Source organism: Ranitomeya imitator, chromosome 3 (genome assembly GCF_032444005.1).
Source record: "Ranitomeya imitator isolate aRanImi1 chromosome 3, aRanImi1.pri, whole genome shotgun sequence".
NCBI lineage: Eukaryota > Metazoa > Chordata > Amphibia > Anura > Dendrobatidae > Ranitomeya > Ranitomeya imitator.
Genome location: NC_091284.1, coordinates 356,668,383 through 356,812,561, shown reverse-complemented (window position 1 = coordinate 356,812,561; position 144,179 = coordinate 356,668,383). Strand labels below are relative to the sequence as shown.

The 144,179-nt window shown below is 45.2% G+C and overlaps 1 protein-coding gene across 1 annotated transcript; it reads left to right on the top strand.

Moving 5' to 3' along the window:
- The first annotated feature begins 57,118 nt into the window (after positions 1–57,118).
- On the top strand, positions 57,119–138,797 carry TRAPPC3 (trafficking protein particle complex subunit 3). Its single transcript, XM_069756858.1, has 5 exons — positions 57,119–57,285; positions 66,834–66,931; positions 120,339–120,438; positions 132,972–133,154; positions 137,790–138,797. The coding sequence occupies exons 1-5, from the start codon at positions 57,244–57,246 to the stop codon at positions 137,907–137,909; spliced, it is 543 nt and encodes a 180-aa protein (XP_069612959.1). The 5' UTR covers positions 57,119–57,243; the 3' UTR covers positions 137,910–138,797.
- Positions 138,798–144,179: the final 5,382 nt, after the last annotated feature.

Here is a 144,179-nt window from a genome sequence, read left to right as displayed (position 1 = left end):
GTCGAAGTGGTGGTCTGCTGTGCCCATTACTGATCCAGCCACAGTCCCATCCAACTGCTCAGTCAAGAGTTATTCAGATCTCCATCAATTCATAAAACCTTAAGAAATCTGTTATCAGATATTTCTAGACCCAGTCTTGATGTTTCAACTTAAATGTCTTGCTCAGCAGTGGTTGGATCTCAGCCTTACTTACCTTGGTCGTGTGTCTGAGCACTGAACTCCTTGTACTTCTGGGCCTCCCAGTGAGGCTGTAGCTATGTAGCTATACAATATGACAGCACTAGAGGATAATGGGTTCCTGGTCGCTTCACGTTTGGTTCTTCTCAAATCTTTAGCAGTTAATGCGTGTTTTTTTTACTTCAACAAGTTTTTTACCACCCTATTGGCTGTTTGCAACAAAACGTTAGATGAACATCTTAGCAATTTCAAGAGTGCTGCATCAATCTGTAAGACTTGTAACAATTTTTGACTTTTCGGTTAGTTAAATCTTTTTTTGCCCCATATTGTCTGCAGAAAACAACCTAACAATTCTGCACACCTTGATAAAACGTGTTGACATCCTTAAGCCGCACCCTCGCTCATTACACAAATACACATCACTAGTGATGAGCGAATATACTCGTTGCTCGGGTTTTTCCGAGCACGCTCGGGTGATCTCCGAGTATTTGTTAGTGTTTGGAGATTTAGTTTTTGTTGATTCAGCTGCTTGATTTACATCTGTTAGCCAGCCTAGGTACATATGGGGGTTGCCTGGTTGCTATGGAATCCCCACATGTAATCAAGCTGTCTAGTAGCCGTAAATCATCTAGCTGCGGCAAGGAAAACAAAATTCTCCAAACACTAACAAATACTCGGAGATAAGCCGAGCGTGCTCGGGAAAACCCGAGCAACGAGTACACTCGCTCATCACTACACATCACCTGATCTGCTTCATCCAATAAGCATTCAAGTGTTGACAGCTTGGAGTTGGAAAATCTGCATAAAAATGATGATATGGTCAAAATACTCACTTGCCTAATAATTGTGCATGCAGTCTACATAGGTCCCAGTAGAAAATGATTTAGAAGCCATGCGCTAAACCCTCCATAACCTTTTATTCAGATTGTTATGGAAGAAAACCAGCAGTTGCAGGTGCTGCCGAGTATCTCCTTTCGTTATAACAGACAGCAGGCTCTTTGCCTGAATCTTTCAAAATATTTTAGAGTGTCTTATTATTCCAGCAGTGTTGACACATCTAAGCTTTGTTATGTCTATCAGATTTAAAATAAACTGACCTGACTTTAAACTGAAACACTTAAGCTGTACAATGATTTGTAACGATTTTATGGGGCATTAGTTAAACATTTAGCCAAAGCATTGCCAGAAGATATACAATACTTATGCAAAATGATTGAGCAATGGCTAATATAAAGTAATCCATAGCTGTTCTAAAGAAATGAAAGCAATTCATATATCACCCACTCCTGGTTTTGGCTTGCAAATACTGACGTAAAATACTGACCAAATACTGAATGTGTGAACGTGGCCTTTGAGGTATGCTGGGCCTGACTGCACAAAGGAACTCTGCTTTTGCACTTACGTTTTTTCTTCTTTCCAGGGACATTTTTTATTTTTCAGCTGTTTTAGCTGTATGATTGCTTGTTTTTTTTGTGGAACGAGCTGTAGTTTTGTATTACAAAATTCATTTATTTTTTACCATATAATGTACTAAAAATGGGAAAATATCCAATAGCTGTCCAAAGAACAGTTTCACATTTGGCTCAGCCCATTTTAAATGATTTTTGGCCCAGAGAAGATGGCAGCATTTCTGAATTGTGTTGATAAATGGCTTCTTCTTTACATAGTACGGCTTTCTCTTATATTTGTGGAGTTCAGACAAAGGCCTTGTTTTACACAAAGTGGTAATATATTTCATCATCAAACAGGAACATTTAGGTTTAATTTACACAAGCCGATTTCAGAACGTGAAACGAGCGCGAACGACTGTATCGACGTTTTTGGCGCTTGTTGATCAGCCTTTTTACACAGGCTGACAAAGAAAGATGTGGAGAGAACAATCTCTAATAGATCGTTCTGTCCCCATAAATAACAAGTTCAGCAGTATAAAGCGAGTGAAATAAGTATTGAACATGTCACCAATTTTCTAAATTAATATATTCCTAAAGGTGCTATCGACATGAAATGCTCACCTATATGTTGGTAACAACCAATCCAATCCACATAGGCAAAGAAATCAAACCATAGATGTCCATAAATGAAGGTATGTGTAATAACAAGAAATGACCCAGGGAACAAGTATTGAACAAGCTTATTGAAATGTAATTAATACTTCGTACAATAGAATTTGTTGGTGATGACAGCTTCAAGACGCGTTCTGTATGAAGAAATTAGTCACATGTATAGCTTTGGTGTGATTTTAGCCCATTCTTCCACACTAACACCCTTCAAATCCTGGAGGTTCCTTGGGCTCCTTCTATGAATTCTGAGCTTTAGTTCCTGACATAAATTTTCTATTAGTTAGGACTGCTCTATATGGGTATACCTTGACGATTGGTGGAGCAGCTTACTAAACATTTTTTTTGCAAAAAAACGTATCAACTAAATACCCTGTTTTTTCCATCTTTTGACTAGCACTTGCTTATTACTGTGATTTTTTTTACAACAGAGTATTTTTGACCTCACTGTGCTCTTTTGTGTCTTCAAGTTTCTTGGTGGTGTGTGAACAGGTTCCTACAAACTTGTTCAATGTGCAAGTAGCCCATGTGTTTCTGGTTCTATAATTGTTCTCTTGTTTCTAGAAGACTAGGGAGTCCATCACTCCTTATGGGTCATTCGCATCAAAGCTGCTCCATCCAGCATGTCAACATTCCCTCTCTGAACCCTGCTTATACAGGTACTATACAGATGATCAGGTTTTTAAATACATCAGATAGGGATTATATACATTAGTTAGGACTGCTCTATATGGGTATACCTTGACGATTGGTGGAGCAGCTTAGTATACATTTTTTTTGCAAAAAACGTATCAACTAAATACCCTGTTTTTTCCATCTTTTGACTAGCACTTACTTATTACTGTGATTTTTTTTTACAACAGAGTATTTTTTACCTCACTTTGCTCTTTTGTGTCTTCAAGTTTTTTGGTGGTGTGTGAACAGGTTCCTACAGACTTGTTCAATGTGCAAGTAGCCCATGTGTTTCTGGTTCTATAATTGTTCTCTTGTTTCTACAAGACTAGGGAGTCCATCACTCCTTATGGGTCATTTGCATCAAAGCTGTTCCATCCAGCATGTCCACATTCCCTCTCTGAACCCTGCTTATACAGGTACCATACAGATGATCAGGTTTTTAAATACATCAGATAGGGATTATATACATTAGTTAGGACTGCTCTATATGGGTATACCTTGACGATTGGTGGAGCAGCTTACTAAACATTTTTTTTGCAAAAAAACGTATCAACTAAATACCCTGTTTTTTCCATCTTTTGACTAGCACTTGCTTATTACTGTGATTTTTTTTACAACAGAGTATTTTTGACCTCACTGTGCTCTTTTGTGTCTTCAAGTTTCTTGGTGGTGTGTGAACAGGTTCCTACAAACTTGTTCAATGTGCAAGTAGCCCATGTGTTTCTGGTTCTATAATTGTTCTCTTGTTTCTAGAAGACTAGGGAGTCCATCACTCCTTATGGGTCATTCGCATCAAAGCTGCTCCATCCAGCATGTCAACATTCCCTCTCTGAACCCTGCTTATACAGGTACTATACAGATGATCAGGTTTTTAAATACATCAGATAGGGATTATATACATTAGTTAGGACTGCTCTATATGGATATACCTTGACGATTGGTGGAGCAGCTTAGTACACATTTTTTTGCAAAAAACGTATCAACTAAATACCCTGTTTTTTCCATCTTTTGACTAGCACTTGCTTATTACTGTGATTTTTTTACAAGAGAGTATTTTTGACCTCACTGTGCTCTCTTGTGTCTTCAATTCTCTTGCTGAAATATACACCCTCATTTCATCTTTATCATCTTTGTAGATGACAGCAGATTTCTTTTTAACCCCTTCACCCCAGAGCTTTTTTCGTTTTTGTTTTTCGCTTCCTTTATTTCCAGAGGCATAACTTTTTTATTTTTGCATCAATATGGCCATTTGAGGCCTTATTTTTTGTGGGATGAGTTGTACCTTTCAACGATACCATTGGTTTTACCATGTCATGTAACAGAAAACGGGAAAAAAAAAATTCCAAATGCGATGAAATTGCAAAAAAAAGTGCAATCTCACACTTGTTTTTTGTTTGGCTTTTTTGCTAGGTTCACTAAATGCTAAAACTATCCTGTCGTTATGATTCTCCAGGTCATTACAAGTTCATGGACACCAAACATGTCTAGGTTCTCTTTTATCTAAGTGGTGAAAACAAATTCGAAAGTTTGCTAAAAAAGAAAAAAAAAATGCGCAATTTTCCGATAACGGTATTGTCTTCATTTTTTGTGATCTGGGGTCGGGTGAGGCTTATTTTTTGCGTGCCGAGCTGACGTTTTTAATGATACCATTTTGGTGCAGATACATTCTTTTGATCAAACAAGAAGATAAGTAGAAATGGATGGCACTAGAGCGACATAATGTAATCAGGACTTAAAGCGGATTCCCAAGTTGCCAGGTGTCACGCATGCTGGGGGTAGTGGTGCTCTGCACGATAATGAAGCATGAAGAGTTCATATGAGCAGTAGAAAAGAAATCTGCGGCACTCACCCAAATGTAGCAGCGAAGACGTGAAACTTTAATGGAGAAAATACATCAATATTACATCCATCTGGACATAAGGTAAGCAGGAGGGTGCGGTAATGGAGCTTGGACGACGGCCGTTTCGCACGTGATGTGCTTCGACGGGTCCAGGTGATCGCCCGTTATTGCATTTTAATGCAATTTTGCGGTGACCAAAAAAACTTAATTTTGGCGTTTTGATTTTTTTTCTCGCTACTCCATTTAGCGATCAGGTTAATCCTTTGTTTTTTATTGATAGATCGGGCGATTCTGAATGCGGCGATACCAAATATGTGTAGGTTTGATTTTTTTTTTATTGTTTTATTTTGATTGGGGCGAAAGGGTGGTGATTTGAACTTTTATATATTTTTTAATTTTTTTTATACCTTTTTTTTTTTTTAATTTTGGCATGCTTTAATAGCCTCCATAGGAAACTAGAGGCATGCACAACTCGATTGCCTCTGCTACATAGAGGTGATGCACAGATCACCTCTATGTAGCAGAAATGCAGGGTTGCTTTGAACGCCGACCACAGGGTGGTGCTCAAAGCAATCGGCCATCAACAACCATAGAGGTCTCAAGGAGACCTCTGGTTGTTATGTCAATGCACCGATGACCCCCGATCATGTGACGGTGGTCAGTGGAGCGAGAAGCTCCGGCCGCGCGGCCGGGAGCGCTAGTTAAATGCCGCTGTCAGCATTTGACAGCGGCATTTAACTAGTTAATGGATGCTGGCGGACCGCAATTCCGCTCACGCTCTTTGCGCGCACATGTCAGCTGTACAAAACAGCTGACATGTCGTGGCTTTGAGGTGGGCTCACCACCGGAGCCAACCTCAAAGCGGGGGTTCTGCCAGCTGACGTACTATTCCATCAGCTGGCAGAAAGGGGTTAAAGAATGTCTCAGTACATTTGTCCATTCATCATTCCATCAATTATATGAAGTTTGCCAGCAGAAAACCAGCTTCACACCATGATGTCTCCACCTCCAAACTTCACTGTTGGTATATTCTTTTTGGGTAATATGCAGTGCGTTTTGACCTCAAACATTTTGTGTATTATGGAAAAGAGTTAAATTTTGGTCTCATCTGACCATTCTATATTATTCCACTATTTCACATGGTTGTCTAAATGTTGTTGAACAAACTTTAAATGCGTTTGAACATCCTTTTAGTTCAATGGAGGCTTACATGGAAGCATACATACAGGCCATTGAGGTTGAGTGCATTTCTAATTGTTATCTTTGAAACAATTGTACCTGCTGATTCCAGGTCTTTCTGTAGCTTTCCACAAGTGGTAATTGGCTCTTGAACAACTCTTCTGCTAATTATTTTCACTCCTCTGTCTGAAATCTTGCGGGGACTATGGCTCCAACAGTGGTCACTGGCGACTTCAGTAGTTTAGCAATTCTTCTGTACCCAATTCCATCAGTATGTTTTGCAACAATAAGGTTGTGAAGATCTTGAGACAGCTCATTGGTTTTTCCCACCATGAAATGTCTCTTGTGTAGCACTTTGGTAATAAGACACCATTTTATAGGCCATCAGTTGAAACAGCTGATATTATTTTTCACTAAGTGACAGGATTGCTTGTTAATTACTGATAGACTTCAGCTGGTGTCATGACTTTCCATGTCTTTTTGCATTTCTCTTTCTTCATTTGTTCAATTCAATTACTATACATAACTTAATTTAAGGACATCTATGGTTTGCTTTCCTTGCCTGTGTGCATTGCATTGGTTGCACCTTTAGAAATATATTTGCTTAGAAAATTGGTGACATTTTCAATACTTATTTCACCCACTGTATATCCGTTCTACAATGGGCAATGAGCATAATTTTTCTAGCTCATTGGATGATTTCTGACACGTTTATAACGCTGAATTCTCATCTGCCGGTATTTATAAATGTGGATACTACAGAAACACACACACTATATGTGACACATAAACTGTATGTTAGATACACATATGTACAGTGCCTTTTGAAAGTATTCGGCCCCCTGGAACTTTTCAACCTTTTCCCACATATCATGCTTCAAACATAAAGATACCAAATGTACATTTTTGGTGAAGAATCAACAACAAGTGGAACACAATTGTGAAGTTAAATTAAATTTATTGGTTATTTTGCATTTTTGTGCAAATTAAAAAACTGAAAAGTGTGGTGTGCAACATTATTCATTCTCTGAGCTGAAATATCCTGCATGTCTATTGCTCCAGTCCCTGACAGCAAGCAGCCTGAATGGTATCTGAGTCATTCTATTTTCGGCATTGAATCCTGCATATATCTATATATGTTAGTCATCCTATTATGCATTTGTTTGTGTTTATAGATATTTAATCTGACTTTTGCATGTCCTTACTCAGAGAGATCATATAACTGTTTCAAAGCGGTTTATGATCCATGTAGACCTGGACATTTGTTTATCTGATCACTACATTTATTGTGCCCTGTTGTCTCAACTGAGTTAGATTGATTGCTAACGAGCTTTAACACAAAAAAAAAAAAAGAAAGGGAGATCTAAGGGCTAGCCTTCTATAAATGTAGACTTAGCTTGGGGATGCATTCATGCAGGGGTGCATTCGTGCACTATTATTCGTGTATTTTTATTCAAAGTACTTTTTTTCTAAGTACTCGGCAGTTATAACATGGCAGTTATAACATGGCAGTTATAACATGGCAGTTATAACATGGCAGTTATAACATGGCAGTTATAACATGGCAGTTATAACATGGCAGTTATAACATGGCAGTTAGACAGGGCAGGAGACAGGTAAGACAATCTAAACCTAATCCATATTCACTTGAAACAGCACAAATACTCACCATATTTATTTGTATAATCTATATCCTGGCTGCTGCATTCACTCACATTCACCGCCCTTGCATTAACTCTCTATATTCCATCCATATCGGCCCCTCTGTCCTTGCCTCTCCTATGTATAGCACTCATGCTCTGTTCACATTGCTTAGCAGCGCAGATCCATTCAGTCCCACCATCCAACACAAGAGACACTCTCACAAATCACTTAACCATCTGCTCACTCTTTCGATCCTCCTTCTCCTAGTCGCTGGAGACATCTCTCCAAACCCCGGCCCCCCATGTTATAGCCAGTCAAACCTCCCAATTGCTACACCCAGAAACCCCTCTAACCTTATTAATATTCCATGCATGCCTTCTGTCTCTTTGAATTGTGCCCTGTGGAATTCTCGCTCTGTGTGTAATAAACTCTCCTTCATTCATGACTTCTTCCTTTCTAATTCTCTTAATCTCCTGGCTCTTACTGAAACCTGGATCCAGCAGTCAGACACCACCGCTGCTGCTGCTGCTCTCTCATATGGTGGACTACATTTTTCTCATACCCCAAGATCGGACAACAGAGCAGGTGGAGGCGTTGGTCTGCTCCTTTCACCCAAATGTACTTTCCAAGTTATCCCCCAAGTACCCTCACTTGTCTTCCCTTCCTTTGAAGTCCATGTGGTCAGACTCTACGTCCCCTTCTCCATGCAAGTGGCGGTGGTGTATCGTCCTCCCGGCCCCTCTCATCAGTTCCTGGATCACTTTGCCACCTGGCTTCCACACTTTCTCTCCTGTGACACCCCCACCCTTATCATGGGTGATTTCAACATCCCCATTGCCTCTCCCCTCTCCCCATCTGCTTCTCACCTTTTATCTCTATCCTCCTCTTTCGGCCTCTCGCAGCATACTAACTCTCCAACACATGAAGATAGAAACTCCCTTGTCTTGGTCTTCTCCCGGCTTTGCTCAGTGGATGATTTCACAAACTCCCCTCTCCCACTCTCTGACCACAACCTTCTTTCATTCTCTATCAAGAACTGCCATCCCGCTCAGGTCACCCCCACTTTCCACACTTATAGAAACATACAGGCCATTAACACCCAGAAACTTATGAAGAACTTGCAGTCCTCATTGGCCCCAATCTTCTCCATCTCATGTCCTGATTCTGCTCTGAATCATTACAATGAAACCCTGCAAAGTGCTCTGGATGAAGCTGCTCCTCCTATACATAAAACAACTCGGCACAGACGGCAACAACCGTGGCACACGCTGCAAACACGTTTCCTGCAGCGGTGCTCCAGGTGCGCAGAACGTCTGTGGAGAAAATCTAATCTACCCGAAGATTTCATCCATTATAAGTTCATGCTAAAGACATACAATTCTGCCCTTCACCTCTCCAAACAAACCTACTTCAACACCCTCATCACCTCCCTGTCCAATAACCCTAAACGTCTCTTTGACACGTTCCAGTCCCTACTCAACCCAAGAGAGCAGGCCCCAACCACGGATCTCCGTGCTGACGATCTGGCCAATTACTTCAAAGAAAAAATTGACCACATTCGACAGGAAATCATCTCCCAATCTCTTCATACCATGCACTGTCCTCCCTCCCCCACTGCATCTAGTTCACTCTCTGACTTTGAAGCAGTTACAGAAGAAGAAGTAAGCAGGCTCCTTGCATCTTCTCGCCCGACCACTTGCACCAGTGACCCCATTCCGTCACATCTCCTCCAGTCCCTTTCCCCGGCTGTCACCTCTCACCTAACAAAAATATTCAATCTTTCCCTCACTTCCGGTATTTTTCCCTCCTCATTTAAGCATGCCATCATACATCCATTATTTAAAAAAACATCCCTCGACCAAAACTGTGCCGCTAATTATAGACCTGTCTCTAATCTTCCCTTCATCTCTAAACTCCTCGAACGCCTGGTCCACTCCCGTCTTACCCGCTATCTCTCAGATAACACTCTTCTCGACCCTCTTCAATCTGGCTTCCGCTCTTTACACTCTACTGAAACTGCCCTCACTAAAGTCTCTAATGACCTACTAACAGCTAAATCTAATGGTCACTACTCCATGCTAATTCTCTTGGATCTCTCTGCAGCATTCGATACTGTGGATCATCAGCTCCTCCTCACTATGCTCTGCTCCATCGGCCTCAAGGACACCGTTCTCTCCTGGTTCTCCTCCTATCTCTCTGACCGATCCTTCACTGTATGTTTTGCTGGTTCCTCCTCCTCTCACCTTCCCCTTACTGTTGGGGTTCCTCAAGGATCAGTCCTAGGCCCCCTCCTCTTCTCGTTGTATACTGCCCCTATTGGACAAACAATCAGTAGATTTGGTTTCCAGTACCATCTCTATGCTGACGACACCCAATTATACACTTCTTCTCCTGACATCTCGCCTGCCTTATTAGAAAACACCAGTGGTTGTCTTACCGCTGTCTCTAACATCATGTCCTCCCTCTATCTGAAACTAAACCTGTCAAAAACTAAACTCCTCGTGTTCTCTCCCTCTACTAACCTACCTTTGCCTGACATTGCCATCTCCGTGTGCGGTTCCACCATTACTCCAAAGCAACATGCCCGCTGCCTTGGGGTCATCCTTGATTCTGATCTTTCATTCACCCCCCACATCCGATCACTGGCTCGCTCTTCTTACCTGCATCTCAAAAACATTTCTAGAATTCGCCCTTTTCTTACTTTCGACTCTGCAAAAACTCTTACTGTTTCACTCATTTATTCTCGTCTGGACTATTGTAACTCTCTACTAATCGGCCTCCCTCTTACCAAACTTTCCCCGCTCCAATCTGTCCTGAATGCTGCTGCCAGGATCATATGCCTCACCAACCGTTACACCGATGCCTCTACCTTGTGCCAGTCATTACACTGGCTACCCATCCACTCCAGAATCCAGTACAAAACTACTACCCTCATCCACAAAGCACTCCATGGCTCAGCACCACCCTACATATCCTCTCTGGTCTCAGTCTACCACCCTACCCGTGCCCTCCGCTCCGCTATTGAACTCAGGTTAGCATCCTCAATAATCAGAACCTCCCACTCCCGTCTCCAAGACTTTACACGTGCTGCGCCGATTCTTTGGAATGCACTACCTAGGTTTATACGATTAATCCCCATTCCCCACAGTTTTAAGCGTACCCTAAAAACTCATTTGTTCAGACTGGCCTACCGCCTCAATGCATTAACTTAACGATCCCTGTGTGGCCTATTTAAAAAAAATAAAAAATCAGGTTCCTCGCAGCTTTACATGCAGCTTTACATGAACACCCGAGCCTTACACTATGGCTGGTACGAATAACTAAAGCAATTGTTACCATCCACCTCTCGTGTCTCCCCTTTTCCTCATAGTTTGTAAGCTTGCGAGCAGGGTCCTCATTCCTCCTGGTATCTGTTTTGAACTGTATTTCTGTTATGCTGTAATGTCTATTGTCTGTACAAGTCCCCTCTATAATTTGTAAAGTGCTGCGGAATATGTTGGCGCTATATAAATAAAAATTATTATTATATATTATTATTATTCGGCCCCTTTACTTTCAGTGCAGCAAGCTCACTCCAGAAGTTCATTAAGGATCTCTGAATGATCCAATGTTGTCCTAAATGCCTAATGGTGATATATATAATCCACCTGTGTGTAATCAAGCCTCCGTATAAACGCACCTGCTCTGTGATAGTCTCAGGGTTCTGTTTGAAGCACAGAGAGCATTATGAAGACCAAGAAACACACCAGGCAGGTCCGGGATACTGTTGTGGAGAAGTTTCAAGTCAGATTTGGATACAAAATGATTTCCAAAGCTTTAAACATCCCAAGGAGCACTGTGCAAGCGATCATATTGAAATGGAAGGAGTATCATACCACTATAAATCTACCAAGACCCAGCCGTCCCTCTAAACTTTCATCTCAAACAAGGAGAAAACTGATCAGAGATGCAGCCAAGAGGCCCATGATCACTGGATGAACTGCAGAGATCTACAGCTGAGGTGGGACAGTCTGTCCATAGGACAACAATCAGTCGTACACTGCACAAATTTGGCCTTTATGGAAGAGTGGCAAGAAGAAAGCCATTTCTCAAAGATATCCATAAAAAGTGTTGTTTAAAGTTTGCAACAAGACACCTGGGAGACACACCAAACAAGTGGAAGAAGGTGCTCTGGTCAGATGAAACCAAAATCGATCTTTTTGGCAACAATGCCAAACGATATGTTTGGCGTAAAGGCAGCACAGCTCATCATCCTGAACACACCATCTCCACTGTCAAACATGGTGGTGGCAGCATCATGGTTTGGGTCTGCTTTTCTTCAGCAGGGACAGGGAAGATGGTTAAACTTGATGGGAAATGGATGGAGCCAAATACAGGACCATTCTTGAAGAAAACCTGTTGGAGTCTGCAAAAGACCTGAGACTGGGACGGAGATTTGTCTTCCAAGACGACAATGATCCCAAACATAAAGCAAAATCTACAATGGAATGGTTCACAAATAAACGTATCCAGGTGTTAGAATGGCCAAGTCAAAGTCCAGACCTCAATCCAATCAAAAATCTGTGGAAAAAGCTGAAAAGTGCTGTTCACAAACGATCTCCATCAAAACCTCACTGAGCTCGAGCTGTTTGCCAAGGAAGAATGGGCAAAGAATTTCAGTCTCTTGATGTACAAAACTGATCGAGACATACCCCAAGCGACTTGCAGCTGTAATCGCAGCAAAAGGTGGCGCAACAAAGTATTAAGTTAAAGGGGCCGAATAATATTGCACGCCCCAGTTTTCAGTTTTTGAATTTCCACAAAAATTTGAAACAACCAATAAATTTTGTTCAACTTCACAATTGTGTTCTACTTGTTGTTTGTTCTTCACCAAAAATTTACATTTGATATCTTTATGTTTGAAGCATGATATGTGGGAAAAAGTTGAAAAGTTCCAGGGGGCCGAATACTTTCGCAAGGCACTGTATATACACATATGCATACATATACACACATAGCACATACAGGCCTGTATATACAAAGAGCACATACATGAGCACACACATATGTATACACAGAGCACATGCACACATATGTATAAACAGAGCACATGTATATGCATATAAAGGGCAAACACACATGCAAATTTACAAAGCACATAAATGTATATACACAGAACACATATACACATACTGTATATATACCACAGAGCACATAGTACCATGCACAAAGCGCATATATGTATACAAAGAGCACATACTTACACACATGTATACACAGAGAGCACACACATACGTAAACACAAAGCACATACACACATATTGATACACTAAGAGCACGTGTATACAAACATACACAGAGCATACACATATGCACATCATATACACACATACATATATATATACACATGCATACACTTAGCACATATACGTATACACAGAACACATACACACATACTGTATGTATACACAGAACAACTAACCACACATGTTTGCACAGAGCACACACATGTATGTATGCACAGAGCGCATACACACGTACATATAAACAGAGCACACATGCACATGTATATACAGAGCACACACATAAATATACTCAGAGGACACACACATACGTATATACAAAGCACATGACCGCATATAGCCCATTTGGGATTTTTTTCTCCCCAACATCACCCCCCAAACTAGCCACTTGTAGCCAAACAAAATTCCGCCACCCCCCACTTAACGCTAATTATGCAATAAAGACATAACACATTAAATTATTTGGATAATTTTGGCCACAGCGACTAGTGTATTAACAAACAACAATTAATTATTATAATTATAACAAAAATATCTGAAAACTTGAGGGGGAGGGTTCTTGGAGTTAACCCCTTCATGACCCAGCCTATTTTGACCTTAAAGACCTTGCCGTTTTTTGCAATTCTGACCAGTGTCCCTTTATGAGGTAATAACTCAGGAACGCTTCAACGGATCCTAGCGGTTCTGAGAATGTTTTTTCGTGACATATTGGGCTTCATGTTAGTGGTAAATTTAGGTCAATAAATTCTGCGTTTATTTGTGATAAAAACGGAAATTTGGCGAAAATTTTGAAAATTTCGCAATTTTCACATTTTGAATTTTTATTCTGTTAAACCAGAGAGTTATGTGACACAAAATAGTTAATAAATAACATTTCCCACATGTCTACTTTACATCAGCACAATTTTGGAAACAACATTTTTTTTGCTAGGAAGTTATAAGGGTTAAAATTTGACCAGCAATTTGTCATTTTTACAACGAAATTTACAAAACCATTTTTTTTAGGGACCACCTCACATTTGAAGTCAGTTTGAGGGGTCTATATGGCTGAAAATACCCAAAAGTGACACCATTCTAAAAAATGCACCCCTCAAGGTACTCAAAACCACATTCAAGAAGTTTATTAACCCTTCAGGTACTTCACAGCAGCAGAAGCAACATGGAAGGAAAAAATGAACATTTAACTTTTTAGTCACAAAAATTATCTTTTAGCAACAATATTTTTATTTTCCCAATGGTAAAAGGAGAAACTGAACCACGAAAGTTGTTGTCCAATTTGTCCTGAGTACACTGATACCTCATATGTGGGGGTAAACCACTGTTTGGGCGCACGGCAGGGCTTGGAAGGGAAGGAGCGCCATTTGACTTTTTGAATGAAAAATTGGCTCCAATCTTTAGCGGACACCATGTCACGTTTGGAGAGCCCCCGTGTGCCTAAAAACTGGAGCTCCCCCACAAGTGACCCCATTTTGGAAACTAGACCCCCCTAGGAACTTATCTAGATGCATAGTGAGCACTTTGAACCCCCAGGTGCTTCACAAATTGATCCATAAAAATGAAAAAGTACTTTTTTTTCACAAAAAAATTCTTTTAGCCTCAATTTTTTCATTTTCACATGGGCAACAGGATAAAATGGATCCTAAAATTTGTTGGGCAATTTCTCCTGAGTACACCGATACCTCACATGTGGGGGTAAACCACTGTTTGGGCACATGGTAAGGTTCGGAAGGGAAGGAGCGCCATTTGACTTTTTGAATGAAAAATTATCTCCATCGTTAGCGGACACCATGTCGCGTTTGGAGAGCCCCTGTGTTAGGACTGGCGGAACGCACCAAGACAGATGGTATAGATGCATTCGCAGTCCGGGGTCCACCGTGCAGGTGAAAACCTGCTGCTAGCAATTAGCAGACTATATGGCGGTACACTAGAGTATACACGCGTGGGTTAACCTCACCCAGCATGAAAGAAGCAATCCTGTTAAGGCACAGGACCGCGGTACCGCACCTAAAGCGCGAGCAAGTAGTCAGCGAACTCAACCCCAACTGGGATTGAAGTCCGATTAGACCCTTGCTGGCGCAACACCGCAACTGGGTGTGAAATGAAACAGAAAAGCATGCAGTGCCGCACTGACGAACGCCACTAACCACCCAGGCTTGGGTAAGAAAGCACAGAGGAAGTGCACGGCGCCGTACTGGCGGTCACAGCAACTGGACGCTATAATGTGTGACTAGTGCTGTAGGATGAGTCGGGCGCTAGGTAGCAGCCATACACCTTCCGCGAACAGTCATACTATAGGGTAGGGGTATCCAAGGACGACTTGCACTCACAACATACACACATTAGCAATTGTTTGACAATACTAGCGCATGGCCGTGCGGTCATGCACAGTTTATATAGCAGCAGCACAGGAAGTGGCCACAGCACTTTTGCCCTTCTAGGACCTGCCAAGAGGACCAATGGAATGTGCTGCAGAGCCTGAGCACATGACCCTCGATCTCCAACGGGAGACCTTACGCTGGGCATGCTCAGTACGTGCAGACAAGGACTTAGTCCCAGAGAAGTCCGCTCGCTGCTGACCAGCACAGACTTTAATAGCAGAGACTGGAGAAGCAGCAGTAACTCTCAGAACAGAGTGAGAATGAGCAAGATGCTGGGACCGACGTCCTTGCTGAGCAGACTCCACTGCGGCTGGACAAGAATGGGAGACCGCAGCGGAGGTGGCTCGAGATTCCCCCTGTGCAGAAGCGGGAACTCGACCCCTAACACCCTGTGTGCCTAAACAGTGGAGCTCCCCCACAAGTGACCCCATTTTGGAAACTAGACCCCCCAAGGAACTTATCTAGATTCCTAATGAGCACTTTAAACCCTCAGGTGCTTCACAAATTGATCTGTAAAAATTAAAAAGTACTTTTTTTTCACAAAAAAATTCTTTTTGCCTCAATTTTTATATTTTCACATGGGCAATAGGATAAAATGGATCCTAAAATGTATTGGGCAATTTCTCCCGAGTACGCCGATACCTCATATGTGGGGGTAAACCACTGTTTGGGCACACGGCAGGGCTCGGAAGGGAAGGTGCGCCATTTGACTTTTTCAATGGAAAATTAGCTCCAATTGTTAGCGGACACCATGTCGCGTTTGGAGAGCCCCTGTGTGCCTAAACATTGGAGCTCCCCCACAAGTGACCCCATTGTTGTAAATTCTGTGGCAGAGCTCCCTCCTGTGGTCACAAGTGGTACTTCGGCTGATTCTCTCTGTGAGCTTCCGTTGGTGGAGGAGAGTGGTACTGCGGCTTCTGAGTTTCCTTCCTCAGGTGATATGGTGAAGTCGTTAGGTGCTGCTCTATTTAACTCCACCTAGTGCTTTGATCCTGGCCTCCAGTCAATGTTCTAGTATTGGACCTGTTTCTTCCTGGATCGTTCCTGTGGCCTGCTGCTCTGCATAGCTAAGTTCCGCTTTTGCTATTTTGTTTGCTGTTTTTTTCTGTCCAGCTTGCTTATTTGTTTTTTCTGGCTTGCTGGAAGCTCTAGGACGCAGAGGGTGTACCTTCGTGCCGTTAGTTCGGTACGGAGGGCCTTTTTGCCCCCTTTGCGTGGTTTTTTGTAGGGTTTTGTGTTGACCGCAAAGTTACCTTTTCTATCCTCGCTCTGTTCAGAAAGTCGGGCCTCACTTTGCTAAATCTATTTCATCTCTACGTTTGTCTTTTCATCTTAACTCACAGTCATTATGTGTGGGGGCTGCCTTTTCCTTTGGGGTATTTCTCTGAGGCAAGGTAGGCTTATTTTCTATCTTCAGGCTAGCTAGTTTCTCAGGCTGTGCCGAGTTGCATAGGGAGCGTTAGGCGCAATCCACGGCTGCCTCTAGTGTGGTTGGAGAGGATTAGGGATTGCGGTCAGCAGAGTTCCCACGTCTCAGAGCTCGTTCTATGTTTTTGGGTTATTGTCAGGTCACTGTATGTGCTCTGACCTCTATGTCCATTGTGGTACTGAATTACCTTATCATAACACCCCATTATTGAAACTAGACCCCCCAAGGAACTTATCTAGATGCATATTGAGCACTTTAAACCCCCAGGTGCTTCACAGAAGTTTATAACGCAGAGCCATGAAAATAAAAAATAATTTTTCTTTCCTCAAAAAATATTTTTTAGCCTGGAATTTCCTATTTTGCCAAGGGTAATAGGAGAAATTGGACCCCAAATGTTGTTGTCCAGTTTGTCCTGAGTACGCTGATACCCCATATGTGGGGGTAAACCACTGTTTGGGCGCACGGCAGGGCTCGGAAGGGAAGGCACGCCATTTGGCTTTTTAAATGGAAAATTAGCTCCAATCATTAGCGGACACCATGTCACGTTTGGAGAGCCCCTGTGTGCCTAAACATTGGAGGTCCCCCACAAATGACCCCATTTTGGAAACTAGACCCCCAAATGAACTAATCTAGATGTGTGTTGAGGACTTTGAACCCCCAAGTGCTTCACAGAAGTTTATAACGCAGAGCCATGAAAAAAAAAAAATTATTTTCTCAAAAATGATCTTTTAGCCTGCAATTTTTTATTTTCCCAAAGGTAACAGGAGAAATTTGACCCCAAAAGTTGTTGTCCAGTTTCTCCTGAGTACGCGGATACCCCATATGTGGGGGTAAACCACTGTTTGGGCACATGCCGGGGCTCGGAAGTGAAGTAGTGATGTTTTGAAATGCAGACTTTGATGGAATGCTCTGCGGGCGTCACGTTGCGTTTGCAGAGCCCCTGATGTGGCTTAACAGTAGAAACCCCCCACAAGTGACCGTATTTTGGAAACTAGACCCCTAAAGGAACTTATCTAGATGTGTGGTGAGCACTTTGAACCTCCAAGTGCTTCACAGAAGTTTATAATGCAGAGCCGTGAAAATAATAAATACGTTTTCTTTCCTCAAAAATAATAATTTAGCCCAGAATTTTTTATTTTCCCAAGGGTTATAGGAGAAATTGGACACCAAAAGTTGTTGTCCAGTTTCTCCTGAGTACGCTGATACTCCATGTGTGGGGGTAAACTACTGTTTGGGCACACGTCGGGGCTCAGAAGGGAAGTAGTGACTTTTGAAATGCAGACTTTGATGGAATGGTCTGCGGGCATCACGTTGCGTTTGCAGAGCCCCTGGTGTGCCTCAACAGTAGAAACCCCCCACAAGTGACCCCATTTTAGAAACTAGACCCCCCAAGGAACTTATCTAGATATGTGGTGAGCACTTTGAACCCCCAAGTGCTTCACAGACGTTTACAACGCAGAGACGTGAAAATAAAAAATCATTTTTCTTTCCTCAAAAATTATGTTTTAGCAAGCAATTTTTTATTTTCACAAGGGTAACAGGAGAAATTGGACCCCAGTAATTGTTGCGCAGTTTGTCCTGAGTACACTGATACCCCATATGTGGGGGTAAACCACTGTTTGGGCGCACGTCGGGGCTCGGAAGTGAGGGAGCACCATTTGACTTTTTAAATACAAGATTGGCTGGAATCAATGGTGGCGCCATGTTGCGTTTGGAGACCCCTGATGTGCCTAAACAGTGGAAACCCCTCAATTCTACCTCCAACACTAACCCCAACACTAACCCCCCCACACCCCTAACCCTAATCCCAACTGTAGCCATAACCCTAACCACAACCCTAACCACAACCCTAATTCCAACCCTACCCTAAGGCTATGTGCCCACGTTGCGGATTCTTGTGAGATTTTTCAGCATCATTTTTGAAAAATCCGCGGGTACAAGGCACTGCGTTTTACCTGCGGATTTACCGCGGATTTTCAGCGTTTTTTGTGCAGATTTCACCTGTGGATTCCTATTGAGGAACAGGTGTAAAACGCTGCGGAATCCGCACAAAGAATTGACATGCTGCGGAAAATACAACACAGCGTTTCCGCGCGGTATTTTGGGCACAGCGGATTTGGTTTTCCATAGGTTTACATGGTACTGTAAACCTGATGGAACACTGCTGCGAATCCGCAGCGGCCAATCTGCTGCGGATCCGCAGCCAAATCCGCACCGTGTGCACATAGCCTAATTCTAAAGGTATGTGCACACACTGCGGAAAACGCTGCGGATCCGCAGCAGTTTCCCATGAGTTTACAGTTCAATGTAAACCTATGGGAAACAAAAATCGCTGTACACATGCTGCAGAAAAACTGCACGGAAACGCAGCGGTTTACATTCTGCAGCATGTCACTTGTTTCTGCGGATTCCGCAGCGGTTTTACAACTGCTCCAATAGAAAATCACAGTTGTAAAAGCGCAGTGAAATGCGCAGAAAAACCGCGGTAAATCCGCGATAAATCTGCAGCGGTTTAGCACTGTGGATTTATCAAATCCGCAGCGGAAAAATCCGCAGAGGAACAGAATACGTGTGCACATACCGAAACCCTAACCCTACCCCTAACCCTACCCTAACCCTAGCCCTAAAGGTACCTTCACACATAACGATATTGTTAACGATATCGTTGCTTTTTGTGACGTAGCAACGATATCGTTAAGGAAATCGTTATGTGTTACAGCGACCAACGATCAGGCCCCTGCTGGGAGATCGTTGGTCGCTGAGGAAAGTCCAGAACTTTATTTCGTCGCTGGACTCCCTGCAGACATCGCTGAATCGGCGTGTGTGACACCGATCCAGCGATGTCTTCACTGGTAACCAGGGTAAACATCGGGTTACTAAGCGCAGGGCCGCGCTTAGTAACCCGATGTTTACCCTGGTTACCAGCGTAAAAGTAAAAAAAAAAAAACACTACATACTTACCTACCGCTGTCTGTCCCCGGCGCTCTGCTTCTCTGCACTCCTCTGTTATGATTAGGTAATTCAGAACCACAATGGACCTTGAAGTTCAGAGCACACAAAGTGACCTGACAATAACCAAAAGACATAGGACGAGCTCTGAGACATGGGAACTCTGCTGACCGCAATCCCTAATCCTATCCAACCACACTAGAGGCAGCCGTGGATTGCACCTAACGCTCCCTATGCAACTCGGCACAGCCTGAGAAACTAGCTAGGCCTAAGATAGAAAAATAAGCCTACCTTGCCTCAGAGAAATACCCCAAAGGAAAAGGCAGCCCCCCACATATAATGACTGTGAGTAGAGATGAAAATACAAACGCAGAGATGAAATAGATTTAGCAAAGTGAGGCCCAACTTACTGAACAGACCGAAGATAGGAAAGATAAGTTTGCGGTCAACACAAAACCCTAAACAACCACGCAGAGGGGCAAAAAGACCCTCCGCACCGACTAACGGTACGGAGGTGCTCCCTCTGCGTCCCAGAGCTTCCAGCAAGCCAGAAAAACCAATTAAGCAAGCTGGACAGAAAAAATAGCAAACAAAAATAACACACGCAAAACTTAGCTTATGCAGAGCAGACAGGCCACAGGAACGATCCAGGAGGAAGCAAGACCAATACTAGAACATTGACTGGAGGCCAGGAGCAAAGCACTAGCTGGAGTTAAATAGAGCAGCACCTAACGACTTCACCACATCACCTGAGGAAGGAAACTCAGAAGCCGCTTTTTTTTACTTTTACGCTGGTAACCAGGGTAAACATCGGGTTACTAAGCGCGGCCCTGTGCTTAGTAACCCGATGTTTACCCTGGTTACCCGGGGACTTCGGGATCGTTGATCGCTGGAGAGCTGTCTGTGTGACAGCTCTCCAGCAACCACACAACGATGCTGCAGCGATCGACATCGTTGTCGGTATCGCTGCAGCGTCGCTGAGTGTGAAGGTACCTTAACCCTAGCCCTAACCCTATTCTAACCTTAGTGGAAAAAAAAAAATTCTTTATTTTTTTATTGTCCCGACCTATGGGGGTAACAAAGGGGGGGGGGGTCATTTATTATTTTTTTATTTTGATCACTGTGATGGATGATATCTCAGTGATCAAAATGCACTTTGGAACGAATCTGCCGGTCGGCAGATTCGGCGGGCGCACTGCGCATGCGCCCGCCATTTTGGAAGATGGCGGCGCCCAGGGAGAAGACGGACGGACCCCGGCAGGATCAGTAAGTATGATGGGGTAGGAGGGGAGCACGGTGGGGGGGGGATCGGAGCATGGGGGGTGGATCGGAGCGCGGGGGGTGGAACGGAGCACAGGGGGGTGGAACGGAGCACGGGGGTGGTGGATCGGAGCACGGGGGTTGGATGATGCACGGGGGGGGTGGATCGGAGTGCAGGGGGGTTGGATCGGAGCACGGGGGGGTGATTGGAGCACGGGGGGAGCGGACAAGAGCACAGGGGGAGCAGAGCACAGGACGGAGCGGTGCATAGCACCGTTCGGAGGACTGGGGGTCGATCGGTGGGGTGGGGTGGGGGCACATTAGTGTTTCCAGCCATGGCCGATGATATTGCAGCATCGGCTATAGCTGGATTGTAATATTTCACCAGTTATAATTGGTGAAATATTACAAATCGCTGATTGGCAGTTTCACTTTCAACAGCCAATCAGAGCGATCGTAGCCACGGGGGGGTGAAGCCACCCCCCCTGGGCTAAACTACCACTCCCCCTGTCCCTGCAGATCGGGTGAAATGGGAGTTAACCCTTTCACCGGATCTGCAGGGACGCAATCTTTCCATGACGCCACATAGGCGTCACAGGTTGGATTGGCACCGACTTTCATGACGCCTACGTGGCGTCAAAGGTCGGGAAGGGGTTAAAAGATCTGGCATCATATATATAGGCAAAAAATGCCCCCAAACTTTTTTAACCAACACTTTTTTACCCTCAGCCGTGACCACCAGCTCGAGGGCACCATGTAACCCTTTTCAGGGCAGACCAAAAAAACCCCAAAGCTCCCAAGGACAATCCCCGTAACCACAAGCCAGATCCACCCCCATTCAATTGACCTTCCTCCAATAAAATATCACCAACTCCAAGAACCCCGCCCCCCGCCAACCACGAACAGCCCTGACCACCTCAGGCTTGTGAGTGCCCCACCACCGCCAACACCCTTTTGACTCCCTCCTGAAGGGTGAGCGCCCACAAATCAATACCGATATCATTCAAGTGCGCACCATCTTCTCTCCAGAAATTACCGACCCCAGCCTCCAACTCAAAATGCCTCACTGCAATTCCCCCATTCCTGGATACAAACTTCGCCACTGCCCTATTAAGTTTTATCCTGGCCCTATTAATGCCTTTCAAGGATCGAGCCAACCTCCATTGCTTCCTAGGCACGATGTCAGACCACACCATCAGAGCTCCCGGATAAGAGACCCACAATCTCAACAAATCAAAACGGATGTCCCTGATCAACTCCCTAACCGGTTTTGTACCCAAGTCATTCCCCCCCCACGTGCACTCGTAAAATATCCGGAGCTCTATCCAAATGTACGGCCCGGGAAAATTCGGCCAACACCCTGTTCCATAGCATACCCCAGAACCCCAACCATCGAATCACTACCTTATCGCGATGAAAACCTAACTGCCTGCCGTCCGGCCTGGCATCGGACCGCGCCGCCCCCAATACACGAACGATTGTCTGAAAATTCAGGTCAATAACAGGGGCCGACCTAAAAAATAGAACAAGAATTATATAACAACAAACTCAATACACCCCTAAACGCCTAATAACGTACGTAAGTCAAATAATGATTAGAATTCCATCGCCCAATCCGTTTAATCACTTCGGCTCCTAAACCCAAACCGTCTGCCTCCGTAGCGACCCCAATTCTAAAAGAGTGAGACCCGTAGGACCCAGAATCAAATCCCAATTCAACCAAAACCTTTTTCAAAACCGCCAAAAATTGAAAACGGGACAAAAAGGTCCCGTCTTGGTGACAAAGCAGAGGGCCCGATCTACCAGACCACAGACTCCAGTACTCCTCCAAACAGCGCTGAGGCCCCATCAAACCTCCATCGACCCCCCCTAAGACCACCCGCTTACCCTTTCCATACCTGTCAGTTTTCGACCGCCGAATCGAAAAAGAAATACCTCCTGCCCAGAAATCAACGTCCTCTGCCAACAAACCTCTTGCCCTAAGTTTGCTAGGGGACACCAGCTCCCCCAATTTCAAAGCCCCAAAGAACGCCCAAGAATAAGCCAACTTAAACAGGAAAGCTTCGAAATGAGAACAACAAATTCTCCCAACAACCTCTCCCAACCGAGTTAACAAACTAAACGAAATGGGTCTGTGCTTGTCGATGCTAACGTTCCCGCTACGAAAACCCTTCAGGGCCTGCGTTATCAGAAAGTTTTTGGTAACATCGACCGGTCCCTGCAGCTTAAAACCAAAAGCCAAGCCTGCCATAAATTTATTTACTTTCGATACGGACTAACCCCACTCCGCCGCTTTTCCCACCAAAAACAATACCACCAGCGTCCTGTCATTGTCTGAGTCGACCCCTCCCCATTGACCAGACCAGCTCTCCCAGATTTCCCAAGCCAATTTGTAAGCTAGCCACGTTGGCCTCGAGACCGAGGACTGAATCAACCAACCTCCTCGTCCGCAACAATTTTCCACAAACGTGAAGGGCATACCACTCCTGAGGCATCCGCGTCTGGCGCCAACTCCCGGAAATGTTCCAACTGTGAACGAGACAAAGCATCTGCTATAGAATTTTGCACATCCGGTACGTGTACCGCAGAAAAGTACTGTATGCATTCAAATCCAAGCATCGCAACACCAGCTCCCTAACCAATCTAATCACTGGGGGAGAAGAAGAAGTTAGACTATTGATAATGGAGACCACGCTTAGATTATCACAGTGAAACCTGACCTTCCTATTTTGAAAGATGTCACCCCAAATCACCACTGACACCACAATTGGGAACAATTCTAGCAGTACGAGATTCTTGTTCAAACCCTGTTTTCGCCATCCTTCTGGCCACACACCGGCGCTCCACCTACGTCCGCAATACGCCCCGTATCCAACCGAACCGGCTGCGTCCGTGTAAATCTCGCAATCAAAATCATTCACGGTTTCCAACTGAATCAACGATCTACCATTGTAATTTGATTTAAAAAAATGCTGCCAAACCACCAAATCCTCTCTATGCTCCTTAGTCAAATGAACAAAATGATGTGCCGCCCTGATTCTGGCCTTCTCCAACGACAACCTGCGGCAAAAAATCCTACCAATGGGCATAATCTGGCACGTAAAATTCAAACGCCCCAAAATGGACTGTAACAAGTCACCTTACGCAATCGACCAATCCTGTGTTCCTCCTGTACCAGCAATAAAAGCTTATCCTCAGGCAACCTACACTCCATCTTCTCTGAATCAATAAGGATACCCAAAAAACTCAAAACCTTGCCTGGTCCCTCCATCTTCTCTTTTGCCAATGGCACACCAAACAACCCAGCCATCCACTCCATGGTAGCCAACAAATTCCCGCATACGGCAGAGTCCGGGGGACCAATAAACAAAAAATCATCCAAACAAAGAGTGGTGGAAGGAACTCCGGTAACGTCCCTAATCACTCATTCAAGAAAAGTGCTGAACGTCTCAAACAACGAATAACGAATCGAACAGCCCATAGGCAAACATCTATCTAAATGAAAACCACCGTTCCAAAAACAACCCAGCAAAGGAATGCTATCCGGATGAACTGGGAGCAACCAAAAGGCTGATTCAATATCCATCTCAACTAATAAAGCCCCTTTGCCGTACCGCCGTACCCATTGAACTGCTGAGTCAAATGAAGGGTACACCATTGAACATAACTCCTCATCTATGCCGTCATTAACTGCCCTCCCCCGTGGGTATGACGAATGCTGGATCAACCGGAACTTGTTTGGCTCCTTCTTAGGCACCACCCCCAGTGGTGAAACAATCGTGCCTTCAATCGGCAAAGAACTAAATGGTCCAGCCATCCTACCCAGTTCTACCTCCTTCGCCAACTTACCGCTGACCTCAAATTCTTGGTAGTAAAGGGAACCGCATGAGTAGGAGCCAGAATCCGAAAACAATCAGAAAACCCCCGTAAAAGAATTCTCACCTTTTCTTGATCCGGGTATCTATTTAGATAAGGGGCCATCTTTTGAAGCCTCACTGGGGTGTCCCCCTTGACTGCCACCCACTCCTGGCTTACCCTTGGCTTTCTTGAAACATTTCGACGCTCCGTGGGAGCCTCCGTTGCAATGGGAACAAACATGCTTAAATTTGCAGGAGTTCCCGTACTTACATTGGCCGTTATTAAACTGCCAACAGGTTCCTGACTTCTCTTTCCCACCCTGGGCCCCCTGCCCTCCGCTACCATGTCCTGATTGTTGGTTGCCGGCGCCTCCGCTCCCGTGAAAGGACTGCCCATCCCTCACCGGGGCCATGACTTTCAACCAAAGCCCAATGTCCTTCTGGTCCCATTTGATTTCTGGCCTAACCGCCTTCCTCTGACGGAACTGCTCGTTATAACGCAGCCACGCCCGACCCCCATAGGTACGATATGCCTCGCCTATCAAGTCAAAATAACAATGTCCGGAAATTTCTCGCCTATTGCGCTAGCCAGTATTGCAAAAGCCTGCTGCCAATTAACGAAGGTTTGCGGATTCAACCGCCACCTTCTCTTCTCCTCCTTCTTACTCTTGTCCAAGTTAAACTTTTCTAAAGGAAGGAGGGAGAAAATCTCCATATACTCATCCTTCCAAATTTTCTTCTTTACCTCTTTCTTTAAATGCGCACCCAGCGGACCCTCAAAGCATACATACACCTCCCCTTTTGCTCTGTCGTCCAACTTTACTGTATCCCCTTTACCCTTGTCTGCACCGACACCGATACACCGGCAGACGATGCCTGTACTGACCCCCCTGGCCTGGATGTGTCGCTCGCCACCTGCGAACCAATAACCAAACCATGTAACCAGAGGTAACCCCCTAGCCCGGTCCCCAACTCCGCCTTCTAGACTTTTCAAAAAATGCAACACCCCAGCACCCCCTACCCTGCCAGCGTGTCGATGCCAGCTGCCGCACCTTGACTACCCCCAACCTCACCTTTCTGACCCCCCAATGGAGACAAACGAGACATGGACATATACTCACAAGGCTGCGTGGGTGCTGTGTCCCCGCCAGCCGGACATCCGGATTCCTGCCGTTCCCCGTCCATCGGCTGCTCGCTCCCGAAATCGTCCCCTTGCTGCTCCAGGCCTGCGCCCCCGGCCTCCACGTTACCAGGGGGGACCGAAGCAGGGGATCCTTGGTGCTCCCTCAACCGTCTGCTGGACCTGGATCTGTAGTCATTAGCAGCCTCCCGTAGCCTGCCTCCCCCTCACCGCCGCTGGCCGGGCCACGCTTGCCGGTGCTTCACCGCCGCTGCTGGGCCCTCTCCTGGCCTGCGCCGGCCCCCGATGCGCAGGCCGAACTTCAGGTGCGGCCTGCATTTCCGGCGAAGCCTGGCTGGCCGTCCTGCTCCTTGCCTCCGTGATGCGCCGCCGGCCCGCGCTGGCAGAGCGGGTGCCTGGATTTCTGCCGGAGGTGGCACCAAGCGGGTCGGCCGCACTGCTGCGCCTAGCCTCCGCAGGGTCCCAGGAGGGGCTCCGCGGCCTCCGCCTGCCGTGCATCGCAATCTCCGGGTACAACCACTCCGGGGGCCTGGTCCTCCGCATCCTGCGCCCCACTGCTCTGCGCCGCCCAGCAAGGAAGCCAGCTGCTCCTGCAGTCATCCGTCTCTGCGCGATCTCGCCATGTCCCGCAGCCTGTCAACCAAGCCCTCAACGGACTCCATGGTAAGTCTGTCAAAGGAAGAGGGGGGGGGGGGTGGCCTTGTATGCTGGTCCTCTCCTGTGAGTCCTTTTCCCGCTGTCTTCTCTTTGTGAATGGCAATTTTTCCTGCACTTTTCCCCCCTTGTCGCCCGTCTCCAGCCCCCAAACTCCTCCCCCATTCCCCTACAGCCAATCCCCTCATGGTGTTTCAAAAAACAATATGGAAAAAACCCCTCCCATGGCAGCGCAGTCATGGGGGCCTCCATCTAGCTGCGCCCATTCCAGCCCTCATCTTACTCACATACAGAGTTCTTATATATATATATACAAAGAGCACATACATACACACATATAAATGTATACACAGAGAACACACACATATGTATACAAAAAGCACACACACACATATTTATACAGAGAGCACATATATACACACATACACACATATACACAGATTACATCTACTCTATAATTGTCTCAGGGTCACTTCCATCTTTCTGTCTGTCCCGGATATTCATTGGTCGCGGCCTCGGTCTGTCATGGAATTCAAGTCACTGATTGGTCGTGGCAAAATGCCCACGACCATTGCCACGACCAATTAGCGACGGCCACAGTCCGGCGGCAATATGGCCGCTCTTTCCTCCCCACAGTCAGTGCCTGCTCCAAACTCCTCTCTAGTCATCCCTCACACAGGGTTAATGCCAGCATTACCAGGGCGCGGTGTAACGCACTCCGGTTATGCAGCTATTAACCCTGTGTGACCAACTTTTTACTATTGATGCTGCATATGCAGCATCAATAGTAAAATGATCTAACGTTAAAAATAATAATAATAATAATAATAATAATAAAAAAGGTTATTCTCACCCTCCGACGAGCGTGCTGTCCTCGGCAGTGCAAGCGGCAGGTTCCAGTTCCAAAGATGCTATGCGAGAAGAACCTTCCATGACGTCACGGTCATGTGACTGTGACGTCATCACAGTTCCTGCGCTCATACCAACCCTGGGACCGGAAGCTGCTGCGTGCACCGCACACAGGCGACAGGACTACAAGGGGCCCTCGGAGGGTGAGTATATGTTTCTTTTTTATCTTTTAACCTGTTACATACGTGGCTGGGCAATATGCTACATAGCTGGGCAATATACTATGTGACTGGCCAATATACTACGTCACTGGGCAATATACTACGTAGCTGGGCAATATACTATGTGACTGGCCAATATACTACGTAACTGAGCAGTATACTACGTGTCTGTGCTGTATACTACGTCGCTGTGCAATATACTACATGGCTGGGCAATATACTACGTCGCTGAGCAATATACTACGTCACTGGGCAATATACTACGTGTCTGTGCTGTATACTACGTGGCTCTGTGCTGTATACTACGTCGCTGTGCAATATACTACATGGCTGTGCAATATACTACGTGGCTGGGCAATATACTACGTCACTGGGCAATATACTACGTGGCTGGGCAATATACTATGTGGTTGGGCAATATACTACGTGGCTGGGCAATATACTACGTCACTAGGCAATATACTACGTGGCTGGGCAATATACTACGTCACTGGGCAATATACTACGTAACTGGGCAATATACTACGTGACTGGGCAATATACTACGTGACTGGGCAATATAGTACATGGCTGGGCAATATACTACATGGCTGGGCAATATACTACGTGGTTGGGCAATATACTACGTGGTTGGGCAATATACTACGTGGTTGGGCAATATACTACGTCACTGGGCAATATACTACGTGACTGGGCAATATACTACGTCACTGGGCAATATACTACGTAACTGGGCAATATACTACGTGACTGGGCAATATACTACGTCACTGGGCAATATACTACGTGGCTGGGCAATATACTACGTGGCTGGGCAATATACTACGTGGACATGCATATTCTAGAATACCCGATGCGTTAGGATCAGGCCACCAGCTAGTGAACATATAAATGCATACACAGGGCAAATATATGTATAGAAGGAGCACATACATAAACAGATATTTATACAAAAGAGCACAAACAAACATACATATATGTATACACTGATCACACACATGTATACACAGAGCATAAACATACACATGTATACAGAGAGCACATACACATGTATACACAAAGCACATATAAGTACACACAGAACACATACACATATAGGTGTGAACAGAGCATATATACGCATATAAATACACAGAACACACACACATACTGCCACGCTAGTGTATAAACAGAATACATGCATACACATGTATATTATATGAATACACAGAGCACACACACATGCACACGTTTACTCAAAGAACAAACATTGGTATACACACAGCACATACACAAATATACACAGAGCAGATACACACATATACACTGAGCACATACACATATAACAATACACAGAGCACACACGTTTAAACTGAGCACACACATATGTATACAAAGAACATGCATACACACTTAAATTGTCATAGAAAAACTAAAATCCATAAAACATCTCCAGATGTCACCCTCTCCTATAACATATGGGAGAAGAGCTTACACTTTAAACTCTTTTAACACGTCACACTGAACATATGGGGAAGAAAGGGAAATTACGAATAGTTAGGAAGTGAGATAAGTAATTAAAACAAGGGAAATAGTGAAAGAGATAATTATTTAACCTCTTTTGAAGCAAAAGACCTCACTTGCCCTGTGGAGGTGAGACAGTTGTAATGATCAGGAGCCAAAGGAGACCGCAAAAGTTGAAGACACCTATGAGGCCAACCATACACCTGAGGTGTGTAAGTCAGCCATTTCCAGCTGGAAAGGGTGTAAGCCAACACCCACGCAACTGCCAGGCAGTTCTCAGGTGGTCCTGCCCCATCATCCAGCACCCAGCCTGCATCTGACTCCCGCTGGTGCTATACCTGCAACCAAACTAGTCACATCAGCCTCACCTGCCCGCAGAGGCAGAAGAAGAACCACAAATCCAAGGCCCTGTTCTTTTTGTGAGAGAAGAGGTTGTGAGGACCTGTGAAAATATACATCCAGTTACTGTGGGAGACAAAATCACTGTGGGGCTCAATGACACAGTTGCACAAAGAACCCTCATTCTCCCTGAATTGTTGTCCCCTGAAGACCTTATCCCTGGGAATACAGTATAGCAAAAACTTGACACTCAACTTAACGTAAGACAGGTGATTTAATGGTGTCCACAAAATAGCAGAAACGTTTTGGTCCTACATCCAGACCTTCATCAGTCACAGTTGATAAATGTGAGGGAGCGAGTGGACCCTCAGAATTGCTGATTGTGGAATGAAATCACACTTGTGTGTGAGCGCTGCCTGTATGTGGGCAGTATGACCCCAAATGAAGCGATATACCTTAAAATATCAGGACATAAGTGCTGTGCCTGTGTGGGACGCAGAATCCACCACTAGTCCGCATGGACTAGCCACAAAGTTGGTAATCTTGAGCTGCAATGACCCCAGAAGCAGACAATACAAGGACACAGAGATACACTATTATATAAAATGTATCTCTATGTCCCTGTATTCTAAATTATTTGTTGTTATAAAACTACTAAAAATAATTAAAAAGGCAATTACAAGAATGTCAGTTTTTGAGTCTTTTTGTATACTTGATATGCATTGCAATCAGCAAACCCACAGACAGATTATACTGCTACGTTGTTTATAACAGTGTATTTCTCCATATGTACAGTGGGGCAAAAAAGTATTTAGTCAGTCAGCAATAGTGCAAGTTCCACCACTTAAAAAGACGAGAGGCGTCTGTAATTTACATGATAGGTAGACCTCAACTATGGGAGACAAACTGAGAAAAAAAAATCCAGAAAATCACATTGTCTGTTTTTTTAACATTTTATTTTATTTGCATATTATGGTGGAAAATAAGTATTTGGTCAGAAACAAAATTTCATCTCAATACTTTGTAATATATCCTTTGTTGGCAATGACAGAGGTCAAACGTTTTCTGTAAGTCTTCACAAGGTTGCCACACACTGTTGTTGGTATGTTGGCCCATTCCTCCATGCAGATCTCCTCTAGAGCAGTGATGTTTTTGGCTTTTCGCTTGGCAACACGGACTTTCAACTCCCTCCAAAGGTTTTCTATTAGGTTGAGATCTGGAGACTGGCTAGGCCACTCCAGGACCTTGAAATGCTTCTTACGAAGCCACTCCTTCGTTGCCCTGGCGATGTGCTTTGGATCATTGTCATGTTGAAAGACCCAGCCACGTTTCATCTTCAATGCCCTTGCTGATGGAAGGAGGTTTGCACTCAAAATCTCACGATACATGGCCCCATTCATTCTTTCATGTAACCGGATCAGTCGTCCTGGCCCCTTTGCAGACAAACAGCCCCAAAGCATGATGTTTCCACCACCATGCTTTACAGTAGGTATAGTGTTTGATGGATGCAACTCAGTATTCTTTTTCCTCCAAACACGACAAGTTGTGTTTCTACCAAACAGTTCCAGTTTGGTTTCATCAGACCATAGGACATTCTCCCAAAACTCCTCTGGATCATCCAAATGCTCTCTAGCAAACTTCAGACGGGCCCGGACATGTACTGGCTTAAGCAGTGGGACACGTCTGGCACTGCAGGATCTGAGTCCATGGTGGCGTAGTGTGTTACTTATGGTAGGCCTTGTTACATTGGTCCCAGCTCTCTGCAGTTCATTCACTAGGTCCCCCCTGCGTGGTTCTGGGATTTTTGCTCACCGTTCTTGTGATCATTCTGACCCCACGGGGTGGGATTTTGCGTGGAGCCCCAGATCGAGGGAGATTATCAGTGGTCTTGTATGTCTTCCATTTTCTAATTATTGCTCCCACTGTTGATTTCTTCACTCCAAGCTGGTTGGCTATTGCAGATTCAGTCTTCCCAGCCTGGTGCAGGGCTACAATTTTGTTTCTGGTGTCCTTTGACAGCTCTTTGGTCTTCACCATAGTGGAGTTTGGAGTCAGACTGTTTGAGGGTGTGCACAGGTGTCTTTTTATACTGATAACAAGTTTAAACAGGTGCCATTACTACAGGTAATGAGTGGAGGAAAGAGGAGACTCTTAAAGAAGAAGTTACAGGTCTGTGAGAGCCAGAAATCTTGATTGTTTGTTTCTGACCAAATACTTATTTTCCACCATAATATGCAAATAAAATGTTAAAAAAACAGACAATGTGATTTTCTGGTTTTTTTTTCTCAGTTTATCTCCCATAGTTGAGGTCTACCTATGATGTAAATTACAGATGCCTCTCATCTTTTTAAGTGGTGGAACTTGCACTATTGCTCACTGACTAAATACTTTTTTGCCCCACTGTATGTCTCCATTTTCTAGAGGAAGAATAAAATTATTTTATTACTAAAATATAATGAAAACACTTACAATAATTTCATTTTTAAAACGCTTTTTTAACCGCTTTGCCCAATTTTTTCAATTCTAATTGTGTCACTTCATAAGGTTAAAACTCAGGAAAGCTTCAATTTATCCATCATCTGTAATTTCTTGACACGTTGTACTTCATGCTTGTAATAAATGATGATGAATTACATTTATTTATGAAAATATCGAAAATTTGAAAATTTTCAAACTTTGCATTTTTATGCTCTTAAACCAGTTATAATATACAAAACAGTTAACAAATAACATTTACCACATGTAGACATTTAGCTTGTCTACATCACATCAGCATCATTTTTGAAACATAAATTATTTTTGTTAGGAAGTTAGAAGGGTTAAATATTTATCATTTTCAAAAAAATTTTTTTTTATTACAAAATCAATTTTTGAAGGGCCCACATCCAATCTGAAGTGACTTTGAGGGGCATATGTTGCAAAAAAAAATGCAAAACCATCCTAAAGACTACATCCCGAAAGTGCACAAAAACGACATTCAAGAAGTTTATTAACCCTATAAGGGCTTCACGGGAATAAAAGCAATGTGGAAGGACAAAATAAAAATTTTACGTTTTCCCACAAAAATTATTGCTTTAGTCACAAATGTACCATTTTCAAAAGAAAACAGAAGAAGAAACAGAAGAAAATGTACCATACAATTTATTATGCAGTTTCTCCTGAGTACACCGATACCCCATACAGTCTGGATAGTAAGTATTTGATACACGACCAATTGTGCATGTTTTTCCACTACCAAAGAATGGAGAGGTCTGTATTTTTTTTATCATAGGTACACTTCAACTGTGAGACAGAATCCTTAAAAAAAATCCAGAAAATCAAATTGTTTGATTTTTACATGATCAATTTACATTCTATTGCATGAAATACGTATTTGATACAACAGAAAAACAGAAGTTAAGATGTGGTACAGAAACCTTTGTTTGCCATTGCAGAGGTTAGTTATTTCCTGTAGTTCCTGAGCAATCCACACACTGCAGCAGGGATTTTGGCCCTCTCCTCCATACAGATCTTCTCCAGATCTTTCTGGTTTCGGGGCTGTCGCTGAGCAATATTGAAATTCAGCTCCCCCTAAAGATTTTCTATTGGGTCTATAGACTGGCTAGGCCACTCCAGGACCTTGAAATGCTTCTTACAAAGCCCCTCTTAGTTGCCCTGGCTGTGTGTTTAGGGTCATTGTCATGCTGGAAGACCTAATCATGACCCATCTTCAATGCTCTTACTGTGGAAAGGAGGTTGTAGGCCAAAATTTTGTGATATATGACCCCATCCATCCTCCCTTCAATACGGTGCAGTTGTCCTGTCCCTTTTGCAGAAAATCACCCCCAATGTATGATGTTTCCCCCACCATGCTTCACGGTTGGGACAGTATTCTTGGGTTTGTACTCATCTTTCTTCTTCCAAACATGGTGAGTGGAGTTGATACCATAAAAGTTCTATTTTGGTCTCATCTAACAAAATGACCTTCTCCTGTGCCTCCTCCTGATCATTCAGATGGTCACTGGCAAACTTCAAATGGGCCAACACATGTGTTGGTGTGAGCAAGGGAACCTTACATGCTCTGCAGGATTTTAATCCATGAAGGAGTAGTGTGTTACTAACGGTAATGTTTGGGACTGTGGTCCCAGCTCTCTTCAGGTTATTGTCCAGACCCCCCATGTAGTTCTGGACCAATTTCTCACCTTTCTCAGAATCATCCCTACCCCACAAGGTGAAATGTTGCACGGAGCCCCAGTCCGAGGAAGGATGACATAAACCTTGTGTTTCTTCCATTTTCTAATAATTGTGCCTGCCTATTGTCCTGTAGCTCATTGCAGCATAATGCAGGTCTACAATTGTGTCCCTGGTTTCCTTAGACAGCTCTATGGTCTTGGTCATAGCGGAAAAGTTGGAGTGTGATTGAGTGTGTGGACATGTGTCTTTTATAAATCAACAATTTCAGGTGCAATTAGGTGCAAAACAGGTGCAATTAATACAGGCAATGAGTGCAGAGTAGTTGGCTTCTAAAAGAAAAACGTTTGTTTTTGGGAGCCAGAATTCTTACTTGTTAGTGGGTGATCACATACTTATTTCATGCAATAAAATGCAATTTAACTAAATTACACAATGTGATTTTCTGTTTTTTATTCTTAGATTCTGTCTCTCACAGTTGAAGTGTACCTATGATAAAACATTATAGACCTGTTCTGTCCTCACTAGCTGAGGCAGGCTCATACGTAGCTATACAGTCAGCTAAACCGCTATACCGGGGTCCAATAAGGAGACTGTGGTTGAGTCTGTGCTTTATTAAACGTAGTGGTATATTGATGCGGTGAAACTGTGAACAATGATATACATAGAATCAGTGCATGGCATAGAACACATACATAATACACATGATATACATTATGCATAACATTTAGAAAGCTAGTGACTAAACTGGGAGTACAACTGGTTAAACTAAGCTAATATAGAGCAGGAATATCTATATGAAGCATAAAGACATACCGGCAATGCAATGGCAAGGGGGATGAAGTGAAGCGTCTTTCCTTGAAGGCAAACTGAAGAAAGTGAAAGGAAAAATGGAGGGAAATGGAGGCTGAGCTACCATAATGCATTGCAAAGGAGGAGGAGAATCAGACATGGATAATACAAAAACAAGATTGAACTGCCAACATAACTCTGACCGCTAGAGGGAGCCAAAGCATCACAGATGAATAAAGGCATGAATATATCAATACTGTGTACTGAGGAAACTGCAATTATGCAAGCAAATAATCAGGGTAACAATATTAGATGGCGGAGACAGAACACTCCCCGTCTGGCATCAACGGATGTCACTACTCCTTTCTTCCGAAGGCAACAATAGGACCAGTTCAGATACCGGTCTGGAAAATGTCTTAGGTTCATTCCCTTTGGTCATCCTTAGTTCAACTTTGCGGACGCTGCCGTCCTTGCTCGGGAACGTTGCGGTAACTAGACCAAGTGGCCACTGGTTCCGGTGAATCTGACAGTCTTTCACAAGAACAAGGTCACCTATGTTCAGATTAGGTTTAGTAGATTGCCACTTCATCCGTGGCTGCAGGGTAGACAAATATTGTGTGCGCCACCTGTCCCAGAAAGTATTTGCAAGACTTTGTACCTGTCTCCATTGGCGCTTGTAGAGGTCCTTCACGTCGAATCCTCCTGGAGGGGCACTGGACAGTCCTGTTTTCTGGGTAAGTAAAGTAGCTGGAGTCAATAACAAAGGCTCCTCAGGGTCGTTAGGAACTGGAACCAGGGGTCTTGCGTTGATTATAGCTGCAGCTTCAGCCATGAAGGTGATTAGGCTTTCGTGGGTAAGCCTCGCTGCTCCTTTACATTTTTCCATGTCACGAGTTCTGGTGGTCCTGAATGAGCGAGCTATATGAGTCAGGCAGGTAATGGCTCAAGTAAGTGACTTCCAACTTGAGAATCTGTCGAACCTGCAAGATCCAAGCTGGATAACAGAGGTCATTGTATGTAGTGTAGACACCTGGGGGCGGATTTCAGCATCTGAGTACTGTCCTACTAGTTCAAAGGTGTCTGGAAAACATTCCTCAATGTACAATAGTTTTGGTCCAGAGAGCCACGTTGTGCTTCCTAGTCGACTTGCGTCAACTGCTCTAGTTGCATGATCTGCGGGATTCTGGTCTGTGGGTATGTAATGCCACTGCTGTGGGTGAACTGATCTCCTGATTCGTAGCACTCTGTTATTGACATAAACGTAGAATCGCCTGGTTTCGTTGTGGATATATCCCAGGACTACTTTGCTGTCTGAGTAGAACTTGGCCTGTGTCAGGTCGATATCCATTTCGGATGCGATGAACTCCGCTAATTCAACGGCTAAGACTGCGGCACAAAGCTCTAACCTGGGTATAGTGTGCTCTGGTTGTAGATTCCAGAGAAGCCCGAGGCTGCGTTGCATTGGTGCGGGGTCTGACCCCAGGTCCAGGTCTCTGAGACCATTACATAGGTCCTGAGAAGGGAACGCTTCCATGAGTTCTTGGCTGTTTGAGGCTATTTTATGAAGCCTAAGGTTCGAGCAGGCAAGCATGTCCTGAGCTCTCCTGAGAAGACTGATGGCAGTCTCATTTGAAGGCATGGCTTTTAGACAGTCATCGACATAAAAGTCCTTTTCCATGAATTGTCTGACATCTGCTCCGTATTCTGCTTCTCCTTCCTGAGCCGACCTTTTGAGTCCGTAAATGGCGACTGCAGGTGAAGGACTGTTGCCAAAGATGTGCACTCTCATGCGATACTCTGTGACTTCTTTAGTAGGATCATTGTCTCTGTACCAGAAGAATCTTAGGAAGTTCCTGTCTCTCTCTCTCACAAGGAAACAATGGAACATTTGCTGGATGTCAGCGATGAAGGCAATGGAATCCTTACGGAAGCGCATAAGTACACCCAGTAGTTTGTTATTGAGGTCTGGTCCTGTCAGCAGAACGTCATTCAGGGAGACATCATTAAATTTAGCACTGGAATCAAACACGACTCTGATCTGGCCTGGTTTCTTAGGGTGGTATACTCCGAACATGGGTAGGAACCAGCATTCTTCAGAGTCTTTGAGAGTGGGAGCTAGTTCTGCGTGACGGTTTTCAAAAATCTTTGACATGAAGGAGAAAAAGTGATCTTTCATCTCTGGTTTCTTTTGCAGATTACGAATGAGAGAGGAGAAACGTTGTAATGCCTGATTTCTGTTGTTCGGTAGACGTGGTCTGTGGGTTTTGAAGGGAAGAGGTGCGACCCAGCTGTTGGTCTCATCTTTAACGAGTCCCTTGTCCATTACCTCTAAGAACAACTTGTCCTCTACCGACATTGCCACTTGGTTGTCCTGCTTAGTTCTCTGGAAGACTATGCCCCCTAACTGATCCTCATAGCTTCCCGACACTATACTGCTGTCGTGAGTAAAGTCTATTAAATGATCAGGTAGTTGGATGCTGTGTGGCAGTTCCCTGACATGGAACTCATTGTTACAAGGTTGAAATAGAGATGGACGTCCTTTCTCCAATGTATTTGTCAGCATACTTGTCACAGAAGATGGGGCGTGCATGCGTCCCAAGCATACGTTGCCAATTATGACCCATCCTAGGTCTAGCCTTTGGGCATAGGGAGCATTGTGGAGTCCGTTGATATGACGTCTCACTTTATGAACCTGTAGGATATCTCTCCCCAACAGCAGAATTATCTGGGCCTGATGGTCGAGTTCCGGTATGAGGTGTGCTATTTGTTTTAAGTGAGCGTGATGGATTGCTACATCTGGCGTAGGGATTTCAGATCTGTTGTCTGGGATCTGGTTACATTCGATGATCGTAGGTAGTGGTAGGCAGAATTGTCCGTCTAAAGACTCGATCTGGTAGTCAGTAGCTTTCCTGCCTGCTGTTGTCACAGTACCTGCACACGTCTTTAAGGAGTAGGGAGTGCTTGGCCCTTTGATGTTGAATAGGTCAAAGAACGTTGATCTAGCCAAGGATCGATTACTTTGGTCATCTAAGATAGCATACAGTCTTACAGCTTGGTCTCTATGGCCCTTCGGGTATACTTTGACGAGGCATATTTTTGAACAGGACCTACTGTCTATTGTCCCTTTGCAGACCTCGGTGCATTGTGAAGTGATCTCTGGCGTAGCTGTATCAGTGTTCCTTTCCTCCCCGCCATGCTCACTGTCAGCTGGCATGTTTTGTGTACTCCATGGAGCTGGGCCAGGGTGTAGAGCGGTGTTATGATCTGTGGTGCCACATTCTGTGCATTTTACACTGACCTTGCAATCCTTGGCGAGATGAGCTGTGGACGAGCAGCACTTGTAGCAGATACCGTTTTCTTTTAGGAAGCTTCTGCGATCTGGCATAGATTTTCCTCTGAAGGCTCTGCATTTCAGGAGAGGATGAGGCTTCTGATGAAGTGGGCACTGCTTGTCAGGGTCCTGCACCTTTGTCTCTGATTGGGAGCAGCCAGCAGACCTGTAATTAGAACCTGGAGAAGAAACATAAGTCTTGTGTACTTCCACAGATGTTCTGCGTGGATTTGCAGGTGGTGACGGTGTGGCATATGGTATTGCAAAGTCAAAGCTGGGATCGTTTCTAATTCTTGCTTGTTGGTGTATGAAGTCAACAAAAACGGAGAAGGGAGGGAATGGAACGCTGTGTTTGTATTTGTACGTGGAACCATGTGTGAGCCACCTCTCCTGTAGATTGTAGGGCAACTTCTGGACTATAGGGTTAACACCTCTGGCTGTGTCGAGAAATGCAAGTCCCTGTAGGTCGTCCTCGTATTTGGCAACTTGGACTTCCTTTAGCAAGTCGCTTAGCTCTCTAAGTTTCTGGAGACCTTTGTTAGATATTTTAGGAAAGTCATCGATTCTTTTGAACAAGGCTCTTTCTATTACTTCTGCTGAGCCGTAACACTCATCCAGCCTTTTCCAGATCTCTTTGAGGCCAGTCTCAGGGCGGTTTATATTAATGTCTCTGATCCTTACTGCGTGTTTGACTGACTCTTCTCCCAGGTATTTGACTAACAGGTCTATCTCTTCCCTGTGTTGTAGCCCCAAGTCTCTAATGACATTTTGGAAGGAAGCTTTCCAAGCTCTGTAACCTTCAGCTCGGTCAGTGAATTTCATGAGTCCCTTGGCAACCAGTTCACGTCGTGTGAAGAACTTGGCAAATTCTGTCGTGAACCGGTTGTCAGCAGAGTATACTGGTGATGGGTCGCCCTGATAGTGATGTGAGGTGCGTTCGTACCTGTTAGTGTCCTCATGGTGGCGCCAGCCGGTGTCGTATTGCTTCGGCCTGATGTACGGTGCGTCAGCAGGGTGATCCACGTTGGTTACCTGATGAGGGGCAAGGTAGTCATTAGCAGAGTTGTTTTGCCTCACATTTTCGAGTTTGTTTCTGTCCTGAGCCTCGTGACGACTCTCGCTCACTTCGCTGGAGGTGTCGTATTCTGGTTTTGGTACTGGTTCAGGGTTATAGTTTGGATCAGGAAGGTCATTAACATACTGAGATGTGCGTTGTGGTGAGTCTTGCAGTGGAAACTCCAGACTCGACGTACTGCTTTGGCTACGCAGCTTGGGATTTTGCGCGGCTTCTAGCGATTCTGCTTCGGCGAGGGCTGCGGCAGCTTCCCTTTTTGCTGCTAGGCTTTCTAAGGCGGCATCCACACGTGCCTTCTCTAACTGCGACCTTCTCTTTTGATCGGCTCTCTCTAAGCGCGACCTTCTCTCTTGATCGGCTCTCTCTAAGCGCGACCTTCTCTCTTGATCGGCTCTCTCTTCATCTATGCGTGCTTTTTCTAATTTAAGTTGCATCTCTTGATCAGCAAAGCTCGCTCGTATTTTGGCAGCTTCAGCATTTGCGCGGGCAATGGCGACAGCGCTGCTGATGGATGTTGTCTTTGAGGAGACGGAAGTAACAGATCTTGTCCTATGCGATTTGTGAGACATGGTGTCTTGGGAAAGTGCTTGGCTGTGCAGAGATTGCTGTAGCTGTATTTAGTCTCTGAGTAGCCGGTGACTTGAATCCCACTAGTTGGATGGCTGCCGTTTCACTGTTCTGTCCTCACTAGCTGAGGCAGGCTCATACGTAGCTATACAGTCAGCTAAACCGCTATACCGGGGTCCAATAAGGAGACTGTGGTTGAGTCTGTGCTTTATTAAACGTAGTGGTATATTGATGCGGTGAAACTGTGAACAATGATATACATAGAATCAGTGCATGGCATAGAACACATACATAATACACATGATATACATTATGCATAACATTTAGAAAGCTAGTGACTAAACTGGGAGTACAACTGGTTAAACTAAGCTAATATAGAGCAGGAATATCTATATGAAGCATAAAGACATACCGGCAATGCAATGGCAAGGGGGATGAAGTGAAGCGTCTTTCCTTGAAGGCAAACTGAAGAAAGTGAAAGGAAAAATGGAGGGAAATGGAGGCTGAGCTACCATAATGCATTGCAAAGGAGGAGGAGAATCAGACATGGATAATACAAAAACAAGATTGAACTGCCAACATAACTCTGACCGCTAGAGGGAGCCAAAGCATCACAGATGAATAAAGGCATGAATATATCAATACTGTGTACTGAGGAAACTGCAATTATGCAAGCAAATAATCAGGGTAACAATATTAGATGGCGGAGACAGAACAAGACCTCTCAGTTCTTTGTAGTTGAAAAAACTTTCAAATTTGGCAGTGTATCAAATACTTATTTTCCCCACTGTATGTGGTGCAAAACTACTGTTTGGGTGCAGGACTCGGAAGGGAGATTCAACTTTTTGAATGCAAAATTAGCTGGAATAGATAGTGGACATATGGATATGTCATGTTTGTAGAGCTCTTGATGTGCTTAGACAGTGTAAGCCCCCACAAGTGACCCTGTATGAGGGTGGTGCTGTTATGGACAGTAAGGAACACGTTGTTACTTTAAGAGACTGCACCCCCTTGTCTGGCAGGATGGAATGTTCTGCTTCTCCCCTGCAATAGACTGTGTGAATGAACTGGACTGTGCAGATGGCAGGGGTGGAGCCTGAACAGCGTGTGTGAGCTGAGGCTTCTGCAGAGAGAACTTTGTGCTGATAGATGCAAGAGAAGAGAACTGTGTCCTGATATAGCTGCAAGAGAGGACCCCCAGCCTATAACGTAGTGGACTTGTGAGATTTCACAGACTTTTCCGGGTGCAGCGAGGGTGGCTGTCCTGTTTTAGTTTGAAGAGCCACGAAGATACCAAGAAAGGGATTTACAGTTTCCAGGAGCACCTCCAGGACCTAGAAGCAAGGAGAAGACCACGTTTCACGAAGCTGACAGAAAGCCGTACGCACCACCATACTAGACTGTTGGGGGCCCCCCGAGACTGGATCTGAGTCCCCAACAGCACCGTGAGTTTGCTCCTGTTTTGTGCACATGTCAGGGCCTAGTGTCGGCTTCAATAGTCAGAACACGGCAGCTGTGAGGCCTGCTTAGTAAAGGCCAGGGAGGTTATACGTAGAGTAGCATCATTCATTTTTTATTGTTTGCATTTACTTGTGTGACGTATATTGAGTCTGTAACAGATTGGAGCACCATGCTATTTTACGGACAAGCTAAAGAATATAAATCTTGTAAATTATCTTTTGCCATTGCACACCCCTGTTTGCACCTTCCTCATCCACTTCATTCCTTGCTTCTAATAAATCTACCCTTTGTTGTTTGCACCTCATTGTTGTGAGTTCTGTTTTTGGGCTCCCTCTGGTGGTTACTGATGGTACTGGGTGACTTGTCTTTCCTGGGTTTCTGGGTTCACCTGTTCCATCAGCATATGGGAGTTTCCTATTTAACCTGGCTTTGCTGGCATTTCCTCGCCGGTTATCAATGTATCCAGTGTGTCTTGTTACCTCTGCTCCCTGCTCCTAGAACCTTCTGGTCAAGCTAAGTTTGGATTTTCCTGTTTTGGTGTTTTGCTTTATTTGGTTTTTAGTCCAGCCTGCAGATATGTGATTCTTGCTGCTGGTTGCTCTTGTGGGCTGAAATTGCTCCTCATGTACCATGAGTTGGCACATGAGTTCAAGTAATTTCAGGATGGTTTTTTGAAGGGTTTTTCGCTGACCGCGCAGTTCACTTTTGTATCCTCTGCTATCTAGCTTTAGCGGGCCTCATTTTGCTGAAACTGTTTTCATACTGCGTATGTGCTTTCCTCTCATTTCACCGTCATTATATGTGGGGGGCTGCTATTTCTGTGGGGAATTTCTCTGGAGGCAAGAGAGGTCTGTGTTTCTTCTAATAGGGGAAGTTAGATCTTCGGCTGGAGCGAGACGTCTAGGATCATCGTAGGCACGTTCCCCGGCTACTTTTATTTGTGTGTTAGGTTCAGGGTCGCGGTCAGCTCAGGTTCCATCGCCCTAGAGCTTGTTTGTATCTGTGCTTGTCCTTTAGTGATCCCCTGCCATTGGGATCATGACAGTATAACCGGCCCACAAAGTGTTAATTGTATTGGCTGAAGTAGGAGGATAAGTAGTCTGAGGAAGTTTTTTTTTTTTTTTTTTTTCTCTTTCCCTCAGAGTTTGCTGCCTAGCCTTATTGCAGCGTGGCTACTTCCTCTTCCTCTTAATCTTTGAATGGCTCTGATCCCAGCTGTTTATCATGGACGTCCAGAGTTTGGCTTCCAGCCTGAATAATCTTGCCACTAAGGTTCAAAATATACAGGATTTTGTTGTACATGCTCCTATGTCTGAACCTAGAATTCCTGTCCCAGAGTTTTTTTCTGGAGATAGATCTCGTTTTCTGAATTTTAGGAACAATTGCAAGTTGTTTCTTTCTTTGAAATCTCGCTCCTCTGGAGACCCTGCTCAGCAAGTCAAGATAATTATATCTTTCCTGCGGGGTGACCCTCAGGATTGGGCATTTGCATTGGCACCAGGGGACCCTGCGTTGCTTAATGCGGATGCGTTTTTTCTGGCATTAGGTTTGCTCTATGAGGAACCTAACCAAGAGATTCAGGCTGAAAAAGCTTTGTTGGCCCTCTCTCAGGGGCAAGATGAAGCAGAAATCTATTGTCAAAAATTTCGGAAGTGGTCGGTACTTACTCAGTGGAATGAGTGCGCTCTGGCTGCAAAGTTTAGAGATGGCCTTTCTGAGGCCATTAAAGATGTTATGGTGGGGTTCCCTGCGCCTGCTGGTCTGAATGAGTCTATGACTATGGCTGTTCAGATTGATCGGCGTTTACGGGAGCGCAAACCTGTGCATCATTTGGCGGTGTCGTCTGAACCGTCACCTGAGATAATGCAATGTGATAGAATTCAGTCCAGAAGTGAACGGCAAAAGTATAGGCGGAAAAAAGGGTTGTGCTTTTATTGTGGTGATTCAGCTCATGTTATATCAGCATGCTCTAAACGCACAAAAAAGGTTGATAAGTCTGTTGCCATTAGTACTTTACAGTCTAAGTTCATTCTGTCTGTGACTCTGATTTGTTCATTATCATCCATTTCCGTCGATGCCTATGTGGATTCAGGCGCTGCCCTGAGTCTTATGGATTGGTCATTTGCCAATCACTGTGGGTTTAGTCTGGAGCCTCTGGAAGTCCCTATTCCTTTGAAGGGAATTGACTCTACACCTTTGGCTATGAATAAACCTCAGTACTGGACACAAGTGACCATGCGTATGACTCCCGTTCACCAGGAGGTGATTCGCTTCCTGGTACTGTATAATTTGCATGATGTTCTAGTACTTGGTCTGCCATGGTTACAAACTCATAATCCAGTCCTTGACTGGAAATCAATGTCTGTGTTAAGCTGGGGTTGTCAGGGGGTTCATGATGATGCACCTCCGATTTCTATCGCTTCATCTACTCCTTCTGAGATTCCTGTGTTTTTGTCTGACTATCGGGATGTTTTTGAGGAGCCTAAGCTCAGTTCGCTTCCTCCTCACAGGGATTGCGATTGTGCTATAAATTTAATTCCAGGCAGTAAATTTCCTAAAGGTCGTTTGTTCAATCTGTCAGTGCCAGAGCATACTGCTATGCGGGATTATGTTAAGGAGTCCTTGGAAAAGGGACATATCCGTTCATCTTTGTCCCCTTTGGGAGCAGGTTTTTTTTTCGTGGCCAAAAAAGATGGTTCCTTGAGGCCTTGTATAGATTATCGTCTTTTGAATAAGATTACCGTAAAATATCAGTATCCTTTGCCATTGTTGACTGATTTGTTTGCTTGCATTAAGGGGGCTAAATGGTTCACTAAGATTGATCTTCGGGGTGCGTATAATCTTATACGAATAAAGCAAGGAGATGAGTGGAAAACCGCATTTAATACGCCTGAGGGCCATTTTGAGTATTTGGTAATGCCTTTTGGACTTTCTAATGCTCCTTCAGTCTTCCAGTCCTTTATGCACGATATTTTCCGTGAATATCTGGATAAATTTATGATTGTGTATTTGGATGATATTTTGGTTTTTTCTGATGACTGGGAGTCTCATGTTCAGCAGGTCAGGAAGGTGTTTCAGGTCCTGCGGGCCAATTCCTTGTTTGTAAAAGGCTCAAAGTGTCTCTTTGGAGTCCAGAAGATTTCTTTCTTGGGGTATATTTTTTCCCCTTCTACTATTGAGATGGATCCCGTCAAGGTTCAGGCTATTTGTGACTGGACGCAGCCTACATCTCTTAAGAGTCTACAGAAGTTCTTGGGCTTTGCTAATTTCTATCGTCGTTTTATAACTAATTTTTCTAGTGTTGTTAAGCCTTTGACGGATTTGACTAAGAAGGGTGCTGATGTTGCTAATTGGTCTCCTGCGGCTGTGGAGGCCTTTCAGGAACTTAAGCGCCGGTTTTCTTCTGCTCCTGTGTTGCGTCAGCCAGATGTTTCGCTCCCTTTTCAGGTTGAGGTTGATGCTTCCGAGATTGGAGCGGGGGCGGTTTTGTCACAGAGAAGCTCCGATGGCTCAGTGATGAAGCCATGCGCGTTTTTTTCTAGAAAGTTTTCGCCGGCTGAGCGGAATTATGATGTTGGTAATCGGGAACTTTTGGCCATGAAGTGGGCATTTGAGGAGTGGCGTCATTGGCTAGAGGGTGCTAGACATCGTGTGGTGGTCTTGACTGATCACAAAAATTTGATTTACCTTGAGTCTGCCAGGCGTCTGAATCCTAGACAGGCTCGTTGGTCACTGTTTTTCTCTCGTTTCAATTTTGTGGTTTTATACCTGCCAGGTTCAAAGAATGTGAAGGCGGATGCTCTTTCTAGGAGTTTTGTGCCTGACTCCCTTGGAAATTCTGAGCCCTCTGGTATCCTTAGGGATGGGGTGATTTTGTCTGCTGTCTCCCCAGACTTGCGACGTGCTTTGCAGGAGTTTCAGGCGGGTAAACCTGATCGTTGTCCGCCTGAGAGACTGTTTGTTCCGGATAATTGGACCAGTAGAGTCATCTCCGAGGTCCATTCTTCTGCGTTGGCAGGTCATCCTGGAATATTTGGTACTAGAGACTTGGTGGCCAGGTCTTTTTGGTGGCCTTCCTTGTCGAGGGATGTGCGTTCTTTTGTGCAGTCTTGTGAGGTTTGTGCTCGGGCTAAGCCTTGCTGTTCTCGGGCCAGTGGATTGTTGTCACCTTTGCCTATCCCGAAGAGGCCTTGGACGCACATTTCCATGGACTTTATTTCGGATCTCCCTGTCTCTCAAAAAATGTCCGTCATCTGGGTTGTGTGTGATCGCTTTTCTAAAATGGTTCATCTGGTACCCTTGCCTAAGTTGCCTTCCTCCTCTGAGTTGGTCCCTCTGTTTTTTCAGAATGTGGTTCGTTTGCATGGGATTCCTGAGAACATCGTTTCTGACAGGGGATCCCAGTTTGTGTCTAGATTTTGGCGGACGTTCTGTGCTAAGATGGGCATTGATTTGTCCTTTTCGTCTGCATTCCATCCTCAGACGAATGGCCAGACTGAACGAACTAATCAGACCTTGGAAACTTATTTAAGGTGTTTTGTTTCTGCTGATCAAGATGACTGGGTTACCTTTTTGCCGTTGGCCGAGTTTGCCCTTAATAATCGGGCTAGTTCTGCTACCTTAGTTTCTCCTTTCTTTTGTAATTCGGGGTTTCATCCTCGTTTTTCCTCTGGTCAGGTGGAACCTTCTGATTGTCCTGGAGTGGACATGGTGGTGGATAGGTTGCATCGGATTTGGAGTCATGTGGTGGACAATTTGAAGTTGTCCCAGGAGAAGGCTCAGCAGTTTGCTAATCGCCGTCGCCGCGTGGGTCCTCGACTTCTTGTTGGTGACTTGGTGTGGTTGTCTTCTCGTTTTGTTCCTATGAAGGTCTCTTCTCCTAAGTTCAAGCCTCGGTTCATCGGTCCCTATAGGATCTTGGAAATTCTTAACCCTGTGTCGTTTCGTTTGGATCTCCCGGCATCGTTTGCTATTCATAATGTGTTTCATCGGTCGTTGTTGCGGAAGTATGAGGTACCTGTTGTTCCTTCGCTTGAGCCTCCTGCTCCAGTGCTGGTGGAGGGAGAATTGGAGTATGTTGTGGAGAAGATCTTGGATTCTCGTGTTTCCAGACGGAAACTCCAGTATTTGGTCAAGTGGAAGGGTTATGGTCAGGAGGATAATTCTTGGGTGGTTGCCTCGGATGTTCATGCTGATGATTTGGTTCGCGCTTTTCATAGGGCTCATCCTGGTCGCCCTGGTGGTTCTCGTGAGGGTTCGGTGACCCCTCCTCAAGGGGGGGGTACTGTTGTGAGTTCTGTTTTTGGGCTCCCTCTGGTGGTTACTGATGGTACTGGGTGACTTGTCTTTCCTGGCTTTCTGGGTTCACCTGTTCCATCAGCATATGGGAGTTTCCTATTTAACCTGGCTTTGCTGGCATTTCCTCGCCGGTTATCAATGTATCCAGTGTGTCTTGTTACCTCTGCTCCCTGATCCTAGAACCTTCTGGTCAAGCTAAGTTTGGATTTTCCTGTTTTGGTGTTTTGCTTTATTTGGTTTTTAGTCCAGCCTGCAGATATGTGATTCTTGCTGCTGGTTGCTCTTGTGGGCTGAAATTGCTCCTCATGTACCATGAGTTGGCACATGAGTTCAAGTAATTTCAGGATGGTTTTTTGAAGGGTTTTTCGCTGACCGCGCAGTTCACTTTTGTATCCTCTGCTATCTAGCTTTAGCGGGCCTCATTTTGCTGAAACTGTTTTCATACTGCGTATGTGCTTTCCTCTCATTTCACCGTCATTATATGTGGGGGGCTGCTATTTCTGTGGGGAATTTCTCTGGAGGCAAGAGAGGTCTGTGTTTCTTCTAATAGGGGAAGTTAGATCTTCGGCTGGAGCGAGACGTCTAGGATCATCGTAGGCACGTTCCCCGGCTACTATTATTTGTGTGTTAGGTTCAGGGTCGCGGTCAGCTCAGGTTCCATCGCCCTAGAGCTTGTTTGTATCTGTGCTTGTCCTTTAGTGATCCCCTGCCATTGGGATCATGACACCTCATCTTGTGTACAATAGTCTTCCTGCACCGTGGTGGTCCCCCGGCCATCGCTTCAACCCCACATTGCAAACTACACCCTTAAAGGAAGTAATCTAGAGATGTGGTGAGCACCTTGAACCTGCAGATGCTTCATAGAATTTTATAATGTTAAGCCATGAAAATGAAAAAAATATTTTTTCCCACAAAAATGTTGCTTTAGCTGAAATTTTTTCCTTTTGACAAGGGTAATAAAATAAAATGGACTCCAAATTATGTTGTGCAATTTCTCTTGAGTACACCAGTAACCCATATGTGGTGATAAACTACTGTTTGGGCATATGGCAGGGCTCAGAAGGCCAAGAAGTGCACTTTTAGCTGGAATAGATTGCGGACGCCATGTCCCATTGACAGAGCTCCTGAGGTGCCAGAACAGCAGAACACCTTCATAAGTGTCCCCATTTTACAAACTACATCTCTCAATGAATTAATCTATGGGTGTAGTGATCGTATTTACATTTAATTACATTTTTAGTACAAAAATTTTGTTTAGCTTCAGATTTTAAATTTTCACACTGTGAAATGGGTAAAAATGGTACCAAAATTTGTCACACAAATTCTGTTGAACGTGGAAATACCCCATGTATGGCTGTACAGTACTGCTTAGTCACACAGCTAGACTCAGGAGGGAAGGGGCGCTATTTGACTCTCAGAGAACAAATGATCGTAGAATAGTTGGCTCCATATACAGAGCCGATAAATGTCAGAAGAATCCCTCCTTGACCCTATTTTGGAAATTACACCCCTATGGGAATTTATCTACAGGTGTAATGAGGATTTTGATTGCACAGGTGTTTTCCAGAAAAAAAAGCAGCAATGGATGTTGCTGATTTAAAAATATAAATCTGTCATTTTAGTCCCATTTATTGCAGTGCCCAGTATGTTGTAGTGTCCATATATTGTAGTGCACATACATTGTGCCCAGCTTGTGCTTTTGAAGACACAAACCCCGTAAATTAAGCGGGCTTTCATCGCTACAAAAATCCCAAACATGTGGATGCTAAATGTGGTTTAGGCACACGGGGGCTCAGAAGGGAGGGGGCATTTGGATTTTCTAGCTCAAAATATACTGATTTGGCTCTTATCCTAAGTCATAGTGCAGCGCCCCAGAGATCTGGTCGTTGCAGTATGACACTCTGCCACTAAGGGGAGTGATGGTACGTCTGATGGCACCGAAGGAATTCTACTGACCAGGTATCACCAGCACACATTACACTTCACACTCCGGCCACTAGGGGGAGCAAAAGGCTTTATTTATTGGGCCCCTCCTCACACTGGTAAAACTAGGGGTTGGATAGAAAGTTAGTCAGAAGCTCACTGGGTTGGATTCAAGCAACATCCCGTGGCAGGGGGTGTTGCAGGGAGAAGACACAGGGGGGTCCCTGTCAGGCGTGGGAACCTGGCAGGCACCTAGCAACCAGAATAGAACGTTACGGAACCGCGCCTGCACACCCCGCGGCGGTATCCTAAGAAAGAGACACGAAGCGAAGGATATTGTGAGACAGTGAGAAACGAGATCAAGCACAAAGGAGAGCCAGTAGGAGTCGTGCCGTGAGACCGAGGCAACATCCTACTGAGGCGCGTAGCCGGTGGCCGGAAAACCGAGGGAGTAACTGACTCTACGCCTTACTTCAAACTCCGCAGGACAGTTAATTATAGGTTGGCTCTCTCACCTAAACACCTACGAAGACATAGGGGGCAACAGTGGGAGAGGGGCGTCTCTAGGGTCCCGGAAGACCTCCAGGCCTTCCCATTGTACGGGTGCGTCCTAGCCATAACATACCTGGGGGACGTTGAACTAGAAACATCTGGAACATATTAGAAAGAACGAACGAACGAGAACAGAAGTTGTACAACACACAGGCACTATTGGTAGGCAACGATTTCCACCTGCAAAGGGAATTCTGGATGTGCCCATCAGAACGGCCGGTCTCAGATAGCCCGGTTAAGCGTGCTCTGGATTGAGGATCCTGAAGTCTACAGTAAAGAGGTAAAGAGACTGCAACCCTGTGTCCTCGTTATTGACTGCACCTCACACCATCCACCTTACTGGGAAGCCCTGGGGCCATACTTCACCTGTGGGAAGGTATACCATCTAGCTGCCATCACATCACCCCAGCGGACCCCACAGCAGCGTCGGTCACCCTGACCGAATACCACAGGTGGCGTCACGAAACCTTGACAGACCCGCATCACCTTTTATGGGACGCCCCTTAGCATGGTCGCGGACCGGGTCTAGCCACCGTGACAGCCTCAGAACCGAACCAGAGAGGCCCGGTACCGAGAACTCGTGGCCCTGTGTCTGGGGGCGCTCCAATATTGCACGACTCGCTGAAGCAGTACTCCACCCATAGGGGTGGAGCTGCATATTCATTACTGTAATGAGCGGTACCACGTGACCGCTCAACACAGGAAGAAGCTGTCAGCGCCCGGAGAAGCAGGGACCAGGAGCAGGTGAGTATAACGGGGGTATTGCGCAAGGGATGGTGCACTCGAACGACACACACGTGTACACAGACACGGATAACATTGGTATTGGTATTTCCAGTACCGGGTCTTAACGGTCGTCATATAGTTAGCAGAAGACTGCCAAGTCCAATGATTGATTGAAGCAGTCACGTGTTTTGTAGCCATCACATCTGCAACTTGTTAACAAAAACCAGGGGCAGGGCAGAAAGGCAGAGCTGGATACCCCTCATCATGAACATATAGACTTGCTTATAACCTGTGCTATTGGTATCACTGGCCCGAAGGTCACTGAGAAACACACGATTTGCTGTAATTCAATATTAGTGCTTTACATGAATAAAACATTATTCTTAGCATTTAGACTAAGTTGTATACATCATCCATGTTTTAGTTCTTGGCTATTATAACACCTATGACCGATCTCAGTGAAGGAATATATTTCAACTGGAATGATAAAATGCCATCGTTGCACATATGCTGCCCTCTAGTGTCTAACTTGTTAAGTAGCAGGAAGTTTTCTTTCACATCTACTATATAATTGTCTAAGGGTCACTTCCGTCTGTCTGTCCTTCTGTCACGGTTATTCATTCGCTGATTGGTCTCACCAGCTGCCTGTCATGGCTGCCACGCTCAATCAGCGAAGGGCACAGTCCAGAAGAAAATGGCCGCTCCTTACTCCCCGCAGTCAGTGCCTATCGCCCGCATACTCCCCCCGGTCACCGCTAACACAGGGTTAATGCCAGCGGTAACGGACCGCGTTATGCCACGGGTAACGCACTCCGTTACCGCCGCTATTAACCCTGTGTGTCCCCAACTTTTTATTATTGACGCTGCCTATGCGGCATCAATAGTAAAAAATGTAATGTTAAAAATAATAATAATAAAAAAAAACCTGCTATACTCACCCTCCGTAGTCGCTCTCGCCGGCTGCCATCTTCCATTGCAGGTTCCGGTGGCAAAGATGGTATGGCAGAAGGACCGCGACGTCATCACAGGCCCTGCACGAGAAGGACCTGCCATGACGTCACGGTCATGTGACCGCGAAGTCATCACAGGTCCTGCGCTCACACCAACCCTGGGACCAGAAGCTGCCGTGGACCACAAGGGGCCCTCGGAAAGGTGAGTATATGTTTATTTTTTAACCTGTGACATACCTGGCTGGGCAATATACTACGTAGCTGGGCAATATACTACGTGACTCTGTGCTGTATAGTACTTCGCTGTGCAATATACTACGTGGCTCTGTGCTGTATACTATGTCACTGGGCAATATAATACGTAACTGGGCAATATACTACGTGACTGGCCAATATACTACGTGGCTGGGCAATATACGTGGCTCTGTGCTGTATACTACGTCGCTGTGCAATATACTACGTGGCTCTGTGCTGTATACTACGTCATTGGGCAATATACTACGTGGCTGGGCAACATATTACGTCACTGGGCCTCTGTCTGTCATGGAAATCCAAGTGGCTGATTGGTCGCGGCAAAACAGCCACGACCAATCGGCGACGGGCACAGTCTGGAAGAAAATGGCCGCTCCTTACTCTCCGCAGTCAGTGCCCGACGCCCGCATACTCCCCTCCAGTCACCGCTCACACAGGGTTAATGCCGGCGGTAACGGACTGCGTTATGCCGCGGGTAACGCACTCTGTAACCGCTGCTATTAACCCTGTGTGTCCCCAACTTTTTACTATTGATGCTGAGTATGCGGCATCAATAGTAAAAAAAATGTAATGTTAAAAATAATAAAAAAACATGCTATTCTCACCCTCCGTAATCTGCTGAACCGCACGCGCCTGCCGCCATCTTCCGCTCCCGGTGATGCATTGCGAAATTAGCCAAAAGACTTAGCGGTCTCATGAGACCGCTAAGTCATCTGAGTAATTTTGCGATGCATCCTGGGAACGGAAGATGGCGGCAGCCGCGCGTGTATAGCTGGAGCTCCGCTGGATCCCAGGGGTGAGTATATAACTATTTTTTATTTTAATTATTTTTTTAACAGGGATATGTGCCCACACTGCTGTATACTACGTGGGCTGTGTTAGATACCGCGTGGCTGCTATATACTACATAGGCAGTGTTATATACTATGTGGGCTGTGCTCTATACTGTGTGGGCTGTGCTATATATTACGTGCCCACTGTTATATACTGCGTGGCTGCTATTTACTGCGTGGGCAGTGTTATATAGTACGTGGCTGTGTTATATACTACATAGGCACTGTTATATACTATGTGGGCTGTGTTATGTACTGCGTGGGCTGTGCTATGTACTGCGTGGGCTGTGCTACATATTACGCTGCCACTGTTATATACTGCGTGGACAGTGTTATATACTACGTGGCTGCTATATACTGCGTGGGCTGTGCTATATATTACGTGGCCAGTGTTATATACTGCATGGCCTGTGTTATATACTACGTCGCCTGTGGTATATACTGTGTGGCTGCTATGTACTGCGTGGGCTGTGTTATATAGTACGTGGCTGTGTTATATACTGTGTGGCCACTGTTATATATTGCGTGGCCTGTATTAACGCATCGGGTATTCTACAATATGTATGTATATAGCAGCCACATAGTATATAGCACAGGCCATGTAGTATTTGTCTGCTATATACTACATGGCTCCTATATACTACGTGGCCTGTGCTATATACTATGTGGCTGCTATATACATTCATAAATACATATTCTAGAATACCCGATGCGTTAGAATCGGGCCGCCATCTAGTTTTGTATAAATGTTCACCACAGTGCACTGCTTATGTTACCTATACATGACATCCTAGTTACCATTTCAGAAAACGAGCAAAAGAAAACTACTTTGATTTTTTTTTTTATTGATTTAATTAGTATTCTGTAAAACAAACGATATGACCTAAAGTAGCCTGAGATCCTCTATCTTTGGGTATATATATATATATATATATATATATATATATATATATATATATATATATATATATATATATATATATATATATCCATTGCCACCAGTAAGCTCCCCTTACAGTTGTCAATGGGTTTTATGGGTGTCTCTGGTAACATAGGAAGAAAAGAATTCCATGTCAGCACTAGGAGAAGAGGTATTGGGAACCATCTCTTTTGAACACTCTTCATAATACACATATGGCTATATTCACATAGCGTTTGGCCCTATGTTCAATGGCTCCATTAGGGCTTATAGCCGAATCCCCCAAAACAAGATTCAAGTGTATGTGCTGACAGAGCAATTGATTATAATGATAAAGTCAGTAAAAGGTGGAGTCTTTAGGAGCGCTGGATAGGTAGCCCTAGTGAGGGAAGGGCACACAGTCCGCCCGCAGCCCCAGCCGAACACCTCCGAAGCAGGACAGAAACAGGAAAAGGGTGAAACTCGGTCAAATGAGCGCCGAAAGGAAACTCTGACCCCAAAATGGGGTTTAAGCCACAACACGTTTCAACGGAAGTACGTCTTCATCAAAAATGTCCGCCTGATGAAGACGGTACTTATAACGATGTCACAGTATGCTCTGTCCTATATCAATTTCGGCCTTATTCACTGTTTGAAGGCTTGCAGCAAGACGTTACAGACATCATGCTGCCAGCCTCACGTTGCAGGGTGTCAATGGGTGCATAGAATGACACAACCCCATGCCTGCATGCTGAAAATGCCACTGTCAAAGACTGACTGCAGCGTCTAACAGGGTAACAGTCGAGGGTTGCTGTGAGCAGTAGATTCTGGTTGTGAGCAATGCTCCACCCGCAGATGCTAAAGGCACATGATGACTGATTAGATCAGTCATCATGTGCAGAGAGAAATATGTGGGCTTCGTGTGCAAGCCCACATCAAAGGCAGGGACACGACCTTTGACGTACATATACGACAAGGATCGTGAAGGAGTTAATTACATAGTTTCATCTTTTATTATGTATTACACTGTCCCTTATTGCATACCATCCTCTCTAAGTATTGTGCCATACCTTATTGTATAACATCCTCTATTATGTATAGCGCTGTCCATTATTACATAATATTATGTCTTGTTATATATAAGACCATCCCTTACATAGCGTATTCTCATTATTTTTGCTACAGCACTCTTTATTACATAGTTCTCTCTTGTCAGATATAAAATGACTGCTCATGGAGCAGCATCTGACCAGAAAACTAGTCCATCAGGTCCTCCAATAGAAAGAAACTTTAAACTTGTTTCACAGAAGTCATTCCATATCTTAACAAAAGAGGTAAAAATGGGGCGCCTTAAATAACAAGGGAATCCAATACAATTAGATATGTAAGGTACAGTGCTGTAGGTTACAAGATGGAGCACTAAATGAGACTAGGAAATGTATACAGGGCCACCATCAGGGCATTACTGGCCTTACTACTGTATGGGACCGGTGAGCAGAAGCAAAAAGGGGGGGCCTGAACATGCTGGCAGTCCGGGCCCCCTCTCTTTGCTTCTGTTCACCGGGCCCCAGAGGTACAGCTCAGGGCCGCCGCACGCCAGATGAATAACAATATTGCAGTGATTTAAAGATACACCACAGTGTTGTTAACTAGTGATGAGTGAATATACTCGTTACTCGAGATTTCTCGAGCACGCTCGGGGGTCTTCCGAGTAATTTTTAGTGCTCAGAGATTTAGTTTTTCTTGCCGCAGCTGAATGATTTACATCTGTTAGCCAGCATAAGTACATGTGGGGGTTGCCTGGTTGCTAGGGTATTAGGGGCTCTGTATATGGAGTCTGCAAACTCTTCTAGGAAAATCTGCACTCTATGAGGCAAATAGCGCTCCGTTCCTCTCATGTCTCTCCGTATGGCTAAGTAGTACTGTACAGCCACATATGGGGTATTGCCACGTTCAGTAGAAATTGTGGGACAAATTTTGGTGCCATTTTTACCCACTTCTTGTGTGAAAATGTAAAATCTGGGGCTAAAACTAAATTTTGGTGGTAAAAATGTATTTATTTTTTCTTCATTGTCCAATGATATAAAATTCAGTGACACACCCGTGGTGTTAATATGATCACTGCACCCCCTATATGAATTCATTGATAGGTGTACTTTGTAAAATGGGGTCACTTATGGGGAGTTTCTGCTGTTCTGGCACCTCATGGGCTCTCCCAGTGGGTCATGGCACCTGCAAACCATAACAGTAAAATCTGCACTATCTATCTATAGTATGGTGCTCTTTCCCTTCTGAGCTTTGCACTGTGCCTGAAAAATATTTCCCGATTACATGTAGGATATTGGCGCACTCAGGAAAAAATGGACCTCAGAAAATTAAAAAGTTGAGGCTAAAATATTTCCGTTGTAAGTTATTCTTTCTTCACCCATCAATAGTATAAAATTCTGTGAGGCACAAGTGCTGTCAATATGATTGCTGCACCCCTAGATGAATTCATTGGGGAGTGTAGTTTGTAAAATAAGTTCACATATAGGGGGTTTCTGTTGTTCTGGCACCTCAGGGGCTCTGCCAATGTGACATGGCACCCTCAAACCAATCCAGCAAAATCTGAGCTCCAATACGGCGCCTCTTCCCTTCTGAGCTTTGCACTGTGCCTCAAAAGTAGTATTCCCCTACATATAGGGTATCGGCGTACTCAGGAGAAATTGCACAACAACAAATTGTATGGTGTCATTTCTCTTGTTATCCTGTGATTTTTTTTATTTTCATGGCTCAACTTTATAAACTTCTGTGAAGCTCCTGGTGGTTCAAGGTGCTCACTACGTATCTAAATACATTCCATGAGGGGTCTTGTTTCCAAAATGTTATCACTTGTGTGGGGTTTCCACTGTTTAGGAACATCAGGGGCTCTAAAATAGGATGATGAGTCCAGCAAATTTTACATTAAAAAAGTCAAATGATGCTCCTTCCGTTCCGAGCCCTGCCATGCGCCCAAACAATAGTTTTCTCCCACATATGGGGTATCTGCACACTCAAGAGAAATTGCCCAACAAATTGTATGGTGTAATTTCTCCTGTTACCCTTATGAAAATGCAAAATTTGGGGCTAAAATAACATTTTTGTGGGGAAAGTGTGATTTTTTTTATTTTCATGGCTCAATGTTATAAACTTCTGTGAAGCACCCGTGGGTTCAATGTGCTCAATACACATCTAGATACTTTAGAGGGGTCCAGTTTCCAAAATGGTGTCACAATAGGCACATTGGGGGCTCTCCAAACATGACATGGCATCCACTAATTATTCCAGCAAATTTTACATTCAAAAAGTCAAATGGCGCTCCTTCCTTTCCAAGCCCTGCCGTGCGCCCAAACAGTTGTTTTACTCCACATATTGGGTATCTATGCACTCAGGATAAAACTGCACAACAAACTGCATGGAACAATTTGCACTTTTACCTTTATGAAATTGCTAAATTTGGAGCTGTATGAAGATTTATCTGGGAAACACGTGATTTTTTTTATTTTCACAGCTCAAAATTATAAACTTTTGTGAAGCACCTGTGGGTTCAAGATTCTCAATACATATCTAGATACGTTTCCTAAGGGGTCTAGTTCAAAAAAAGGTTGTCACTTGTTGGGGGTTTCCACTGTTTAGGCACATCTCCAAACAAGACATGGCGTCCGCTGATTATTCCAGCAAATTTTACATTAAAAAATGTAACGGCACTCCTTCCCTTCTGAGCCCTGCCGTGCGCCCAAACAGTAGATTTCCCCCACATATGGGATATCGGCATGCTCAGGGTAACACCAGGAAGGGTAACTTATGTCACAGTCTATCTAGACACTTCCTTATGCAGCACAATTAGGATCCTGCGTGCCTGAAGCTCACTATCGTCAAACAAATACTCGATAGTGTCCCAATAGATTGCAAAGACTCATTAATAGGGAGTCCTATTTGATTTTAAAATTGGAGACACTCAAACCTGAGGGCTTAAAGGCAACCTGTCAGCAGTTTTGGCCGATATAAGATGCGGCCACCGCCTTTCAGGGCTGATATACAGAATTTTGTAATGCTGTAGTTAAGCTCCTGGTCCGACCTGAAAGATAAGAAAAATAAGTTCTATTATACTCACCCGGGGCGGTCTGGTCCGATGGGCGTCACAGGTCAGGGTCTGGTGCCTCCATCTTCTTGCGATGCCGCCCTCCTGCTTGCTTCATCGCTCCCCCGGCATCGCGCTCCTGTGCAGGCGTACTTATCTGTCCTGTTGAGGGCAGAGGAAAGTACCGGGTGAGTGTAATAAGTTATTTTCAGTCGGATCGGGGGCTTATCTGCATTACAGAATGCTGTATATCAGCCCTGAAAGCAGGGGCCGCATCTTATATCGGTCAAAACTGCTGACAGGTTCACTATAAATGAGTGCACTGACAACATGGGATGGCAGCGTGAACAAGCCGGAGGGAATTATCATGAGCAGGTGTGTACTTTAGTAAAAATAAGTTTTAATATTTTAACATTGCATTTCTGCAGTTGTATTTTAAATGTAGCTATTCATGTTAATCTGCTGAGCGGGCTGTGTGGCACAGGTGTTATTATATATATTATTATAGGAGTGTGGTCATTAACCCCTGTGAGTGCTAGATCTGATTGATGACTATTTATTCCTCTGCAGTCACTGTACAGGTATGCCTGACTGATGGAGGCGCTGGATCAGCCAGGAACGTATGGCGTCCAACAACAGGCTCCACGTTCCGGTGCCAGCCCCAGCTCTCCCTCCTGGCAGCGCTATAGCTCCGCCCTCCCGGCACCGAGCCGTGCACACTGACATTGCTGACAGTTACAACCCTCACGTGACCGACCACATGACCGTGACGTCACCAAAGGTCCTTTAGCTCCTCAGGCCCCGGACGCTCCTGATCCTGCGCTGCTGTTCTGGCTGATATCTGTTATTTCCTTTGGCCGAGGATCCTGGAAGACGAGCAAGATGTCGCGACAGACTAACAGAGGGACAGAGAGCAAGAAGATGGTGAGGGGGCGACTTGTGCGGCGTCAGGGCCTGTGCGCTGCTCGCCCCGGAGGTTGGCATTGTGGTGACTGTCAGGCACAGGCTGGGGAGTGGGCGGCCAGTGTGCCTGCTGTGGATGGGATAGCTCATGAGCCATCACTTACTGCTTGTGGGGGTCGGTACTGCAGCCCCCTTATGTGCCCTACTGCACCCAGTGGATTAGGAATTTACCAACAAGGGTTTCACGTCCCTCTTAGAGCAGCCTTCACAGGGTTAACCTGACAGACATGCGCCTCCCCAGTAATGTGGCCCCATGTTTGCTGTTATTGGGGGTTTTATGTCACTTACCTAAGGGTACCGTCACACAGTGGCATTTTGATCGCTACGACGGCACGATTTGTGACGTTCCAGCAATATATCCGTGACGTTCCAGCGATCTCGCAGTGTCTGACACGCTCCTACGATCAGGGACCCCGCTGAGAATCGTACGTCGTAGCAGATCGTTTGAAACTTTCTTTCGTCGTCTAGTGTCCCGCTGTGGCGGCATGATCGCATGGTGTAACATATATCGTATACGATGTGCGCATAGTAACCAACGGCTTCTACATCGCACATACGTCATGAAATTATCGCTCCAGCGTCGTACATTGCAAAGTGTAACAGCAGTCTACGACGCTGGAGCGATATTGTTACGATGCGATCAAAATGCCAATGTGTGACGGTACCTTAACAGTTGGCAATGTGATAACAATACAACAGCTGTAACTTACCTTACAGCCCTCTGCCATCATTGTGGTCCCTGCAGCTCCTCATGTGCAGCTCAGGACCATGGGGGAGCCCGTATGGTGCGGGACTCATGGGAGACCCATGGGGCGCATGACTCATGTGGGGCGCGGGACCCATGGGGGGAAGCCTGTGGGGCGCGGGACCCATGGGGGGAAGCCTGTGGGGCACGGGACCCATGGGGGGAAGCCTGGTTGGCACAGAACTATGGTCACATGCTGTACAAATCGGCATCCTCCCTCACAGAGGCCAGTGATTGTCAGCAGCGGCCATGTGAAGGATGCATGTGCTAGACCAGCACAGGCTATAGGAGTGAAGCTGGAGAGCTAGGGAATAGAGAGCTGAGTCATAGTAGTTTTCTGAAAGCCCATTAAAGGGGCTGTCCACTAGGTACACCTGGGGTACTAGGTGTCAGGCCCGCACCGATCTAATATTCACCTATAGCTAGGCCATCAGTTGTTTAGCCCTGTGTAGTCCTTTTTAAGTAACCCGACCAAGTAATCTGAAGGTGGGAAGCTGTTTGCCTTGCCATCACGTCTTCTTTCTGTGTATGGCACACCTTGGCCGTGTTCTAGTTTCCGCTGCTTGTGCGTGAAGCATGTACTATGGCTTGTTAGGATTTTCTGCGGTTTCAGCTCATGCTGCTTCTCTTTGAGCATTGCACTTCTGGCTCCACCTTGCTGGCAGTTTCTGACATTAGACCTGACTCACCTAACCACTGTTTTCCTCTCTTTCCATCTGCCCACTGCACTCATTGTATAGTATTGGTATTTGCCATTCATTTCACCTACTGCATCTCTGCATCTCATGGTACGTGTCTGCATACACTTTATCGCACTATTTCTATTTCTTTCACACCTGTGGTTTAAATGCACTTTTCTTAAGTTAACATATTCATATTCATATACCCTGGTCTGGTGTCGTTCATTATTTATTTATTTTTTTTTAATTATTTGACTTCTACATTTTTTTGAGTATATACTTTTTGATTCTTTACTTGGCCCTGCATGTTTAGCATTCAACATTTGTTTTTTTTTTTCTTTTTAATATTATTTTTCTGGGTTTACTTGACACTTTTCTGTGGCGTTTCTTTCCATATTTGTGGAATGCTTGCAATGTTAGAATCAATGATAAGCCTGTCAAATGCAGCATCTATATAACTATTAAAGTGGTTGTGTTTTAACCCCTTCCCGACCCATGACGCCACGTAGGCGTCATGAAAGTCGGTGCCATTCCGACCCATGACGCCTATGTGGCGTCATGGAAAGATCGCGTCCCTGCAGGCCGGGTGAAAGGGTTAACTCCCATTTCACCCGATCTGCAGGGACAGGGGGAGTGGTAGTTTAGCCCAGGGGGGGTGGCTTCACCCCCTCGTGGCTACGATCGCTCTGATTGGCTGTTGAAAGTGAAACTGCCAATCAGAGCGATTTGTAATATTTCACCTATTATAACTGGTGAAATATTACAATCCAGCCATGGCCGATGCTGCAATATCATCGGCCATGGCTGGAAATACTAATGTGCCCCCACCCCTCCGATCGCCCCCCCAGCCCTCCGATCTGCCCGGTACACTGCCCCGCTCCCCTCCGTCCTGTGCTCCGCTCCCCCCCGTGCTCTTGTCCACTCACCCCCGTGCTCCAATCACCCCCCCGTGCTCCAATCACCCCCCCTGCACTCCGATCCACCCCCCGGTGCTCCGTTCCACCCCCCCGTGCTCCATTCCAGCCCCCCCGTGCTCCGTTCCACGCCCCCCGTGCTCCGTTCCACCCCTCCCGCGCTCCGATTCCCCCCCCGTGCTCCGATCCCCCCCCCGTGGTTTCCCCCCACCCCATCATACTTACCGATCCAGCCGGGGTCCCATCCGTCTTCTCCCTGGGCGCCGCCATCTTCCAAAATGGCGGGCGCATGCGCAGTGCGCCCGCCGAATCTGCCGGCCGGCAGATTCGTTCCAAAGTGCATTTTGATCACTGAGATAGATTATATCTCAGTGATCAAAATAAAAAAAAAATAATAAATGACCCCCCCCCCCCTTTGTCACCCCCATAGGTAGGGACAATAAAAAAAATAAAGAATTTTTTTTTTTTTCCACTAATGTTAGAATAGGGTTAGGGGTAGGGTTAGGGGTAGGGGTAGGGTTAGGGTTAGGGGTAGAGGTAGGGTTAGGGGTAGGGGTAGGGTTAGGGTTAGGGTTAGGGTTTCGGTATGTGCACACGTATTCTGGTCCTCTGCGGATTTTTCCGCTGCGGATTTGATAAATCCGCAGTGCTAAACCGCGGCGGATTTATGGCGGATTTACCGCGTTTTTTTCTGCGCATTTCACTGCGGTTTTACAACTGCGATTTTCTATTGGAGCAGTTGTAAAACCGCTGCGGAATCCGCACAAAGAAGTGACATGCTGCGGAATGTAAACCGCTGCGTTTCCGTGCAGTTTTTCCGCAGCATGTGTACAGCGATTTTTGTTTCCCGTAGGTTTACATTGAACTGTAAACTCATGGGAAACTGCTGCGGATCCGCAGCGTTTTCCGCAGCGTGTGCACATACCTTTAGAATTAGGCTATGTGCACACGGTGCGGATTTGGCTGCGGATCTGCAGCGGATTGGCCGCTGCGGATTCGCAGCAGTGTTCCATCAGGTTTACAGTACCATGTAAACCTATGGAAAACCAAATCCGCTGTGCCCATGGTGCGGAAAATACCGCGCGGAAACGCTGCGTTGTATTTTCCACAGCATGTCAATTCTTTGTGCGGATTCCGCAGCGTTTTACACCTGTTCCTCAATAGGAATCCGCAGGTGAAATCCGCACAAAAAACACTGGAAATCCGCGGAAAATCCGCAGGTAAAACGCAGTGCCTTTTACCCGCGGATTTTTCAAAAATGGTGCGGAAATATCTCACACGAATCCGCAACGTGGGCACATAGCCTTAGGGTTAGGGTTGGAATTAGGGTTGTGGTTAGGGGTGTGATTAGGGTTATGGCTACAGTTGGGATTAGGGTTAGGGGTGTGGGGGGGTTAGTGTTGGAGTTAGAATTGAGGGGTTACCACTGTTTAGGCACATCAGGGGTCTCCAAACGCAACATGGCGCCACCATTGATTCCAGCCAATCTCGTATTCAAAAAGTCAAATGGTGCTCCCTCACTTCCGAGCCCTGACGTGTGCCCAAACAGTGGTTTACCCCCACATATGGGGTACCAGCATACTCAGGACAAACTGCGCAATAATTACTGGGGTCCAATTTCTCCTGTTACCCTTGTGAATCTAAAAAAATGCTTGCTAAAACATAATTTTTGAGGAAAGAAAAATGATTTTTTATTTTCACGGCTCTGCGTTGTAAACGTCTGTGAAGCACTTGGGGGTTCAAAGTGCTCACCACATATCTAGATAAGTTCCTTGGGGGGTCTAGTTTCTAAAATGGGGTCACTTGTGGGGGTTTCTACTGTTTAGGCACACCAGGGGCTCTGCAAACGCAACGTGACACCCGCAGACCATTCCATCAAAGTCTGCATTTCAAAAGTCACTACTTCCCTTCTGAGCCCCGACGTGTGCCCAAACAGTGGTTAACCCCCACTCATGTGGTATCAGCGTACTCAGGAGAAACTGGACAACAACTTTTGGGGTCCAATTTCTCCTGTAACCCTTGGGAAAATAAAAAATTCTGGGCTAAATAATTACTTTTGAGGAAAGAAAACGTATTTATTATTTTCACGGCTCTGCATTATAAACTTCTATGAAGCACTTGGGGGTTCAAAGTGCTCACCACACATCTAGATAAGTTCCTTTCGGGGTCTAGTTTCCAAAATGGGGTCACTTGTGGGGGGTTTCTACTGTTTAGGCAAATCAGGGGCTCTGCAAACGCAACGTGACGCCCGCAGAGCATTCCATCAAAGTCTGCATTTCAAAACGTCACTACTTCAATTCCAAGCCCCAGCATGTGCCCAAACAGTAGTTTACCCCCACATATGGGGTATCACCGTACTCAGGAGAAACTGGACAACAAATATTGGGGTCAAATTTCTCCTGTTACCCTTGGGAAAATAAAAAATTGCAGGCTAAAAGATCATTTTTGAGAAAATATATTTTTTTTTTATTTTCATGGCTCTGCGTTATAAACTTCTGTGAAGCACTTGGGGGTTCAAAGTCCTCACCACACATCTAGATTAGTTCCTTTGGGGGTCTAGTTTCCAAAATGGGGTCATTTCTGGGGGATCTCCAATGTTTAGGCACACAGGGGCTCTCCAAACGTGACATGGTGTCCGCTAATGATTGGAGCTAATTTTCCATTTAAAAAGCCAAATGGTGTGCCATCCCTTCCGAGCCCTGCCGTGCGCCCAAACAGTGGTTTACCCCCACATATGGGGTATCAGCGTACTCAGGACAAACTGGACAACAATATTTGTGGTCCAATTTCTCCTATTATCCTTGGCAAAATAGGAAATTCCAGGCTAAAAAATCATTTTTGAGGAAAGAAAAATTATTTTTTATTTTCATGGCTCTGCGTTATTAACTTCTGTGAAGCACCTGGGGGTTTAAAGTGCTCAATATGCATCTAGATAAGTTCATTGGGGGGTCTAGTTTCCAAAATGGGGTCACTTGGGATCACTTCAGTTCCAGGAGGTAGTGGTTAAGGCCCTGATATTTGGTACTCCGGAAGGAGAGGGCCCCAGTACTTCCGGAACTGAAGGTGCTCGTATCGTACCAGGCCAGCATTTTCCGGGGGTGGTCCCGCCAACCGGCAGAAAAGGTAAGCCGCAAAAAAGGTGCCGAGTGTGTTACAAAAGGGGAATACGCAAGGACACCATTTATCAATGCGACACCTGCCCCGAAAAACCTGGCCTGTGTATGAAGGATTGCTTCAGATTGTACCACACCTCCATGCACTACTAATTTACTTTACAAGAAAGCGTACATTAGTTCCAAAAAGGGGGGGGTCTAGGTTCCAAAATGATGTCACTTGTGGGTTTTTTTTACTGTTTAGGCACATCAGGGGCTCTGCAAACGGAACATGACGACCGCAGACAATTTCTGCATTCCAAAACGTCACAACTTCCCTTTCGAGCCCCAACGTGTGCCTAAACAGTTTTTTCCCACATATGGCGTACCAGCGTAATCAGGACAATTTGGACAACAACTTTTGATGTCCAATTTCTCCTGTTACCTTTGGGAAAATTAAAAATTGGGGACTAAAATATCATTTTTGTGGGAAAAAATAGGATTTTTTATTTTCACGCCTGGGCATTATAAACTTTAGTGAAGCACGTGGGGGTTCAAATTTCTCACCAAACACCTAGATAAGTTCCTTAGGGGGTACAGTTTCCAAAATGGGGTCACTTGTGGGGGGTTTCTACTGTTTAGTCACATCAGGGGCTCTGCAAATGGAACATGATGCCAGCAGAACATTCCATCAAAGTCTGCATTCCAAAACGTCACTACTTCCCTTTCGAGCCCCAACGTGTGCCCAAACAGTAGTTCCTCCCCACATATGGGGTATCAGCGTACTCAGGACAAATTGGACAACAACTTTTGGGGTCCAATTTCTCCTGGTACCCTTGGGAAAATTAAAAATTGGGGACTAAAATATCATTTTTGTGGGAAAAAATAGGATTTTTTATTTTCACGCCTGGGCATTATAAACTTTAGTGAAGCACGTGGGGGTTCAAATTTCTCACCAAACACCTAGATAAGTTCCTTAGGGGGTACAGTTTCCAAAATGGGGTCACTTGTGGGGGGTTTCTACTGTTTAGGCAAATCAGGGGCTCTGCAAACGCAACGTGACGCCCGCAGAGCATTCCATCAAAGTCTGCATTTCAAAACGTCACTACTTCAATTCCAAGCCCCAGCATGTGCCCAAACAGTAGTTTACCCCCACATATGGGGTATCACCGTACTCAGGAGAAACTGGACAACAAATATTGGGGTCAAATTTCTCCTGTTACCCTTGGGAAAATAAAAAATTGCAGGCTAAAAGATCATTTTTGAGAAAATATATTTTTTTTTTATTTTCATGGCTCTGCGTTATAAACTTCTGTGAAGCACTTGGGGGTTCAAAGTCCTCACCACACATCTAGATTAGTTCCTTTGGGGGTCTAGTTTCCAAAATGGGGTCATTTCTGGGGGATCTCCAATGTTTAGGCACACAGGGGCTCTCCAAACGTGACATGGTGTCCGCTAATGATTGGAGCTAATTTTCCATTTAAAAAGCCAAATGGTGTGCCATCCCTTCCGAGCCCTGCCGTGCGCCCAAACAGTGGTTTACCCCCACATATGGGGTATCAGCGTACTCAGGACAAACTGGACAACAATATTTGTGGTCCAATTTCTCCTATTATCCTTGGCAAAATAGGAAATTCCAGGCTAAAAAATCATTTTTGAGGAAAGAAAAATTATTTTTTATTTTCATGGCTCTGCGTTATAAACTTCTGTGAAGCACCTGGGGGTTTAAAGTGCTCAATATGCATCTAGATAAGTTCATTGGGGGGTCTAGTTTCCAAAATGGGGTCACTTGTGGGGGAGCTCCAATGTTTAGGCACACAGGGGCTCTCCAAACGCGACATGGTGTCCGCTAACAATTGGAGCTAATTTTCCATTCAAAAAGTCAAATGACGCGCCTTCCCTTCCGAGCCTTACCATGTGCCCAAACAGTGGTTTACCCCCACATATGAGGTATCGACGTACTCGGGAGAAATTGCCCAACATATTTTATGATCCATTTTATCCTACTGCCCATATGAAAATGAAAAAATTGAGGCGAAAATAATTTTCTTGTGAAAAAAAAGTACTTTTTCATTTTTACAGATCAATTTGTGAAGCACCTGAGGGTTTAAAGTGCTCACTAGGCATCTAAATAAGTTCCTTGGGGGGTCTAGTTTCCAAAATGGGGTCACTTGTGGGGGAGCGCCAATGTTTAGGCACACAGGAGCTATCCAAACGCGACATGGTGTCCGCTAACGATGGAAATAATTTTTCATTCAAAAAGTCAAATGGCGCTCCTTCCCTTCCGAGCCTTACCATGTGCCCAAACAGTGGTTTACCCCCACATGTGAGGTATTGGTGTACTCTGGAGAAATTGCCCAACACATTTTAGGATCCATTTTATCCTGTTGCCCATGTGAAAATGAAAAAATTTAGGCTAAAAGAATTTTTTTGTGAAAAAAAAGTACTTTTTCATTTTTACGGATCAATTTGTGAAGCACCTGGGGGTTCAAAGTGCTCACTATGCATCTAGATAAGTTCCTTGGGGCGTCTAGTTTCCAAAATGGGGTCAATTGTGGGGGAGCTCCAATTTTTAGGCACACGGGGGCTCTCCAAACGTGACATGGTGTCCGCTAAAGAGTGGAGCCAATTTTTAATTCAAAAAGTCAAATGGCGCTCCTTCCCTTCCAAGCCCTGCCGTGCGCCCAAACAGTGGTTTACCCCCACATATGAGGTATCAGCGTACTCAGGACAAATTGGACAACAACTTTCGTGGTTCAGTTTCTCCTTTTACCATTGGGAAAATAAAAAAATTGTTGCTAAAAGATAATTTTTGTGACTAAAAAGTTAAATGTTCATTTTTTCCTTCCATGTTGCTTCTGCTGCTGTGAAGCACCTGAAGGGTTAATAATCTTCTTGAATGTGGTTTTGAGTACCTTGAGGGGTGCAGTTTTTAGAATGGTGTCACTTTTGGGTATTTTCAGCCATATAGACCCCTCAAACTGACTTCAAATGTGAGGAGGTCCCTAAAAAAAATGGTTTTGTAAATTTCGTTGTAAAAATGACAAATCGCTGGTCAAATTTTAACCCTTATAACTTCCTAACAAAAAAAAATTTTGTTTCCAAAATTGTGCTGATGTAAAGTAAACATGTGGGAAATGTTATTTATTAACTATTTTGTGTCACATATCTCTCTGGTTTAACAGAATAAAAATTCAAAATGTGAAAATTGCGAAATTTTCAAAATTTTCGCCAAATTTCCGTTTTTATCACAAATAAACGCAGAATTTATTGACCTAAATTTACCACTAACATGAAGCCCAATATGTCACGAAAAAACAATCTCAGAACCGCTAGGATCCGTTGAAGCGTTCCTGAGTTATTACCTTATAAAGGGACACTGGTCAGAATTGCAAAAAACGGCAAGGTCTTTAAGGTCAAAATAGGCTGGGTCATGAAGGGGTTAAAGCCAAAGCTTGTTCATATTGCCATTGTGAGTAAAAATGCAGAGCCATTTTGGCAGTCCCATCGTGCCCCTACATTACGTGCACAACCATTGATTTGAATGGCTCCTTTGTGTATTGATAAATGTTGCCTGCGCCACATGTGCTTTCCCCAGTGATATCAGATGATCCCAGTGCTGCTTTGTTTTAAGCAGGGTTTGTCTTGATGAAACAAGTGCATAAATATTAATACAGATGAGCTGTGAAGAGGTGGCCGGCAGATTGGGTCCTTCTCATGCAATCTTTAATGAGCAGTTTTATCAATTTTACAAATCTGTTTATGTAAAATGAATATGACATTCTTCCACATACACCACAGCCGTAAATGCTGCAGTTGGTGTGTAAATGGTCTGACGATACCTGTTAGGAGGTCTATAGAATATTTAATCAACATTTTGAGTTGTATGCCGTGGTTCAGCACACTCTTGGCTCTATACTCACATTTTCTTCCATCCTTTTTTTTTCTATTTTCTGACTTATTTGCATGCATTCTGGCTTTCCTAATTTACTGCATCCTCCTAATTGCATGCGTAGGTGATGTGGCTGCACTGAAATACGTGAACATATTAAGTGGATATTTATTTTGTCCCCACTAGAATTCTGAACTTTTCAATTTGACCTATGGATCCCTTGTTGCACAGCTATGCAAAGACTATGAAAATGATGACGATGTCAATAAACAGTTAGAGAAAATGTAAGTAACTTTGGTAAGTCTTTATAAAATCGACATCTATGACTTAATTTGCTTTCCAAAAATGAATTTCCGTAACATAAGCGGGATTCTTAGGGATAATTTTCTATTCTGCACAAAAAATTAATTATTGGTATTATAAAGGCACAAAATGACTGTTACAACCAAGCACTAGATGCAACCTTGCATGGCTAAACATTTCAGAGCATCCCCCCACTTTCTTGTTACATCTTTCTCTTCTCTCCTCTGGCTCCAGTAAAGCCAGAGATGTCAATCAAGGAAGAGGAAGGTGGAGATAAATGGATAACGAGCAGGTGCAAAGGAGCATTGAACTGTTTGGCCACGGCCAGGGTGCACTGAGCACTTGGGTTTGGTTTCAACAGTCATTTTATGCTGACAGACTTTTTTAAGTGTCAAAATGTTTTTAAGTGTTAAAATAGATCGATTCTACTCACTTTGGGTTTGGCCTCTGTGCTTAAATTATATGTCAGGAACTATACAAAAATACAAACTTGTAATCCGAATTTGCCTTGAGGAGCACACAAGGAAATTAGTCTGAATTAAATGAGGTATTGTAGTAGGGGTGTGTGCAAAATAACAACTGATTAGCGATAGCAGGCATACGCTGATGAGAGTACTACTCTCATCAACCAATGCCTGTAAGCAGCGTTAACCTTCTTACCGCCTATCACAGCTGCTAGCTCACGCTGTCATCTGACAGCGTGGGAGCCTCAACTCTCTGTCCGGCGGTAACTAAGAAGCCGCTGGTGGTTCTCATGCTGTCACACAGGTGACAACGTGGGAAACAGCCGATATTTGGGGTGACGAACCAGAACAGTAGCACAGACTTTCTGGAGAAGAAGTACTGGAGTACGGACCCTGAACTTTACTGTTCGGGTTCCCCCATCTCTACAACAGATGTCTGTAAGTGACTCAACCCTATCAATAATATAAATCTTTCAAAGAATTGGGGAAGCTAAAGTAGAAACCTAAAAATGTAAATGTTTATTAATTATATTTTACTTAAAACAAAAATGAGTTACCTACACAAGACCAATACTGCAGGAGGAGACTGCACTAATAAGTGTGCATTATATAACATCCAAAAAAGAGCTATGAATAGATTTTGCAACCATGATGAGACCAGTATAATGGGCCAGTTTCAATCATAGTGCAAAATAATTGCCTGTGTCAATCCTGGAGTGCCAAAAAGGACAAGTGTTGTGAATTCTGTGGCAGAGCTCCCTCCTGTGGTCACAAGTGGTACTTCGGCTGATTCTCTCTGTGAGCTTCTGTTGGTGGAGGGAAGTGGTACTGCGGCTTCTGAGTTTCCTCCCTCAGGTGATCTGGTGAGGTCGTTAGGTGCTTCTCTACTTAACTCCACCTAATGCTTTGATCCTGGCTTCCTGTCAATGTTCCAGTGTTGGACTTGCTTTTCCCTGGATCATTCCTGTGGCCTGCTGCTCTGCATAGCTAAGTTCTTCTTTGCTATTTGTTTGCTATTTTTTTCTGTCCAGCTTGTCTAATTTGTTGCTGGAAGCTCTGGGACGCAAAGGGTGTACCTCCGTGCCGTTAGTTCGGTACGGAGGGTCTTTTTGCCCCCTTTGCGTGGTTTTCTTTAGGGTTTTGTGTAGACCGCAAAGTTACCTTTTCTATCCTCGATCTGTTAAGAAAGTCGGGCCTCACTTTGCTGAATCTATATCATCTCTACGTTTGTCTTTTCATCTTAACTCACAGTCATTATATGTGGGGGGCTGCCTTTTCCTTTGGGGTATTTCTGTGAGGCAAGGTAGGCTTATTTTCTATCTTCAGGCTAGTTAGTTTCTCAGGCTGTGCCGAGTTGCATAGGCAGAGTTAGGCGCAATCCACGGCTGCCTCTAGTGTTGTTTGGAGAGGATTAGGGATTGCGGTCTGCAGAGTTCCCACGTCTCAGAGCTCGTTCTATGATTTGGGGTTATTGTCAGATCACTGTATGTGCTCTGACCGCTATGTCCATTGTAGTACTGAATTGCCTTTCATAACAGACAAGCAGCTAAACTGGACCCAAGCTGAATGCATTGCACATGGGAACAAAGGATCAAAGCTGCCCAGAAGTACGCTCAATGTGTGGGGAATAGAACAGATCAGTAGATGTGATATGGTAATGATAAACTAACCCAAGTAAAGAAAATACTGATCAAAGAAAAATTACTTCATAGCCATGTCAGAGTCTCTTGCTGGGATGGTGCCCAGGTAGCCGAGACCCTGGAGAACATGATTCGGGTCAGTTTTTACCATCTGCAGTCACGTGAAGTCCAATTTTCAATTCATTTCTCTCTCTCTCCTGATCTAATCTAGCATACCAGAGGAGGAAAGAGAAATGGGGGGCCCCCAAGCTCCCCCAGTACCTCCGGCCCCCCATGTCATCTTCCTCAAAGAAAATGGCGAGCGCATGCTCACTGCGCCCACCGAGATCTGCCGGCCAGTACCCGGCAACAATAGGATGTTTTTCCTATTGGTTCATTTTGATCACTGTGATAGGGTCTATCACATTGATCAAAATAAAAAAATAGTATATCAAACCCCCCATTAGTTAGGTAAAAATAATTAAAAAAAAAATGTATTTTCATTCTTTATAGTTGGGGTTAGGGTTGGAGTTAGAATAGGGGGTTTCCCCTGTTTAGGTACATTAGGGGGTCTCTGAACGCGACATGGCGCCCGCCATCGATTCCAGCCAATTTTGCATTCAAAAAGTCAAACGGTGCCCCCTCCCTTCTGAGCCCTGCCATGCGCCCAAACAGTGGCTTTCCCCCACATATGGGGTATCGGTGTACTCAGGAGAAATTTCACAACAAATTTTGAGGTACATTTTCTCCTGATACCCTTGTGAAAATTAAAAAGTTTGGGTCTAAAGTAAACTTTAAAAAGTACATGTCTAGCGACGTAATAGTAAAAAAAAAAAAAAAAAAGTTACATGTACAGTACAGACCAAAAATTTGGACACACCTCATTTATAGATTTTTCTGCATTTTTATGACTTACATTCTAGGTTCTTCAAAGTAGCCACCTTTTGCTTTGATGACTGCTTTGCACACTCTTGGCATTCTCTTGATGAGCTTCAAGAGGTAGTCACCGGGAATGGTTTTCACTTCACAGTTGTGCCGTGTCAGGTTTAGTAAGTGGGTTTCTTGCCTTATAAATTGTTTTGGGACCATCAGTTGTGTTGTGCAGAAGTCTGGTGGATACACATGTGATTGTCCTACTGAATAGACTGTTAGCTGCTTTTTTCTTGCCATATTACAAATTCTAAGTAAACAAAAACGAGTGGCCATCATTACTTTAAGAAATGAAGGTCAGTCAGTCTGAAAAATTATGAAAACTTTGAAAGTGTCTCCAAGTGCAGTGGCAAAAACCATCAAGCGCTACAAAGAAACTGGCTCACATGAGGACCGCTCCAGGAAAGGAAGACCAAGAGTCACCTCTTCTGAGGATAAGTTTATCTTATGAGTCACCAGCCTCAGAAATTGCAGGTTAACAGCAGCTCAGATTAGAGACCAGGTCAATGCCACACAGAGTTCTAGCAGCAGAAATATCTCTACAACATCTGTTAAGAGGAGACTTTGTGCAGCAGGCCTTCATGGAAAATAGCTGCTACGAAACCACTGCTAAGGACAGGCAACAAGTAGAAGAGACTTGTTTGGGCTAAAGAACACAAGGAATGGACATTAGACCAGTGGAAATCTGTGCTTTGGTCTGATGAGCTCAAATTTGAGATCTTTCTTTCTTTAATTTTTTTTTATATAGCGCTAACATATTCCGCAACGCTTTACAGTTTGCACACAATATCATCACTGTCCCCGTTGGGGCTCACAATCTAAATTCCCTATCAATATGTCTTTGGAATGTGGGAGGAAACCGGAGTACCCGGAGGAAACCCATGCAAACATGGAGAGAACATACAAACTCTTTGCAGATGTTGTCCTTGGTGGGATTTGAACCCAGGACTCCAGCGCTGCAAGGCTGCTGTGCTAACCACTGCACCACCGGGCTGCCCCTTGAGATCTTTGGTTCCAACCACCGTGTCTTTGTGCGACGCAGAAAAGGTGAACGGATGGACTCTTCATGCCTGGTTCCCACCGTGAAGCATGGAGGAGGAGGTGTGATGGTGTGGGGGTGCTTTGCTGGTTACACTGTTGGGGATTTATTCAAAATTGAAGGCATACTGAACCAGCATGGCTACCACAGCATCTTGCAGCAGCATGCTATTCCATCCGGTTTGTGTTTAGTTGGACCATCATTTTTTTTTTCAACAGGACAATGACCCCAAACACACTTCCAGGCTGTGTAAGGGCTATTTGATCAAGGAGAGTGATGGGGTGCTACGCCAGATGACCTGGCCTCCACAGTCACCAGACCTGAACCCAATCGAGATGTTTGGGGTGAGCTGGACCGCAGAGTGAAGGCAAAAGGGCCAACAAGTGCTAAGCATCTCTGGGAACTCCTTCATGATTGTTTGAAGACCATTCCTGGTGACTACCTCTTGAAGCTCATCAAGAGAATGCCAAGAGTGTGCAAAGCAGTCATCAAAGCAAAAGGTGGCTACTTTGAAGAACCTAGAATATAAGACATAATTTCAGTTGTTTCACACTTTTTTGTTAAGTATATAATTCCACATGTGTTAATTCATAGTTTTGATGCCTTCAGTGTGAATGTAAAATTTTCATAGTCATGAAAATACAGAATAATCTTTAAATGAGAAGGTGTGGCCAAACTTTTGGTCTGTACTGTATATCTAAAAAAGGTGTTAAAAATCTTGATTCTTTTAATTTAGTATTAAACATATATGATTAGGATGAAACTGCATTTAGAAAATCACACTTATGGCTCATTCCCACTTGCGATGCAATCTGATGATTTCAATCCGATAAAAAATCAGATTGCACTTGCCCCAATGTTTCTATAAGAAAAAAGGGGTGTAAGGGAGATTCAGCTCACCGTGTGTGCGGTTAGTGGATGCAGCTGGTTGTCTCGCACGGAGTAGCCCGGGATTCGGCTTGGAAACAATACAATGTATTTACAGTTAGGTCCATATATATTTGGACAGACAACATTTTTCTAATTTTGGTTATAGACATTACCACAATGAATTTTAAACAAAACTATTCAGATGCAGTTGAAGTTCACAGAATTTCAGCTTTCATTTGAGGGTATCCACATTAAAATTGGACGAAGGGTTTAGGAGTTTCAGCTCCTTAACATGTGCCACCCTGTTTTTAAAGGGACCAAAAGAAATTGGACAGATTAAATAATTTTAAATAAAATGTTCATTTTTAGTACTTGGTTGAAAACCCTTTGTTGACAATGACAGCCTGAATTCTTGAAATCATGGTCATCACCAGACGCTGTGTTTCCTCCTTTTTGATGCTCTGCCAGGCCTTCGCTGCGGTGGTTTTCAGTTGCTGTTTGTTTGTGGGCCTTTCTGTTTGAAGTTTAGACTTTAACAAGTGAAATGCATGCTCAATTGGGTTGAGATCAGGTGACTGACTTGGCCATTCAAGAACATTCCACTTCTTTGCTTTAATAAACTCCTGGGTTGCTTTGGCTTTATGTTTTGGGTCATTGTCCATCTGTAGTATGAAACGACGACCAATCAGTTTGGCTGCATTCGGCTGGATCTGAGCACACAGTATGTCTCTGAATACCTCAGAATTCATTCGGCTGCTTCTGTCCTGTCACATCATCAATAAACACTAGTGACCCAGTGCCACTGGCAGCTATGCATGCCCAAGCCATCACACTGCCTCCGCCATGTTTTACAGATGATGTGGTATGCTTTGGATCATGAGCTGTATCACGCCTTCGCCATATTTTTCTCTTTCTATCATTCTGGTAGAGGTTGATCTTGGTTTCATCTGTCCAAAGAATGTTTTTCCAGAACTGTGCTGGCTTTTTTAGATGTTTTTTAGCCTTTTTCTTCTTGATGCTTATGAGTGGCTTGCACCGTGCAGTGAACCCTCTGTATTTACTTTCATGCAGTCTTCTCTTTATGGTAGATTTGGATATTCATACGCCTACCTCCTGGAGAGTGTTGGTCACTTGGTTGGCTGTTGTGAAGGGGTTTCTCTTCACCATGGAGATTATTCTGCGATCATCCACCACTGTTGTCTTCTGTGGGCGCCCAGGTCTTTTTGCATTGATGAGTTCACCAGTACTTTCTTTCTTTCTCAGGATGAACCAAACTGTAGATTTTGCCACTCCTAATATTGTAGCAATTTCTCGGATGGGTTTTTCCTGTTTTCGCAGCTTAAGGATGGCTTGTTTCACCTGCATGGAGAGCTCCTTTGACCGCATGTTTACTTCACAGCAAAATCTTCCAAATGCAAGCACCACACCTCAAATCAACTCCAGGCCTTTTATCTGCTTAATTGAGAATGACGTAAGGAAGGGATTGCCCACACCTGTCCATGAAATAGCCTTGGAGTCAATTGTCCAATCGCTTTTGGTCCCTTTAAAAACAGGGTGGCACATGTTAAGGAGCTGAAACTCCTAAACACTTCATCCAATTTTAATGTGGATACCCTCAAATGAAAGCTGAAATTCTGAACTTCAACTGCATCTGAATAGTTTTGTTTAAAATTCATTGTGGTAATGTCTATAACCAAATTTAGAAAAATGTTGTCTGTCCAAATATATATGGACCGAACTGTAGATTCAGCGAGACCGTGATGAGAAGGTAAGTAAAATCCATGATTTATTAGGTCATATTAAAAATAGAAAGTGTTCACATAATCCAGCAGCATGGTACGAAACCAACGCGTTTCAGCTAATGAATGCCTTACTCATGGTTACAATGTGTGCACTGAAGCCATGGATGTATATGAAACATACAGAGACACATGATAGTAAAAGTCCAATCACATTGAAACATGTAAATGAGTCTAATGAAAACACCTGAAGAGACTCAAAAACAAAAAACACGTCCGGTCTGGAATTTCTCCAGCTACATAATTTCAGAATCTCAGATATCCCTATTATCTAGATGTCTCCGTTTTTCTCCATCCAACAAATTCAATGTATTTATGAGAATTTTGTACACAAGCAAGTTCGCCAGAAATCTAACTCTCAGATGAAGCAATCGATGTCTTCAGAACACAAAAGAACATTAAACATGATATTGTATCATCTACAAATTTATCTTTTGAGAAACTGTTGTCGTTATCTATGCTGAGATCCCTACATTCAGATTCCCTCATCCCGATAGATTGCCTGAATTCGTCTTTTGTCACATCAAATCCATATTTTTATTCAGTTCAGTCGAGACAGACTGTCCTGGATCAGATTGTGGAGCTTGTTGAAGAAGATCTCGTGACCATGGCTAAAAATTCCAGCTGCAAACGAAACAATCTTATATCCCAAGAAAGTAATGACATCCAGACATTAACCCCTCTCTGCCATCCGACGTATTATTCCGTCCGTGTGACCTGGGACCTAATTCCCATGGACGGAACAGTACGTCCAATGCGATTAGCCGCACTCCCAGCTGTGATTCTCATAGCTGGCACCAAGTGCACGGAGCGGTCACAGACAGCTTTCGGCACTTTAACCCCCGAAATACTGTGATCAAACAAGATCGTAGCGTTCCGGTGGCATAGAGAAGCATTGCGCTGACCCCCGGATTCAAAATGGCCGCGGGGTCCTCTCGGGTCCTGCAGGGAGGTGGCTTCTCAGTGCCTGCTGAGAGCAGGCACCAGCAAGCCTCCTTCACTGCCTGTCAGATCGCTGATCTGACACAGTGCTGTACCAAGTGTCATATTAGATAACGATCTGACTTTATAAAGTGATGTCCCACCCTGGGACAATGCAAAAAAGAAAAAAAATAAATATTATACTGTGTAAAGATATATTTTTTTTTAAATTCCTAAAGAAAAAAAAGACAATATTGTTCCAATACATTTCTTTATGTTAATAAAACATAAGTACACATATTTGGTATCCCCACGTCCGTAACGATGCGAGCTATAAAACTGTCCCACTAGTTAACCCCTTCAGTGAACACCGTAAAAAAAGCATCGTTTTTTGCCTGGCTTTTTTTTCATCATCTTACCACCGAACAAAAAGTGGAAGAACACGCAATCAAAAAGACAGATATAAATAAACATAGTACTGCTGAAAACGTCATCAGCGAAAAATTAAAAAAGTTATAGCCCTCAGAATAAAGCGATGCAAAAATAATTATTTTTTATATAAAATAGTTTTTATTATATAAAAGCGCCGAAACATAAAAAAAATATAAATGAGGTATTGCTGTAATCGTACTGACCCGAAGAATAAAACTGCTTTATCCATTTTACCACACGCGGAATGGTATAAAGGCCCCCCCCCAAAAAAAAAGAAATTCATGAATTGCTGGTTTTTGTTCATTCTGCCTCCCAAAAATCATAATAAAAAGCAATCAAAAAATGTCATGTGTCCAAAAATGGTACCAATAAAAACATCATGTCCCACATAAAAAAAGCCCTCACATGACTCTGTGGGTCAAAATGTGGAAAAATTATAGCTAGCAAAATGGGGTGATGCAAAAATTATTTTTTGCAATAAAAAGCGTCTTTTAGCATGTGACAGCTGCCAAACATAAAAACCCGCTATATAAAGTAAATCAAACCCCCCTTTATTACCCCCTTAGTTAGGGAAAAATAATAAAATAAAAAAAATGTATTTATTTCCATTTTCCCATTAGGGCTGGGGCTAAAGTTAGGGCTGAGGTTAGGGTTTGGATTAGGGATAGGGGTGTGTTGGAGTTAAGGTTGGAGTTAGATTTGGGGGTCTTCCACTGTTTAGGCACATCAGGGGCTCTCCAAACGAGACATGGCATCCGATCTCAATTCCAGCCAGTTCGGCATTGAAAAAGTCAAACGGCGCTCCTTCTCTTCTGAGCTCTGCCGTGCGCCCAAACAGGGGTTTACCCCCACATATGGGGTATCAGCGTACTCAGGACAAATTGGAGAACAACTTTTGGGGTCCAATTTCTCCTGTTCCCTTGGAAAAATAAAAAAAATGGAGCTGAAGTACATTTTTTGTGGAAAAAAAGTTTAAATGTTCATTTTTTAAAACATTACAAAAATTCCTGTGAAACACCTGAAGAATTAATAAACTTATTGAATATGGTTTTGAGCACTTTGAGGGGTGCAGTTTTTAGAATGGTGTAACTTTTGAGTATTTTCTCATATAGACCCCTCAGTGACTTCAAATGTGATGTGGTCCATAAAAAAAAAAATGGTGTTGTAAAAATGAAAAACGCTGGTCAACTTTTATCCCTTCTAACTTCCTAACAAAAAAAAAATGTTGGTTCCAAAATTGTGCTTATGTAACGTAGCCATGTGGGAAATACTATTTATTAAGTATTTTGTGTTACATATCTCTGTGATTTAACCCCTTCATGACCCAGCCTATTTTGACCTTAAAGACCTTGCCGTTTTTTGCAATTCTGACCAGTGTCCCTTTATGAGGTAATAACTCAGGAACGCTTCAACGGATCCTAGCGGTTCTGAGATTGTTTTTTCGTGACATATTGGGCTTCATGTTAGTGGTAAATTTAGGTCAATAAATTCTGCGTTTATTTGTGATAAAAACGGAAATTTGGCGAAAAATTTGAAAATTTCGCAATTTTCACATTTTGAATTTTTATTCTGTTAAACCAGAGAGATATGTGACACAAAATAGTTAATAAATAACATTTCCCACATGTTTACTTTACATCAGCACAATTTTGGAAACAAAATTTTTTTTTTGTTAGGAAGTTATAAGGGTTAAAATTTGACCAGCGATTTGTCATTTTTACAACGAAATTTACAAAACCATTTTTTTTAGGGACCACCTCACATTTGAAGTCAGTTTGAGGGGTCTATATGGCTGAAAATACCCAAAAGTGACACCATTCTAAAAACTGCACCCCTCAAGGTACTCAAAACCACATTCAAGAAGTTTATTAACCCTTCAGGTGCTTCACAGCAGCAGAAGCAACATGGAAGGAAAAAATGAACATTTAACTTTTTAGTCACAAAAATTATCTTTTAGCAACAATTTTTTTATTTTCCCAATGGTAAAAGGAGAAACTGAACCACGAAAGTTGTTGTCCAATTTGTCCTGAGTACGCTGATACCTCATATGTGGGGGTAAACCACTGTTTGGGCGCACGGCAGGGCTTGGAAGGGAAGGAGCGCCATTTGACTTTTTGAATAAAAAATTGGCTCCACTCTTTAGCGGACACCATGTCACGTTTGGAGAGCCCCCGTGTGCCTAAAAATTGGAGCTCCCCCACAAGTGACCCCATTTTGGAAACTAGACGCCCCAAGGAACTTATCTAGATGCATAGTGAGCACTTTGAACCCCCAGGTGCTTCACAAATTGATCCGTAAAAATGAAAAAGTACTTTTTTTTTCACAAAAAAATTCTTTTAGCCTCAATTTTTTCATTTTCACATGGGCAACAGGATAAAATGGATCCTAAAATGTGTTGGGCAATTTCTCCTGAGTACACCAATACCTCACATGTGGGGGTAAACCACTGTTTGGGCACATGGTAAGGCTCGGAAGGGAAGGAGCGCCATTTGACTTTTTGAATGGAAAATTAGCTCCAATTGTTAGCGGACACCATGTCGCGTTTGGAGAGCCCCTGTGTGCCTAAACATTGGAGCTCCCCAACAAGTGACCCCATTTTGGAAACTAGACCCCCCAAGGAACTTATCTAGATGCATATTGAGCACTTTAAACCCCCAGGTGCTTCACAGAAGTTTATAACGCAGAGCCATGAAAATAAAAAATAATTTTTCTTTCCTCAAAAATGATTTTTTAGCCTGGAATTTCCTATTTTGCCAAGGATAATAGGAGAAATTTGACCCCAAAAGTTGTTGTCCAGTTTCTCCTGAGTACGCTGATACCCCATATGTGGGGGTAAATCACTGTTTGGGCACATGCCGGGGCTCGGAAGTGAAGTAGTGACGTTTTGAAATGCAGACCTTGATGGAATGCTCTGTGGGCGTCACGTTGCGTTTGCAGAGCCCCTGATGTGGCTTAACAGTAGAAACCCCCCACAAGTGACCCCATTTTGGAAACTAGACCCCCAAAGGAACTTATCTAGATATGTGGTGAGCACTTTGAACCCCCAAGTGCTTCACAGACGTTTACAACGCAGAGCCGTGAAAATAAAAAATCATTTTTCTTTCCTCAAAAATTATGTTTTAGCAAGCATTTTTTTTAGATTCACAAGGGTAACAGGAGAAATTGGACCCCAGTAATTGTTGCGCAGTTTGTCCTGAGTATGCTGGTACCCCATATGTGGGGGTAAACCACTGTTTGGGCACACATCAGGGCTCGGAAGTGAGGGAGCACAATTTGACTTTTTGAATACGAGATTGGCTGGAATCAATGGTGGCGCCATGTTGCGTTTGGAGACCCCTGATGTGCCTAAACAGTGGTAACCCCTCAATTCTAACTCCAACACTAACCCCCCCACACCCCTAACCCTAATCCCAACTGTAGCCATAACCCTAATCACAACCCTAACCACAACCCTAATTCCAACCCTAACCCTAAGGCTATGTGCCCACGTTGCGGATTCGTGTGAGATATTTCCGCACCATTTTTGAAAAATCCGCGGGTAAAAGGCACTGCGTTTTACCTGCGGATTTTCCGCGGATTTCCAGTGTTTTTTGTGCGGATTCCTATTGAGGAACAGGTGTAAAACGCTGCGGAATCCGCACAAAGAATTGACATGCTGCGGAAAACAACGCAGCGTTTCCGCGCGGTATTTTCCGCACCATGGGCACAGCGGATTTGGTTTTTCATATGTTTACATGGTACTGTAAACCTGATGGAACACTGCTGCGAATCCGCAGCGGCCAATCCGCAGCCAAATCCGCACTGTGTGCACATAGCCTAATTCTAAAGGTATGTGCACACTGCGGAAAACGCTGCGGATCCGCAGCAGTTTCCCATGAGTTTACAGTTCAATGTAAACCTACGGGAAACAAAAATCACTGTACACATGCTGCAGAAAAACTGCACGGAAACGCAGCGGTTTACATTCCGCAGCATGTCACTTCTTTGTGCGGATTCCGCAGCGGTTTTACAACTGCTCCAATAGAAAATCGCAGTTGTAAAACCGCAGTGAAATGCGCAGAAAAAAACGCGGTAAATCCGCCATAAATCCGCAGCGGTTTAGCACTGTGGATTTATCAAATCCGCTGCGAAAAAATCCGCAGAGGACCAGAATACGTGTGCACATACCGAAACCCTAACCCTACCCCTAGCCCTAAACCTACCCCTAACCCTAGCCCTAACCCTAGCCCTAACCCTACCCCTAACCCTACCCCTAACCCCTAACCCTACCCCTAACCCTACCCCTAACCCCTAACCCTAGCCCTACCCCTAACCCTACCCCTAACCCTAACCCTACCCCTAACCCTAACCCTATTCTAACATTAGTGGAAAAAAAAAAAATTTCTTTATTTTTTTATTGTCCCTACCTATGGGGGTGACAAAGGGGGGGGGTCATTTATTATTTTTTTTATTTTGATCACTGAGATAGATTATATCTCAGTGATCAAAATGCACTTTGGAACGAATCTGCCGGCTGGCAGATTCGGCGGGCGCACTGCGGATGCGCCCGCCATTTTGGAAGATGGCGGCGCCCAGGGAGAAGACGGACGGGACCCCGGCTGGATCGGTAAGTATGATGGGGTGGGGGGGACCAGGGGGGGGGATCGGAGCACGGGGGGGGGGGGGAATCGGAGCGCGGGAGGGGTGGAACGGAGCACGGGGGGCGTGGAACGGAGCACGGGGGGGCTGGAACGGAGCACGGGGGGGTGGAACGGAGCACCGGGGGGTGTGGATCGGAGTGCAGGGGGGGTGATTGGAGCACGGGGGGGTGATTGGAGCACGGGGGGAGCGGACAAGAGCACGGGGGGAGCGGAGCACTGGACGGAGGGGAGCCGGAGCAGTGTACCGGCCAGATCGGCGGGCTGGGGGGGCGATGGGTGGGGGCACATTAGTATTTCCAGCCATGGCCGATGATATTTCAGCATCGGCCATGGCTGGATTGTAATATTTCACCAGTTATAATAGGTGAAATATTACAAATCGCTCTGATTGGCAGTTTCACTTTCAACAGCCAATCAGAACGATCGTAGCCACGAGGGGGTGAAGCCACCCCCCCTGGGCTAAACTACCACTCCCCCTGTCCCTGCAGATCGGGTGAAATGGGGGTTAACCCTTTCACCCGATCTGCAGGGACGCGATCTTTCCATGACGCCACATAGGCGTCATGGGTCGGATTGGCACCGACTTTCATGACGCCTACGTGGCGTCATGGGTCGGGAAGGGGTTAAAGGGAACCTGTCACCCCGTTTTTTCAGATTGAGATATAAATACTGTCAAATAGGGCCTGCGCTGTGCGTTACTATAGTGTATGTAGTGTACCCTGATTCCCCACCTATGCTGAGAAATACATTACCAAAGTCGCCGTTTTCGCCTGTCAATCTGCGCTGTTATCCCTTTCATCGGTGGGGGCGGCCATCTTCCTGGGGCCGCGCGTGCGCAGATGGAGTGCTCTGCTGCACGGGGCTTCAGGAAAATGGCCGCGGGATTTCGCGCGTGCGCAGAAGAGATCGCGGCGGCCATTTTCCCAAAGCCGAGTTTGCATCTCGGCTTCAGGAAAATGGCCACCGCGATCTCCATCTGCGCACGCGCGGCATCCCGCGGCCGTTTTCCTGAAGCCCCCACCGATGAAAGGGATAACAGCGCAGATTGCGCGCTGTTTCTTCACGTGCGCGCAGGGAATTCGGAACTTGGACATGCGCACACCACTACGCCACCAACGGAAAGCTGGGGAAGAAAAGAGCGATGTCACCACGCCCACCTGACCAGACCAGCCTGATTGACAGGCGAAAACGGCGACTTTGGTAATGTATTTCTCAGCATAGGTGGGGAATCAGGGTACACTACATACACTATTGTAATGCACAGCGCAGGCCCTATTTAACAGTATTTATATCTCAATCTGAAAAAATGGGGTGACAGGTTCCCTTTAAAGAGCATGAAAATTCAAAGTTGGAAAATTGCGAAATTTTCAAAATTATCGCCAATTTTCATTTTTTTTCACAAATAAACGCCGTATCAAAGAAATTTTATATCTAACATGAAGTAAAATATGTCACAAGAAAACAGTGTCAGAATCACCGGGATCCATGGAAGCGTTCCAGAGTTATAACCTCATAAAGGGACAGTGGTCAGAATTGTAAAAATTGGCCCGGTCATTAGCCTGCAAACCACCCTTGGGGGTTAAGGGGTTAAGGAATAGTGAAGACCTCCTGATACGCCCAGTGGATGAAGGGGGAGCATTGGTACTAATGAATGTGTCTTTACCACTCTCTTAACATAGAACTATTAAATGACCCCAGGGTGTACGATAAACTTTCCTCAGATCCTAAAAAAGATTTCCAGAAGAATCTTTCAGTTCTCCTTACAGAAGGAATACACATGGGAGCCATAGATATCAGAATACGGGATTTTCTCTGCGTGAATAATTCAATTACACCAATATATTATTAATTTCCAAAAATTAATGAAAAGGTTTTTCCTCCGCTTTTCAAACAGATTTTATCAGGTAATGGTTCCATGAACAATAAATTTGGGGCTTGGGTAGACCATTATTTGCAACCTCTAGTAGTTAATATTCCTGACTATATTCAAGACACAGAAGCTATAGTCTCTAATTTCTCCAAATGTACATGGTTAGATAACTGTCAATGGCTGAGATGCGATGTCTTAGGTCTATATCTAAGCATACCCCACAATGTAGCTATTGATTGTCTTACTTGCATCCTCCAAAAATATAGCACGGGTGCAACATCAATACAGACTTCCCTGACCATGTCATTTAGATTTCTATTCAAGCACTACTTTTTTCTTTTTGATACAAGTTTTTTCTATAAGAACAGAGAGTTAGTATGGGGGGGGGGGAATTTTCAACCTCCCTTGCCAACATTGTAATGGGAGTTTGGGAAGAGAAACACATTCTCAATGATAACAATCCATTAATTGGCGACATACAATGGCTGGGTCGCTACGACCTCCTTTTTGTCTGGAAAGGGAAACCAGAGGGTGTCATCAATTTCATCACCTACATGACAACCCCCTTTAATATTAATTTCTTTGAATTTCAGATGTTCAAAATTCTATCTGGCAACATCTCCAATAGGAATGTTGTTGTCACACCTTTCAGAAAAACCACTGACTTTATCTCCATTCTCCAGACAGAATCCTGTGACCCTGTGCACATTATTAAAACATTCCTAAAGGAGAATGTATAGGTATGAAAAGAAACTGTTCTCAACCAGAGGATTACATCAGGGAATCTGAGGGAGTGAGGGACAGACTAGAAAACAGAGCATGCAAACCTATTCAAGTAAACTATACGTTAAAACGGGTATCTCCAATTAACAGAGAGAACTTGCTGAATAATAACGCCCATAAACCATTTACTGATGCACGTGTAGATGGTTAAAAAGCTTAAAAAGAAACATTAGTTAGAAAAAAAATGTTTTATTACCTACTCTACAGAGAACAGTTCACAATATCAAGATTTCATAGAAATTATCAAGAAATATTTACCCATCCTCCAGCAGGGCACAAAGCTGGTAAATGTTTTACAAAATACAGGTATTCGATATGTGGCGAGAAAGGCACCAACTTTGGAGTATATTGTCCCCAAGTTTATCTAATTCCTTAACGACCAGGGGTATTTTAGTTTTTGAATTTGTTTTTTACTCTTCGCCACGACAGCACCCCACATGAGTGAGAGGGATCCGCCCATAGGAACAGGAAACCTACAGAATAAAAGGAGGCGGTCCCCTCTCCTCCTCAGTTTAGGTTTCCTGTTCCTACAGGGACCCAGCTTACCTACAGATGAAGAGGATCCCTGGGCCATGCACCCGCCTGCGTCGGTATCTGTGGGAACGGCAGGGGCTGCGGTTCCAGAAGCAGCGGCGGGGGAGCCACTGTATTCAGCCTCCCCCCTCGTCTGGTCGGTAGCCATGGTCCGGGTCCGGTCACCGCTGGTCCGCCCGGCTCCATGAGGGCGCGCGTGCTCAAGCGGCCGGCTAAATGAACGCAGCCGCCGCATGGAGAGATGAGCGGCGCGTCTAACCCGGAAGTCGCTGGAGCACTTCCGGGTTCAGGCCGGGGAGGCAGGAGATTCGGCGCCATATTTAAAACTGCAGCGCTAGCGTCGGCCGGTGTGTATGTGAGTATGGCTTCACCGGCCGACGAAACGCACCTTGCTGTGCCAGAGCGTTCTCCCAGTAAGGAGAAAAGTACCAGGAGCAGCATTAAAGATGGTGGTCGACAGGAGCGATCTTCCACCAAACAAAAAGATCCCTCAAAGAATCCGCCTCCAGATCCGGTACCTGTCAGCTTCTCTGGGTGAGTTTAAAGACTTCTCTACCTATATGCTGATGTATGTTCCTCCTATGTCCCCTTCCTTTAGTCCAGGAAAAAGGCACACAAATCCAAGCACAAAGAATGTGCTTTATGTATACAGCCCCTACCAGATTCCTATATGAAGAGGTTATGCTCAGATTGCATCATACTGACCCTACGTCAGGAAAACATTATGACTCCATCTGACGTTAGAGCCATGATTCGGGAAGAGATGCAGGGACTGACGCAGGCTAGTAGCACCAGTTCCCGCCAACCTAGCAAGTCCCCATCTCCGGAAAATCCAGAATCAGAGGAGGTGCATAAGTCCTCAGATGAGTCAGAATCTCGGCCAAGTTCATCCGAAGATGAAGGAGGGTTATGTCTGCCTAACAGCAGCGTGGACAACTTGGTGAAAGCAGTCAGAAACACGATGGGGTGTCCGGATGAAAAAGGGAAAAAGTCAGCTCAGGACATTATGTTCGCGGGGTTAGGACAAAGGAAGCGTAGGTCCTTCCCCGTTGTTACCACTGTAAAGGAGTTAATTAAAAAGGAGTGGGACAAACAGAGCGCAAGAGGATTTTTACCATCATCCTCTAAAAGGCGATATCCCTTTAGTGACGAGGAGCTGAATACTTGGGCGAAAGTGCCAAAAGTAGATGCAGCCGTAGCCTCAACCTCGAAGCAATCGGTCTTGCCTGTGGAGGATTCAGGGATGCTAACTGACCCATTGGACCGTAAAGCAGAGGCCTTGCTTAAAAAATCTTGGGAGGCCAATACAGGGGCATTCCGACCAGCCATCTCTGCTACCTGTACGGCGAGATCGCTGCTGGTTTGGATGGAACAACTGGAGGAGCAGATCAAAGGTAGAACTGCAAGAGACTCCATTCTACCAAAGATCCCTCTAATGAAGGAGGCTGTAGCATTCCTGGCAGACGCCTCAGTAGATTCGCTACGCCTAGCAGCCAGGTCAGCCGGCTTAATAAATACAGCCCGGCGAGCACTCTGGTTGAAGAACTGGAAAGGGGACGCACAAGCAAAGGCAAAGCTTTGTGCGCTCCCCTGCCAGGGTGAGTTCCTTTTTGGAAAGACTCTGGATGAGATCTTAAATAAAGCAGGAAAACGGAAGAAGGGTTTTCCTAATCAATATCTTCCGTCTTACAGGAGAGCATTCAAGAGACGACCCTTTTCCAGGAAACCGTTTGAGCAAAGGGATCGCTGGGAAGCGAAAGACCCTAAGCAAAAAGGAGCTCTGTTTACCAGATCTTACAACTCAAAACGTGGCAAGTACCGCTAACCTTGAAGTGGGCGGCAGGTTAAAAATTTTTCTATCCAAGTGGGAACATATAACATCCAGCCGTTGGATTCTGGACATTATAAGAGATGGTCTAAAATTAGAATTTTTTAGAATCCCTTGGGATTCTTTTATAATAACATCACCAAAGGGACAAGAACAACAAGAGGATCTAGAGTCCGAGATCATATCTCTTCTATCTAAAAAGGTGTTGGTGGAGGTTCCCCAAGATCAAAGAGGAAAGGGATTCTACTCCCCTTTGTTTTTGATCAAAAAACCAGATGGTTCATTCAGAACCATCATAAATCTCAAAAAATTAAATTCCTTTTTATATAATCGAACTTTAAAAATGGAATCTATTAGTTCTGCCATCAAGCTCTTGTTTCCTAGGTGTGTCATGGCCGGAATAGACCTAAAAGATGCCTACTATCATCTTTCCATACATGCCGAACACCAGCAGTACCTAAGGGTAGCGGTCATCCTGGCAGGACAGGTTCGTCACTTTCAGTATGTAGCAATGCCCTTTGGGCTTTCTATGGCTCCCCGCATCTTTACAAAGGTGATCCTGGAAGTGATGGCTCACTTACGCCAGCAGAACACTCTCATAATACCCTACCTGGATGATTTTCTTGTTATCGGAAATTCCATATCCCAATGTGAAATGCGGTTATCTAATGCGATCTCATCCTTGCAGGATCTAGGTTGGATCGTGAATTACGAAAAATCCAGGTTGAATCCAGACACCATCCAGATATTTCTGGGAATTCAACTAGATTCAGTAAGTCAGAGAAGTTTTCTGCCACAGTCAAAGAGAATAATTATACAATCAAAGGTGTCAGAGGCAATGTCAAAACCCTGCATGACCCTGAGAAAGGCCATGTCCTTACTAGGATCACTGTCCTCATGTATACCAGCTGTGCTGTGGGCTCAATATCATACCCGTCAATTGCAGTATGAAATATTATCCATCCAAAAGGAAGTACGACATTTAGAGAGTAAAATTACTCTTTCCAGTGACGTGATTGAATCCCTAAGCTGGTGGTTAGACATTGATCACCTTTCAGGGGGTGTACCATGGATGATAAATCCCTCTAAAACAATTATCACTGACGCCAGCCCTGTGGGTTGGGGCGCACATATGGAAGATAGTCTGATCCAAGACACCTGGAATCAGGCAGAGCTGGTGTGTTCTTCAAATTGGAAAGAGTTAAAAGCAGTAGAATATGCCCTAAGTCATTTTCTTCCACAGGTTCAGGGAATGCATGTGAGAGTTCTGTTGGACAATTCCACCACAGTGGCGTACATAAACCGTCAGGGAGGTACGCGATCAGGAACCCTGATGAACGTAGCAGCAAACATCCTCCAGTTGGCAGAGTTTCATCTTCCATCCTTAACAGCCCTGCACATCAAGGGGGCAGAAAACACCAAGGCGGACTACCTCAGTCGAAACAGGCTACGACAAGGGGAATGGTCGTTAAACAAGGACATATTCAACATGATAACAAAAGCATGGGGCGTACCCCAAATAGATCTGTTCGCCACAAGAGACAAGTAAAGAGATTTGCTTCCCTGAATCTCATGGATCACCCAGACATGTTGGACTCTCTTCACCATCCTTGGAGCTTCAAGCTAGCGTACGCCTTCCCTCCAATGTCTCTGATACCTCTAGTGATCAGGAAGATCAGGAGGGACCAAGCCAGAGTAATCCTGATAGCGCCCTTCTGGCCAAAAAGACCATGGTTCTCATGTCTCCAGAGCATGTCTCTATGCGATCCATGGATCCTTCCTTTACACAAGGAACTGCTGTCTCAGGGCCCATTTTTCCACCTGCAAGTGAAAGGTCTTCACTTGACGGCGTGGAATTTGAGAGGCAGTTATTAAAGTCAAGAGGGTTCTCAGAACAACTGATTAACACCCTGATGTTGAGTAGGAAAAGATCTACCACCCTATTATACAGTAGGGTATGGAAAAAGTTCTTAGATTTTCATACAAGACCATTCTCTAGGCAGATTCCGATAGTTCCGATTCTAGAGTTCCTACAAAAAGGTAGAGAATTAGGTTTATCGGTGAACACCCTAAAGGTTCAAGTCTCAGCTTTAGGAGCCTTGTATGGAGACAACATAGCAGCTAACAAGTGGGTCTCCAGGTTTATCAAATCCTGTGAACGTTCCAATCCGGTACATATTCCCCGTCTACCTCCGTGGGATTTGAATTTAGTCTTAGAAGCCTTAACTGACTCCCCATTTGAGCCACTAGATGCCATACCTCTAAAGGTCCTAACATACAAAGTCGCCTTATTGGTAGCCCTAACCTCAGCTAGAAGGGTTAGTGACATCCAGGCCCTATCGGTAGACCCACCTTTCTTAATGGTATTTCAGGATAGAATTGTCCTAAAACCTGATCCCTCATACCTCCCTAAGGTAGCATCCATCTATCACAGATCTCAGGAAATAATTCTGCCTTCCTTTTTTAATACACCTGTAACCCCAGAACAACATAAGTTGCACACCTTAGATGTCAGAAGAGCCATCCTGACGTATATAGAAAGGTCTCAGACATGGAGGCAGAGTAGGGCTCTGCTTGTCTCCTTTCAGGGCCGCAAGAAAGGACATGGGGTTACAAAGGCTACCATTTCTCGATGGATCAGAGAAGCTATCTGTCTGGCCTACACATCGAAGGGCGAAATCCCGCCAGTGGGGATAAAGGCGCATTCCACGCGGGCCATGGCTTCCTCTTGGGCGGAGCATGCGGATGTACCGATCCATCTGATATGTAAGGCCGCAACCTGGTCCACACCTTCTACCTTTTACAACCATTACAGACTTGACCTTTCTGCTTCCTCTGATTTGACCTTTGGTAGAGCTGTTCTTGGTACAGTAATCCCACCCAAATAATGACTCTCTGAAAATCTCTCATGTGGGGTGCTGTCGTGGCGAAGAGTAAAAAGCCGGATTACGTACCGGTAATGCTCTTTTAATGAGTCCACGACAGCACCCATGTATTACCCTCCCTAAATTCTGCACAGTTCTTTCCTTTAAGTTCAAAAAGTAATGGTTGCATAGGGTTAAGAATTTTATGTTACTGAATAAGAATGAATACTAACACTTTTGCGGTTCCCTTTTTATACTCTGTAAACTAAACTGAGGAGGAGAGGGGACCGCCTCCTTTTATTCTGTAGGTTTCCTGTTCCTATGGGCGGATCCCTCTCTCTCATGTGGGGTGCTGTCGTGGACTCATTAAAAGAGCATTACCGGTACGTAATCCGGCATTTTGATTCCCTTTTTCCCAGAGCCATAACTTTTGTTTTTTCGGTCAGTATGGCCATGCGGGGGCTTGTTTTTTTGCAGGACAAGTTGTACATTTGAACAACACCGTTGGTTTTAAAATATTGGGTACTGGAAAACAGGAAAAAAATTCTAAGTGTGGTGAAATTGCAAAAAAAAATTGCAATTCCACAGTTGTTTTTTAATTTATTTTTTTAACCCCTTTACTCCCAAGGGTGGTTTGTACGTTAATGACCAGGCCATTTTTTACAATTCTGACCACTGTCCCTTTATGAGGTTATAACTCTGGAACGCTTCAACGGATCCCCGTGATTCTGACATGGTTTTCTCGTGACATATCGTACTTCATGATAGTGGTAAAATTTATTTGATATTACCTGCGTTTATTTGTGAAAAAAACGGAAATTTGGCGAAAATTTGGAAAATTTTGCAATTTTCCAACTTTGAATTTTTATGCAATTAAATCACAGAGATATGTCACACAAAATTCTTAATAAGTAACATTTCCCACATGTCTACTTAATATCAGCACAATTTTGGAACCAAAATTTTTTTTTTTGTTAGGGTGTTATAAGGGTTAAAAGTTGACCAGCAATTTCTCATTCTTACAACACCATTTTTTTTTAGGGACCACATCTCATTTGAAGTCATTTTGAGGGGTCTATATGATAGAAAATGGTGTGACACCATTCTAAAAACTGCACCCCTCAAGGTGCTCAAAACCACATTCAAGAAGTTTATTAACCCTTCAGATGTTTCACAGGAATTTTTGGAATGTTTAAATAAAAATGAACATTTAACTTTTTTTCACAAAAAATTTACTTCAGCTCCAATTTGTTTTATTTTACCGAGGGTAACAGGAGAAAATGGACCCCAAAAGTTGTTGTACAATTTGTCCTGAGTACGCCGATACCCCATATGTGGGGGTAAACCACTGTTTGGGCGCATGACAGAGCTCGGAAGCGAAGGGGCGCCATTTGACTTTTCATTGCAAAATTGACTGGAATTGAGATGGGACGCCATGTTGCGTTTGGAGAGCCACTGATGTGCCTAAACATTGAAACCCCCCCACAAGTGACACCATTTTGGAAAGTTTATAATGCAGAACCGTAAAAATCATATTTTTTCACAAAAATTATCTTTTCGCCCCCAGTTTTGTATTTTCCCGAGGGTAACAAGAGAAATTGGACCCCAAAAGTTGTTGTCCAATTTGTCCTGAGTGCGCTGATACCCCATATGTGGGGGGGAACCACCGTTTGGGCGCATAGGAGGGCTCGGAAGGGAAGGAGCGCCATTTGGAATGCAGACTTAGATGGAATAATAATAATTATAATAATTTTATTTATATGGCGCCAACATATTCCGCAGCGCTATACAAATTATAGAGGGGACTTGTACAGACAATAGACATTACAGCATAACAGAAATCACAGTTCAAAATAGATACCAATAGGAGTGAGGCCCTGCTCGCAAGCTTACAAACTATGAGGAAAAGGGGAGACACGAGAGATGGATGGTAACAATTGCTTTAGTTATTCGGACCAGCCATAGTGTAAAGGTACCGTCACACTAAGCGACGCTGCAGCGATACCGACAACGATCCGGATCGCTGCAGCGTCGCTGTTTGGTCACTGGAGAGCTGTCACACAGACAGCTCTCCAGCGACCAACGATGCCGGTAACCAGGGTAAACATCGGGTAACTAAGCGCAGGGCCGCGCTTAGTAACCCGATGTTTACCCTGGTTACCATCCTAAAAGTAAAAAAAAACAAACACTACATACTTACCTACAGCCGTCTGTCCTCCAGCGCTGTGCTCTGCACTCCTCCTGTACTGGCTGTGAGCACAGCGGCCGGAAAGCAGAGCGGTGACGTCACCGCTCTGCTTTCCGGCTGACTGACGCTCACAGCCAGTACAGGAGAAGAGCAGAGCACAGCGCTGTAGGACAGACAGCGGTAGGTAAGTATGTAGTGTTTGTTTTTTTTTTAACTTTTAGGATGGTAACCAGGGTAAACATCGGGTTACTAAGCGCGGCCCTGCGCTTAGTTACCCGATGTTTACCCTGGTTACCAGTGAAGACATCGCTGAATCGGTGTCACACACGCCGATCCAGCGATGTCAGGAGGAGTCCAGCGACGAAATAAAGTTCTGGACTTTCTTCTCCGACTGCGACAGCACTGCAGGGGCCTGATCGCTGCTGCCTGTCACACTGGACGATATCGCTAGCGAGGACGCTGCAATGTCACGGATCGCTAGCGATATCGTCTAGTGTGACGGTACCTTAAGGCTCGGGTGTTCATGTAAAGCTGCATGAACCAGTTAACTGCCTAAGTATGTAGCAGTATAGACACAGAGGGCTATTAACTGCATAAAGTGTATGAGAACATGATACGAGGAACCTGATTATGTTTTTTTTTTTTTTTTTTGAATAGGCCACACAGGGATAGTTAGGTTAATGCGTTGAGGCGGTAGGCCAATCTGAACAAATGAGTTTTTAGGGCACGCTTAAAACTGTGGGGATTAATTGTATTAACCTAGGTAGTGCATTCCAAAGAATCATCGCAGCACGTGTAAAGTCTTGGAGACGGGAATGGGAGCTCCTGATTATTGAGGATGCTAACCTGAGATCATTAGCGGAGCGGAGGGCACGGGTAGGGTGGTAGACTGAGACCAGAGAGGAGATGTAGGGTGGTGCTGAGCCATGGAGTGCTTTGTGGATGAGGGTAGTAGTTTTGTACTGGATTCTGGAGTGGATGGGTAGCCAGTGTAATGACTGGCACAAGGTAGAGGCATCGGTGTAACGGTTGGTGAGGAATATGATCCTGGCTGCAGCATTCAGCACAGATTGGAGCGGGGAGAGTTTGGCAAGAGGGAGGCCGATTAGTAGAGAGTTACAATAGTCCAGACAAGAATGAATAAGTGAAACAGTAGGAGTTTTCGCAGAGTCGAAAGTAAGAAAAGGGCGAATTCTAGAAATTTTTTTGAGGTGCAGATAAGAAGAGCAAGCCAGTGATCGGATGTGGGGGGTGAATGAAAGCTCGGAATCAAGGATGACCCCAAGGCAGCGGGCATGTTGCTTTGGAGTAATGGTGGAACCGCACACGGAGATGGCAATGTCAGGCAAAGGTAGGTCAGTAGAGGGAGCGAACACGAGGAGTTCAGTTTTTTTTTTTTTTTTTTAAATTCTTTATTTAAGTTTTCAATAAACATAAGGAAAAAACATGTTGTAACAAACATAAGCTCTCGTGTCAAAAATACAGATGTTTTGATACTTTACAACAAGTCATAAGATAATCAAAAGAGACTGTATTATCAATATATACTCGTTAAATAATAACAGTTGAGCATACAAAACATAAAAACAAGATTTCAGGACCATGAAGAACTAGCCCTAGATAACAGTATGAGCTAAAAAAGAAATTTGTAAGGTTAGGAGGAGCGACAGGAAGGACTATAATACCGCGAGTAAGGTTGTTATCGATTGAGGAGGAGGAATGGATGGCAGAAAAGGTGGCTGGAATATGCAAAAAATTGGTGCAAACGTGGAGTCGGGTCAGTCAACGCGTCCTACTTGAGAAATACGGGCTAGGGGGAATAGAAAGAACTCCTGGTAGGAAACTGGTAGAGACAATCCTCAGTGTGAATTTCCTGTCCTAGATCTAGGAGTTAGGGATAAATAAACCACCCAAGGAAGCCAAGAGGCACAAAACTTTTCGTGGGTTCGTGTTTCCCAGCTAGACAATTCCTCTAGGCGATATAGGTCTTGGACTTTAAGGGTCCATTCATTGAGCGATGGAGGGGATGTTTTTCTCCAGTGCATTGAAATCAAATGTTTTGCAGCTGCTAATAAAATGGGTAGTAAGCCGTGTTTCTTTGGGTTAAAGGAGGGAGAAGGAAGGGAAAGCAAAACATTCTGGGGAGCTAGGTCTCGATCCATTAGGCCCATACTGTGGAGAGATTTGTTTATGTCTGTCCAGAATTGTTTTAACTCCGGGCAAAACCAGAAAATATGAGCTAAGGAACCCACGGATCGAGAGCATCTCCAACACAGCGGGGAGTCCCCCAGTCCCCAATGAAATAGTCTTTCTGGGGTTCGGTACCACCTAGAAAGGATTTTAAATGCATTCTCTTGCAGTAGAATACATCTGGAGAACCCGTGTGAGTTGGCGAGTACCTGTTGGGGTTCCTGGGAGGATAGTGTCACCCCCAACTCCGTTTCCCAAGAAGAGAGGTATAAGGGTTTAAATTGAGTTGGGCTTTTGAGGAGGTTCGCATAAAGTTTAGAAACTAGTTTGGTGATTGGTGGTTTTAACCTCACTAGTAAATCGAGCCAAAGCCAATCTGAAGAGTGACTGACCTTAGTTCTAAAATTCGTCAATATGCAGTGTTTGTGATGTTTTTGGAGGATATTTGTAGGTTGTTTTGTGGCATTGATCGGCCAATTGTCCTTGCAAGGTATTTGGTTTGATAGGAATTGAGAGATTGAGGCGAGGATTTCAGTTTTTGACAGGTTCAGTTTCAGATAGAGGGAGGCATTGATGTTAGAGACAGCGGTAAGACAATCACTGGTGTTTTCTAAAAAGGTCGGCCTGATAACAGGAGAAGAGGTGTATAATTGGGTGTCGTCAGCATAGAGATGGTACTGGAAACCAAATCTACTGATTGTTTGTCCAATAGGGGCAGTATACAAAGAGAAGAGGAGGGGGCCTAGGACTGATCCTTGAGGAACCCCAACAGTAAGGGGAAGGTGAGAGGAGGAGGAACCAGCAAAAGATACAGTGAAGGATTGGTCAGAGAGATAGGAGGAGAACCAGGAGAGAACGGTGTCCTTGAGACCGATGGAGCGGAGCATAGTGAGGAGGAGCTGATGATCCACAGTGTCGAATGCTGCGGAGAGATCCAAGAGAATTGGCATGGAGTAGTGACCATTGGATTTAGCTGTTAGTAGGTCATTAGAGACTTTAGTGAGGGCAGTTTCAGTAGAGTGTAAAGAGCGGAAGCCAGATTGAAGAGGGTCGAGAAGAGTTATCTGAGAGATAGCGGGTAAGACGGGAGTGGACCAGGCGTTCGAGGAGTTTAGAGATGAAGGGAAGATTAGAGACAGGTCTATAGTTAGCGGCACAGTTTTGGTCGAGGGATGGTTTTTTAAGTAATGGATGTATGATTGCATGCTTAAATGAGGAGGGAAAAATACCGTAAGTGAGAGAAAGGTTGAATATCTTTGTTAGGTGAGAGATGACAGCCGGGGAAAGGGACTGGAGGAATGGTCTGCAGGCGTCACATTGTGTTTGCAGAGCCTCTAATGTACCTAAACAGTAGAAAAACCCCACAAGTGACCCCATATTGAAAACTAGACCCCCCAAGGATCTTATCTAGAGGTGTGGTGAGCACTTTGAGCCCCCAAGTGTTTCACTACAGTTTATAACGCATAGCCATGAAAATAATAATTCTTTTTTTTCCCACAAAAATTCTTTTTTAGCCCCCAGTTTTGTATTTTCCCAAGGGTAACAAGAGAAATTGGACCCCAAAAGTTGTTGTCCAATTTGTCCTGAGTTCGCTGATGCCCCATATGTTGGGGTAAACCCCTGTTTGGGCACACGGGAGAGCTCGGAAGGGAAGGAGCACTGTTTTACTTTTTCAACGCAGAATTGGCTGGAATTGAGATCGGACGCCATGTCGCGTTTGGAGAGCCCCTGATGTGCCTAAACTGGAAACCCCCCAATTATAACTAAAACCCTAATCCAAACACTCCCCTAACCCTAATCCCAACGGTAACCCTAACCACACCTCTAACCCAGACACACCCCTAACCCTAATCCCAACCGTAAATGTAATCCAAACCCTAACCGTAGCCCCAACCCTAACCGTAGCCCCAACCCTAACCCTAGCCCTAAATGGAAATAAATACATTTTTTTAATTTTTCCCTAACTAAGGGGGTGATGAAGGGGGGTTTGATTTACTTTTATAGCGGGTTTTTATGATTGGCAGCTGTCACACACTGAAGGACGCTTTTTATTGCAAAAAATATTTTTTGCGTTACCACATATTGAGAGCTATAATTTTTCCATATTTGAGTCCACAGAGTCATGTGAGGTCTTGTTTTTTGCGGGACGAGTTAACGATTTTATTGGTAACATTTTCGGGCACGTGACATTTTTGATCGCTTTTTATTCCGATTTTTGTGAGGCAGAATGACCAAAAACCAGCTATTCATGAACTTCTTTTGGGGGAGGCGTTTATACCGTTCCGCATTTGGTAAAATTGATAAAGCAGTTTTATTGTTCGGGTCAGTACGATTACAGCGATACCTCATTTATATCATTTTTTTAATGTTTTGGCGCTTTTATACGATAAAAACTATTTTATAGAAAAAATAATTATTTTTGCATCGCTTTATTCTGAGGACTATAACTTTTTTTATTTTTTTGCTGATGATGCTGTATGGCGGCTCGTTTTTTGCGGGACAAGATGACGTTTTCAGCGGTACCATGGTTATTTATATCTGTCTTTTTGATCGCGTGTTATTCCACTTTTTGTTCGGCTCATGTGACCGCAACGTCATCGAAGGTCCTTCACTCACCGCATTCTAAGGAACGGAGGGAGACGCTAGCAGCGCTGTGAGCCCGGGGCCTGTCCGAGGGTAAGTATATCCATGTTTTTTATTTTTATTCTTTATTTTTTACATGAATATGGATCCCAGGGCCTGAAGGAGAGTCTCCTCTCCTCCAGACCCTGGGAACCACACGCCGTATAAGATGACTGGGCGTATAAGATGACCCCCCGTCTTATATGGCGGGCATATCCCAAATTCCATATTTTATATGGAAAAGTTGGGGGTCGTTTTTTATTTAGATAAAGAAATGTATTTATGGGAATAATAAATATATATCTTTTTTTTTTTTTTTTTTTCTTTACTTAGGAATTTTTTTTTTTTACACGTGTGGAAATTTTTTTTTATAACTTTTTTACTTTGTCCCAGGGGGGGACATCATCAATGATCTGACTTAGAGCACTGCAGGCTTACCAAGCGCCTGCTCTGAGCAGTCACTTGGTAAGCCACCTCCCTCCCTGCAGGACTCGGATGCCGCGGCCATCTTGGATCCGGGGCCTGCAGCGAGGAAGGAGGTAGGAGACCCTCGGAGTAACGCGATCACATCGCGTTGCTCCAGGGGTCTCAGCGAAGCCCGCAGGGAGCCCCCTCCCTGCGCAATGCATCCCTATACCGCCGGCACACCGCAATCAAACAGGACGGGGGTTAATGTTTCGGGGGTGGTCCGTGACCGCTCCTGGCATATAGTGCCAGGGGCGGTCCGTGACCGCTCCTGGCATATAGTGCCGGATGTCAGCTGCGATAGGCAGCTGACACCCGGCCGTGATCGGCCGCGCTCCCCCCGTGAGCACAGTCGATCGCGCTGGACGTACTATTCCGTCCTTGGGAAGTAAGGCCCACCCCACATGGATGGAATAGTACGTCCAATGACAGAAAGGGGTTAAAATGCCATGTTCACTAAATGCTAAAACTGACCTGCCATTATGATTTTCCAGGTCATTACGAGTTCAGACACCAAACATGTCTAGGTTCTTTTTTATTTGTGGTGAAAGAAAATTCCAAAATTTATAAACAAAATAAAAAATGATGCCGTTTTCTGAGACCAGTAGTGTCTGGGGCTGGGTGAGGGCTTATTTTTTTTGCGCATCGAGCTGACATTTTTATTGATGCCATTTTGGTGTAGATACGATTTTTTTGATCGCCTTTATTTCTATTTAGCTATCAGGTTAATTCTTTTTTTTGTCATTAAAAGGCTTCTTGAAATGTTTCAGCAATGTATCTCCTGTGAAGATGTACATAAATCCATGAATTTCACTTCCTTCTCCATTGGACAGTCGTTCCCCATTCAACACTTCATGACGATGGGGATCATTTATCTTCTAGATTGCACACAATGCCGCATCCAATATGTAGGCTGCACAATTGGCCCTTTGAAAAGACTCATTAGAAGAGACGTGTCTGATGCCACCAGTACAACGACCCTAAATATTTCGGTTGTCTCATGATTTCACAAAGGAAACTTACCTGCTTTTATATTCAGAGCCATCGAAAAGGTTATCAAGCCTGTCAGAAGGGATAACATTAGGAGAGAAATCCTGAACAGAGAATTTGGGATTTTTAAGTTAAATACTAGAACACCCACTGGTATAAATGTGAGACAGGATTTAATTCTACAATACTAAATTAACAGGTTTGTTTTTCTTACGTATGAGCCTAATGGGCCTTCTCCTCCCCCCCCAACCATTTTGTCTTTTTTTGAGTCTCTTCAGATGTTTTTATTAAGGTCGGGGTCACACTAGCGTATTGCGATATGCGATGCGATATGCTAATGACACTCCTCTCCTGCTCACAGCAGAGCAGGAGCCGAGTGTCATGCGTCTGTGCTCCGATTCTCTTGCACAGGGAGGATCGGAGCACAGCTGCGGAGGAGGCGGAGAAATGAATTTCTCCATCTCCTCCATTGCTGGGGTCTGCTTATAGCGCACATCACTCGGATGATATCCGAGTGGTGTGCGCTGTCTCACTCGCACCCATAGGCTTATATGGGTGCGAGTGAGCCGAGAGTTTTCCTCGGTCCGAGACAATCGCAGCATGCTGCGATTGTCTCAGACCGAGGAAAACGGCTGACAAAAAGTCGGCTGGTGGGAGCGGCCCCATATGGTAACATTGGTCCGAGTGCAATGCGTTTTTTTTTTTTTTTAATCGCATTGCACTCGGCCGTATTACGGTCTAGTGTGACTCTAGTGACTAGTGACGGTCTAGTGTTAGACTCATTTACATGCGTGATTGGGCTTTTACTATCATGTTTCTGTTTGTTTTCTATACATCCATGGCTTCAGTAAACACACTGTAACCATGAGTAAGGCTAGTTTCACATTTGCGTTTAAAACGCAAACGCAGGTGGTGAAAAAAACGCATGTAAACGCAGCGTTTTGTCGCGTTTACATGCGTTTTTTCCTGCGTTTGCGTTTTTGAAACGCATGATGAGAAGTGTGTGACAGCTGCCAATCATCAAAATCAACTAGAAAACCCACTATAAATAGAAATAGCTAGGGTTAGGGTTTGGATCCCTTTATCACATTGATGGTGGGGGGTTAGGGTTAGGGTTTGGATCCCTAGGGTTAGGGTTAGGGTTTGGATCCCTTTATCACCTTGATGGTGGGGGGTGGCTTATTAGTGTGTAGAATTGTTTTTTTCTATGGAAACGCATGCGTTTAAAAACGCAACCAAACGCATGTGCTTAAAAACGCATGCGTTTACATAGACAGCAATACGTTTTTTTGCCGCAAAAAACTCATGCGGTTTTTTTTGCGGCAAAAAAAGCCTCTAGAAATTATTACATGTTGCATTTCTGCAACAAAACGCAAGCATAGAAACGACGCATGCGTTGTCAAACGTGGCAAAACGCATACAAAAAAACGCATGCGATTTTAATGTTAAATATAGGGAAAAAACACATGCGTTTTTTTGCGCTAAAACGCAGCGCCAAAAAACGCAAATGTGAAACCAGCCTAAGGCATTCATTAGCTGAAATGCTTTGATTTGGTACTATGCTGCTGGAATATGTGAACACTTTCTACTTTTAATATGACCTAATAATAAATCATGGATTTTACTTACCTTCTTGTCACGGTCTTGCTGGAATCCTCCTGGAGTTCCTCATAATGTTTCTCTATGGAGCAGCTCATGTCTGTGATTATATATATATGCTGATTTGGCATGAGAAAATAATCGCAACATGTTGCGGTTAAACCCAATAATCTCATTGAATCTCATTGAATCTCATCGCATGCACCTATCTAAATCTATGGGTGCGTGTGAAACCTCCAACTGCACTCAGATATCACCTGAGTGCAGTGCAGTTGTCGCCGACGCCGGCAGCAGAGGATGTGGAGCAATTACTTTCCCCGTCTCCTCCAACAGCTATGCTGCGATCCTCTCATGTGGGAGGATCAGAGAACTGACACTACTTCCTCTCGCAGTGGAGCAGGAGCCGAGAGTCATTATCATATCGCTTCTGATCCTCTCGAATCATTGGATGCCATACCCTAATGGGAACCCGGCCTTAGAAATATGATCCTATGGAGATCCCATCTTGAATCCCTGAACAAATGTAACCAAGTAACACATTTGTATTTTATGAAAAATTTGCAACCTGTTGCTTTCCCGAAATCGCCCATCAAAATTTAGAATGATTCTTCGCAAACAAAATATCAACTGTGGTAGATCAGTCACTCTGTTGTGCACGGAGGTAGACATGGGAACACTGTCGCATTAAGATCTTCACCATGGTTTATGCTGCATATACACTGCTCATAAAAATAAAGGGAACACTAAAATACCACATCCTAGATATCTCTGAAATATTCCACTTGCAAATTTTTATTCATTGCATAGTGGAATGTGTTCAGAACAATAAAACATAACCATTATCAATGTAAATCAAAATGAATATCCTATGGAAGTCTGGATTTGGAATGATACTCAAAATCAAGGTGGAAAATCAAATTTCAAGCTGATCCAACTTCAGTGGATTTGCCTTAGTATAAGGAAATGATGCTCAGTATTGTGTGTGTGTGGCCTCCACATGCCTGTATGACCTCCCTACTGTACAACGCCTGGGCATGCTCCTGATCAGGCGGCGGATGGTCTCCTGAGGGATTTCCTCCCAGACCTGGGCTAAAGCATCCGCCAGCTCCTGGACAGCCTGTGGTGCAACGTGACGTTGGTGGATGGAGCGAGACATGATGTCCCAGATGTGCTCAATCGGATTCAGGTCTGGGGAACGGGCGGGCCAGTCCATAGCTTCAATGCCTTCATCTGACAGGAACTACTGACACACTTCAGCCACATGAGGTCTGGCATTGTCATGCATTAGGAGGAAGCCAGGGCCAACCGCACCAGCATATGGTCTCACAAGGTGTCTTAGGATCTCATCTCGGTACCTAATGGCAGCCAGGCTTCCTCTGGCGAGCACATGGAGAGCTGTGTGCCCCCAAAGAAATGCCACCCCACACCATTACTGACCCACTGCCAAACCGGTCATGCTGAAGGATGTTGCAGGCAGCAGATCGCTCTCCGTGGTATCTCCAGACTGTCATGTCTGTCACATGTGCTCAGTGTGAACCTTCTTTCATCTGTGAAGATCCACAGGGCGCCAATGGCGAATTTGCCAACCCGGTGTTCTGTGGCAAATGCCAAGCATCCTGCACGATGTTGGGCTGTGAGCACAACCCCCATCTGTAGACGTCGGGCACTCAGACCATCCTCGTGGAGTCAGTTTCTAACTGTTTGTACAGACACATGCACATTTGTGGCTTGCTGGAGGTCATTTTGCAGGGCTCTGGCAGTGCTCCTCCTGTTTCTCCTTGCACAAAGGTGGAGGTAGCGGTCCTGCTGCTGGGTCGTGCCCTCCTACAGCCCCCTCCACATCTCCTGGTGTACTGGCCTGTCTCCTGGTAGCGCCTCCAGCCTCTGGACACTACGCTGACAAACACCGCAAACCTTGCCACAGCTCGCATTGATGTGCCATACTGGATGAGCTGCACTACCAGAGCCACTTGTGTGGGTTGTAGAGTCTGTCTCATGCTACCACGAGTGTGAAATCACAACCAACATTCAAAAGTGACCAAAACATCAGACAGAAAGTATTGGTACTGAGATGTGGTCTGTGGTCCCCACCTGCGGAACCACTCCTTTATTGAGGGTGTCTTGATAATTGCCAATAATTTCCATCTGTTGTCTATTCCATTTGCACAACAACATGTGAAATTGATTGTCAGTGTTTCTTCCCAAGTGGACAGTTTGGCTTTACAGAAGTTTGATTTACTTGGAGTTATATTCTGTTTGTGTTCCTAAGATTAGTGCAGAGAGTAAGATCTCACGATAACAAACTCTTTCTTTCATAGCAAGGAGGTTTGTAGAGGGTTTAGGCTGCTGCTGCACTGTATGTACATGCTCAGTAGTGAGGCAGGTCTGGTGCTGCACCTTATGTACATGCTCAGTAGTGAGGCAGGTCTGGTGCTGCACCTTATGTACGTGCTCAGTAGTGAGGCAGGGCTGGTGCTGCACCTTATGTACATGCTCAGTAGTGAGGCAGGGCTGGTGCTGCACCTTATATACATGCTCAGTAGTGAGGCAGGGCTGGTGCTGCACCTTATGTACATGCTCAGTAGTGAGGCAGGGCTGGTGCTGCACTTTAGGTACATGCTCAGTAGTGAGGCAGGGCTGGTGCTGCACCTTATGTACATGCACAGTAGTGAGGCAGGGCTGGTGCTGCACTGTATGTACATGCTCAGTAGTGAGGCAGGGCTGGTGCTGCACTGTATGTACATGCTCAGTAGTGAGGCAGGGCTGGTGCTGCACTGTATGTACATGCTCAGTAGTGAGGCAGGGCTGGTGCTGCACTGTATGTACATGCTCAGTAGTGAGGCAGGGCTGGTGCTGCACTTTAGGTACATGCTCAGTAGTGAGGCAGGGCTGGTGCTGCACCTTATGTACATGCACAGTAGTGAGGCAGGGCTGGTGCTGCACTTTAGGTACATGCTCAGTAGTGAGGCAGGGCTGGTGCTGCACTGTATGTACATGCTCAGTAGTGAGGCAGGGCTGGTGCTGCACTGTATGTACATGCTCAGTAGTGAGGCAGGGCTGGTGCTGCACTGTATGTACATGCTCAGTAGTGAGACAGGGCTGGTGCTGCACCTTATGTGCATGCTCAGTAGTGAGGCAGGGCTGGTGCTGCACTGTATGTACATGCTCAGTAGTGAGGCAGGGCTGGTGCTGCACCTTATGTGCATGCTCAGTAGTGAGGCAGGGCTGGTGCTGCACTGTATGTACATGCTCAGTAGTGAGACAGGGCTGGTGCTGCACCTTATGTACATGCTCAGTAGTGAGGCAGGGCTGGTGCTGCACTGTATGTACATGCTCAGTAGTGAGGCAGGGCTGGTGCTGCACTGTATGTACATGCTCAGTAGTGAGACAGGGCTGGTGCTGCACTGTATGTACATGCTCAGTAGTGAGGCAGGGCTGGTGCTGCACCTTATGCACATGCACAGTAGTGAGGCAGGGCTGGTGCTGCACTTTAGGTACATGCTCAGTAGTGAGACAGGGCTGGTGCTGCACCTTATGTACATGCTCAGTAGTGAGGCAGGGCTGGTGCTGCACCTTATGTACATGCTCAGTAGTGAGGCAGGGCTGGTGCTGCACCTTATGCACATGCTCAGTAGTGAGGCAGGGCTGGTGCTGCACTTTAGGTACATGCTCAGTAGTGAGGCAGGGCTGGTGCTGCACCTTATGTACATGCACAGTAGTGAGGCAGGGCTGGTGCTGCACTTTAGGTACATGCTCAGTAGTGAGGCAGGGCTGGTGCTGCACTTTAGGTACATGCTCAGTAGTGAGGCAGGGCTGGTGCTGCACTTAAGGTACATGCTCAGTAGTGAGGCAGGGCTGGTGCTGCACTTTAGGTACATGCTCAGTAGTGAGGCAGGGCTGGTGCTGCACCTTATGTACATGCACAGTAGTGAGGCAGTGCTGGTGCTGCACTTTAGGTACATGCTCAGTAGTGAGGCAGGGCTGGTGCTGCACCTTATGTACATGCACAGTAGTGAGGCAGGGCTGGTGCTGCACTTTAGGTACATGCTCAGTAGTGAGGCAGGGCTGGTGCTGCACTGTATGTACATGCTCAGTAGTGAGGCAGGGCTGGTGCTGCACCTTATGTACATGCTCAGTAGTGAGGCAGGGCTGGTGCTGCACTGTATGTACATGCTCAGTAGTGAGGCAGGGCTGGTGCTGCACTGTATGTACATGCTCAGTAGTGAGGCAGGGCTGGTGCTGCACTGTATGTACATGCTCAGTAGTGAGACAGGGCTGGTGCTGCACTGTATGTACATGCTCAGTAGTGAGGCAGGGCTGGTGCTGCACCTTATGTACATGCACAGTAGTGAGGCAGGGCTGGTGCTGCACTTTAGGTACATGCTCAGTAGTGAGACAGGGCTGGTGCTGCACCTTATGTACATGCTCAGTAGTGAGGCAGGTCTGGTGCTGCACCTTATGTACATGCACAGTAGTGAGGCAGGGCTGGTGCTGCACCTTATATACATGCTCAGTAGTGAGGCAGGGCTGGTGCTGCACCTTATGTACATGCACAGTAGTGAGGCAGGGCTGGTGCTGCACTTTAGGTACATGCTCAGTAGTGAGGCAGGGCTGGTGCTGCACTGTATGTACATGCTCAGTAGTGAGACAGGGCTGGTGCTGCACCTTATGTACATGCTCAGTAGTGAGGCAGGGCTGGTGCTGCACTGTATGTACATGCTCAGTAGTGAGGCAGGGCTGGTGCTGCACTGTATGTACATGCTCCGTAGTGAGACAGGGCTGGTGCTGCACTGTATGTACATGCTCAGTAGTGAGGCAGGGCTGTTGCTGCACCTTATGCACATGCACAGTAGTGAGGCAGGGCTGGTGCTGCACTTTAGGTACATGCTCAGTAGTGAGACAGGGCTGGTGCTGCACCTTATGTACATGCTCAGTAGTGAGGCAGGGCTGGTGCTGCACCTTATGTACATGCTCAGTAGTGAGGCAGGGCTGGTGCTGCACCTTATGCACATGCTCAGTAGTGAGGCAGGGCTGGTGCTGCACTTTAGGTACATGCTCAGTAGTGAGGCAGGGCTGATGCTGCACCTTATGTACATGCACAGTAGTGAGGCAGGGCTGGTGCTGCACTTTAGGTACATGCTCAGTAGTGAGGCAGGGCTGGTGCTGCACCTTATGTACATGCACAGTAGTGAGGCAGGGCTGGTGCTGCACTTTAGGTACATGCTCAGTAGTGAGGCAGGGCTGGTGCTGCACTTTAGGTACATGCTCAGTAGTGAGGCAGGGCTGGTGCTGCACTTTAGGTACATGCTCAGTAGTGAGGCAGGGCTGGTGCTGCACTTTAGGTACATGCTCAGTAGTGAGGCAGGGCTGGTGCTGCACCTTATGTACATGCACAGTAGTGAGGCAGGGCTGGTGCTGCACTTTAGGTACATGCTCAGTAGTGAGGCAGGGCTGGTGCTGCACCTTATGTACATGCACAGTAGTGAGGCAGGGCTGGTGCTGCACTTTAGGTACATGCTCAGTAGTGAGACAGGGCTGGTGCTGCACCTTATGTACATGCTCAGTAGTGAGGCAGGGCTGGTGCTGCACCTTATATACATGCTCAGTAGTGAGGCAGGGCTGGTGCTGCACCTTATGTACATGCTCAGTAGTGAGGCAGGGCTGGTGCTGCACCTTATGTACATGCACAGTAGTGAGGCAGGGCTGGTGCTGCACCTTATATACATGCTCAGTAGTGAGGCAGGGCTGGTGCTGCACCTTATGTACATGCTCAGTAGTGAGGCAGGGCTGGTGCTGCACTGTATGTACATGCACAGTAGTGAGGCAGGTCTGGTGCTGCACCTTATGTACATGCACAGTAGTGAGGCAGGGCTGGTGCTGCACCTTATATACATGCTCAGTAGTGAGGCAGGGCTGGTGCTGCACCTTATGTACATGCTCAGTAGTGAGGCAGGGCTGGTGCTGCACTGTATGTACATGCTCAGTAGTGAGGCAGGGCTGGTGCTGCACTTTAGGTACATGCTCAGTAGTGAGGCAGGGCTGGTGCTGCACCTTATGTACATGCACAGTAGTGAGGCAGGGCTGGTGCTGCACTGTATGTACATGCTCAGTAGTGAGGCAGGGCTGGTGCTGCACTGTATGTACATGCTCAGTAGTGAGGCAGGGCTGGTGCTGCACTGTATGTACATGCTCAGTAGTGAGACAGGGCTGGTGCTGCACCTTATGTACATGCTCAGTAGTGAGGCAGGGCTGGTGCTGCACTGTATGTACATGCTCAGTAGTGAGGCAGGGCTGGTGCTGCACTGTATGTACATGCTCAGTAGTGAGACAGGGCTGGTGCTGCACTGTATGTACATGCTCAGTAGTGAGGCAGGGCTGGTGCTGCACCTTATGTACATGCACAGTAGTGAGGCAGGGCTGGTGCTGCACTTTAGGTACATGCTCAGTAGTGAGACAGGGCTGGTGCTGCACCTTATGTACATGCTCAGTAGTGAGACAGGGCTGGTGCTGCACTGTATGTACATGCTCAGTAGTGAGGCAGGGCTGGTGCTGCACTGTATGTACATGCTCAGTAGTGAGGCAGGGCTGGTGCTGCACTGTATGTACATGCTCAGTAGTGAGACAGGGCTGGTGCTGCACTGTATGTACATGCTCAGTAGTGAGGCAGGGCTGGTGCTGCACCTTATGTACATGCACAGTAGTGAGGCAGGGCTGGTGCTGCACTTTAGGTACATGCTCAGTAGTGAGACAGGGCTGGTGCTGCACCTTATGTACATGCTCAGTAGTGAGGCAGGTCTGGTGCTGCACCTTATGTACATGCACAGTAGTGAGGCAGGGCTGGTGCTGCACCTTATATACATGCTCAGTAGTGAGGCAGGGCTGGTGCTGCACCTTATGTACATGCTCAGTAGTGAGGCAGGGCTGGTGCTGCACTGTATGTACATGCTCAGTAGTGAGGCAGGGCTGGTGCTGCACTTTAGGTACATGCTCAGTAGTGAGGCAGGGCTGGTGCTGCACCTTATGTACATGCTCAGTAGTGAGGCAGGGCTGGTGCTGCACCTTATGTACATGCACAGTAGTGAGGCAGGGCTGGTGCTGCACTTTAGGTACATGCTCAGTAGTGAGGCAGTGCTGGTGCTGCACTGTATGTACATGCTCAGTAGTGAGGCAGGGCTGGTGCTGCACTGTATGTACATGCTCAGTAGTGAGGCAGGGCTGGTGCTGCACTGTATGTACATGCTCAGTAGTGAGACAGGGCTGGTGCTGCACTGTATGTACATGCTCAGTAGTGAGGCAGGGCTGGTGCTGCACCTTATGCACATGCACAGTAGTGAGGCAGGGCTGGTGCTGCACTTTAGGTACATGCTCAGTAGTGAGACAGGGCTGGTGCTGCACCTTATGTACATGCTCAGTAGTGAGGCAGGGCTGGTGCTGCACCTTATGTACATGCTCAGTAGTGAGGCAGGGCTGGTGCTGCACCTTATGCACATGCTCAGTAGTGAGGCAGGGCTGGTGCTGCACTTTAGGTACATGCTCAGTAGTGAGGCAGGGCTGGTGCTGCACCTTATGTACATGCACAGTAGTGAGGCAGGGCTGGTGCTGCACTTTAGGTACATGCTCAGTAGTGAGGCAGGGCTGGTGCTGCACCTTATGTACATGCACAGTAGTGAGGCAGGGCTGGTGCTGCACTTTAGGTACATGCTCAGTAGTGAGGCAGGGCTGGTGCTGCACTGTATGTACATGCTCAGTAGTGAGGCAGGGCTGGTGCTGCACTGTATGTACATGCTCAGTAGTGAGACAGGGCTGGTGCTGCACTGTATGTACATGCTCAGTAGTGAGGCAGAGCTGGTGCTGCACCTTATGTACATGCACAGTAGTGAGGCAGGGCTGGTGCTGCACTTTAGGTACATGCTCAGTAGTGAGACAGGGCTGGTGCTGCACCTTATGTACATGCTCAGTAGTGAGGCAGGGCTGGTGCTGCACCTTATGTACATGCTCAGTAGTGAGGCAGGGCTGGTGCTGCACCTTATGTACATGCTCAGTAGTGAGGCAGGGCTGGTGCTGCACTGTATGTACATGCTCAATAGTGAGGCAGGGCTGGTGCTGCACCTTATGTACATGCACAGTAGTGAGGCAGGGCTGGTGCTGCACTTTAGGTACATGCTCAGTAGTGAGGCAGGGCTGGTGCTGCACCTTATGTACATGCTCAGTAGTGAGGCAGGGCTGGTGCTGCACTTTAGGTACATGCTCAGTAGTGAGACAGGGCTGGTGCTGCACTGTATGTACATGCTCAGTAGTGAGACAGGGCTGGTGCTGCACCTTATGTACATGCTCAGTAGTGAGGCAGGGCTGGTGCTGCACTGTATGTACATGCTCAGTAGTGAGGCAGGGCTGGTGCTGCACTGTATGTACATGCTCAGTAGTGAGACAGGGCTGGTGCTGCACTGTATGTACATGCTCAGTAGTGAGGCAGGGCTGGTGCTGCACCTTATGCACATGCACAGTAGTGAGGCAGGGCTAGTGCTGCACTTTAGGTACATGCTCAGTAGTGAGACAGGGCTGGTGCTGCACCTTATGTACATGCTCAGTAGTGAGGCAGGGCTGGTGCTGCACCTTATGTACATGCTCAGTAGTGAGGCAGGGCTGGTGCTGCACCTTATGCACATGCTCAGTAGTGAGGCAGGGCTGGTGCTGCACTTTAGGTACATGCTCAGTAGTGAGGCAGGGCTGGTGCTGCACCTTATGTACATGCACAGTAGTGAGGCAGGGCTGGTGCTGCACTTTAGGTACATGCTCAGTAGTGAGGCAGGGCTGGTGCTGCACTTTAGGTACATGCTCAGTAGTGAGGCAGGGCTGGTGCTGCACTTTAGGTACATGCTCAGTAGTGAGGCAGGGCTGGTGCTGCACTTTAGGTACATGCTCAGTAGTGAGGCAGGGCTGGTGCTGCACCTTATGTACATGCACAGTAGTGAGGCAGGGCTGGTGCTGCACTTTAGGTACATGCTCAGTAGTGAGGCAGGGCTGGTGCTGCACCTTATGTACATGCACAGTAGTGAGGCAGGGCTGGTGCTGCACTTTAGGTACATGCTCAGTAGTGAGGCAGGGCTGGTGCTGCACTGTATGTACATGCTCAGTAGTGAGGCAGGGCTGGTGCTGCACCTTATGTACATGCTCAGTAGTGAGGCAGGGCTGGTGCTGCACTGTATGTACATGCTCAGTAGTGAGGCAGGGCTGGTGCTGCACTGTATGTACATGCTCAGTAGTGAGGCAGGGCTGGTGCTGCACTGTATGTACATGCTCAGTAGTGAGACAGGGCTGGTGCTGCACTGTATGTACATGCTCAGTAGTGAGGCAGGGCTGGTGCTGCACCTTATGTACATGCACAGTAGTGAGGCAGGGCTGGTGCTGCACTTTCGGTACATGCTCAGTAGTGAGACAGGGCTGGTGCTGCACCTTATGTACATGCTCAGTAGTGAGGCAGGTCTGGTGCTGCACCTTATGTACATGCACAGTAGTGAGGCAGGGCTGGTGCTGCACCTTATATACATGCTCAGTAGTGAGGCAGGGCTGGTGCTGCACCTTATGTACATGCTCAGTAGTGAGGCAGGGCTGGTGCTGCACTGTATGTACATGCTCAGTAGTGAGGCAGGGCTGGTGCTGCACTTTAGGTACATGCTCAGTAGTGAGGCAGGGCTGGTGCTGCACTGTATGTACATGCTCAGTAGTGAGGCAGGGCTGGTGCTGCACTTTAGGTACATGCTCAGTAGTGAGGCAGGGCTGGTGCTGCACCTTATGTACATGCACAGTAGTGAGGCAGGGCTGGTGCTGCACTTTAGGTACATGCTCAGTAGTGAGGCAGGGCTGGTGCTGCACTGTATGTACATGCTCAGTAGTGAGGCAGGGCTGGTGCTGCACTGTATGTACATGCTCAGTAGTGAGGCAGGGCTGGTGCTGCACTGTATGTACATGCTCAGTAGTGAGGCAGGGCTGGTGCTGCACTGTATGTACATGCTCAGTAGTGAGACAGGGCTGGTGCTGCACTGTATGTACATGCTCAGTAGTGAGGTAGGGCTGGTGCTGCACCTTATGCACATGCACAGTAGTGAGGCAGGGCTGGTGCTGCACTTTAGGTACATGCTCAGTAGTGAGACAGGGCTGGTGCTGCACCTTATGTACATGCTCAGTAGTGAGGCAGGGCTGGTGCTGCACCTTATGTACATGCTCAGTAGTGAGGCAGGGCTGGTGCTGCACCTTATGCACATGCTCAGTAGTGAGGCAGGGCTGGTGCTGCACTTTAGGTACATGCTCAGTAGTGAGGCAGGGCTGGTGCTGCATCTTATGTACATGCACAGTAGTGAGGCAGGGCTGGTGCTGCACTTTAGGTACATGCTCAGTAGTGAGGCAGGGCTGGTACTGCACCTTATGTACATGCACAGTAGTGAGGCAGGGCTGGTGCTGCACTTTAGGTACATGCTCAGTAGTGAGGCAGGGCTGGTGCTGCACTGTATGTACATGCTCAGTAGTGAGGCAGGGCTGGTGCTGCACTGTATGTACATGCTCAGTAGTGAGACAGGGCTGGTGCTGCACTGTATGTACATGCTCAGTAGTGAGGCAGGGCTGGTGCTGCACCTTATGTACATGCACAGTAGTGAGGCAGGGCTGGTGCTGCACTTTAGGTACATGCTCAGTAGTGAGACAGGGCTGGTGCTGCACCTTATGTACATGCACAGTAGTGAGGCAGGGCTGGTGCTGCACTGTATGTACATGCTCAGTAGTGAGGCAGGGCTGGTGCTGCACTGTATGTACATGCTCAGTAGTGAGACAGGGCTGGTGCTGCACTGTATGTACATGCTCAGTAGTGAGGCAGGGCTGGTGCTGCACCTTATGTACATGCACAGTAGTGAGGCAGGGCTGGTGCTGCACTTTAGGTACATGCTCAGTAGTGAGGCAGGGCTGGTGCTGCACCTTATGTACATGCTCAGTAGTGAGGCAGGGCTGGTGCTGCACCTTATGTACATGCTCAGTAGTGAGGCAGGGCTGGTGCTGCACTGTATGTACATGCTCAATAGTGAGGCAGGGCTGGTGCTGCACCTTATGTACATGCACAGTAGTGAGGCAGGGCTGGTGCTGCACTTTAGGTACATGCTCAGTAGTGAGGCAGGGCTGGTGCTGCACCTTATGTACATGCTCAGTAGTGAGGCAGGGCTGGTGCTGCACTGTATGTACATGCTCAGTAGTGAGACAGGGCTGGTGCTGCACCTTATGTACATGCTCAGTAGTGAGGCAGGTCTGGTGCTGCACCTTATGTACATGCTCAGTAGTGAGGCAGGGTTGGTACTGCACCATATGTACATGTTCAGTAGTGAGACAGGGCTGGTGCTGCACTGTATGTACATGCTCAGTAGTGAGACAGGGCTGGTGCTGCACTGTATGTACATGCTCAGTAGTGAGGCAGGGCTGGTGCTGCACTGTATGTACATGCTCAGTAGTGATGCATTGATGGTGCTGCACTTTATGTACATGCTCATTCGAACTGTTCGCCAATTTCAAATTCGAGCTGTTTTGGGCGGTGTTCGAGTCGTTCGAGCTCGAACAATTTGCTTAAAATTCGGCTGTTCGAGTTTCTGTTTAACTGTTTGCTCACCAAAAGCCTAACTTGTTTTTCACATTATGTTTATCATTGTTAATAGACTGTTTCAGTGTATAGTGGGCGGGGGATAGATCTGTGCTGAAATAATGCCGATCTCCTTTTTTTTTTTTTTTCTTCCTTTCCTGCATTTACAGTGGGGCGGTGCAGTCTCAGCCTATCAGCAGTGCACACACACACACAGCAATGTGCATGTGATGCACACAAGCAAGGGCATGTGTCATTGGCTGTGTATGTCACATGTCCTTGCCCTATAAGAACCAGCCATTTTCCCCGTCGCCACCATTTCCTCACTGCTGCAGCTTAGTGTTAGACCGCACCGCTGCTGCTGTGGGCGCTATACAGACTAAGAGTCTTTTTGCGAGCGAATTTTCTGTTAGAGAGAGAGAGGTTTAGGGAGTCGGGAGGAGTCGGGACTAGTTGTAATATCAGCCCTTTTCAGGGTAGGTTACAGCAGTTCATAGCACTGTTTGCCAGGCAGGTCTGTGCCAGTGCTGTGCAAGTGTTTGTCACAGCATTTGGTGTAATCTAGCTCAGCCAATCCATTTGGGCTAGTAGCATTGTCTGGTAGTCCTCTGAGTAGTCCGCCTGTGAAGCTAGCTACACCGCCTGTGTATCTAAATTTTTACTGCATCTTTCCCAGTAAATCGTTTTGGGCTTAGTAGCAGTGTCTGTACGTCAGCAGAGTAGCCCGCCTGTGAAGCTACACCGCCTGTGTATCTAAATTTTTACTGCATCTAACCCAGTAAATCGTTTTGGGCCTAGTACCACAGTTTGGCTGCTCAGCTCTGCTCGGTTTCCATCCATCATTTTTTGTGCCAACAATTACATAGTTGCCAATTACAGTACCAAAGCACCAAAATGAGTGGCAAAAGGTCTACTGCTGGTGGAAAGGGGAATAGGCATGTTGGAAAAGGAAAAAAAGGTTGTGTCCGTGGGTTAGGTGGAAAAGCAACAGTAACATCTGCAGAAGAAAGACCATCTTCCAGCCAAAATAAGATGTCTACTTCTTTTCGTGGACAATCATGACATGATCCCTTTCTTACGAGCATCGCTACAAATTCCAGATGAGGCACAAAAACCACAGGTGCTTGAACGGATATCAAGTGTTCGTTCAAGTAGGCTCTCCTCCACCTCAACTTCAACATCACAACTACTCCAGTCCTCAGAAGTGTCACCCCAATTTCACTTGCTTCCTCACAGCTCCCAAGTCTCCAGCCGTCTGTCTGAGTATGGGGTAACACAGATGGTTGAGTCCGCAGAGCAGTTTACTCATACTATAGGCTGGGAATCAGAGGTCTGCTCCAGAGCTTCTGTGAATCCAGACAAGGAAATGATCTGCACTGATGCCCAGAATCTTTGTGAGTCGGATCCAGATGAAGAAGGTTCTGAGCATAATGTAGACCCTCGTTCCCAAACTGTAACTCCTGTTGGTGGCGACTATGAGGAAGATGATGAGGAGACTGAGATACCTGATTGAAACGAAAACTTGACTTTTCGGTCAGGGCAGGAAGAGGTTGGCTCTGAGGACGACAGGTGTGAGAACACACAGGATGATGATGATGATGACGAGGTTGGAGACCCCACTTACTGTCAACCCACAGTCCACCAGTCCATGAGGTCAGCAGAGGAGGTGGAGGAGGATGCTAGTGACGAGTCTGACGACGAGGTTAGGTTGCGCCTTCCTGGACAGAGATGGAGTACTGGAAGCACGTCAACAACTGCATCCTCAACCTGTGCCTCTGAGCACAAGTCATGTTGGCTCTTCAGGTTGCATGGGCTCTAAGCCTTGCATAGCCTGGGCATTTTTTGAGATCGCAAAGGATGACCCAACTTATGTTGTCTGTAAGATTTGTCACCAAAATCTCAGTAGAGGCCAAAAAATGAACAGTTTGAGTACTTTATGCATGAATCGTCACATCAATATGAGGCATAAGCTGCAATGGGAAGCTCACTGTGCTACAATGTGGCCTAGTGGGCCGGGCCAACCACCTTCTCCCCCATCAAGTGCATCCGCGGCCTCTTCATCCTCTGTGACTGTGGGGACAGCAGTCGCACATGTTTTGGATGCAGACCTTCCACCTCTTTACCCGCAACAGCCAGTGTGATTGGCAGGTCGTCAGGACATTTGCAAGTGGAAACACCTGCTGGTGTTGAGCGCTCCGACATCGAGACCACCACATTTTGATCAAGGCATCATATCTCCACCTGCACCTTCCTCACAGACCAGCAGTTTGCTGGGAACACCCAACTCAACCCCGTCTAAGCACAGCAGCCAGCCCTCGGTCCCTCAGATGTGGACAAGTAAAAGACCATTTCCTACTAGCCATGTCAAAGCTAAGAGGTTGAATTTCACCATCTGCAAGCTGTTGGCTACAGAAATTTGCCTTTCCACCTGGTGGACACAGAGGATTTTCGAGACCTTATGTCCGTCGCAGTGTCCCAGTACCAGATGCCCAGTCGCCACTACTTCTCAAAGAAAGCTGTGCCTGCACTACACCAGCATGTCGCACACAAGATCACTGCTTCCTTGAGAAACTCTGTGTGTGACAGGGTGCATTTCACCAGACACTTGGACGAGTAGACATGGACAGGGGCGTTACATGTCGGTGACTGGCCACTGGATAACTATGGGGACATCAGGAGAAGGGGCTGCTGTCCAAGTCTTGCCATCCCCCACGAGTTGCGCTTCGATCCTCTGTATCTAGAAGTTCCTCCACTGCTTCTTCCTCTTCAACCTCCTCTCGGTCCTCCACCTGCATCCAAAGCCTGTCTGGTAATGCCACCCGCGTTCTAACTGCGCAGAAGGAATCCTGCACACCTCCTTACTATGGTGTCACCAGGGCTCAACGGCATCAGGCGGTGTTTACCTGGGAAATGTCTGGGAAATGTGAGTCACACAGCTGAGGAGTTGTGGTCAGCTCTGGAGACCGAGTTCTCTCAATGGTTGTCTTCACTGAACTTGCAGCCAGGGAAGGCCGTGTGTGACAATGCTGCAAACCTGGGTGCGGCCCTTCGCCGGGGCAATGTCACACACGTGCCTTGTATGGCTCACGTTTTGAACCTGGTTGTCCAGCAATTTTTATCCCACTATCCCGGACTAGATGGGCTTCCGCAGAGGGCACAGTTGTTGTGTGCTCGCTTCCGCCTTTCGCATCCCACAGCTCAACGACTTAAATCTCTACAGAAGTCGCTGGGCCTGCCAGTTCACTGGCTGAAATGCGATGTGCCCACACGGTGGAATTCAACTCTGCACATGTTGCAGCGACTGTGGCAGCCCTGGTGCAATACGTTATGACGTATAGCCTGGGCCAACAAGATCCAGAGGAGGGTCAAATCATGCTGCAGGAGTGGTCTTCGATCAGGGACCTATGCACCCTTCTGCACAGTTTTGAAATAGCGACGAAGATGATTAGTGCTGACGATGCCATTATCAGGATGACTATTCCAGTCATTTACATGCTGGAGCACACCTTAAACAGTATTCGGAGTCAGGTGGTGGGACAAGAGGAGGAGGAGGAGGAGGGGGAACAGTAGGATTCGTATGCGGAAGGGATAATATCTCCAAGGTCCAAACGGTCAGCATCACCAAGGTTGCTGGCATTGGAGGGTGGGGGGAGAGGGATTACCGAGGGTGCATGGTAGCGGCTAAACTGTTGAGGAAGGTGCAGGGCCGAGGAAAAAGTGGATGACGAACTGGTGCTGGGCATGGAAGACTCATCAGATGAGGGAGACCTTGATCAAATTTCTGTTGTGGGAGGTTGGGGGGAGAGGGCTGAGGAAGGAAGCATGATTCTCACCTCGCCGTCACCAAGACAGCAAGGACTTGGTCCTCCTGGATGTGCAAGACACATGAGTGCCTTCTTGCTGCACTACCTGCAACATGACCATCGGATTGTCAGAATCCGAAGTAATGCCGACTACTGGGTTACCACACTTTTAGATCCCCGGTACAAAAGTAAATTTGGCGAAATAATTCCTGCCATAGAAAGGGATTCACGCATGCAGGAGTATCAGCAGAGACTGTTACAGAATCTAACATCTGCTTTTCTACAAAACACCAGTGGTGCACGTAGTGAATCTGAATTCTAACTTGCCAACCGTGGGAGTGTCAAATCATCACTCAAACCGTAACAGTAACATCGTATCTGGTGGTAACAGCAATTTTTTTTAAATCGTTTTAAGAATTTTTTAGACCATCCTTTGCAAGGCCATAGGAGACAAGAAGTCTGATGCATAGCCAACGCCTAGAGAGGATGGTACAGGAGTATCTCTAACTTAACATCGATGCCATGACTGTGGAACTAGACCCTTGCTCATTTTTGGCTTCCAATCTGGAAAAATGGCCTGAGCTCGCCACTCACGCCTTAGAGATCTTGTCGTGCCCCGCAGCCAGCGTCCTCTCTGAACGTGTGTTCGGCGCTATTGGTGGTGTGCTGACAGATAAGCGCACGCAGCTGTCCAGTGACAATGTAGACAGACCAACATTCATCAAGATGAACAAACCCTGGATCCGCAAGGACTTTTCTACCCCTGTGTCATCCTGGGGAGACTAAAAGCTTGATGATTTTTGAAAATCACCTCACCAACCATTTTAAGAAACTCTGGGGAAATTCATGCCACTTAAGTGGTGTCTGTGGCCCAATTTTTGGAAAAAATGGAGACTTTTTGGAGTCACCTTGCTGGTTTTTTTACATGATGTTGGTATCGTCAATTCCAGGTGGGTGGGGTCGCTTCCCCCCCCCCCCTTCCTTTTAACCTTTAGAAACTACATACATTATGGCTTGGGTAACACAGATAGTTGAGTCTGCAGAGCTGTTTACTCATACTATGGCCTGGGTTTCAGAGGTCTGCTCCAAAGCTTCAGTGCCTGCTAGTCAGCAGAGTAGCCCACCCATGAAGCAAGCTACACCGCCTGTTTAATTAATAATTTTTAACTGCATCTAACCCAGGAAATCCTTTTGGGCCTAGTTGCATTTTGTGCTACTCAGCAGAGTACCCCACCCTTGAAGCAAGCTACACCACCTGTTTATCTAATTACTAATTTTTAACTGCATCTAGCCCAGGAATTCCTTTTGGGCCTAGTAGCAGTTTCTGCTACTCGGCAGAGTACCCCACCGCCTTCTACCTTTCTCAATCTAACCCCTCGGCTCTGGGGTGTCCGCTCTCCCTCCAGTTCTCTCCTTCTCACAGGTGGACTACCACTTGTATTCACACTGTGGTGAATCTTTTGGGCCCAGGCATAAGATGTCGTCGAGGTAAAGGATAATATGTGCCCCCTTAGAAACGGCCATGACGACCCATTCAAGGAAGCAACTAAACGCCTCAAATAGTGAACAAGATATGGAGCACCCCATGGGCAAACAGCGATCTATGTAGTATGCTCCTTCACAGAAGCAGCCCAATAGGCGGACACTATTCGGAAGCACAGGTAGTAACCGGAACGCCCCCTCAATGTCTGTTTTGGCTTTAGCGTGCCCCTTCCCAACTTCTTGACCTGCCTGATTACCTCGTCAAAGGAGGTACAGTATATAGTGCTGTACTTGGTTCCGCGTCGATGTTGTCGTTTACTGACCTGCCCTTTGGATATGACAAATGGTGGTTTAGTTTGAATATATTGGGTTCCTTTTTTGGCACGACTCCCAATGGGGGTACCACTACGTCTTCTAAGGAAAGTGTTCTGAATGGACCTGCCATTCTACCTAAAGATATTTCTTTTTTTAAATTTTTTTGTCACGACGTCTGGGTTTTGGTAGGCTGATTGTAGATTTTTACTCCAGCCTTTCTTGATTTTAGAAGGGCATGACATGCCTATATCTGTGTCTCCTGCTCCTTTTACTCCACCTCTTTTTTTCTTTTTGCATGACTATATGTACTTGTGACTTTTCCATGTGTGTGTTGTGTCTTCTGAGCAGTTTGTCAGCTTTTGGACACCTTTTAAGGTGTTTTCTATGTGTTTGTATGTGTGTTTGCCTGCCATTGGTTTCAATGGGGTTCGACGAACATTCGTCGAACACGCCCCAATTCGACGAACCGAACTCGAACACTAGGGGGGTGGCTCCACGCTAATGCTCAGGAGTGAGGCAGGGCTGGTGCTGCACTGTATGTACAAGCTCAGTAGTGAGGCAGGGCTGGTGCTGCACTGTATATACATGCTCAGTAGTGAGGCAGGGCTGGTGCTGCACCTTATGTACATGCTCAGTAGTAAGGCAGGGCTGTTGCTGCACCTTATGTACATGCTCAGTAGTGAGGCAGGGCTGGTGCTGCACCTTATGTACGTGCTCAGTAGTGAGGCAGTGCTGGTGCTGCACTGTATGTACGTGCTCAGTAGTGAGGCAGGGCTGGTGCTGCACCTTATGTACATCCTCAGTAGTGAGACAGGGCTGGTGCTGCACTTTATGTACATTGTTATGAACTGGTGATTCAGAAACACAATGGACCTGGTGGTTAAGAGCACACAAAGTGACCTGATAGTTACTAATAACATAGGACGAGCTCTGAGACGTGGGAACTCTGCTGACCGCAATCCCTAATCCTATCATACCACACTAGAGGTAGCCGTGGAGCGCTCCTGACCAGACCTAGGTGCCTCGGGCACAGCCTGAGAAACTAACTAGCCCTGAAGATAGAAAAATAGGCCTACCTTGCCTCAGAGAAATTCCCCAAAGGAAAAGGCAGCCCCCCACATATAATGACTGTGAGTAAAGATGAAAACACAAACACAGAGATGAAATAGATTTTAGCAAAGTGAGGCCCAACTTACTGAATAGACCGAGGATAGGAAAGATAGCTTTGCGGTCAACACAAAAACCTACAAACAACCACGCAGAGGGCGCAAAAAGACCCTCCGCACCGACTAATGGTACGGAGATGCTCCCTCTGCGTCTCAGAGCTTCCAGCAAGCAAGAAAAACCAATATAGCAAGCTGGACAGAAAATATAGCAAACAAAAGTAACACAAGCAAAACTTAGCTTATGCAGGGCAGACAGGCCACAAGAACGATCCAGGAGAGAGCAAGGCCAATACTGGAACATTGACTGGAGGCAAGGAACAAAGAACTAGGTGGAGTTAAATAGAGCAGCACCTAACGACTTAACCTCGTCACCTGAGGAAGGAAACTCAGAAGCCGCAGCCCCACTCACTTCCACCAGAGGAAGCTCATAGACAGAACCAGCCGAAGTACCACTCATGACCACAGGAGGGAGCTTGACCACAGAATTCACAACAGTACATGCTCAGTAGTGAGGCAGGGCTGGTGCTGCACCTTATGTACATGCTCAGTAGTGAGGCAGGGCTGGTGCTGCAACTTATGTACATGCTCAGTAGTGAGGCAGGGCTGATGCTGCACTGTATATACATGCTCAGTAGTGAGGCAGGGCTGGTGCTGCACTTTATGTACATGTTCAGTAGTGAGGCAGGGCTGGTGCTGCACTTTATGTACATGTTCAGTAGTGAGGCAGGGCTGGTGCTGCACATTATGTACATGCTCAGTAGTGAGGTAGGGCTGGTGCTGCACCTTATGTACATGCTCAGTAGTAAGGCAGGGCTGTTGCTGCACCTTATGTACATGCTCAGTAGTGAGGCAGGGCTGGTGCTGCACCTTATGTATGTGCTCAGTAGTGAGGCAGTGCTGGTGCTGCACTGTATGTACGTGCTCAGTAGTGAGGCAGGGCTGGTGCTGCACCTTATGTACATCCTCAGTAGTGAGACAGGGCTGGTGCTGCACTTTATGTACATTGTTATGAACTGGTGATTCAGAAACACAATGGACCTGGTGGTTAAGAGCACACAAAGTGACCTGATAGTTACTAATAACATAGGACGAGCTCTGAGACGTGGGAACTCTGCTGACCGCAATCCCTAATCCTATCATACCACACTAGAGGTAGCCGTGGAGCGCTCCTGACCAGACCTAGGTGCCTCGGGCACAGCCTGAGAAACTAACTAGCCCTGAAGATAGAAAAATAAGCCTACCTTGCCTCAGAGAAATTCCCCAAAGGAAAAGGCAGCCCCCCACATATAATGACTGTGAGTAAAGATGAAAACACAAACACAGAGATGAAATAGATTTTAGCAAAGTGAGGCCCAACTTACTGAATAGACCGAGGATAGGAAAGATAGCTTTGCGGTCAACACAAAAACCTACAAACAACCACGCAGAGGGCGCAAAAAGACCCTCCGCACCGACTAATGGTACGGAGATGCTCCCTCTGCGTCTCAGAGCTTCCAGCAAGCAAGAAAAACCAATATAGCAAGCTGGACAGAAAATATAGCAAACAAAAGTAACACAAGCAAAACTTAGCTTATGCAGGGCAGACAGGCCACAAGAACGATCCAGGAGAGAGCAAGGCCAATACTGGAACATTGACTGGAGGCAAGGAACAAAGAACTAGGTGGAGTTAAATAGAGCAGCACCTAACGACTTAACCTCGTCACCTGAGGAAGGAAACTCAGAAGCCGCAGCCCCACTCACTTCCACCAGAGGAAGCTCATAGACAGAACCAGCCGAAGTACCACTCATGACCACAGGAGGGAGCTTGACCACAGAATTCACAACAGTACATGCTCAGTAGTGAGGCAGGGCTGGTGCTGCACCTTATGTACATGCTCAGTAGTGAGGCAGGGCTGGTGCTGCAACTTATGTACATGCTCAGTAGTGAGGCAGGGCTGATGCTGCACTGTATATACATGCTCAGTAGTGAGGCAGGGCTGGTGCTGCACTTTATGTACATGTTCAGTAGTGAGGCAGGGCTGGTGCTGCACATTATGTACATGCTCAGTAGTGAGGTAGGGCTGGTGCTGCACCTTATGTACATGCTCAGTAGTGAGGCAGGGCTGGTGCTGCACTGTATGTACATGCTCAGTAGTGAGGCAGGGCTGGTGCTGCACCTTATGTATTTGCTCAGTAGTGAGGCAGGGCTGGTGCTGCACTGTATGTACATGCTCAGTAGTGAGGCAGGGCTGGTGCTGCACCTTATGTACATGCTCAGTAGTGAGGCAGGGCTGGTGCTGCACATTATGTACATGCTCAGTAGTGAGGCAGGGCTGGTGCTGCACCTTATGTATTTGCTCAGTAGTGAGGCAGGGCTGGTGCTGCACTGTATGTACATGCTCAGTAGTGAGGCAGGGCTGGTGCTGCACCTTATGTACATGCTCAGTAGTGAGGCAGGGCTGGTGCTGCACCTTATGTACATGCTCAGTAGTGAGGCAGTGCTGTGAAGTTTTTAGTCTAGGAATTGAGGAATTGGAGGTTTGGCTTACCGACTCCACAGTCATGGAAGAAATCATTATCCCACATTGTTGTTTATTCAATATCGAGCATGATTGATGTGCTACCATTATCTGCAGCGTGTTCGGACCTGTTTTCCTTGTAACACATCTAAGACGTAATTGGTTGGCAATTGCAAAGGGAGCTGCCAGCAGCGGACCTTGAATAATTTGTGTGCTCTAGTGTATTTAGCATGGTAGAACATTCCTCTGATATTCATTAACCCTCCGTCACATACAATATTCGGACTAACGAGTTCACATACAATGTGCCTGTCAGGCGCCTGCTGGAAAAATACCTATAATATCTAATGTTTGCAATTTCAGTGCTCTAAAAGTGATCAGTGACCTTCATAGGGATGTAATAAAAGAGACTACACATAATCAGTTGCAAAAAAAAAACATTTACTTAACATAAAACTAATAACTATGAAATACAAACTTTTCAAAACTCCCGCCAAATAGTCCCCAGTTCGACTCTCTCAAAAAAATGTACAAAGAAAATTTTTGAACACAAACTTAATTTTAAGGTACCTTAAGTACTATTAAAAATATATTCAATCAGAAGTAGATGCTGAGGTTTCCCCAGAAAAGTCACACTTGCAGAGCAAATAGCAAGAATTACACACCATTTTTGCATGTGTCAGGCAAATTGCTTTATGACATTTGAGACATTCATAATTTGAAAGCCTTCTGGTTCCGCTTTCCGTTTGGCAAGTGGTGCATCTCCTTCTTTTGTGAGATGGTGCAGATGGTGACTTTTCACCATCATCTTTTGGGCGGAACCTTTTGAATCCAGGACACATTCTTCCACCTCATCATGAGAATCAATCTCACTTTCCTCTCCTAAATCCTCATGAAGTGTGAGGTCTCTATCATCTAACAGCATGTTTGTTACTTCCTCAACATCAAGTTGTTTGGATAAATTGTACATTTTCCTCTCCATTTCAGCAGATAATCTAAAGCAAGAGAAGGAATATGTTAGGGAACTACTGTATATGCCTGAGCAGCACACTTTCTTTTATAAAATCTCCCTTATTTCTATGAAATATCCTCACATTTTGTGCTATACATTCATAAAACAAGCTAAATAAACTATTGTGATGAATAAAAACATAAAATACCAACCTTACTGAATGTGACGTATTCACATACAATGAGCCTGAGAGATCTGTGCAGCTATATCCTCTCCCCTGAAGCTCTGAAATCCAACTGTGATATCAGGTTTCACAGACCTTCAAGAGACAGGAGACTACCTGGAGGGAGGGGGTTTCCTCACAATCTGGTGAGGAAGGAGAAATGAAAGTAAAAGAGAAGCGCCTGTCAGATCAGTTGTATGTGACGGAGGGTTAATAACTTCACTGATAGCATTCCAAGATGTGCAAGTGGGTACATTTATGCGTGTGGCTCTCATACTTGATACTAACTAAATGTACATTTATATTTATTCCATTTTCTCAACATTTACACGTCATTATAATATCTATTGATTTCCATAACTCCACAACTTTTCCTTCCTGGTGTTGCAATATAGCGGAGTGTATATCACTGAGCTTCTGTGCTCCCTCTAGGGGCAGACCTGCTTCATTGTAGGAGAAAAACATCTTTGACCTCTATGCATCTCCTCGTAATAAAAGTTGCGATTCACTTTACAGTCCAAATTGTCTGTAACATTTCAAGATTGTGTGGAAAACAGATTATTAGCTATTTATAAAATATGTCTTTTAAAGGAGTCTGGTTTAATAAGTCTTTCAGCGTGATTAAGTGTTCTTTTACCTTCACAGTATTTCCTTTTTCTCCTTCATTTGACTTCTTTATCTGTCTCAGGGGATACAACATAGGTGTGCGGCTGATTGAAGATTTTTTGGCTCGGTCTAGTGTTGGAAGGTGCCATGATTTTCGTGAAACGGCTGATGTTATAGCTAAGGTAACAGTCTATAATGTAGTATTCTTGTATTACTATTAATATTTCATTTCCTTGATATTTTGGAAACATGACCTTATTTGTAATAGTTACTGTTATTGGAAATTTTATTATATGCCTGTAGATCACACAAACAACTTCTCCAATAATCACTGTACTGCCGTGTTTCTGCCAAATTTACGACATCGCTTAAAGACGCGAGTGATTAAATTGAGCCAAACAGAGTGAAAAAACAAGACCTTTAACTTCCTTGTTGCATATGGCTGCAGGAATTATTGCTCTAAAAGAACCTGAGATTCACACGCTGGGACTCCCGTCTCAGACCTGTAATAAGGAATGCCATACATAAACCTGTAATAATTATTTTTCCATGTGGTAATGCCCCTTGGGTTTCTTGTGAAAGTAGTTTGTGTAGTAGTCTTAGTACACGTGTCCTCCAAGGCTCCCCCTTCCGTCTCTTCCAGTGGCTTCATGACCTACTGCTTTGCACGTGCGGTCATTGGTCGCCAGATCAGCAGGGGCTCAGTCTGCTTCCCATCATGTATTTTTCTGCCAGAGCCTTTGGCAGCTTTCTCAGGGATTGGAACATTTATTTTCACTTTTTCATTTTTAAGACCATATCTGCCTTATTGTGCATATGGGAGCGATCCGACTAGATATTTTTTTTTGTTTGTTTTTTTTTTTAAGTTAAATTTGTGTGTACTTGTTCTTTGAAACTTTTCTGTGGAATGTGACTGCGTGTATGTACACTACATGGACAAAAGTATTGGGACACACTTCTAAATCATTGACTTCAGGTCTCTTCGCCAGAGGTGTAGAACATGAAACACCGAGCCATGCAGTGTGCCTTTACAAACATTAGTGAAAGAATGTTGTAACAAGTCAGATTGTGAAATTTCTTCCCTCATAAATATTCAGCAATAAACTGAGTGGTATTATTGAAAATTGGAAGGGTTTAGGAACCACAGAAATGTAGCCCCGTAGTGAAGACCTTGAAAAGTTTGAGAGAGGGCACCGAGTGCTGAGGAGCATAGTACATGGCATTAAAAATCGGCACATGGACAATGAGCCAGAAGTTTTATGGCATGTTCTTCCATGGCTGAGGAGCAGTTGCATGTAAGCTTTACATTGCCAAGTGTTTGATGGAGTGGTGTAAAGCACTCCACCTTAAAGGTACCATCTCATTAAGCGACGCTGCAGCGATATAGACAACGATGCCAATCGCTGCAGCGTCGCTGTTTGGTCGTTGTGTGGTCACTGGAGAGCTGTCACACAGACAGCTCTCCAGCGACCAACGATGCCGAAGTCCCCGGGTAACCAGGGTAAACATCGGGTTACTAAGTGCAGGGCCGCGCTTAGTAACCCGATGTTTACCCTGGTTACCATTGTAAATGTAAAAAAAAAACCACCACTGTGCTCTGCTTTACGGCCGGCGCTGACACAGTGCAGGGAAGCTGACGCCGGGGACGCGACAGACACCAGAATGTCAGTATTTAGTGTTTTTGTTTTTTTTTTTTTTTTTTTTACATTTACAATGGTAACCAGGGTAAACATCAGGTTACTAAGCGTGGCCCTGCGCTTAGTAACCCGATGTTTACCCTGGTTACCAGTGAAGACATCGCTGGATCGGCGTCACACACGCCGATTCAGCGATGTCAGCGGGTGATCCAGCGACTAAATAAAGTTCTGGCCTTCTAGCTCCGACCAACGAGGTCACAGCAGGATCCTGATCGCTGCTGCGTGTCAAACACAACGATATCGCTATCCAGGACGCTGCAACGTCACGGATCGTTATCGTTCTAAAGTTGCTCAGTGTGAAGGTACCTTTAGAATCTGGAGCAGTGGACACCACTGGACTCTGGCTGGACAAGTCTGGGTTTGGCATATTTCAGGAGAACGTTACATGTCTGACTGCATTGTATTAGTTGTAAAGTTTGGTGGGATAATACTATGGAGTTGTTTTTCGGGGTTGGCTTAAGCTCCTTTGCTCAAGAAAAGAGAAATGTTAATGCTTCAGCATACTAATACATTTTGGGCAAGTGAATGCTTCCAACTTTGTGGGAACAGTATTCCCTTTGTATTCCAACATGACTATGCACAAATCAAGAAAGGCATGTTTTGGGTGAGTTTAAAGTGGAAGAACTTGACTGGCCCATACAAAGCCCTCACCTCAAGACTTTTGAATTTGCATTAAAGTAAAAAGGTGATTAAGATAGGACCTCTCATCCAACATCAGTGTCTGATCTAACAGTGGTCAAAAACTTCCAGACACACTCCAAAATCTTGTAGAAAGTCTTCCCAGAAACGTGCAAGCTGTTATAGTTGGAATGTCGGAACCAACTCCATATTAAGAACTACTATTGTCCATACAATGTGTATATAAAATACGTATGTGTGTGTATAATATGTGTTTTATAGTAGAAATTCAAGGAAAACACAATTAATGCACTCTGCCTGGATTTTCATGGAATGATGTTTGTTTACCCCAGATTCATAGGTGGCACAGGTGGGTCACAAAATTTGACCTTTCATTTTGTCTTATCAGCTTAGAAAATCATTTGAGAGATAAAAGATCAGGTCTACAGACTAATGACAACGTATTATCAGAGTATCTTGGGTGTGCTTGGTTAATATGTTTGAGTCCCCATAGCTGTGTGATTTGCGGATGTAATACAGCTGGGATAGCCTGTTTGCTAGGCAATCCTCTTGTGTTGCAGCTGTTAGACAGCCGCAAAACATTCATTTGCAAGAGACTCGAAAATGTTATCCGAGCATGTGCAAGATACTCAGATAACACTCGAGCATGCTCGGATAACGCATTCGCTCATCACTACTACAGATACGTCAAATTCGTCAGAAGAATTCAGTGATGTATTTCACCATTAACAGCATTCTGCACCTGGCTATGTTCTGTGATAGATAGATGCTGAAGAAGTTAAACAAAGCATACTTTTTATTTTATTGTATGTAAGTGCTAGCTAAGGTGTCCATAGTCTACGTTTCACACACTGCAGCGAATGTCTTTTTTGGATATGTCCACTTGTAGCATATTGCAATGAATGAAACCCATGGTGTTCCTCTAGAAAAATAACTGTGACGTATGACTCCTATTGTGGATTTTCAAATGCCATCAAACGTGCATGGATAATTTTCTTTTGTGTGTTGGGTTTTGAAAAACCTTATTTACTAGCAGTAGACTGCATTTTTTGTTTGTGTAGGGGGTTTTTGGTACTGAGCCCATAATACATTACACTGGGGAACACAATTTTTTTTAGGAGTTAGGTCAGACAACTGTTCTTAACTAATTTTTGGATGCTGAATCCAGAAATGATCTCAGTTTTTCTCTATCACGTCAAGTTTTTGAACTATAGGATTTTTGTCTTCTCAAAAATATGTAAACTGCTGTACCTAAAAAGTGTTTTTTTTTTTTAAATAGTACAAATAGGCAGGAAGAAGGAGCAGACATGATCTGAAACAAAGGAAATATGTACATATGTAAATAAAACACTGAGATGGAAAGTTACAAGCTTTGAAAACTAACAAAGAAAAAAATCATAAAAGATATATAAATTACAACTAAGCGCCCAATGTAAAGAGAAAAGCTATCACAAATCCTATTTATTCCTACTATGATAATTTTTTTGTGTAAAGATATTGATAATTATGACGTATTGGGAGCTGCACACACCTCTCACCACAATGTCTCAGTTGTGACTACTCTTACAAGTTGCCACGTAGCTCTATATGAGTCGAATTGTAATCAGATAACAAGTCTTATTACAGATATCAGTGCAATTGTGCTTCTCTGGCAGGTAAGTTGTGGAGGAAAAACTTGACGTGCTAGAAAAAAACTGACTACATTTTTGGAATCAGCATGCCAATTTTAGTATAAATCAGCTCAAAAACCTAACTCAACAGAAATTTTTTTTCAAATTGTTCCCCAGTGTTATTAATGTGCAGAAAAAACATGTGAACAATACATGGCTAATTGAATCTCCGGTTCTGTAGTTGCTTACCGTTATTCTTAAAAATAGTCTGTTCCTTTTTTTTTCTGTCTAGATGCAGATATAATAAATGGGCACCTAGACTAATGTCAATGATGCTACATGAGTGTGCCAACATACTCCACTTACTAGACTTGTCTTTTTCTGAACCTTGGTAGACATTTTGAATTTGGGAATTCAAGGAAGCTGAGTTGGGATTGTTTAATGTGGTGCCCATTTAAATAAATCGGTAGCAAAGTAATACAAGACATTTTGAGTCCTACAAAAAGGCAGCATCTCTAATATGTGGTGGTTATGTTCCTGTAAATGGCACATAAATGAAAGTTGTCCTCTTAGTGGAGCTATCGAGTTGGAGTTTAGATATCCATAGCAATTTTAAGTTTACAACGAGCAGTCAGAGGATTCAGACAAGTTGGCTTTCAATCCATCTGATCTTATTATTTATCTGGAAATATACACTGCCATTAGTAAGTTATTACTAATTGGATATGTTTGTTCTCATGTCCAGCAATCATCCTTTAGAATGGGTCCATCAGCAATCCGTTGACAAAGTTGTACAGACACCACTTTTCTTTGCCCATCTTAAAAAAATAAAATAAATAAATAAAATTAAAAAAAAATAAAAAAAATTCAGCTGGATCCGTGTTTTTTAACATTTAAGTCTATGGAAAACGGATCCGTTTAAATAGCCATTTTTCTCCATTTGAAACATCCAGTAACCAAAAAATGGATCCTTCTACAACTTGAAAGAAATACGGATCGTTTTCCATAGAATTAAATGTAAAAAAAAAAAAAAAAAAATGGGTCCAGCTGAAATCCGTTTCTTTTAAGACAAATCCAATTGAATATTTAGCAGGACCAATAATAGTTGTATCTGCACAATATTTTTGTTAACGGTTTGCTGCTGGATCCTTTCTAAGGCTAGGTTCAGATTGCGTTAATGGGACCGCGCTAACGAACAGCGTTGCACCGCTAAATTAACGCCGTGCAACACGTCCGTTAGCGCGCCCATTGTCAGCAATGGGAACGCGCATCGCTAGCGCGTGCCATTTTCGGCACGCGCTAGCAATGTGCCGGTGTTTTGTGACGCGCCTCGGACGCTGCTTGCAGCGTCTGCGGCGCGCCCGAGGTCCGTTCCCCGCTCTCGCAGATCGGGGATCTGCGAGAGCAGGGATATTAAACGCGACCCCGAAAAAGACATTGCGTTAGCGCAATCCGCTAGCGCTTAGCGCTAAACGGATTGCCCTAACGCAATCTGAATCTAGCCTAACTGAATCCTGGACATGTGAACATAGCCTTAGTTTTACTGGAAACATTTTTTCAACCTACTAACATTTAAAAAGAATCTATCTGTAGGAGCATCACTCCTAAGCCATCTATATGTGCATGCAGGTCACAGCAAGTTGAATAAAAAAATACCTTGGTATCTGTAATCCAATTTGTTATTCCAGAGAAATCTGCCTTTTTCTTTCATGCTTATGAGCTGTTAAGATCTTTGGGCCGGACACAGATCTCCCTGAGACTCTGCCTCCAGGTCTTGTTTTAAATAATACGATGGGGCGGGAGGGGGGTTTGAGGGGAGAGACAAGTAATGACTTAAGGTACCTTCACACTCAGCGACGCTGCAGCGATACCGACAACGATGTCGATCGCTGCAGCGTCGCTGTTTGGTCGCTGGAGAGCTGTCACACAGACCGCTCTCCAGCGACCAACGATCCTGAAGTCCCCAGGTAACCAGGGTAAACATCGGGTTACTAAGCGCAGGGCCGCGCTTAGTAACCCGATGTTTACCCTGGTTACCAGTGAAGACATCGCTGGATCGGTGTCACACACGCCGATCCAGCGATGTCAGCGGGAAGTCCAGCGACGAAATAAAGTTCTGGACTTTCCTCAGCGACCAATGATCTACCAGCAGGGGCCTGATCGTTGGTCGCTGTCACACAGAACGATTTCCTTAACGATATCGTTGCTACATCACAAAAAGCAACGATATCGTTAACGATATCGTTATGTGTGAAGGTACCTTTACAGCAGTGCTTCCCTGAAACCCCCAGAACAACGTGATGTGATCGCGTTGTTCAGAGGGTCTCCTACCTCCTCCTCCTTGCAGGCCCCGGATCCAAATTGCCACGGGACTCCTTCCGGGTCCTGCATGGAGGTGGCTTGCAAGCGCCTGCTCAGAGCAGGTGCCAGCAAGCCTCCTGCAGTGCCTGTCAGATCGCTGATTTGACATAGTGCACTGCAAAGTGTCAGATCAGCGATCTGATAGTATATAGTGATGTTCCCTCCCCCTGGGGCAATGTTATAAAGTAAAAAAAAAAAAAAAAATATTTACATGTTTAAAAAAAAATATATACCGTATATACTCGAGTATAAGCCGAGATTTTCAGCCCAAATTTTTGGGCTGAAAGTGCCCCTCTCGGCTTATACTCGAGTCAAGGTGGGTGGCAGGGTCAGCGGGTGAGGGGGAGAGGGCGCTGAGGTATACTTACCTAGTCCCAGCGATCCTGGCGCTCCCCCTGCCCTCCCACGGTCTTCTGTGCTGCAGCTTCTTCCCCTCTTCAGCGGTCACGTGGGACCGCTCATTAGAGAAATGAATAGGCGGCTCCACCTCCCATAGGGGTGGAGCCGCCTATTCATTTCTCTAATCAGCGGTAACGGTGACCGCTGATAGAGAAAGAAGCTGCAGCACAGAAGACCGTGTGACAGGCAGAGGGAGCCGGACGTCGGGACCAGGTAAGTATCTCATATTTACCTGTCCCCGTTCCAGCCACCGGGCGCCGCTCCATCTTCCCGGCGTCACTCCGCTCTGCTCTGACTGTTCAGGTCAGAGGGTGCGATGACGCATATAGTGTGCGCGGTGCCCTCTGCCTGATCAGTCAGTGCAGAGACGCCGGGACCTGACGCCGGAACGAGACGCCGGGAGCTGCAATCAAGAGAGGTGAGTATGGCTTTTTTTTTTTTTATTGCAGCAGCGGCACAGATTTATGTGGAGCATCTATGGGGCAGTATGAACGGTGCAGAGCATCTATGGGGGCAGTATGAACGGTGCAGAGCATCTATGGGGGCAGTATGAACGGTGCAGAGCATCTATGGGGGCAGTATGAACGGTGCAGAGCATCTATGGGGGCAGTATGAACGGTGCAGAGCATCTATGGGGCAGTATGAACGGTGCAGAGCATCTATGGGGGCAGTATGAACGGTGCAGAGCATCTATGGGGGCAGTATGAACGGTGCAGAGCATCTATGGGGGCAGTATGAACGGTGCAGAGCATCTATGGGGGCAGTATGAACGGTGCAGAGCATATATGGGGCAGTATGAACGGTGCAGAGCACTGTATGGGGCACAGATATGAGGGCAGTATGAACGGTGCAGAGCATCTATGGGGGCAGTATGAACGGTGCAGAGCATCTATGGGGGCAGTATGAACGGTGCAAAGCATCTATGGGGGCAGTATGAACGGTGCAGAGCATATATGGGGCAGTATGAACGATGCAGAGCATATATGGGGCACAGCTATGGGGGCAGTATGAACGATGCAGAGCATATATGGGGCACAGCTATGGGGGCAGTATGAACGGTGCAGAGCACTATATGGGGCACAGCTATGGGGAAATATGAACGGTGCAGAGCACTATATGGCACAGCTATGGGGAAATAATGATCTATTTTTATTTTTGAAATTCACCGGTAAATGCTGCATTTCCACCCTAGGCTTATACTTGAGTCAATAGGTTTTCCCAGTTTTTTGTGGCAAAATTAGGGGGGTCGGCTTATACTCGAGTATATACAGTATATTGTTCCAATAAAAACATTTCTTTATCTAAATAAAAAACAATAAAAGTACACATATTTAGTATCCACGCGTCTGTAATGACCCGACCTATAAAACTGTCCCACTAGTTAACCCCTTCAGTGCACACCTTAAAGCGTTTTTGCCTCTTTTTTTTTTTATCATACCGCCAAACAAAAAGTGGAATAACACGCGATCAAAAAGACAGACAGATATAAATAACCATAGTACCGCTGAAATCGTCATCTTGTCCCGCAAAAAACAACACGCCATACAGCATCATCAGCGAAAAAATGAAAAAGTTATATCTCTCAGAATAAAGGGATGCAAAAATAATTATTTTTTGTGTAAAATAGTTTTTATCGTATAAAAGCACCAAAACATAAAAAAATGATATAAATGGGGTATCGTTGTAATCGTACTGACCCAAAGAATAAAACTGCTTTATCAATTTTACCAAACGCAGAACGGTATAAACGCCCCCCCAAAAAAAGAAATTCATGAATAGCTGTTTTTTGGTCATTCTGCCTCGCAAAAATCGGAATAAAAGGTGATCAAAAAATGTCACGTGCCCGAAAATGGTACCAGTAAAAACATCAACTCGTCCCGCAAAATACAAGACCACACATGACTCTGTGGACCAAAATATGGAAAAATTATAGCTCTCAAAATGTGGAGACGCAAAAATTATTTTTTGCAATAAAAAGCGTCTTTTAGTGTGTGACAGCTGCCAATCATAAAAATCCGCTAAAAAAAACGCTATAAAAGTAAATCAAACCCCCCTTCATCACCCCCTTAGTTAGGGAAAAATAATAAAATTTAAAAAATGTATTGATTTCCATTTTCCCATTAGGGTTAGGGCTACAGTTAGGGTTGGGGCTAAAGTTATTGTTAGGGTTGGGGCTAAAGTTAGGGTTGGGGTTAAAGTTAGGGTTAGGGTTGGGGCTACAGTTAGGGTTAGGGATGGGGCTAAAGTTAGGGTTTGGATTACATTTACAGTTGGGATTAGGGTTAGGGGTGTGGTTAGGGTTATGTTGGGATTAGGGTTAGAGGTGTGTTTGAGTTAGGGGTGTGGTTAGGGTTGAGATTATGGTTAGGGGTGTGTTGGGGTTAATGGTGTGTTGGGATAAGGGGTGTGGTTGGGATTAGGGTTAGGGGCATGTTCGGGTTAGGGGTGTGGTTAGGGTTGGGAGTAGGGTTAGGGGTGTGTTTGGGTTAGGGTTCCAGTTAGAATTGGGGGGGAGGTCCACTGTTTAGACACATCAGGGGCTCTCCAAACGCGACATGGTGTCCGATCTCCATTCCAGCCAATTCTGCGTTGAAAAAGTAAAACAGTGCTCCTTCCCTTCCAAGCTCCCCCGTGTGCCCAAACTGGTTTACCCCAACATATGGGGCATACCAGCGTACTCAGGACAAATTGGACAACAACCTTTGGGGTCCAATTTATCCTGTTACCCTTGGGAAAATACAAAACCGGGGGCTAAAAAATAATTTTTGTGGAAAAAAAAAACAATTTTTATTTTCACTGCTCTGCATTATAAACTGTAGTGAAACACTTGGAGGTTCAAAGTTCTCACAACACAACTAGATAAGTTCCTTAGTGGGTCTTCTTTCCAAAATGGTGTCACTTGTGGGGGGTTTCAATGTTTAGGCACATCAGGGGCTCTCCAAACGTGACATGGTGTCCTATCTCAATTCCAGTCAATTTTGCATTGAAAAGTCAAACAGCGCTCCTTCCCTTCCGAGCTCTGCCGTGCGCCCAAACAGTGGTTTACCCCCACATATGGGATATCGGCGTACTCAGGACAAATTGCACAACAACTTTTTGGGTCCAATTTCTCCTGTTACCCTTGGTAAAATATAACGAATTGGAGCTGAATTTTTTTGTGAAAAAAAGTTACCGTATATACTCGAGTATAAGCCGACCCAATTATAAGCCGACCCCCCTAATTTTGCCACAAAAAACTGGGAAACTTATTGACTCGAGTATACACCTAGGGTGGAAAATGCAGCAGCTACCGGTGAATTTCAAAAATAAAAATAGATGCTCCATACCGTTCATTATGGCCCCATAGCTGTGCCATATAGTGCTCTGCACCGTTCATTATTGCCCCATAGATGTACCATAGAAAGGTGTGCCATATAGTGCTCTGCACCGTTCATTTTTGCCCCATATCTGTGCCATATAGTGCTGTGCACCGTTCATTCTTGCCCCATAGCTGTGCCATATAGTGCTCTGCACCGTTCATTCTTGCCCCATAGCTCTGCCATATACTGCTCTGCACCGTTCATTCTTGCCCCATAGCTGTGCCATATAGTGCTCTGCACCGTTCATTCTTGTCCCATAGCTGTGCCATATAGTGCTCTGCACCGTTCATTATTGCCCCATAGCTGTGCCATATAGTACTCTGCACCGTTCATTCTTGCCCCATAGCTCTGCCATATAGTGCTCTGCACCGTTCATTTTTGCCCCATATATGGTCCTTATAAAGCTGTGCACCGTTCATTCTTGCCCCATATATGCTCCTTATAAAGCTGTGCACCGTTCATTCTTGCCCCATATATGCTCCTTATAAAGCTGTGCACCGTTCATTCTTGCCCCATATATGCTCCTTATAAATCTCTGCCATTGCTGCTGTAATAATAAAAAAAAAAAAAAAAAAGCCATACTCGCCTCTCTTGATTGCAGCTCCCGGCGTCTCGTTCCGGCGTCTCGTCCCGGCGTCTCTCTGCACTGACTGTTCAGGCAGAGGGCGCCGCGCACACTATATGCGTCATCGCGCCCTCTGACCTGCACAGTCAGAGGGGACAGACGCCGGGAAGATGGAGCGGCGCCGGGAAGATGGCGCGATGCCCGGCGTGTGGAACGCGGACAGGTGAATATAAAATACTCACCTAGTCCTGTCGCTCCTGACGCTGCCCCTGCCTGTCACTCTGTCTCCGGGTGCCGCAGCTCTTCCTGTCAGCGGTCACCGGCACCGCTCAGAGGAATGAATATGTGGCTCCACCCCTATGGGAGTGGAGTCCATATTCATTTCTCTAATGAGCGGTCCCACGTGACCGCTGACATGAAGAGCTGCGGCCCAGTGTGACAGGCAGGGGCAGCGTCAGGAGCGCCGGGACTAGGTAAGTATGCCTCAGCGCCCTCTCCCCCTCACCCGCCGACCCTGCCGCCCACCGTGACTCGAGTATAAGCTGAGAGGGGCTCTTTCAGCCCTAAAATTTGGGCTGAAAATCTCGGCTTATACTCGAGTATATACGGTAAATGTTCATTTTTATTTAAACATTCCAAAAATTCCTGTGAAGCACCAGAAGGGTTAATAAACTGATTGAATGTGGTTTTGTGCACTTTGAGGGGTGCAGTTTTTAGAATGGTGTCACACTTGGGTATTTTCTATCATATAGACCCCCGAAATTTTCAAAGTTTTCACCAAATTTCCGTTTTTTTTTTCACAAATCCAGAGTTATAACCTCATAAAGGAACAGTGGTCAGAATTGTAAAAATTGGCCCGGTCATTAACGTGCAAACCACCCTTGGGAGTTAAGGGGTTAACATTGTATACGCAGGGACATGTGTTGTATGCGGATGCGTCCGCATGCGTCGTTTTGACGTGACGTGACCGCTGAATGCAACATGTTGCATCTTCTTGCGTTCGGCAGGCACGTCAAAGGAAACAAGTCCGCAATACCACACTACGGACTCAAACGCTGATGTGAACTTAGCCTTAAGCAGCACAACAGAAGTGAACTTTGTCTCAACACAAACATTTGCAGTCAACTCTGCTGCTGAGCCTGATTATTACCTACACCGCATAGCAGAGTTGAACCTGTCTCATTACAAACACATTTGTAGTTGTCCTCTCACAGTACTGTCAGCTCTGATATATTGCCTTTACCTGCACTGGCTGCCTGTGTTATGGAACTTGAAGCACTATGAGAGATGCAGTCGCAGCTGTAAATGTTTTTTTAATGAGACAAACTTCACTTATGTCACACTGTTAGCTCTGCTGTACTGTGTTGGCTCTGCCTTCATAAATCATACACATCGGAGCAAGTGTCAGTCATTACATGTCTCACACTGGTAACATTCCCTTCATGTATAATAATCTCTGGAACAAAAAAGGCAGCACTCTGTAGCGCCATAGCATGCAAATATGAAATGTGAAAATTGAATTGCATTACTGCTCTAGAAATATGAAAAATTGAGAAAGTTTAGCCCATAAATTGGCCAATTCATGTGTACCTGGAAGCCACGTTAAGGCGATTCTCTTTTACAGTACCTACAATGCCAATCCTCCACAGAGATCTAGATTTCAGTCTGAGAGGATTCACAGGTTCCCATACAGATGAAGACTTTATTCTAAGAGAGGACTGGCATATTTGCATGCTATGGCGCTACAGAGTGCTGCCTTTTTTGTTTGAGTGTATGTGAGTTGATGACTCTAGGTAAGCGTCTGTTCACACTTAGTTTATATTTGGATGTGATTGTCAGTTTTTTAAAATTTGTAATAATCTCTGGAGGCAGATTCACAGGCATACCAGTGTCCCACCCATAGATCTTAACAGCTCATTTACATATAAGAAAAATGTGGCATCATGTTATTCCCCTTCCTATGACCTGCATGCCTGTATAGACAGCTTAGGAGGTATGATCCTACTGATTCCCTTTAATAATTTATTACTAACATACTAGCTCATTAAATAAGTTATCTATTTTATTTCTTGTGCGTGTTTTTAGGTGGCATTTAAGATGTACCTGGGAATCACTCCTACGATCACAAACTGGAGTCCTGCTGGTGATGAGTTCTCTCTCATTCTGGAAAACAATCCTCTTGTGGACTTTGTGGAGCTGCCTGATAACCATTCCAACCTTATCTATTCCAATATGTTGTGTGGAGTTTTGCGAGGAGCACTGGAAATGGTAAGGCTTCCTTGCAGTCATTTGGTGCTGCTTAAGATGCAATTTTACAGAGTGTGTAATGCAGTCCATTAACGCTGCTATTAACCCTGTGTGACCAACTTTTTACTATTGATGCTGCGTATGCAGCATCAATAGTAAAAAGATCTAATGTTAAAAATAATAAAAAATCATTATATTCTCACCTTCCGGCGCCTTTCCCGCTCCTCGCGATGCTCCGGTCCCAAGAATCCTTTGCGGCAATGACCGGAGGTGACGTAGCGGTCTCGCGAAACCACTACATCATCACATGTTATTGCCGCAATGCATTCTTGGGACCGGAGCGTCGCAAGGAGCATCACTAAAACACCTGGGCTGGATTCGGGGGCCGCCGGAAGGTGAGTATATAACTATTTTTTATTTTAATTCTTTTTTTTAACAGGGATATGGTGCCCACATTGCTATATACTATGTGGGCTGTGTTAGATACTACGTGGGCTGTGTTATATACTGTGTGGCCTGTGCCATGTACTACGTGGCCTGTGTTACATACTGCGTTGGGCTGTGTTATATACTACGTGGGCTGTGCTATATACTACGTGGGCTGTGCTATATGCTACGTGGGCTGTGCTATATGCTACGTGGCTGTGTTATCTGCTACGTGGCTCTGTTATCTACTCCGTGGCTGTGTTATCTACTACGTGACTGTTATCTACTACGTGGCTGTGTTATCTACTACGTGGCTGTGTTATCTACTATGTGGCTGTGTTATCTACTACGTGGCTGTGTTATCTACTACGTGGCTGTGTTATCTACTACGTGGCTGTGTTATCTACTACGTGGCTGTGTTATCTACTTTGGTCACTTGGTAACCACTTTAGCGCATTCGGCACCTTGGTAGCCACTTTGGCCACTTGGCAGCCACTTTGGCTCATTCGGCACCCTAGTAGCCACCTTGGCCAGTTGGTAGCCACTTTGGCACATTCGGCACCTCTGTAGCCACTTTGGCCACTTGGTAGCCACTTCGGCACCTCTGTAGCCACTTTGACCACTTGGTAGCCACTTTGGCGCATTTGGCACCTTGGTAGCCACATTTAGCACCTCTGTAGCCGCTTTGGCCACTTGGTAGCGACTTTGGCACATTCGGCACCTCTGTAGCCACTTTGGCCACTTGGTAGCCACTTTGGCACTTTTGGCACCTCGGTAGCCACTTTGGCCAGTTGGTAGCCACATTCAGCACCTCTGTAGCCACTTTGGCCACTTGGAAGCCACATTCGGCACCTCGGTAGCCACTTTGGCCACTTGGTAGCCACATTCAGCACCTCTGTAGCTACTTTGGCCACTTGGTAACCACTTTGGCACTTTCAGCACCTTGGTAGCCACATTGGCCACTTGGTAGCCATTTTGGAAACTTGGTAGCCACTTTGGCACATTCGGCACCTCTGTAGCCACTTTGGCCACTTGGTAGCCACTTTGGCACATTTGGCACCTTGGTAGCCACTTTGGCCACTTGGTGACCACTTTGGCACATTCGGCACCTCTGTAGCCACTTGGTAGCCACTTTGGCCAGTTGGTAGCCACTTTGGCACATTCGGCACCTCGGTAGCCACTTTGGCCACTTGGTAGCCACATTGGCCACTTGATAGCCACTTTAGCACATTCGGCACCTCAATAGCCACTTTGGCCAGTTGGTAGCCATTTTGGCCAGTTGGTAGCCACTTTGCACATTCAACACCTCGATAGCCACTTTGGCCACTTGGTAGCCACTTTGGCCACTTGGTAGCCACTTTAGCACATTCGGCACCTCTGTAGCCACTTTTGCCAGTTGGTAGCCACTTTGGCACATTCGGCACCTTGGCCACTTGGTAGTCACTTTAGCACATTTGGCACCTTTGATGTTTAACTTTGATAAATCATCATGTCCTAAAATGGACACTGTACATTTGCATAGCTGCCATCTTTGTAAGGTCAGTGCACCTGCACTATGGCTTCAATCCATGGCAGTTGGGGGTCGTGGAAAGGTCGCCATTAATTCCTATGGGAAAATTTTAGCTTAACCCCTTTCTGACCTCGGACGGGATAGTACATCCGAGGTCAGAAGCCCAGCTTTGATGCGGGCTCCGGCGGTGAGCCTGCATCAAAGCCGGGACATGTCAGCTGTTTTGAACAGCTGACATGTGCCCGTAATAGGCGCGGGCAGAATCGCGATCTGCCCGCGCCTATTAACTATTTAAATGCCGCTGTCAAACGCAGACAGCGGCATTTAACCGCCGCATCCGGCCGGGCGGCCGGAAATGACGTCATCGCCGACCCCCGTCACATGATCAGAGGTCGGCGATGCTTCAGTATTGTAACCATAGAGGTCCTTGAGACCTCCATGGTTACTGATCGCCGGTAGCTGTGAGCGCCACCCTGTGGTCGGCGCTCATAGCACACCTGATTTTCTGCTACATAGCAGCGAACAGCAGATCGCTGCTATGTAGCAGAGCTGATCGTGCTGTTCCTGCTTCTAGCCTCCCATAGAGGCTATTGAAGCATGGCAAAAGTTAAAAAAAAAAAAAAAGTTAAAAAAAATGTGAAAAAATAAAAAAAAAATAAAAGTTTAAATCACCCCCCTTTCGCCCCAATCAAAATAAATCAATAAAAAAAAAATCAAATCTACACGTATTTGGTATCGCCGCGTTCAGAATCGCCCGATCTATCAATTAAAAAAACCATTAACCTGATCGCTAAGCGGCGTAGCGAGAAAAAAATTCAAAACGCCAGAATTGCGTTTTTTTGGTCGCCGCGACATTGCATTAAAATGCAATAACGGGCGATCAAAAGAACGTATCTGCACCAAAATGCTATCATTAAAAACGTCATCTCGGCACTCAAAAAATAAGCCCTCAACCGACCCCAGATCATGAAAATTGAGATGCTACGAGTATCGGAAAATGGCGCCATTTTTTTTTTTTTTAGCAAAGTTATGATTTTTTTTTCACCACTTAGGTAAAAAATAACCTAGTCATGTTAGGTGTCTATGAACTCGTACTGACCTGGAGAATCATAATGTCAGGTCAGTTTTAGCATTTAGTGAACCTAGCAAAAAAGCCAAACGAAAAACAAGTGTGGGACTGCACTTTTTTTGCAATTTCACCGCACTTGGAATTTTTTTCCCGTTTTCTAGTACACGACATGCTAAAACCAATGATGTTGTTCAAAAGTACAACTTGTCCCGCAAAAAACAAGCCCTCACATGGCCAAATTGACGGAAAAATAAAAAAGTTATGGCTCTGGGAAGGAGGGGAGTGAAAAACGAAAAATCCCAAGGTCATGAAGGGGTTAAAATGCTTTTTTTTTATTTTTTTTTTTATTTATTTATTTATTTATTTATTTATTTTAAAACTGTAAATCGGATCGACTCCAAAAATACATAGCACACCTGTCCCCAGAACAAGGTCTCTGCGCTGAGCGGTTCGGGCTGCATTAATTGCGGAAAACGCGGAGAAGAAGAAGAATAAAATATAAGAAATCGGATTACAATATGTTGCTTGAACCCAGAGGGTTCAAGCACCATATTATTATTATTATTATCTCATTATCTCATTATTTACATAGTGCCAACATATTCCGCAGAGGTTTACAGTTTGCACACATTATCGTCGCTGTCCCCGTTGGGGCTCACAATCTAAATTTCCTATCAGTATGTCTGTGGATTGTGGGAGGAAACCGGAGTGCCCAGAGGAAACCCATGCAATCACGGGGAGAACATACAAACTCCTTGCAGATGTTGTCCTTGGTGGGATTTGAACCCAGGACCCAAACGCTGCAGTGCTAACCACTGAGCCACCGTGCTGCCCTATGTTTAAGAAACACATTATATCATTAGGGGACTCCCTCACATAGCTTTAGTGTCAGTCATAGGGGTGGCGCTTTTTGTCGTTTCAGTCACAGACCAGTCAGTATGCACTCCAACAGCTTTGCGATTGATTGCCTAGACATTCCCACCCGCTCCCCTAACATGCGCACTAACTCTGGGTCTACAGCCCGAGCTTCATATTAGATGTGCTCATACTCCAGAGCCGCTGTGAGTGGTGATATGATATGTAAGCACGCACGCTATGCCGCCAGTGTGTCCCCTCCACTCCAAAGCATGCACACATATGATATGAAGCTAGGGCTGTATACGCAGTTAGTGCGCATGCTCAGCAAGCAGATGAGCAGTGCGCATGCTCGGGATTTCTAACATCGGGACAGTCACGGCAATCAATCGCAATGCTGTGGGTGTGCATAATTTGTGAGTGTTGTTTTGAAATTGTGATATCTGCTTTTCAGAGTACTTAACTTGTTCCACCATCTTGGGTGGACAAAAATGCAAACTCTTTAAGCTTTTCAGCTGCTTCTGTGGATATTTTTGTAGCTTATTTTGGGAGGTTTTGATCTTCCGAAGTCCAGTATGTAAAAAATAAAAATATTGATTCAGTTTGGGCAAATGTCTGCAGGATAATATGGAGTTTTAGTTCTCCAGCATATCTTCACATGCCGGAAGTCAGCTGGGGAACTGAAAACCAACCTATTTAGCAGAAAAAAAAAATTCTATAAACATTATTTTTGCCCTATCCAGTAGAATAATGTTAGCCTGCACCCAAGACCTAATCTATGTCAATTTTTTCCCAGGTACAAATGGCAGTTGACGTTAAATTTGCTCAGGACACCCTGAAGGGCGACAGTGTGACAGAAATTCGAATGAAGTTTATCCGAAGGATTGAGGACAACTTACCTGCAGGAGAGGAATGACCAAAAGACCAATGTCTACACTGACCTTCTAGCAGTCTGAACGAAAGAATTGTTTATAGCCCATTCATCTTGGAGAGACTATCATTTTCACATGGAAGTCTTAGACATAGTTACTTTATTCCTTAAGGTTCTGCTTTCTGAGTTTTCTGATTCCACTTCTTTGTGAAGTTCTCCAGTATTTTCTTTTACTCTATTGATGAGAACATTCATTTTTAAGACCCGACGGTATGTCTCTCTTACAGATTGCTGTAGTGTGTTCTGCAGAGTTAAAGTGCTGTTCATGACTTTATCTTACTGAAATGTTATTCGGACTTATTACCCTATGTTTTAGCAGACAGTACTGTTTTTCTCACCAAATATAATGAATCAGACATGTAGCATATGTTCCACTCCAATTGCCCCGTTTAACTGTGCTATATCAGTGTGAAAACTAATGCCTGAACAGCAACTCGCTGCTTCTTCATTGACTATACTTACCCATACAGGTCTGAGCCTGTGACCACTTTGCGTCTGCTTCTACCTCAGGACCCATCTGGAAGCGGTAAAATTCTGGCATAGCTCCAGTACCAATAAGTAACATTAAGCCAAACAGCTATCCCATTATTGGGTTGACAACATGGCACATAGTGTTGGCTCATATTTGGCATCCAGACACCATGAACGTGCTTAGAATGTAATTGTGCTTGTCTTAATGACTTGAAACTCCTAGCTGGTGTCAGCATGGGATGGAAGCTAACTTGTATAACGAGGGCTGCTCAGAGAGAACGATCTATTTCTGCTGCTCATTTCTAGAGTGAATGCATTCTTATGATGTAATACTTCTGTTTCGTCAGCTCCAGTTTTACATACAAAATTGTGTAACATGTTTGGAATAAATACTTTAAAGTTGGTGTTTGTAATTAGTTACCACTTTTCCAAATGTTTGTTTCTTATGAAAAAAATGATATTTAAATCTTACCTCCTCTTCCTGTGGATACTTTGCTATTATTTGCTATAATATAGAATATAAAAATATATACCGTATATAATCGTGTATAAGTTGACACAAGTATAAGCCGAGGCACCTAATTTTGCCTCGAAAAACTGGGAAAACTTATTGACTCAAATATAAGCCGGGTATGCATTGTTCCCTAATCCCTATTCTGGTATGCATGGCTCCTTATCCCCATCCTTGTATGCATGGCTCCTTATTCCCATCCTTGTCTGCATTTGCTCCTCATCTCCATCCTTGTATGTTTGGCCCCCATGAGAAAAGCATAAAAAAAAATCCTACTTACCTTCCCTGCGTGCTCTCGCAGCATCTCATTCCGGTGCCAATAGCTCCTGCGGCCGAGTAATCACGTGTACCTGCTCATTAAGCTAATGAATATTCACCTCTCTCCACGCATATGGGAGTGGAGAGAGGTGAAAATTCATTACCTTTAATGAGTGGGCACCCATGAGAACCCAGCAGCTGCTATAAGGCTGCAGCTGTAACTGTGCGTGCTATAAGAAAAATTACTATTCATTACCAGTGCAAGGAATATTCATTTTTCTTTAGCAGCGGGCATAGGCTTTAGCCACTGCCTCCAGCTCCTGCCTCCTGTGACCCGGTGCTCTGCCACTCCCCCTCCCCCGCCAAAAACTGCGACAATGACTCGTGTATAAGCAGAGAGGGGCATTTTCAGCACAAAAATTGTGCTGAAAACACTGCTTATACACGAGTATATATGGTAATTATACATCAACCGTATTATCACTCACTACTCAGAATGTTAATTTTGTTTTGTTCTTTAAAGGGGTTGTTTCATTTAATTAAATTGGTAAAATTGTAAAGTGCTTCTAAAAATCCTTAGTGTCAAGAACAGAGTGATTTTTATTTCTATAGTTTACATCTCATTGCCTAGACTACTGGCCACTGTAAAGATGAAAGCCAAAGGTACGATCCAGATCGCCCTGATTTGTAGTTGCCAGCAATCCTCGCCACAGATAAGAAACCACTCCTGCTTGATGTGGTGGGAGACCACATAGAAAAGGGATAAATCCAGCCATTTCCAGTACTACAAAAGAATGGGTTATCCTATGCATTTTAGACCTAGTGTAAGCCAAGGACAAGGAAATCAGTAAACACTAAACCTGTCAATTGAACTTTTACTGTTTAAACTCTGACTGGTTACGCTTCTACCAACCAACAAAATGCAACAGGTTAATTCACATACTCTTGGTCAGAACTGGCGGGCCACTGTGCTGCATCACTCAGTAGGCACGGAAGTGTTCACTACGTTACTATAATTTACCTATTTGTTCAGCTGCCTAGAGCGGCTATCGATCATTTACCTGGACAACTCGAACAATCAAATGAATGCTAGGAGTGGCGTATTTGTGATGCAGCACAGCAGCTTACAAACTTAACAAAACGACTCTAAACCCACTAGGTAGAAACCAGTTATTGAATTATACAGTCATGTTCAATTTAAGGACTATGTGAATGCAATGGTTAGCTCCTCGGAACACCTCTGGATACTTCAGTAGATCCCCTTTAATATTGTAATCTCTGTAAGTAGGGTTGAGCGACTTTTACTTTTTTAGGGTTGAGTCGGGTTTCTCCTCTCTCCTCTCTCCTCCGTCCCTGAACAGAAAAGCTGGTGTTACACATTGCAAATCGCTACAGCGCACAAGCGTCAAGATGGTGATAGGCGTCCACGCCCCTAAGACCTATGTCATCACTCTGCCCACCCTCCTTCATTGGCTGAAAAAATGGCGCCAAGCGCGTCATACGAAACGCGACTTTGGCACGAAAGTCGCGTACCGCATGGCCGACCCCACACAGGGATCGGGTCGGGTTTCATGAAACCCGACTTTGCCAAAAGTCGGCGACTTTTGAAAATGAACGATCCGTTTCGCTCAACCCTATCTGTAAGTAGTGCTTCAGCAAGCTGAGTCTGATTGGCACTGATGCATTCAAGTGCCTGTATCTGCCTGTCTAAGTTTAGTGCCAAACTAAAGGTACCGTCACATTAAGCAACTTATCAACGAGAACGACAGCGATCCGTGACGTTGCAGTATCCTGGATAGCGATCTCATTGTGTTTGACACACAGCAGCGATCAGGATCCTGCTGTGACATCGCTGGTCGTAGCTGAAAGTCCGGAACTTTATTTGGTTGTCAGGTCGGCGTGATTCGTCATGTTTGACAGCAAAAGCAACAATGCCTGCAATGGTTTTTCATGGAGCGAACAACCAGCGAGAACGATAAGTACAGTATATCACTGGATCGCTCCTGCATCGCTCAGCTGTTGCCGGTGTTTGACGTCTCCTAGCGACCTAAACAGCGACGCTGCAGCGATCGGCTCGTTGTCTATATCGCTGCAGCGTCGCTAAATGTGACGGTACCTTAACTATGTGCGCGTGCATGCTCACACACAATTCTCGCGGTGGGCTTGAGCTCAGGACCTACTAACCTGTGTCTGGTCGCTGTATTATTGCAGTGATGAGCTCGCCTGGAAGACAGCTGTTTGACCAAGAGATGACTAGTTTCTAATTGGTGCGAGGTACCACAGACGACTGTGCGTCATGGTTGTCGTATCCTGAGGTTTTGGCTCTGCGTCACACGTCCTCCTTACAGCACTCACCTCGCTCTCCTAAGATGGCCACCAAACCTACCCCTTCCTGTCTGGCACTTCCAATTACCTGAACTGGCCTGGGGCTCTGTCTGGTTCTGCCTAAATTGCAGTTTACACCCTGCTTGTCGCATTTTCTGATTCCTGGGTCCTACTCCACACAGGTCCTCCTTGACATGAAAAAGATCTTATAATTTGTGATTAATCTACTAGGGATGGCTGGTCACATCAGGGATCCGTGTACGAAGAGTTCTGCTGAACATTAGATGAGATGGCGCAGCATTAGTGGTGGAATGTGGCGTGTTGCGGTAATTGCGCAGGAATTTGTATAGTGACTGTTTCAGTGGGGTGTGCTCCAGGCTAGCTGCCTTGATTCGTTTCCCCATGGTGCGCATGAAACGTTCTACGATTCCATTAGCTTGCGGCCAGCAAGGTGTGATTTTTCTGTGGCCGAACCCCAAGTATTCAGAAAACTGTGCAAACACATGTCCATTAAATGGAGATCCATTATCTGTTTTGACCACTCTTGGAATGCCATATGCAGAGAATATGTCGTCCAGTTCTGGTATGACACTCTTAGCAGACGTTGAAGAGATGAATGAAATGACAGGGTATCTAGAATATTCATCAATTGTTACTAGAATGTATTGGCCATTTGGTAATGGTCCATATATGTCGACTGCCACTTCCTCCCATACAGCAGTGGGTAACGGAGACATTTGTAATGGCTCTAGAGTTGATGATGGAGTAATTAATTGACAAGTGGAGCAATGTCCAATCTTCTCTTCCACCAATTTATCCATATTTGGGAACCACACTTTTTCTCTGAGTAACTTTTTTGTGCCAACAATTCCTAGATGACCTTCGTGTGCTATCTGTATGACTAGGTTGCGCAAGGCCTTAGGTACAACCAGTTTGGTACCACGAAGGGTGAGTTGATCTTCAGTGACTGATAATTCCTCACGTACATTTGAAAATAGTTTTAACTCTTTCAGATCAATTCCATCTTCAGGAAATTTTTTCTTTTGAATTTCATGCCACCTTCTATTTTGGATAATTTGCATTAAGGCACAGAGTGTCTTGTCACTTGTTGTCGTATTCACAAACTGATCAACAGAAAGTGCTTTTGGCACGGCGTGAGCTGCAACTAAGTGGATGTATTCTTCAATGGAGGAATGCATAGGTAAATCATCATTCGTGGGATGTCTTGAGAGATAATCAGCCGGATTGCTGTATTTTCCAGGTTTGTGAACAATTTTGTAATTATAGTCCTGTAGACGTAGACCCCATCGTTCAATCCGTGCTGGCATTTTAGCTCGGGGATTTCCAAAAATTGTAAGGAGAGCTTGATGATCTGTGACAATAGTGAAGGGAGCGCCATAGAGAAATAAGTGAGTGTTCACATCCCCAGACGACTGCCAAGCTTTCTTTTTCAGGTTGTGAATACTTTCTTTCAGTGCTTGTTAAGCTTTTACTTGCATAAGAAATGATGTGAGGACTTTGATTGTCATCCTTGTATTCTGCTAAAATTGCACCCAGTCCCACGGGACTAGCATCCACAATCAGTTCGGTTCGAAGAGCTGGATCAAAATAGGCCATGGTGGTTGTTGAGCAGAGTTCGTTTTTGATTGTTTCAAAAGAGGCCTGACCGTCTTGGGACCATTGAAAAACGCAATTTTGTTTCGTAAATTCCCTTAATGGAGTGCTGATTGTCGAAAAATTTGGAATATATCTAGCACAGTAACTTGCCATTCCAAGAAAAGAGCGCACTTCACTGGCATCCTGTGGAATTGAAGCTGCTCTGATGGATTCCACTTTCTTGGGATCAGGTCGTACTCCTTCCGCCGAGAAAATGTGACCATAGAACTCTAATGAATTTTTATCAAATTCACATTTTTCTTTGTTTAAAGTGAGTCCAGCAGAGAGCAGACATTTAAAGATAGCATATAGAGCACGATTATGTTCAGCTTGAGTTTTCCCAAAAACCAGTATGTCATCACTGTAATTAAAGGCATTTGGAATATGTTGAATGACGCTCCTTATCGTATCTTGAAAAATTTCTGCTGCTGAGCAGACCCCAAACGTCAATCTTTTGTATCTTCTGAGACCCACATGGGTGGAAAATGTTGTTAAGTATCTGGATTCTGGACTCAATTCTAATTGATGATAACCCTTATTGAGGTCGAGCTTTGAAAAAACAGTTTCTCCATTTAATAAATTAATAATGTCATCAATTGTGGGTGAGATGTATCTTTCCCTTTGAATAGCAGTGTTGGGAAGGCGCATGTCAACACACAGTCTTACCTGCTCTGGAGTCTTTGGTTTTGGAACTACCACAAGTGGAGAGACCCACGGAGTGGGACCAGAAACAGTTTCAATGACATCATCATCCATGAGTAATTGGAGTTCCTTTTCTACCTTCTTTCTCAAGTGAAATGGAATACGCCTGTGAGCCTGGGCTACTGGACGAACACTGTCATCCACATGAAGATGCACTTGAGAGTCCTTTAATTTTCCTAATCCACTAAATAGGGGGGGAAAACTATTCACCATGGCTTGTACATCCAGGTCCGCAGGGTCGGTTATGGTATGAACAATCTGGATGAGTCCTAGCTTCAAGGCAGTGTGATAGCTGAGAAGACAGCCTCCTGATCCTTGTAATGTGTGAAAAG

Bases quoted from the DNA above. Each gene is read 5' to 3' on its own strand.
- TRAPPC3 (XM_069756858.1), top strand. From the start codon at position 57,244: ATGTCGCGACAGACTAACAGAGGGACAGAGAGCAAGAAGATG. The intron at 57,286-66,833 runs GTGAGGGGGCGA...TGTCCCCACTAG, and splicing joins GGACAGAGAGCAAGAAGATG to AATTCTGAACTTTTCAATTT. The intron at 66,932-120,338 runs GTAAGTAACTTT...TATCTGTCTCAG, and splicing joins AATAAACAGTTAGAGAAAAT to GGGATACAACATAGGTGTGC.